The following is a 144,179-nucleotide window of genomic DNA, read 5'->3' as shown; positions in this document are numbered from 1 at the left end:
CCTGTGCACCATCTTCCCGGTGGCCGTACCGCTTTACAACGATACCACCATCTCCCTCATCGGCATTGGCATTGCCCTCTCGGGCTTGCCCTTTTCCTTCCTCATCAGCAGAGTGCCAGAACACAGGCGACTTCACTGTCTCCGAAGGATTGTGGCGTCCACCGCATGGTACCTCTCGGTCCTATGCACGTCAGTTGCTGCAGAGATGGATTTGGAAGATGGAGGAGAGATACCCAAGCAACGAGATCCCAAGTGTAACTAAACACCGTCTAGAATTCTAAGGTGCGGAAAGCGGGGGGCCTCTTGTCTCTTGCTGGCTGGAGCCAAGGAAGATGAAAAGGAAAGTACGCTTCTTCGCTGAAGCTGTTCAGACCAGACTTCTGGACGGGTGCATCTATTCTTTGAACTTGCTTTGTGAGAGATGAAAAGTAATTTATTTGTTTTGCTATGCACTGTTCCAGATTTCTTGTAAAAAAGAGACAGCATAGCAGACTGTGGTGGGGAGCATGTCAGGTGTGGGCTTGGCTGTACTAGTAGCACATTCCCGCGTGTGAAGATGTTCACTCACTTCTGGGTGTGCCTACCCACTCCTTTCCTTTAAAAGGGCCAATAGGTGGCTCAGTCGGTTAAGCGTCCGACTTCAGCTCAGGTCACGATCTCGCGGTCTGTGAGTTCGAGCCCCGCGTCTGGGCTGATGGCTCAGAGCCTGGAGCCTGCTTCCGATTCTGTGTCTCCCTCTCTCTCTGCCCCTCCCCCGTTCATGCTCTGTCTCTCTCTGTCTCAAAAATAAATAAATGTTAAAAAAAATAAAAAATAAAATAAAAGGGCCAATAATGCTCCAAACTTCCTGTCTCCTTTAGAGAGACATGAAACTGTCACAGGTGCTAGAAAATAAAAGGGTTATGTTCTATACACACACACACACACACACACACACCTCCACAGAAGCATCTAGAACAACTGCTCTTCAATTCCTTCAATTCATAAAAGAACTAAGAGGTATTGATTCCTATATTAGACTGTGGCTTGTATGGAACATAGAGACATTCAATTTTCATTTAATTATTCATCTATTAATTAAGCAATGAATGTTGACCACCTAGTATGTCAGAAACTGCTTAATTGTCCCATAGTAACAAATCTACCCTTCTTCATGTTAGTAAACTCTGGACTTCTCACAGGACACAAGCCTCCCAGCTGGATCCTCTCTGTTGGCTAATGTGAGCAACATCTAGGTCACTTCCTTTGAAAGAAGCTTCTTACCCTCCATCTTCTTCTTTTTTTTTTTTTTTTTTTTTAAGTTTATTTATTTATTTTGAGAGGGGGAATGGGCAGTGAAAGAGGGAGAGAGAGAATCCCAAGCAGGCTCCACAGCTGCCAGTGCAGAACTCAGTGTGGGGCTCAAACCCATGAACTGTGAGATCATTACCTGAGCTGAAATCAAGAAGCTCAACCGATCGAGCCATCCAGGTGCCCCAAACACCTTTCTTCTCTCTATCTAGGTGTAGAAGTGTAGATGCAATTCCAGGGAGCTAGCTTCATTCAACCTTTTGGATGAGGGCAATACTGAGGCTAACAGGGCAACGGAGTAAAAGGAGCCTGAGAAATATGACCTTGTACTCCCCAAGAGTAATATGACCTTGTGGAACACAGATACCGACCTACCTGCTCTGGACAGCCAACTCCCAGTTAAGCCCGCTCCACAAAGGAGAAGAAACCTTCCACCTTGTTTGGGCAACTGTGCCTTTGGAAATCTCTTAGTCCGTTTCCTAATGAGTAGACCAACTTTGGAGATGATAGCATGGAAATTTGTGTAAATATTTAATAAAATATTTTCTTAGATATAAAATAATTCTGCCTTGTACCTTTACAGCATCATGCTTTATTCATACTTTCCTCCCCCACCCCCCCAACCCCTGCTCCTTGTAATACCTCTTATCCTTGGGCAGAAATTCTACTTTTCTGTTAGGGTTTGCTCAAATATTACCTACTTAGTAGTTCTTGTCAGTATTACCCCTCACCCTGAGCCTACCCTGTGGGTTCTATACTGTCCCATGAATGATCAATCTCTTCCTCTGTGCTTTCACAGCGTGTAGTTTTTGTCTAATATAATAACCATGCGTAAGTTTGCATACTCCACCACAGAGGCTTTAGAACAAACACCCGCATCTTACAAATTTTTCCATTCCCCTGACATCTAGAGCAATGTCTTCAATAATCGAACAAATGTTTACAGGGTATTCATTGAATATCAGCTTTATTCTTTGTGTACTTATCGGGCTAAAAGAGTACATGTTCCTCATAGCTCATCTGAAGAAAATATTCCTAGGTGCTCCTTTTCTATTTATCAAATGGAAAAGTAATTGTTATTTCAAAAATTGCAAGAGAAGCATATCTTCTTTTGCTCCGATTAGAGAGTACTAGCCTGCCTTGAAAGCACACGCCAGAAAAACTCACTGTTGTTAGCATAAGATAATGATGATTGTAATAACCCATTTAAAAGACATTTCAGCTGCTCCTGTTTTATTTTCCACATAACAGAGCTATGGGCTGTTTCAGTAGGATGTTTTCAGGACACGGTATATATTTTTATTTCCTTACATGCATCTTTCATCCTTTTACTGACATTTATTATTTTTATGCAATTATCCTAAAAGGAAAGCTGTGGCCAGGCAATGGGTTGTTGTCTGCCTCTGAAAAGACATTCATATCTCGTGGCTTCGCTTTCAAAGTTCTGGGATCAGGAACCCTCGGGCCCATTTTTAAGGAGGTTGTGGGTTAGTGAAGCTTCACTGGCTCCCAAAATGTCCCAAATGAGATTACGTGATGGGCAAGATCAATTTACTGGAAAGTACTTAAGCAATAAATCTGGAGCTTTTTGTCTCGTCACTGTTTCTTTCAAGCTTTGTGGCCGAAAATTAAGCCGCAAGAGCCTTGACAAATTGGATATTACTACATCTAATTGTGTATGTTTAAGCTTATCACAGTGAATCGCTGCATTGTAACCGACTAGTGTGCCAACAAGGCCTCTGTTTAATCAGCGCGGTGCCGTTTAACAGCGATTAATCACCCAACTAAAATGTCATATTAAGGTCACAGAAACTTGAAGGCTAAGAAGAGAGAACATTAAAGCCAGCCGATAAATAGAGGAAAAGAGCATGTGGTTGTGCCAAGGGAAGTCAAGGACTCTGGTTTGTCAGAAGCTGGTAGAACATCTACTGGGAGCACGGGCTTCACTTTCAACTCCGATCAGAAGCACTTTAGTTCCCTTGGTGGGGAAGGAAGTCATTCTGCCAGTTCTTTCGTGAACTTCTGTCTGTAAATAAGCAACTCCTGCCCACAGGATACTTGAAATTGGTGTCCCATTTTACAGGTGTATGTATCTCCACGAATACCACCTCGCGGTTTTTATGTGAATTAACTTTTTAATTTTTGTGGCTTCCCCCCCCCCCCCCATTTCTTTTAAGAAGAAAGAGGGGCACCTGAGTGGCTCTGTGTGTTAAGCGTCTGACTTCGGCTCAGGTCACGATCTGGCAGTTCCTGGGTTCTAGCCCCGTGTCAGGCTCTGTGCTGACAGCTCACAGCCTGAAGCCTGCTTCGGATTCTGTGTCTCCCTGTCTCTCTGCCCTCCTCCCCTTGAGCTCTGTCTCTTTCTCAAAAATTAACATTTAAAAAAATAATAAAAACAAAAAAGAAGAGATCAGATTAGATACGGCACTCAAGACATGACGAAATAACATCGCCATTTTGCACACTTGCAAAATATCTACAAAAAGGAACAACCGGAACGATTTACTTTTCTTGTTGGCAAGGGCGTTTTTACTTCCTAGCAAACTGGCCAAAGCAAATGTTACAGGGCCAAAAGAAAATGACTAAAGATATGTTTTTATTCTTACTTTTTTTTAAGTTTATTTATTTATTTTGATGGAGAGAGAAAGCATGACTCAGGGAGAGTTAGAGAGAGAGGAGAGAGGAGGATCCCAAGCAGGCTCCGCACCAATAGTGAGGATGCACTTGGCTCGATGCAAGGGCTCGAACTTGCGAGCGGGGAGATTATGACCTGAGCCGAAGTCAGATGCTCAACTGACTGAGCCACAAAAAAGTGCCCCTTTGTCATTTTTATTTTTAATGCCTACAGGGGAATAACAGAAATGGGTAGTCTGACAAGTCCGTTTAAGCCCCTTCACGAGATAAAACTTGTCTGAAGTGGAAATAACTAGACCTAAGAGGATCTAGAACAGAGACTGCTTGCATGCAAGGACTCTGTCCCTCCAGGTTCGTTGTAAGCACTTTAACCATGCCTGGCCCTAATAAATATTGCTTGACTTATTGATTAAAACAAAGCTGTGGCAAATGGTAAATAGAAAAAAAAAAAGGCACACCTAATGTCTCTTTTCACGAAGGAGAACTAGGTAATTACTGTTAAACTCATAGACTCCGTGTAGAATTTTGAATTATTTTGTGACGTGATAAAACTGATTATAATGACCATTATTTAGACTTGGAATAAATAGCACAGAGACTGAGAACAAGAGCCACCTCAAATAGGAAGAATGGATTCGTTTTTCATATCCAACTGGTTTTTTCAGCAGGTGGGGTTTCCATGTTTTGAGCAAGGTCCACTGAGACTGTCCTCCAGTTTCTGGAGGGCTGTGTAGGCCAGTACGTTACCCACGAGGCCCATGTGGCTATTGAACACTTGAACGTGCCTAGTCGAAATTGAGATGTGTTACAAGTGTCAAATACATACCAGATTTCAAAGACTTAGCATAAATAATAATGTAAACTATTTCACTAACGATTTTGTTTATGGGTTACATGTTGAAATGAGGCTATTTCGTGCTGAGTTAAATGAAATGTATTACTAAAATTAGTTTTGCCTGTTTCTTTGCACTCCTTTAAATGTGACTTCTAGGAAATTTAAAATTACATATCTGGCTCACATTATATTTCTATTGAACAGTACTGGTGGAAACCAATGAAGAGTCACCTTTGTTGGTATCGTCATTGACCTAGACCAGATGCGATCCAATAACCCAGGGGTAAAACACTTTCTGACCCATTCTAATTTACTAAACCAGGCTGTCTCCCGGAGCTTTTAGGTCTTAATCAAAGAGATAGAGTTGCTATAATACTGAATGGAAACTAAATCTAATAACATCAATAGTATACTTGACAATTTTAGGATTAGTTCCGGAAATACAGAAATTGGCATTATTCAACCTAAAGGAGAGAGTGACAAAACACAATTTAATAGGCACCTCTTAGGGACAAGCTAAAATGGCAGCATGGAGGTTGGAGGTTAACTTAAATGATTTCTTAAGAGTCAGAGTTGTTTAACACTTGAGACAGGTTGTGACTCTTCTTTTTCTGGAGGGCAATGATAATAAGGTAGGGTCTCCTCTGAAGTCCTAGATAAGTATAAGATTATAGAAGACAATTTAAGATAGTGACTCCAATATCAGCACTTCTGCAGATACCTGGAGTGTTTCTGAAAGTTGGTGACAAGACAGGACAAGATTACTAGCCCGTACAAACACCGTGAGCCTCTAATTAAAGCCATCTTTAATTTCTCTCTTTAGATATCAAGGAAATTCATTTCGAAGTGTATTATTTTGTGACACGTCATCATTCTCACGATAGCAGCATTTAAAATTTACCAAAATACTATATTTGAAACTTGACTGAAATCCCCTCAATATCTGAGACAGTGTATTGTATTACCTTTTCACAATTATATGCCCTCATGTGTATGTAACTATGTTGTATTTAGTATAATTATAAATCGGTACATACACTATAGGACATAGTAGCCATTCAAAAATATTTGACGAGGGCGCCTGCGTGGCTCAGTTGGTTAAGCATCTGACTCTTGATTTTGGCCCAGGTCATAATCTCACAGTTCGTGGGTTCGAGCCCTGCATTGGGCTCTGCAGTGACAGTGTGAAACCTGCTTGGGACCTCTCTTTCTCCCTCTCTCTCTGTTCCTCCCCTGCTTGTGTTCTCTTTCTCCTCTCAAAATAAATAAATAAACTTAAAAAAAATCAACACGAAAATACTTGATGAATGAATAGATATATTTTGAATAATAAAAAAAAAAAAATCAAATATATGTACTTCCACAGCTTAGGTAGAGAAAGCAATTAAAGTGTGCCAGAAATCTCCACCTCCCTAATTCTGGTCCAATACATTCATACAGCAAAATCTTAATAAGCAAATACTCCACTTAAATGTAATAGAGTTTGGATTTTTTGCCAGTGAGATGTAGCATTAGATCAGTTCTGTTTTAGTAAGCTAGCAATACTTTCTCTAAAAATACTGATGCTTTAGAATATTTTGCAAGATAAGTTCTTCTGGGGATGCCTGGGTAGCTTAGTGAGTTAAGCATCTGACCCTTGATTTTGGCTCAGGTCATGATCTCGTGGTTTATGAGATCGAGCCCCACAAGCCCCAGGTGAGGCTCTGGGCCATGACAACATGGATCCTGCTCAGGATTCTCTCTCTCCCTCTCTCTCTGCCCCTCCCCAGCTCATGTTCTCTCTCCCTCTCTCTCAAAATAAATAAATAAATAAACATTCAAATCTTAAAAACAAACTAACCAAAAAAACATAAGTTCTTCTGGTAGTATGCTATTAAGTTACTAAGTGAAGGAATAGTCACTATATATATCAATATGAGAAAACCAAATGGAAGTCCAAAGATCTAAAGAAATACATTCTACTTAAATACAAGTGCCTGGTAAAGTTAAAAGCATGGCTTGTAACCTGTAAGGCATTACCCAAAATCTCATTATATCCAAAATAACTTCTTGAGTGGAAGCTTTTGGATGTTATTTTAAGACAACGTTTCTGGCCTCCGTTTTTATAGTGTTTGTAAACTCGTATGCTGGAATCTTTGGTGAATCACAGGTTTATTTTTTTAATACACTTATGTCCATGCATCAATTTTTAAGTAGAAACATCTGAGTTTTCAGTGGCCAGGAGCCAATCTTGATTGGGGAAGGAGTGTTCACACAACGCATGGTATGATATCCAGGTGTGGACAAAATAATGGACACCCGGATGCATCTCAAGTGTCTGCCACATAAAGAAATTGATTAGTAGAGTTCATCACTTAAGGGAATGTATTTGGGCTATCCTTACTCTGTTACTGAGAAAAAGTAATTTTATTCTGATCCAAGATTCAAACAATAAAGCATCTATTGTTTCTTCTTAAACTATCAGCTTCACGTCCAGCATTTCTAACGATGCTGAAATTAGTTAACTTCGAGCCATTTACTCTACCTTTGGCTGGACATGTTCCTTTAATTTAAATGCCATCGCACAACTATTTGGCCTTTTATAAAGGTCACATATTTTTCTTCTAAGTAGAGTCGCTCTAGCTATGTCAGAGAAAAAGGGTATCCATTCTTCCAAACAAGAGACTTATATTCTCACTGATGAGGATCCTACAGTGAGCCACTCAAAGTCCTGTTACCTTTTTTTGGAGGGTGAGGGGGGAAGCTACGAGTGCCTGTATAAAAGATGACTTAACTACTCAGGTATCAGTAACTTACTTTGCCAGTCGGGATAGCGATACTGGATTGGGTCGTGAGGTTTATACCAGCACCTGGAAAACTACATCGCTCCTGTAAACAAACCATATGAAAAAAACGAAACTATCACATCAATTTTAACATCTTTCCAAGAAGTTAGTGGAATTGATCCTCTAAGCATTAGGAAAACATACTTCAATTAGGATGCTACTTGGTAAAAAGAAAATATAGTTTGGGAGGTGCACAGTGAAATTGCTAAAATGTCCTAAAAAATAAATAAATAAATTCCCGCTCTGTCCCAGCCCCCACCTTCCTTTGAATAAGTAGCTAATGCTCGGCCCAGGCCATTTAATTCTTAGTACTTTTACCAACATGAGAGGTCCCAGCCTAAAACAGGGAACTTGTTTTTTTTTTTTTCCTTTTTATTTGTTTTCTTTTCAAGCTATCGATGATATGCCCTATCAAATTGAGATGGATGGTGCTTCACTAACTGGCAGTTCAAGGAAGTCTTACCCTGCCTTGTTTACTTGAACACGTTTTAGACCAGCCATTCCGCTTCCAGCCGGCTCTGCCCCACTGTCCAGAACTGAGGGGAAAAGCAGTCCATGGGCCCATAGGTTGCTGATAAACTAACCCCCCATTTGGCAAGCAAGGAAGCAGAATGATAAGGGCCCTGATTTATGTTTTATCTGTCACTACGTTTTCAGTCAAGTCGGGCAGCCAGCCTGAAATGACTCAGTTCTGTTATCACCTCAGATGCCACAGGTTTCTTAAGTGAGGCCGATTCTCTGGCGACTTTTAAAGAGAACTTCATTTCACCTCTTGGAGAAGGTTAGCGATGCTGCTTTAAGGCACTCGCATCCGGCTCAGGAAACTTCGAGGCTATAAACTAGTCTGTGGGGCTCCTCCACTCCAGGGCTAATTCTTAGCTGCCCATATCACCTACATATGAATGGGGTAATTCTTTTGGGAACACAAAACCGGTCTTAATAATCTTACTATGAGAAGGCTTTAAGTTAAAAAAATTTTTTTAAACGAAAAAATATGTGATAATATGAAAACTGCCTACATGTTTCTTTTTTTTTTTCCATTGGTGTATTTATTTCTTAGAACACTTTTCCTAAAATGGAACAGTTGTCATATTCCAACAAGGTCCAAATAATACAATAATATAAATTTTCTGACAGGTGGAAGGAAAGTGTCTTAATAGATACCTTTTTCCAATTTACAGAAAAGCTTTATACAGGTTACTGGTATCTCTATTTCCTCCCTACAATCTATTCTCCACAGAGCAAGCCTGAATAATCCTTTTTTTAAACAGATATAAGATTATGTTAATCCTCTGTTTAAAATCCTGCTATGATGCTCATTATATTCGGGACAAATTTCTAATTCCCTACCATCACTCCTCAGACCTTAAAGAACCGACTCTGGCCTATTTGCACAACCTCATCTTTTGTTTTGTTTGTTTTGTTTTTTCCAAATTTTTATTTAAATTCTAGTTACTTAACCTCCAGGGTAGTTTTGGTTTCCGCATATACCTTTCTATTCAAATTTACCTAAAAAGAAAACCTTCTACAAACGATTCAGAATAAAATACAGGTTGACTTCAGATAATGTAAAGTAACTTGAAGAAGATAATCTGTCTTCGGGGAGAGAAAGAGTGTCAGTGGATACAATTAGAAAGCAAAAAACTCCTGTTTACTCCGTGATGGATGCTGTGGTATGGCAATGGGGGTCAATGGGAGATTAGCCTACATAAAAGCAAGGGAGCGTGTCTTTATCTAGTCTACTAACACGAATCAGTAAATGAAAGCCCTCCGTACCTTTCCCCAACCTGTTTCAAGTTGTTTCCCCTTACGTTTAAATTGGCTTGTCGTTTTACAAGGATGGATGGGTATTATTTTTAAGCTTTTATTTTACAATGAAAGAATGTGAGTGTTTCACCAGTGAAATTTTCCCATGGAGACGGGAATAGCAATGAATCATAAACAGTGTAAACACTCCCAAGCTCCTTCCATACATAAGGTTATATCCTAATATCTTCTCTCCCAGTCATGTTTTCTTTCCAAACATTACATGAGGAGAAGTGGGGAAGAAGGCCATTGGAAGCTATCTTTTGAAAACAGTGGTAGTCTATCTCCTGTATTCTCAATAGTATAATCTTTTTGGTATCTGCCATGGGCTCAAAGAAAATGACTATGTATTCCCCCTGAGGAATATTGTTCGGTGATGCCCCTCCCCTCCTCTTCCATCAGGATGAAATCTAAACTTAGCGTGCAAACTAGACCTGCCACTGTTTGCCTATCTGGCCTCATCCATTGCCACTTTCCACACACACTTTTCACACAGGTCACACTAAAGTACCTGCAGTTCCCTGAATATTCCATGTGCTTACCCTTTATTGAATTTACTCCTATGAGAACAACAGTTCTGAAAGATAGCAGTTTTGATCACTACTGTCTCCCCCAATGCTAAACCTCTTTCTAAAACTTACTTAGTGTCAAATAACTAGTTGTTAACTGAATCATGTGTACATGCCAGGCCCCTTAGTCTGGAAAACCCCTCTCCTTTTTTCCTCTGACTGAATTTTACTTACATTTCAAAATGTGGGTCACGTCAGGGAAGTCCTCTATCTCCCATCTTCAGATCAAGGAAATACATCACTTTCGCGGCCTCTTATTGCACCACTGCACCCTTTCCACGTTTTTTACACCGTATTTTGATAGTTTGTATCCACTAGCAGGCAGGGGACTCTTCAGGGTGCAGAGAACTTGTTTTCCAGTTCTGCGTGCCTTGTGGCTGCTTGAGTATATGATGAGTTCAATTAGTGCCCAAGTCCTCTCCATGCCCAAAGGCCCGGATGATGCGTTCCCTAATTAACCTTCCAAATGTCTTCGACTTCTCCTTGCTTTCCCTCGCTCTAATCCAGCCACGAGGCTTCCTTGCTGTTCTTCCACACACAATGCAAGCCTTAATGCTTCCACGCTCCGTATCTTCTGCCTGGATTGTCCATCCTTCAGATATCACCCTAAGACTGCCTCACTATTCTTACTCAAATGGTCGCCTGCTCGTGAGGTCTCATCTGCTCTCCCCACCTAAACCTGCAATCCTTCCTTACCCATTCCTGACCCCCTCTACCCTTATTACCTTCTAACGTGCAATGGGGATATAGTGGTTTGTAGGGTCATTGTCTGTGATGTGTCTCCCACTTGAACAAATTTCAAAAGTAAGCTTCTCAAAAGCAAGGATCTTTGTTTTATCCATTGAAGTAGCTTACACCCTTATAAGGAGCACAGTAGGCAATCAATAAATACTTGTTGAATAAATAAATGCTGATTATATACATATACATCTATGTATGTATATATATACACATAATTTATAATTACTCTTTTAATCTATATCTATATACAATCCATTACATAGTTGAATAACACTATTGTCTACCTTAACACATGTCCTTTCTTTCCCTTAATGAAAGTTATAAAGAGGTTTTCACTGTATCTTTTGAAGGCCAATATACAACCTAATGGAAGTCACAGTCTAGTTCTTTTTTTTTTTTTTTTTTTTTAATTTTTCTTTTTCAACGTTTTTTTAATTTATTTTTGGGACAGAGAGAGACAGAGCATGAACGGGGGAGGGGCAGAGAGAGAAGGAGACACAGAATCGGAAACAGGCTCCAGGCTCCGAGCCATCAGCCCAGAGCCTGACGCGGGGCTCGAACTCACGGACCGCGAGATCGTGACCTGGCTAAGTCGGACGCTTAACCGACTGCGCCACCCAGGCGCCCCTCTAGTTCTTAGTGTGACATTTAAATTTTCCCTTTTAACCAAATGACCTGCCTTTATAAAGAATACTTTCTTTGGCTCGAACTTTTCACAAGCTTGCAATCTTGCCTCATAAGCCACAGTTTTCAGCTCCTATTTAAAATCACGGTTGATTTTAAATTGGTCTTCTCCACTTTTGATGACTTCAATAAAAATCATGTTGTAGGCTTTTAAATTCCTCAGTGTATTTACAGAACGTGTCGGTCGACTGAGAAAAAGATGCCAGAACTGGTGTTCCTGAGCCTTGGCTTCTGAAACTTTCTCTCGTTGTGCAATTGACCATGAAAGAGTTCATATTCCCTATAAAAATATTTTCACTTTATTTATTCACCCACTGTTTGACCACGAATATATATCTATTTTTAACCACTAACAAGCACAACATGAAAATATTTATCTTTCCTTTCTCATCACCACGTTGGCACTTCACCACTGGCACTGGGCATGGAAAAGAGAAATCACTGGAAGTCCTGGGTACATTCTGCCGTTCTCTGCATAGTCTTGTCATTAGAGAACAGGGAGATCAAAATTTTGCTGAAACACGGCCATTTGACGCTTCTCTTGAGTTTACGTATGGCTGATTACACGTCAGATGTAGGAAATAAGGTCATCATTTCGCTCTTGTTGTTTTTGATTTCCCCTTCTCTTTATGTCTGGCCATGCCTTTCCTATTTTATTTCTTCCTTTCAACTTTTTTGCAGGGTTACTTCTTTGGGGGCAGCTAAGGAGGTTATCCCATATTAGCTTCCTCATTTTGTGTTTACTTTGTGTCTGTGTATATGTGTTTCTATTAAGATGATTACAATAATCTTGTTATTACCCAGTTTCTTTTCCCTGGCCCACAAATGTCACATCCCCATGGAGTTGTCTTGGGTGTAAATGTGATCTTCTGGATTTGTGTCTACTAACTAACAAATGAGTCGGTTGGCATGGAGTGAATCCATGTTAGTTACCTGCATAAGAATTCTGTACAACGGCACACATAGTTGATCTATATTCTTAAACCGCTGTTTACCATTTATAATAAGAGATTTGCACATACTCTGTTCTTCAAAAGGTATCTTAATTACTCCGAGAACATTGTCCACGTCTTAAACACATTGCACCAAGACACAGAATATCTGGGCTTTAGAGACACGGGAACAACAATTCATTTGGGTGGACACGAACAAGTGTAGGCTGAACCAAATGGTATCATTTCTAACGTCGACTAAATATCATCTGCGCATATTAAGCAAAGCGTTCGTGTTGATTGTATATCTGAACAGCAGTTGTGGTATCCTGTGCATTGAATGTAATCTCTGTAATCCAGCAAGGTTAAGTATCCTTTCAAAAAATTACTTAAAATTTTTTTAATGTTTATTTAATTTTCAGAAAGAGACAGAGCGTGAGCAGGGGAGGGGCAGAAGGAGAGGGAGACACAGAATCCAAAGCAGGCTCCAGGCTCTGAGCTGTCAGCACAGAGGCTGACGCGGGGCTTGAACTCACGAACCATGAGATCATGACCTGAGGGAGCTGAAGTCGGACACTTAACTGACTGAGCCATCCCCGTGCTCCTAAAAATAATTTTTTAAAGCATCTTTACTCGAAGTCTTCAATTTGTTTAGTAAAAAAAAGTTATAATAACTTACCCTACACTAATACTTTCACGTTTATGAATTTCATTAAGAATGAGTTTCATCCGGCTGATTAAAATAAGTTTCTGGAGGCAACACTGGGAAATATTCAGAGGGATGGAAGGGGGTAGATTATTGAAAACCTTCAGGTTGGGTGCATCCAAGATGGCCAAGTCCAATAGACTTCTGTGATGGAAACTTGCTCTTAGGCTGGGGCCTTGGGAACTGTGTAGAAACTGAAGAATAAGAGTGTGAGAGGCTAAAAAAGGAATCTCTGCTTCACTTCGTGTGGTTGTAATGATCCCAAAACTTTATAGTGGGAAGGATTCCATTTTTATAATAAAATGTAGAGTAAGATATGTTAAACTGTCCCTTGGCTTCATCTTCAATGTACCTAGAACTTAAGGCCCTTTTCTCCACTCAGCTGGACTTAATTACACTCCATGCCTCAATGGAAGGATATCAGAGACCAAGCCTCAGGCCATATACAAGAGATCAAAGATTTAGGAGAAACGGGTTAGGGGTTTTTTCATTACCAGATTCTTTCACTTGGAAAAGGAGTTGGAGGGGTACCAGATAGGTAGCTGCTAACTGGACCTCAAACCTCAGCCTGCGCAGACAATCAGGCACTTTTTGTAACCAGCACCCAGAGGTCTATGCAATCCCAGAGACCGTTCATGATCCTTTCAGGTGTCCAGTGGATATCACCTGTTCCTGGAGGAGTGACAGCTCTCCCTCTTTACTTGCTAGTCTTCTCTGAATGTTGAATAGATGGTTTAGTTCATACATCACAAGGGAAAAGTGACCCATCACACACACAAAGACTTTCCCTTCTCTTAAAAAACTCATACCTGCCGACAGTTACGCATAAGCTACAGACAGGAAAGGGCACAAAGTGGACTGGAGGTTAAGAAATATCCTGTATCTTTAAGAGAGTTAGACAGTCCAGTAGATAGAAAAGTGAAACCTACATTCATTTCCACTTACTCTGGAATTCCTTTGGTGCCTCACAACAAAGCAGGAATTTTGCTTCAGTCATTTGGATAAACTAATGCCGGATAATTCTAGTGCAATTCCTGAATATAAATTATGAAGGTTCTTAAGAAAGTCTATAAGTCTAAAGAAAATAACGTTAAATATATTGCATTATAGTCTCTGCCCCCCCCCCCCCACACACACACACGGCCAATGGTACAGTTTGCCATTTATTTGGTTTATCCTGGGTGTATATTAATAAACCACAGAATGCTGCAGTAAAACATTTATTCATTTTAGGACTTAAGGCATGAAACAGCCACCAAACAGAGATGATATCCCAATAGACGTGTCAAATGATGAATGATATCAGTATTGGGATATGTGCAAACAGCAGACGTCACTAGCGTTGACAGGGTTGTGACTATTTCTCTAACAGACTGTGTCTGTCAGGGAATGCAGTTTGATTCTCAAAGCGAGCCCTTCTTTGGATTACAGCTTTTCCAGCTGTCATCTAGGAGAACCCCAGAGCATCGAACAGTGGCTGCTTTAGTAGAAAATGTAGCAAACAGTTCCTCCTATAGTCTTTGTGAATCTGAAGCGAGAGACTGTGTTCTCATACCCTCATTTCTGAGTTTTTTCTGAGGATGTCACTGCTTCTGATCCTGGCTTTGGGAAAGAAAGTTTGAATCCCTTGTTATGTATTTATATGCTGCCCCAGAGTGCCTCAACAAAAACTTAACACTTTTTCCATCAGCTTTGTTTTTAAAGGAAGTGGTTTAGAAATAGCCATGTGTTCAGTCATTGCCAAGGATATTAGTGAGAAAACACCTAAAATATGTACAGCTTATGTCATACCATGGCCTAATAAATTAGTACAAAAAAAGTGCAAACCCTCAAGAATATTTAATGATGACAGTATATTTTATCACACTGTAGCAACATATATAAAAACAGTCTGGAGATCTAGACAGTAATTTTAGGGACAAAATTCACAATCCATTTCACTTGCTTTATGATATTATGGGCGTCCAGATACGGAAAACCCAGTTGGATATCCAGACTGGAGACACTCAAGTTCGTCACTGAGACCTTGTCTACCAATTTTTAAAAACAATTTTCAAGTATACACAAAAGTATAAACAACACTACAGTGTGCCCTCATTGAGTGTCAAGAGTGATCAACATTTTGCAGCACTGTTTTTTCTTTAGACACCTCTCCCAATGTTTTTAAAGAAATATTTGGAAAAAAAATCCCAGATGTCATGTCATTTCACCCGTAAATATTGTCAGTGCACAATTTTAAATTCCAAGGACTTTTAAAATTAACCATCAGGCCCTCACACCAATAAAATTTTATCATTGCCAAATACCATCTATTTTCATAGTTCTAGTCTGTATTCAAGTTACCCTAATTGTTTTGAAAATATCTTCCTATGGTTGGTTGGTTGTAATAGGGATCCAAATAAGGCGAATGAATACAAATACTACATGGTATCATTTATATGAGAGTACTCTTAAAAAAAAATCTCAAATTCATTGAAACAGAGGGCTGAATGGTGGTTGCCAGGGGCTGGGGTGGGGGGAATAGGGAGAGCTTAGTAAAAGGATACACATTTTCAGCTCTAAGATAAATTAGGTCTGAGAATCTAATGTATATAACATGGTGACTAGTGTTGATAATACTGTATCGTATAATTACAATTTGCTAAGAGAATAGAATTCTAATATCTTCACCACATATACATATTTATATATATGTAAATATGTGTGTGTATGTGTGTATATATATATGATACAGTGATGGTTGTGTTAGTTACCTTGATGGGAGGAATCTTTCACAATGTGTGTGTATCAATATACATATCAAATCATTATATTAGATACTTTAAGTATCTTACATGTTGATTATATCTTTAAGTATCTTACTTGTTGATTATACCTCAATAAAGCTAAAAAAAATTAATATCAAACCATTGCGCTTTTTTGTTAGTCTCTTAAGTCTCTACTCTGTAATGGTCCCCTTTCACCCCATTCTCTTTGCACCATTGATCGATAGAAGGTTTAGAATATTCTGCATTCTGGATTTGGCAGGTTGCTTTCTCTTGCTCCCTTTTTTGTTCTTTAGATTCTTCCTGTAAACTGGTAATTAAATCTAGAGGCTTGATCACGTTCAACTTCAATTATTCATGGACCATGCTGAATACTTGTTGCAACCAGTCATTAGACACCTTTCTGGTCCCCTGCTCTTAGTATAGCTAAGACCAACCAGTGGGATCAGATGGGGTCAGTCTGATTCTCCATTATAAGGATCCCCATCACTTAAATTTTTTAGCAGTAACTGATGACTGTTGTATAGATCCATTATTTCATTGGCAAATAATACTTCTCCTATTTTGTCATTTCCAGAATTCTTTTATAAGGGGATTAAGAGCACACTTATCTCAATGAGTACTGAGTAATATATACAATTGTTGAATCACAATATTGTATAATCGAAACTAATATAACACTGTATGTTGAGTATATTGGATTCAAAATTTGAAAATCAGAACCCAAATAAATAAATAAAGTTTTACATCGAGTCTCTTTAAAAAAAAAGATATTTTATTTTATCAATTATGTAGTTATCCTGAATGCACGGTAACTTTCCCCTAATTCATTGATACTCAGGATTACATGCTATTGTACTACCAACCTCGAAGATACCCAAAGGGGGTTCTTTTTGGTGTTGCTAGGACACAGAGATTCATTTTAACCCATTGCAACTATTATTTTTACACCAAAACTATCTCATCTTAGGCTAATGGGAGTCTCTTCAAGTTGTCTCCTATGCCCCTTTAGCATGACCCAATTCTTTTTGGATAGATTCCTTCCTTCCTGGCATACTAAGTTCTCCCAAACTCATCTTATACCTATGCTGGACCTGATTAAGGTTATTTCTCTAAGAACGCTTCATTCTTGTCAGTGGAAAATCTGACCAAAATTTGACTTTTATAAGAAATTATGCCCTTGAGTCATGGGCATAAACATTGCCTATAGCGTCTTCCACATTTATTTCAAAATTCCTGAAGCATTTCAAAAAGCTAGACACATAAAACTTTAAAGTGGGCCTTTCGAAGTTTAGCCAGCCAGTTGTTACTTCTGTAACAATGTAAAAATTTTATATAAACTTGTAGGTAGCATGTATAAGTCTTTTCATTTGTATCTTTAAAATTTTATTTAAAAACAATTTGGTTTTCTGAAACAGGAAACGCATGTACCACTGTTCACTTAGCAATATCAAAATATAAGCATTATATAGTTTAAGGGATGATATTATTTCTTTTAATTTATTTTTACTTATTTGAGAGAGAGAAAGAGAACAAGCAGGGGGAGGAGCAGAATCCCTCCTCCTCCTCCCCCTCCTAGTCTTCTTCTCCCTCTCTCTCCCTCTTCCTCCCCTTCTCTTTCCCCCTCCTTCCACCTCTCCTTTCTCCTCCTCCTCTTCTTCTTCTTCTTCCTTAGTTTGATTACTTGAGTCTTAATAGGTAGAGTTTAAATAAATAAATAAGATTCCAAGAGTTAATGTTACTTAGGTCCTTAGGCACCTGGGGCTGGTGTAGTGCTAATCAATATTTTGAAATAACAATGCCAAAGAATCTCATGAGCACACTCAGCATTGGGGGACACAGATGGGTGACAACTGAGGTGGAAAGAATTGGAGGTCTCTGGGTTACTGGGGTACTGGCTGGTCTAACACAGCAATCCTGAAATTGGCCTAACTGGATATGGACTGTGACCACCCCCTTCTGTCTCTCTTTTACTGCCTTTTGACTCATATAGGTCATTTATTTTTAGATTTTATGTGCAACACTTTTCGTTATCAAATAGCTTCTTATGGCCTTCTGGAAATACTGGACAGACTAGAGGTGGTTTGCTCTTTTTCTGTTATGAAATAATAGCAAATCCTTATATAATATTTATTCTGTGAGCCAGACACAGTCCTAAGAACTATACATAGATGAACTCATAACAGCCCTGTGACAAGTCTACTGTTATCCGTCCCATTTTACAGAGAAGAAAATTGAGATGCCAGGATTTAGATCAAGTAACTTGCCCCGCACCACACAAACAATTAGGGACAGAGCTGTAATTTGAGCCCACGAAATATGGCCACTAGTCTCAGAGCCACTCAAAGCTGGTTTAATACATAAATAGCTTCTATGAGCTGGAGCCAGAAAGACCTGGGCCTTAGCCTTCAAGGTTTGCAGTTTAATCTTGGAACTGTAAAAATAGCATAAAGCCATTCTCAGTTACTATAATGGAGTAAATTTCTTTCTTAAGTAAAGAAAGCAACAGCAAGATGGGTCTCTGATAAATAAAGTTGACACCTTGGGTTGTCTTCGAAGATAAATACACTGGAAAATTATATATTACCATTAAAGCAACTGCATTTTGCATCAGTTAAAGTGTCTGAGATATAATTTGTGAGAACACCAGAATAAAGATTGAAGGGTATCCGTCGAGGGAATGAGGTTCATATTAGGAGTATAGATTCGAGTCTGGACTAATCACAGTATACAAAGAAAGATTCTAAACCAAAGCCACGAATCTGAGAGTACATAAACAATCTGATAGGACCTACATACAAAAAGTTGACCTACTATCCCCACCAGCACCCAGCCTGCTACAGATTATTTTCTACAAAACTGGAAGTTACTGAAGTCAAAACAGAAAGTCTGCTAGATTCTGCACCCACACATCCGCTTGCTGACTCCTTCTGGGGAATAATGTGATGTGGCTCCCACACCCCATACGGTTGTGTGCCATTGAAAACTAGCGGGTATTGACTAGGCAAAGACCACCAACCTCTAGACAGGCTTGGAACCCAGGGCTCTGAAAGGTGAAAGGTCACAACCTCACCTCACAACACCATTTTGGGTCTGTTTCTTATTACCAAATAATTTCCAGAAGGAGACCGGACTGTGTGCCTGATTTTCCAGGAGCAGTACAGAGGGAAATGAGAGTTTGAGAAGGAGAAGTGATATTCTCTGCGCAGTCGCACGGCGATATTTTCAGTGACTGATAATCAGAATAACAGTGATGTCTGGAGAAGGCAGCTCTCCCCCGGTCCCAGTACAGGCTAAGTGTGGCTTCTCCCCAAGGGAAGGAGCTTATCGTGAGGAGATAGGTGGAGATGAAGAATCAGCTAACAGAAGGTCCAGCTGACTCTCAGAACCCCATTCTACAGAGCCTTCGACAGGCACGGTCCCAAAGAGGCGAGGTGAAAACCACATTCACGTACCCGAGGTGAAGGACCACCATTAAAAATAAATAAGAAAACCCAAATGTGTAAATCCGATATAAGCCAAACCATATGGTATAAAATGAAAACATTTTCTTCTTCTGCCTTTGGTAAAATTGTTCCTTGCTAGATTTTATATCCAGAAAAGTATTAACACACCTTTTGCCATGGAGTTTCTCCCCTGATATATGACATTGATAATGGAAGTAGTTCTATGATACTTCCACTGTTTGTGGAGCTATGCATATGAAAAGAATGTTGTGCATAAAGGAAAAGTGCTAAAATCCTGGGGTAACACCTCATACATTAGTGGCCTTCCATGGTGAACAAAGTCATTTTTCAGGCAAGTCATAAAGTAGCCTAAAACACAAGTATTTCAGTGTTTGCTCCAAATGAGGCAGTGGCCCAGGGACTGCCGTTCATCTGACATCATTTCTGACCCAGAGCTGGTTTGGTATCTGATTAGGGCTCCCCGCCACAGTGGTGCCAGACTCACTCTTTAAGTGAGGTGGCTGAGGGAAATTAATGTGTCAGAGTTACCAGAAGGTGAGAGTGTCTGCTGTAAGTTTCCTTTGGAGAGCTTCAGCTGGAATTGCCTTTGATTCTTTCCAAGAGAATCTTTTGAAGCTATTTATAGAGTTGGGTAATAGGTAGAGATGTGCTTCCCACAGGAAACTTAGGAGTGAAGGTGCCCTGAAGGATGCAGATATGCAGTGACGATTATATACAAATGTGGTAAAATAGCTGACTTACTTAAAGGAGGCACTGGGGCCTCCCGAGAAGCCAAAGCGGCCGTATTTCTTTAGCTCTAAAGGTTAAATTTTCAACTTGGCCATGCCACTGACCCACTGCCTGGTTCTGGAAAATCACATAACTTCTCTCAGTGGCACTTTATTTGCCTTAAATAATGAGGGAAATGTTATATACTTCACTGATGCATGGAAACATTGGGTAGAAAACACCAAAATGTGCTTCAAGATTTTTTTGGTGAAAGGATGATATACACATAAAAGTATTATTTCTGTAACCTGTTTTCTTTCCCCCCTTCTCCTCCTGCTGGCTTGTCAGCTGCTCCATACACAAAACTTATCACAATTCCCAACTTTCATTTCCACTCTCCAGGCAAATTTTTGGATCTGAGGATTTGCGATTCCGTGGTGCACCTTTTGTTTATTCAGTTGAAGCAATGCACACACACACAGAAAGTTTTGCAGACCTTAAAGTCAAACAGAAATATCAGTTACTATTTTCTCCACTCACTGAGCAAGGAGAGCATAAGAATACATGCTTTGCGTCAGACAAATTTGGACTCGGATCCTCGCTCTGCCATGTACTCACGTTTGAGCACAGCTCATTCATACACACATTCGTATGCATTCACATAGGCTCACGTGTGAGCTCATAGAGTCACAGGTGATTCGCATGCATGTACATAAGTACACAGATGCTCTCACTCATGCAGGTATACACATGCACACACACGAGCACATAAACCCACAGGCATGCCTATATGCACGCAGCTTATACCCACGTAAGCTACTCTCTGCAGAGATTCTGGAATTAGAGAAGCGGTTTTATGTGATTGGAAGTTCTGCTGCTATTCTTGAACATGCTACAATACTCCCCAGGAAGGGCATTTTATTTTCCATCTTTTATAAAGTATGGAAAGCCTTCTTTCTTAGTGTACAGGCCAATGCCATTAAATTGGGGCCAGAAGACTGGGTTTGAATCCTGCCTCCACTATAGCGGGGTTACCCTGGGTAAATTACCCAACATTTCTGCCTCTGTTTCTTCATTTGCAAATCAGGAGTAATAATAGTAATGACAGCCCAGCCTTATAAGGTTGTTTCAAGGATTAATTACTAAGCTATTCAAAACAAGGTGTGGTATGCAGTAAATGCTATGTACTCGTTTGCTATTAATATAAAGGGGAGAAACAGCACGGCTAAGAGGGAGGTTTCTTTTAGGCAATGGCCTTTAATGCAATTTTCCGTGTGTGAAGGGGCGAATGAAACACACTGTGTGTGAATTAACAAACATTATAACGGATCAGCTCACCCTAATTCTACACATAGAAAGGATGTGTAGTTTTCATAGTAAATTTCAGGCTTTTCTGGGTCTGGTTCAGACTTTTCTAATTCACTCACCCGTAGGGAGAGTCAGGTCTGTGCTTCAGTGACTTCCAGAACAGAGACCACAGCCCCGCTAACAGCTCTAAGTGCCTCGGAGTTCGTTTCAAGCTGTTCTGCTAAGAGTTTAATGGTAGGCAATTATCTACCTTCTCAGAAATCTGGGGTGTTGGGTCTGGCCTCTAAATGCGAAAGAAAATAGGCTTCACTGTTGAATATTTATTTTCTTGAGTGATGTAATAATCCTGGTCATCATACTGTTAGGGCTCGATTTTCCCCTTACCAAAACCCTTATGTGTGGCTGTATTATTTTGTATTATATTTAGCTGCTTTAGGTTCATAGGATCTATTTAAAAATGTCCATTGCTTCTCAGGTTTTCTCTATGTAATCATGATGTCCTTCTGACACATAAATAGTACCTTGATGCTGGAATTCTGGACGGAGTAATCAGCCTTATAGAGGTGCTAAAAGAAGAGTGAGGAGATGTATTGAGCAGTGTAACTAATTGAGATTGAAGAAATACTACCTCCCCAGTTAACAATCTTAGTTACCAATTCCAAATTATCCTTCACCATAGTGCATCCTAGCCTTGATTTCCACCAGCTCCAAGTGAAACTTACTGTTTCTAAAATAAAATTAAAATGAAATGAAATGAAATGAAATGAAATAAAATAAAATAATAAAACACGTAAAATAAATCTCCTTTGGCATATCACTCTGGGTCTATGTGATAGTATATGTAAATCTTTGCAGATTTGATTCCTAAACAGAAATTTATTTCTGTATCTTCTCAATAGAACCTACAGTTGAAGGGTCCACACCCCTTCACTTTGACTCATGGAGATGTGGTGTTGCAGGTATTTAAGGTAGGTGCCTGCCTTTTCCTCAATTGTAAATTTTCAGTCACATTATCAATTCCTTGTCTGCTCATTAGGACATTTAAAAATTTTTTTGTTTGTTTGTTTATTTTTGAGAGAGAGAGAGAGCATGAGTGAGGGAGGGGCAGAGAGAGAGGGAGACAGAATCAGAAGCAGGCTCCAGCCTCTGAGCTGTCAGCACAGCACCCGACCCGGGGCTCAAAGTCACAAACTGAGAGATTATGACCTGAGCCAAAGTTGGACGCTCAACCGACTGAGCCACCCAGGAGCCCCTAAAAAAATTTCTTTTAATGCTTATTTATTTTGAAGGAGACCATGAGCAGGGGAGGGGGAGAGAGAGAGAGGCAGAGAACGAATCCCAAGCAGGGACTGGGCTCAAACTCACAAACTGTGAGATCATGACCTGAGCCAAAATCAAGAGTCTGATGCTTAACTGACTAAACCACCCAGGCGCCCCTTGCTTCTCATTTGTATTTCATTTGTATTAAGGAGTATGAGCTGCACAAAGTTTTTATTTTTATTTTTTTTAACTTTTAAGAAAAAATTCTTGATGTTTATTTTTGAGAGAGAAAGAGAGACAGAATGTAAGTGGGAGAGGGGCAGAGAGAGAGGGAGACACAGAATCTGAAGTAGGATCCAGGCTCCAAGCTGTCAGCACAGAGCTCGACACGGGGCTCGAACTCACGAACCACGAGATCATACCTGAGCCGAAGTCGGTGGCTTAACTGACTGAGCTACCCAGGTGCCCTGAAGTTTTTAGATAAATATAATAAATATTTATATTTATTCAGCTAACCATTTCTTTCTCTGACATATTCCCTCCCCAACACACATACACCAAGAAAGTTTGATATAAATCACTTTCAGAAAAATGTTTGGAGTTATGCTGGATTATAGTTTAAACATTTATGTTCAAACGAAATTTTAAAAAATGTGTAAATGAGAATAAGTGATGGGAAGGAAATTAATTTTTCGATAACCTGATAACTTTTGATGTCTCAGGCACTATTTATTTGAATTATTTCATTAATCCTCATAATAAGCATGTGAAATAGTAAGTTATAAGGACAAGGAAACAAAGGAATTGTTAAAACTAAGGAAATCACACTCATTATAAGGGCAAGAGATGAATGAGATTTTTATCCTTGATATAAATAACTAGAACTTCTGATTTTCCAATACAGAAGTGCTTTATGAAGATTTATTTTTTTAAGTTTATTTATTTATTTTGAGAGAAAGAGAGAGAGAGTGTTAGTGGAGGAGGGGTAGAGAAAGAAGAAGAAAGAGAACCCCAAGCGGTCTCCGTGCTGTCAGTGTGGAGCCCAGTTTACTGCTCAATCTCACAAACCGTGAGATCGTAACCTGAGCTGAAATCAAGAGTCACTAAACTGACTGAACCATCCAGGTACCCCCAAAGTGCTTTATAAATATTTCATGTTTACTACTTATTTTTGGTATCATTTTTTTAAATCATTTATCATTCATCATTAAAAAATTGTTTTTAATGTTTATTCATTTTTGAGAGAAAGACAGAGTGTGAGCAAGGGAGGGACAAAGAGAGAAGGAGACACAGAATGTGAAGCAGGCTCCAGACTCTGACTGTCAGCACAGAGCCTGATGTGGGGCTCAAACCCACAGACCTCGAGATCATGACCTGAGCCGAAGTTGGACATCTAAACAACTGAGCCACCCAGGTGCCCCATCATCATTTTTCAGCCAACAAGATTTATTGAGGTCTTAGTGTATACAATGCTTTATGAAAAGGCACTGGAGAAATGAAAAAAATTGGTTCCTATGTTCAATGATGGGAATTTAGTTGGAAAGAGAGAATACATAACCCACACCCTCAGTAATCATGTCACCCTATAAAACAGAACGTGAGACAGACAAATAGGAATAAAGAAAACTAGGTCAGTACTAATTTATGGAAAAATCTCCTGAAGGAGAGGGCAATTACATCAGGCCCTCAAGGATGGGCAAGAAAATACTGGAAGAATACAGAATCTATCACCAAGTTGGGGTTAGAGTTCATTATCCTGCATTCAGGTGACATTAGGAAGGTTTCCCACATTGCAGATGTGCTTGAATCAAAAAGTAGTGAGAAGGCAGTGGGTATGACCAATTGCTCAGGATTGGTATGATAGGTGGAAAGTCTGGATTGAGTGATGTAAGCAAAGAAGATAATATTAGAACCTTATGAGAGCTAAGGTTCTCACCATTATGAGAACCTTAAAGTATCATAATGTTGGAAGTATTGAAAAATATTGTAGGACTGAAAGGGTCCAAAAATGATGATATGATTTAGAGGATAATTAGGGCAATTTAGACTTGCAGTGACAAAATCTGGCTCAAAAGATGAGAGCACACATGTAAAGGAGGGATCAGAATCTGGTGACTCGTTAAAACTATGAGATATAGTGGAAAGTTTCAGTGATAATTGATTTGGAAAGTCGTTTTGCAATTTATTCGATTCTTTTTTTTTTTAATTTTTTTTTAACGTTTATTTATTTTTGAGACAGAGGCAGAGCATGAACGGGGGAGGGTCAGAGAGAGGGAGACACAGAATCTGAAACAGGCTCCAGGCTCTGAGCTGTCAGCACAGAGCCCGACACGGGGCCGAACTCACAGACTGCGAGATCATGACCTGAGCCGAAGTCGGCCGCCCAACCAACTGAGCCACCCAGGCGCCCCATAATTTATTCGATTCTACATCCTATCTGACACAGTTGTCACTAGTGTTTGGTTGCATTTCTGAGTCAGTTAAAGAGTGGAATTCATGAGGAAAATAATGTAGATAAGCAGTTTAAAGATTTTAGTTTGAAAATAATAAATGCTCGTGAATTTAGCAATATGTGATGCAATACCAAGTCTTGTCTTTGCCGGATATGTTTATTGGAGTCTTCTATATCATCTGTGTTGTATAGATCACACCCTTAGGGCGTTATTTACAATATCAGATTTTTTTCAAGTAAATGAAAAACAGTTACAAAACACTATAATTGAAAAATTCATCTACATTTTGCTTCTCTTACCCCAGTCCCTCAAAGCTGTTTCACATACACCATATTCAACCATATTCAATAGCAATCATTTCAGTGACTAGATTTATTAAAAATTTCCAAACCGTTCCCTGTAGTATTTTTTAGAAGGATAGCTTTCTTTGAGTGCCTGTGTGGCTCAGTCAGTTAAGCATCTGACTTCAGCTCAGGTCATGATCTCATGGTTCATGAGTTCGAGCTCCACAACAGGCTCTCTACTGTCAGCAAAAGAGCCTGCTTCAGATCCTCTGTCCCCTTCTCTGCCCCTACCCCACTCATGCTTTCTCTCTCTCTCTTGCAAAAATAAACATTTTTTTAAAAGGTAGCTTTCTTTTTTTCACTAGCAGTTCATTGGTTTATATAATATCTAACTAAATTACATCGGTAATGAGTACAGCTGACATAAGTAGGTTTAGAAAGCACAGCTGACTCTTGGCTTCAAGAGGACTCAGCTGGTGGCCACAAGAGTGCCTGAGACCTTGGGACAAAAAGCCCCAGGTAGGATGGGAGCTTTCTGTGGGTGCCAAGTTGAAGGCACTGTTTTGTTTTTTTTTTTTTGTTTTTTATAGCATGGTGGCATTATGTAATCAAGCAAGTCGCCAAAGAAGAGATTAGTGAAGAGCTTGTATTGTTCTACAACACAATCCCAAGATAAATGGCAACTGACATTTATCATAGTTATTGTGTGCATTAAAATGGAACCTGGCATGAGGTGGTCCTCATTTTATAACCGTATACCTTGAGTTTAAACACACAGACCTTCTAGATTTTCTCTCGGGGAATTTTTAGTTCAACCTAGAATAACGGTCAAGTCTAACAATTTTTAAGTGTGTAGTGAAATCAAGGCAGCAAGGAGATAAAAAATGAGATAGAACTTAACATTATCAAGTAAAAAAAAAATTTAAATGTATTTGAGCCATGATTTTATTCATTTTTCACATAGAGGTCAATCTAAATGAACACCTATTGATTTCTTTAAAGCTATATTTTTTCAACTTTTATAAAATTATAAAATATTTATTTGCAACAATGACTTTAGGATCTTTTTTCAACTTTAGAAAACAAAATCAATGGATCATTCTAATTTCTTAAATAAGTGAAGTAAAGCCAAAATGTTATCACATAGGGGTGCCTGAGTGGCTCAGTTGGTTGAACGTTTGACTCTTGATTTCAGCTCGGATCAAGCCCCATGTTGAGCTCTGCACTGAGTGTGGAACCTGCTTGAGATTCTCTCTGTATCTCTGTCTCTCTGTCTCTGTCTCTGTCTCTCTCTTTGTGTCTCTCTCTCCCTCTGTCCCTCTCCCTCACTTGCATTCTCTCTCTTTCTAAAATAAAAATAAAATATATGTAAGTATTTTTTAAAAAGTTATCATGGATTTCACTGAAGTCACCTGAAAGACCTATGAAAGCTGACTATAATGAAACATAATATTTACTCTGAAGTTTAACCTTTGACATGATGCCCCTATATATGTTATCCCTACCTCATTCTCTTTTAAATCTAAGACTTTCATGGGCATATCTGAATGGCAAAGCTTTGGACGCATGCCAGCTCCCTAGCAGCATGGCAGGCTGGTTAAGATAGCTCCTGGCTTCTACTCTGGTGTCTCAGGTCCATAAATTAGAAAGCACTCCAACATAGGGTGTTAAAATTACAGATTATGACACCACACTGTAGCTGGTAATCAGACCATGCCATCACATGTCAAAATGAATCCTTTTTAAGGGTAAAAAATATAAATGCGTACATCTCACCTCTTTATTTTAGAATATAATCAGATTTAACACAGTGAATTATCTAAAAATAAAAATCAACAGAAGGAACATCAGTGTATTAATCATTGGAGATTATCTCCATCACAGTTCATCTTTTAAACCCCTATATGTGATAACATGTCATATCTAGCTTTTATAAATTGAGTGACTCTCAAAAATCCATTTTAGTGGGTATATTTCACTTAGTGGGCATTTGGATGGCCATTAACAGCTTTTAGGTCTCTCAGAGATTTTTAATTATGACAGGATGGGTAGGCATGCAATGTAGCATGAAAACCAGCAATAGATTACCTAGATGACACCGTACTTAAGAAGCAGGGGAGTTTGGAGCCGAGTACTTTAGCTGATAAAGCACTCATTTTTCACCTCTCAAACCTCAGTTCCAGTTGTGTCTGATTCCTTAAGCAAAATTCATTCTGTTATGTCAACTGTGCTACCATTAGTTGGTAATCCAGGAGCCAATAGATGCCATGCATTTTTCATCCTTCATTAGATTCATGGTGTTTCTGAACATGGACTGAGTATCAAAATAAACCATTTCAGATGTGTTTAGAGACGCACTGGCTTTAGCCGTAGCTCAGAAATTGTAAAAGTTTGGTAAATTGTTAACAGTTCCGAGCAGAACCAGTGCGATACTTGGGGTGATCATTCCAATTCCTATAAGCAAAAAAATATTGATGGATGTAACTAGCGTTCCCTGTTTACTGGACTCAGAATTAATTTGTGCTTCTATTATTAATTTTGTGAAGATATAAGTTATTTTTGGAGTTCTTGTGTTCTGTGTTTGCCTCCCATTCAGCCCTATGAATTCCCTCAGGTTAAGAATCAAAGCCTAAATGCCTAGTGCAGTGCTTAGCATATAACATGTGTTTAAAACTTGGAGTAGGGGGGAGATCGAGGTTCAGTGAAACCCTCTAGGAACATTATCAAGGAAGATTTAGGAATTAATTATTGGACCCCCAGACACAGGAATTAAGACTTTACAAAGATGATAGAAGAGGCTTTCAAGGAGTACCTCAGATAAACAAGAAACTCATGTTGAAATACGGATTTAGCAGATGTCTGAGCTTCACCCTAGGCTGCTCACTGAGTTGAAGGCAGAGAGCGCACTACACTTTTAGGTGAGTGATTTTAGGTTCTACTCAAATATCCTCCAACTCATCCTTGGGAAAACTTATAACAAGTTCTCTGAAGGCAAGGAATCCAGAAACTAAAAGAACAAGGTCACCCTTACCGGAATCTTGAAGAGCTAGTTGGACCATAATCAGGAAGGGAGAACTCAATTTGGGAATTTTATTAACAAACTATAAGGGCAGAAGAAAGTTCATGAACTAACCTAGTTATGTAATTTAGCTTTAGGGCCGGCCTTGGGGGATGAGATGGCATTCCCAACCACAGTCCCTTCACTTGGGCTTGATAGGGAAATAGTGTCACTCACCAAGAGGGTCTAGACTGGTTGATTGGTAACCTTAGCAATCTATCACGGCCAGCGAGTAGTGAGCGAATGAAAGTTCCATGGGCAGCAGGGTAAAAAAGTTAATTACCTCCACAGAGAACGTATAAGCCACTGGGATTCTATCTGGGAATGGGATGGCCTTTGGGGACAAAGTCTGACGATGCTTCTGGCTTCAGACCTGAAGACTGGCTGTATTACTAGCATAGAAGATTTATTAACACTACACTTTTACACAAATTTACTCACACTGCAATTTAGACATACGGAAAAATAGTATAGTTAATTTATTTTGTCTATAACTAGTCTCTCAAGAGTCCTTACTAGGAATTGAGACACAGAGAAAAGTTATTTTTTCCTGTTTCCCTCTCAAATTTATAGAGAAAAATTTCCCTTTAGACTGCCCCAAGCCACTCTGAAACATGACTACATGAAAACAGATTTGGTCGTTCCCTGTAGTCATACAGAGGGAAGCCTGGATGTTCAGCTTCCTTGGGCTGCTCTAGGTCGTACCTAAGAAATGGCCCAGATGCCACTCAGAAGTTTCTACAGGCTCCTGGGTGCAGCCTGGAAGGTGGATGATTTGCCAATTGTCTGTTCTCGAACCTGCTTTAGGAGAAGGTGACATGATTGCACGGAAGTCAAGACCTGAAGAAATCAGTAGTGGAACACCTAGCAGAGAGTTAGATGGAGACTCGGAAATGTATCTGGCTTTTAAATATACTGCCCTAGATTTTCTTGGCCACACCCTTCTCCTTGTCATGAAAGGAACCAGCTGCTGTCATCTTGCCATCATCACTGCATCTTACATCTCATTAGAAAAGAGAGAGTATTTTCCTTCAGTGTGATCCAGCAACATTTAAACAGCTTTATTCATTTATTTTTAAGTTTATTTATGTATTTTGAGAGAGAGCAAGAGAGCACAAGCAGAGGAGAGGCAGAGATAGAGAGGGAATTCCAAGCAGGCTTTGCACCATCAGCACAGAGCCCAATGCGGGGCTTGATCTCATGAACCACAAGATCATGACCTGAGCCGAAATCAAGAGTCAGACACTTAACTGGCTGAGCCACCCCAGGCACCCCTAAACAATTTTATTATGATGATATATAATGAACATAAGTGTTATCTCTGAAGACTTCCCAAAATAAGATACCTGTTTAATAATTAAAATTTTATAAATAATATATAAATAAAATAAAATAAAGCATTGCATTATTTCCCTTTATCTTCTCTGCATATGCAAAAAATCCCAGTCTACTTGTAATACAAGCATTTGCATTATGAAAGTTGCTCTTTAAACATGATTCAACTTGTGAAGAGCTATGGTAAGAATATGATGTGAGATCTTTCATCTAAACTAATTTCCATAAAAATCTTGAGGGATAAGCTCTACTCAAATGGTAAAGTCAATTTTTATCATCACATCTGATTAAAAGCAGAAAGTCATATTTAGGGACAACGCAATGATACAATAGTGTTTTAGAATTTAAAAATCTAATAGTATTAGTAATTCTCATCATTTTATGTCTTAAAATACAGATAGTATTACACACAGGGACGTAATTGGCATCTGGTCATCAGCAGAGCAGGGAATAACATGAACTTGGTCCTCGCCCTGGTTACCAAGAGGTTAGGGAAATAAAACAAGTGAGAAAGAGCCTCATCCCTCCTAAACTTTTAAGATAACTATTGTCAAATTTGGTTAACTGAAAAATATGAAGACAGGAGATACAGGTTTCAGAGAGAAGAGTGGTCGTGTCCCAAATAGAGAACATTATACTTTGGATTGATTCTAAGAGGTAACTGTTGAGATTTCAGGGAGAAGAAATGAAAAAAAAAAAAAAAGATGTTTAATTCTTGAAAACTTTTTTCTGTGATATTTGAGACCATGGAGATTTTGTTACTGAAAGAAAAAAACTAGTTAAAGCCGCTCTACTAAAGAGTGTAATTCCCCTACATCATAGTGTCTGTATTTTGAACTCCTTTTTAGTAATGTGTTCACAAAATAATTAGTAACCTAGAACTGTAACAGATTGTGGACTCTGAAAGCAGGAAAGCCCTACAATATTTTTTTGAGTATTTCTCTATTATTTACATTATGTTTTCTTATCTATCTAGTCCTCTGTTGGCTTGAATTAGGTGACAGAGGATATTTGATTGTTAGGTTCCTGCCCTAAGGTTAATGAGTAATGTTTGTGATCTGAAACAGGTATATTACATTGATAGTGTCAGGAATGCCTCCTGCTGTGCAAAAAAAAAAAAAAAAAAAAAAAGGTGTCAAAATGCCAATAACCAAGTGTGTGGTAAAGGTCGTAGGAACTATATCTGGCCACTTGGTGGGCAGATCATAAACTCTTAATAAGTGGCACTTGGGCTGGGAAAGCCTCATAATCTGTCCACACACATCTTTTCTTCTGCACTACCACACCCCGTCAATTCACAGCCTACAGCTTTAAACATTTTCACAAGCAAATCTCAAGGTCCGTCTTTCTAACTCCACTGTAAATAGGTTGTAGGGAGGCATCTCCTTTGCTTTCAAAATTCTGATTATTTTAGACCTTCAGTGTAGCTCATCCATTTTCATCTTTTTTAAAAAAAATAAATTACACATATGAATTGCATATCTCTAAAATGACATGCCTTTTAGATCGTCTGAATTATGAGGTTGCATTTAAACCTCCTGATTGCCACAGGATAAACCTCTGAATCATCATGGCCTTCAGAACCAGTTTATAGAATTTCTAATTCAGCTATCCTGTTGGCAGCTAGAAAGCCTAACCCATTTGTCTAGTTATAGAGTGGATTTTAAAATTTTGTATGTTTTTCCCCAAAATTAATAGTTATGATTATTTATAAGAATATTTATTTCTCTCATTCAGTATTCATTGAGTGCTTACTATGTGTTAGACAGAATTCTAGGATTGGAGATATTAGTGAGGAAAACAGACATATTTGGGAACTTTGTTTTTGCATAATTCAATAATAGATCTTGGCTAGTTTTTATGGGAACTATTTCCATCGCACTGGAATTTAGTGCAATCAGGAGCATGCATCGTTTTACACTGTAACATTTGTGTGAGAGGACTGCCATGACAATTCATTGCATCATTCTCTTTTTTTCCATTAAGTTTTTATTTAAATTCCAGTAAGACAAACTGATGTCTACCACAGGGGAGGTGGGTGGGGGAATGGGTTAAATAGGTGATGGGGATTAAGGAGTGCACAGTTGTGATCAAGCCCAGGTATTGTATATAAGTGTTGAATCTCTAAATTCTACACCTGAAACTAATACTGTATGCAATTGAGTTATTATTTTTTTTAAGTGTATTTATTTATTCTGAGAGAGTGGGAGAGGGACAGAAAGAGAGGGAAAGAGAGAATCCAAGCAGGCTTTGCACTGTCAGCACAGAGCCCCATGCAGGGCTCAATCCCACAAAACGTGAGATCATGACCTGAGTCTAAATCAAAAGTCCAACTCTTAACCGACTGAGCCACCCAGGTGCCGCTAGATTCATAAACTCTGATGAATGTTCTTTGTTGATAATGTTTTTTCCCTGAAATGTGATGCTACATCTTGGATTTAAATTACACAGAATGTAATGAAGAGTTTAATCGTCTTTCTCCCCTCTCCCTTCAGAAACTTTCTTTGCTGTTGGTTATGTGGGATGTCAAAGGAGTTGTTAGTCTTTTAATGTAAATAGGGTTTCTTTAAAGGCAACCACATTGTAAAAAATGTAGTTTTATTTTTTTCATAGAAAACTTAAACAGTTAAATCTTTAATAATTATTCGTCTTTGTAGAAAAAAGTTTAATTTTTGTTCAAAACAAATATAATGTATAATACAAGCTAAAGCATTATTAGAGAAATATACTCTAGATAAATGACATTACTACCGTCTCTTTGCATAGTTTTGGTAAAACATACTAGAAATAAAACAATTTCAAACCAAGTCATAAATTACCTAAAGAGCTAGAAGAAAGCCTGGGGAAAGCCTAATGCTCTTGCTATTGTGTGTGTGACTTAGAATCCAATAACATCAGTTATTAAAAACATGTAATCAGAGGGAATATCTTATTTTAGGGTTTCTAGAGCTAAATAAAGTAGATTTAGTAGCTTTAATAGCTCTTGTACATAAATATACATCTACTCTAACCATGGATAAAATATTATTTTAGACGGTGTTCATGGAAGTAATTGTCACAGTTTGTCTTGTTTCTGGTTTTCACTCTTCGGTTTTCACTTTGACTACAATTTCCAATTAGCCATCCCGATGTGAAGAAAATTCTGTATCAACTGGAATCTGTGGATTCCCAACATAGGAAACTGAGATACTGATGCAGTAAAAATGGGTGACATCAATTTTTTTAACTGTGGCACGTCAGTTATTTCCCCATTACGGTTTCAGTCTCTTAAAGGAATGATGATTCAAAATGTGGTTTAGTTAACTAAAACATATTACTAAGTTAGTATAAACTCAATCAGTGGGAAACTTGGCAGCCAGCACGATTATTTATGATGTGCCAGATGCAAAATCATGTTCCTACTTTGAAGTTTTGCTAACAAGGCATATTGCAAATTCCAGAAAGAAAAAAGAATCTCTTCTAAAGTTTTTGGACATGAAAATAACTTTATAATTGTGTTTATGAAAAGGTTTTATGGTTTGTTGTATGTGTTTATAAAGGATTGCTTGGCAAGAAATTTATAAAATTAAATAATTGTATGTTGTAACTCAAGAGCAAAGCAATTGAGAAAGGGCAATCATTGAATTGTAAGAAACAGATATTTAAATATTATTTAGAAGCCAAATCAAAATGAACCAAATCTTATTGAACTTTTCTGACTTATCTATAGTTATCTTAAAATTGTCTTCCTTTTCTTTTTCTGCTCTGTTTTCTATGATTATTCTGTTTTTTTTTATCACTGAATTATGGAAATATTTCTGTAACACTACCAAGTTAATGAGACCACCGGACATCTGTGTAAAGGTCGACTGTGAGTCATTTTTTAAAATTTAATAATAATGTAAAAATGGAAAATATAAATTCCTGTTATCTTTGAGTGCACTTAAAGTAGGGCATAAACTTTGTAAACATGTTTATTTAGTCATAAAAATATTTTATCGTACTGCATTATTCTGTTCAGGTGGTATCTGTGCCTAAGTTTTATTATTGGATTGTAACATTTATTTTCAATGAAACATAAACTGATTTTTTGATTTTGAATTTTTGATTTTTTTCAGATTTTATTTATTTATTTGTTTATTAATTTAGGGGAGAGTAGAGGTAGAGAAAGAGATTCTTAAGCAGTCTCCATGTCAGCATGGAACCCAATGTGGGACTCAATCTCAAGACCCTGAGATCATGACCTGAGCCAAAATCAAGAGCTAGATGCTTAACTGACTGAGCCACCCAAGCACCCCAAGACACAAATTGATTTTAACTGTTATAACTGGGGATTTAAATTTCTAAATTAGAAACACTCTGAAATATTTCTATCGCTATCATGTCTACAGGAAAGGTACTACTGTAGAGGTAATAGAGCCGGGTATAACAGAAGTAGCAAGAAAAACTACACATTCAATTCAATGCAACAAGTGATTATTAAGTCTCTCTCATGCACCAAAACTGTTCTAAATGTAGAATGCAAAAAAAAAGTAGTGTCAGTTATCAAAGACTTTTCAATTTGCTAAATAGAAAATGTATGCTTCCATGAATGATGTTTATTTATGACAATTCAATGTTGAATGCAGTTGAGAGGATGGTGTATTGAAGTTTTAGAAAAGAGAATGAGTAGTTCTCTACTGTTTAGGAGAGTCTTCATGTTCCAGGAAGAATTTAACCTGGAAGGAATAAGAACATTTCAGTTAGTGGAATGAGAAAAGACACAATGACCAGACTAAGAAGACTTTAGTCAGTTGAATAAGAATTAGTAAGTTGAATAAGCTTGAATAATAAACAAGTCTAGGAAGATAATAGGAAACAGGTATAAAAAGAAAATCAAGTTTTGATCAGATTTGGAGGATGTTAGATACTTTTATGATAATTTCTATATTCTAGACCTAGGTAGGTGATTTCAGTCTCATAAGTTTTGGTGGGGGGCACTAAAAAACCAGAGGAATGCAGTGTTTTGGAAAGAGTAATCCAACATTAACATTTGGGATGTATTAGCAGGAAAGATAATAGAGGCAGGAAGACTAACATAATGTAGACATGTAGTTATTACCAGGACATAGGGGGAAAATAGTAGAAGTGACGAATAAAAAGATGAGTATTAAAGAGGTGATTAAGGAAGATTTATCTTCCAATTTAGTAAAACGGTTTTATTTTTCTGGTCCTCATCCATCTTTTTTTCATTTTCTGCAGTTGTCATAGATTAAAGATGGTTGCACATTTTTGTATACAGCTCTCATTGAGAACTGGATTTTACTTCCCCTGCCCCTGATTTGGTCTGAGCTTAGTGAGACTTGCTTGAACAGTGGAACGCAGTACAGATGGGACTTTTGCAACTATAGTTCATAAAGGACTTACAGCTTCTGCCCAGAACTCTAGGAACACTTGCCCAAGGAAGCTGGCTACTCTAGGAGTGGCCAACATGGAGAGGAACCAAGGTCCTAGACAATAGCCCAAACTGAGCCTTCAACCATCAGCCAGAACAAGTTGACTAGCCATAGAAGTAGTTTGGAAGTGGATTCTCCAGCCCTGTTGAGCTGTCCAAGTCCCACGAGGAGCAGAGATGAGCTACACATAAAATTGTGAACAAAATAAAACTGTTTTAAATGCCCAAGTGTGAGTGTGGTTGTTATGCAGTAATAGATAATCAGGACAGGAGTAAATAGAAGTGTTTGAAGTCAACCTAGAACCAACCAATCAACATCAAATTGCAGGTGATATTTTGTTTCCAATTATTATTATTATAGAAATACTTCATGAGTAAGGAATTCTGATGAAATACAAATAACGAGAAAAGTCTTGACTGTCATAGGGGCATTGAAGGAGGGGCTACCCTTTAATATACGATACCAAAACATAAAATAAAAGTATATTCAAAATTCCATGGCACTGACATCCATGAGTGTTCATTCTTTTCTCACTAAAACTGATTAAAAGATTACAATTTGTGCCCTCTCTATTGATACTATGTAAGAGCTATTTTCTCCTTTGATATGCAGCATGAGATATGTAAAATTGGAATTTGTTTAGTTTACTTGGTGACATCAAACCATTTTGAAACTAATTTTTTTTTTTAAATTAACGTTTTTTATTTTCTAGAGAGAGAGAGAGACAGAATGCAAGTAAGGGAAGGATAGAAAGAGAAGGAGACACAGAATCTGAGGCAAGCTCCAGGCTTTGAGCTGTCAGCACAAAGCCCAATGTGGGGCTCAAACTCATGAACCATGAGATCATGACCTGAGCCGAAGTCAGACGCTCAACCAATGGACCCACCCAGGTGCCCCTTGAAACTCTCATTTTAAAAAACTTGCTTAAAAGTTTCTGCCTTCTTAGAAGCATAAGAAATTACTAAGTCTGTTAGTTTAAGTTTTTTCCAGAAATGTCTTTTAGACTATCAGTTTACATAAAGTGAAAAGACTTCATTTTGTTCTTTTATCATATCCTTGATAATTGGGAAGAGGAATTATATTCTCTCAACATGGAAAATAAGACAAGGAGTAGTGCTCTTTGGAGAAATCAACTATAATTTTAATAAACACTTCATGGAGCATTCATAAATATTTAAGGGCATTAATAAGGTATCTAACCGTTTGTTCTTATTTCTTCTTTATTTTCATCGACAATAAGAATGAGGGGAATATTTATTTAGGACAATGCTAAGAAGGCAAATCAACACTTTCTCTTTTATATGGTTCTTAATCAAGAAAGAGGCAAAAGAATTTGCAATGGCATGCATGGAGCTAGAGTGTGTGAAATAAGTCAGTCAGAGAAAGACAAATACCATATGATGTCACTCCTATGTGGAATTTAAGAAACAAAACACATGAACATATGGGAGGGGGGAAAAAGAGAGACAGAAACAAACTGTAAGAGACTCTTTATGACAAGAGAACAAACTGAGGGTTGATGGAGGGCTGTGGGTGGGGATGAGCTAGATGGGGGATGGATATTAAGGAGGACACTTGTTATGATGAGCACTGGATGGTGTATGTAAATGATAAATCACTGAATTCTACTCTTAAAGCCAATATTGTGCTGTACAATTAGCCAGAATTTAAAAAAAAATTGAAAATAAATCACCATACCAAATAAATAAATGCAAATACAGAAAAGATGAAAAAAAAAAAAACAAGCATAAAATCTTCTGAGTTGTAGAAATCTTTTGATCATCATCATTAGGCAACATATATTAGGTGTGTGCGGGGGGGATTTCTGATCACTTTTAAAATTATCTGAGTGGACACAGAACAAAACAAAACAAATTATATGAATTATTTATCTGTTGAAGAACTGATATTGTTCAGAACCAAATTCTGTAAGATTTTTTCTGCATAATACACAAAAATTTAAAGATAATGCTAATGAAATGATCAGGCACAGTATCTCTTCTAGTGTCCTTGTTCTTTTGAATGAAAATTTTAATCCTCAAATTTATCCCTAAGTTGAACCATTTCTTTTTTTTATGTTTATTTATTTTTGAGAGGGGTGAGAGGGGCAGAGAGAGAGGGGAGAGGACATCGGATACGAAGCAGGCTCTGTGCTGAGAGCAGAGAGCTTGTTGTGGGGCTTGAACTCATGAACTGTGAGATCATGACCTGAGCTGAAGTCGGACACTTAACCAACTGAGCCTCCCAGGCACCCCAGTTGGACAGCTTTTTATTTCTGTCTTTTAAATACAACATGTGTACTTCTTCACTTCTGAATAAATGATTGTTACAAAGGAAAAAAAAAGAAGAAGAAAGAAGCAAAAGAAATAAGAACTAAAATTTAACTCCAATAAATGCTTCAAAACATGAAAGCCAAATATAAACATGTTTTCCAGTATTAAGGCAAGGTGGGAAGAAATGAAATACATCCATCTCTTTAAGTCATCAGAAAAGAAGGAGACAAATACTAACTTTCAGAGTTAATAAAAAAGGTACTAATCACATTTAAACAAATTATGCTTTAAGTTATTCTGTAGTCAAGTATTCATTAACATCTCAAAGCTTCTATGTGTGGCTGTTCAGATTGAAAAATACAGTAGGATGCTACTTTAACAACAGCCTACAACAAAATTGACTTTATGATCTGGTGGGGTGGCCGGAAGAAGCTAGAAAGGCATCAAGGAGAGGGTTAGGACTTCAAGCAGGCTATTGTGAAGGTGTACGAAAAAGTAAAAAAAAACATGACTCAAAGTTGGGAAAAGTGAACCTAGTTTTGTATGTAGTGGGAGGAAGTTTGGCAACACTATTACCTGTGGTAATTTGAACAATAGAAAATACACCTAATGAATGTTTAAATCTGTCTAAGCGGATTTTCAGGCAGTGTGTTGAAGGTAACACCCAGCCTCCCTGCCTGTGGTAAAATGTGAGAGGAAAGAGATAAGCAATACAGAAGACTGTTTCTAAAATGAGAGTAGGAAAAACTGGTCTCATAATGGAACTATTACTCCATGTGAAATGGTTTCACACTGAGCTGTACTCTCATAAACCTTATTTTGAACATATTTGTCCAGGAAGTTAACCACCACAGCCATCCAATAAGAGAATTGTTCTAAAAAAGTTTCAGACAGTAACCTATGTTTTCAAGCATGCTATTGTGATAATGACGGAATATGTCTGTGATGAAGGTTTGTAAGTCAGTGAATAGTCAATCAAGGGGGCCACGGGCCCAAACAAAATGGAAATAAAATGGCCTGTCTCTTTTTGGATGATCACTGAGGCATAAGGAACTCTGGCTGGGCATACAGAAGTTGGGACAGTTCTAGGTTCTTTACATGTGTTGTAGTCTACAATTGCTTTAAGCAGTCTATGGAAGAAAATGCATATATGTAATCATTTTGATTTTTTTTCAATAGTTGGCATATTGAGAAAATAAAACATTTAAGCTTTTATAAATAAACATTTGTTGCAGCATGAGCATTTCAGGTAATCAATATTGAACAAAATTTACTTAAAATATTGAGTAAATGCACTATTTTGCATTCTGACCACGGGTTTAATTCCTAAGTAAAACAAGAAGCAAAAGATAGCCCACATATAATGAGCTTGAAATGCTCATGCAGCTTGCTTCCACAAGCAGCAAAAGCTAGGGAAGATGCTTGCTGTGATGGAAGAATGAAGGCACTGACTCAAGAGTGGAGTCTTTTAAAACGCAGATGCTGTTATTTTGTTCCCATGTTCAAGCTGACCACAAAGGTACTCCCGCTTCTACCCCCCAATCCCATGCCATGGAACTGAGTCTGGGGAGAGGGAAGCCATCCTGAGAGTGTAACCCAGTTACATGTCCAAGAGATGATTTCCAGGAGCCAGAAGCTGGAGGCGTTTCATGTGCAAAATGATTGTGGTGCCTGGGAATGTTTTATGTAGCAAGGCTGAAATGATAAATAAAATTTGACCTGAATATCTGATTTTGTCAGAATCTTCGAGGTGGTAGGCACCGAGGAAATCAACTGTGAATAAGCCTCAGTGTAGGTAGGCCTGTGTGTGAGTTACACACAGGTAAGCTTTGCACAATTCTAATGCAACTCAGCGTATGACAAGTGTAATATTAAAGAGATAATAGGAAAATATAAACACGATACTAAAGCATGAAAAAGCAAACATTTTAACTTGGGAGCGTGTGGCATTTAGAGCATCAGGGAAAACTGAGAGAAGGAGGTGAAATTTGGGGTGGTTTTAAAACACAGGTAGTAGTTTTGGAAAAAAAGCTAGAGAACAGACATTCCAGACTATGAAAGAGCATCAGCAAAGAAGTGGAGGCATGAAAATACATGATAGATTCAAAGAATTATGAGTATTCAGATATGGCTACGATAAGAGATGACTGTGACCTTTGGAGGCGATTGGTAAGTACCCTAAATGCCATGCTAATGAGTTTGGACTTGTACCTCATAGGCAATGAAAAGTCATAGAAGTATTTTAAGCAAGAATATGGCATAATCAGATCTATGTTTAAGAAAGAACAAACTGTATTCTCCAATATGGTAGTGACAAGCACATGAGGCTATTTGAATTTAAAATTAAATTAATTAAAATTAAACAAAATTAATTTGAGTTAATTAAGTAGTTACATTTCAAGTGCTCAGCCACATATGGACAATGCATCATTATAGAAAGGTTTATTGGACAGTGTTTGTATGCAGAATAGACCAATGACATCAAGCATCAGAGGAAGGGAAATCATTTAAGGAGCTATTTCCACAGTCACCCAAAGAGATAACAGGGGTCTGATGTAAGAAGAATGGCACTGGGAATACAAATTGAATGCACGGAGACAAAATCAAGATATGCCTTAAGGGTGGTTGGAAGCTCATTGTGAAATTGAACTCATATGCTCACCCTTCTGAGATGAACTGTTTAAGAAACACATGTAAGATTCAGTACCAAAATACTAGGTAACTTACTAGAATAGCAGAATTGGGGAGTGTGACTTGAATCAGGGGCCACATCTAGGCCTCAATACTTTTACCCTAAGTCTAGATTTGGGAGGCTCCATGGAAGAAAGAATTTGCCACACGAGGGGAGTGTGGTAACCAACCTCCATGAAGGTCCTCAGTGTTTCTTAGCTGATAGTATGCAGAGTTGTTCAGTCCCTTCTACTTTATTATTTTTTTTCAATATATGAAATGTATTGTCAAATTGGTTTCCATACAACACCCAGTGCTCATCCCAAAAGGTGCCCTCCTCAATACCCACCACTCACACCCCCCTCCCTCCCACCCACCATCAACCCTCAGTTTGTTCTCAGTTTTTAAGAGTCTCTTATGCTTTGGCTCTCTCCCACTCTAACCTCTTTTTTTTTTTTTTCCTTCCCCTCCCCCATGGGTTTCTGTTAAGTTTCTCAGGATCCACATAAGAGTGAAACCATATGGTATCTGTCTTTCTCTGTATGGCTTATTTCACTTAGCATAACACTCCCCAGTTCCATCCATGTTGCTACAAAGGGCCATATTTCATTCTTTCTCATTGCCACGTAGTACTCCATTGTGTATATAAACCACAATTTCTTTACCATTCATCAATAGCACTGCTAGGAATTTACCCAAGGGATACAGGAGTACTGATGCATAGGGGCACTTGTACCCCAGTGTTTATAGCAGCACTCTCAAAAACAGTCCCTTCTACTTTAAATAGAGCTGACTTGTGTAACCAATAAAACATTATGAATATCACAGTGTAACTTCTAATTTGACAAAATGGACATGGAAGCCTCCACTTTCCTCTCTCTCGAATTGATCATTCTGGAAGCCAACCACATGGCAAGGGTACTTCAATAGCTCTATGGAGAAGCACACATGGAGAGGAACTGAGGTCTCCACCAACAACCAGTATTCACTTTTCAGGCATGTGTAAGCATCCTTGGAAACAGAGGCTCCAGCCCCAGTCAAGCTTTCGGATGTTGCAACCCTAGCTGACACCTTGACCGCAGCCTCATGAGAAAACAGGCACAGGACATGAGCCAGACACCTAGTTTATCTGTCCTTGGAATTCTGACCCCACAAGCAACTGTATAAAATTATACACGTTTTGTTTTAAACTGCTAAGTTTTGAGGCACTTTTCATGCACCAATACATGTAGGGAGTTGTTCTTAAGAAGCTGATCCTTCATTCAAGGATGTAAAGAAATGAGACACACATGTATATAACTTTTGAACATATTCATTCTACACCGTCAAGACATATGAGCAGAAGAAACTCGGGGTCTTACGACTCACACTTCCTCTCATAAAGGCCTTGGGGGAGGAGTTTGGCAAGTATTATTCTAAAAGAAATCGGCAGATTGAGACAGGGTTCCCAAACACCAGTGACTGGTTGTAGATCATAAAGAGGAGGAATGAGGCTACCATGACTTTGGACATAGCTTACACTTAGACAGAGACAGGCTTTACAATAGAATTTCTATGGCTTCTACTTTTTCATGTGCAAGGAAAGATTGTGCGAGAGGTATGGTGGACAGTTTAGGACTTTCACAAGCTGACTCTACTTTTGATGGAGAGTGATTACTTCTGCTTTTCTGTCTGGTTACTAGTATTTTACATTTCTACCCATAGCATCTGCTATAGATATATTATCTTCATTAATTCATTTAAAACATTCTAATTTAGTGTTACAAATCCTTGCAAAGCATTGTCACAACTGTTTCCTTTTACCATAACAGATACTTATTTTAGTTTTTATTTTGATCGTATAAAGTCAATGCCAAAAGCAGATTCGAAGTCGATGTATATCATTAGAATAGAAGTAATAAAAAAACCATGTCATAAAAATTTCAAGTGAAGTATTGTAAACCAAAGACTTTTGACAGCCACCATTCATTGAGCACCTACATTAGATGTTTTCCCTCAAAGTGGCATCACTGAGTTCTCTGAAAGAAAATGTACATTTTGTGTTTCTGTTTTAATGATAAGCTAAAAAATTAACATATGTATATACTGGATTGTGTATATGACCATGTTATATCTGAGTATGGCCACTCAAGTTCAGTTCTCATGTTTGCCCATGTGTTTACAATCCCATTGATAATTATAGAAAATTATTTATTTAATAATTATAATCATCAAGTAGACAGCAAAATTGACAGGTAAAACCCTAACAAATAAACAAAAATGCCCTATATTGAGGCATTAGGTACCATATCTGGGCCACGAATAGACATATTGGGCAGATCCTGTTTGCCCAGTTTGCAACAATTATTGGAAGTAAATGTATAGTGGTGAATGAAGAGTACAATATGTGTCTGTCTACAATCCAGAAATAATTGGTTTAAACATCCACTTAATGTTGATTTCAATCACACTCAATTTTACTCTAACTTAAAGTAAGCAATAGACTTTTACAAAATTATCAAGAAGTACCTTGTTAATTTTGAGCCTGCACGTTTCATTTTATGGTTGTTTTTGTAAGTGACAAGTAGGGTAACCATCATCTTGTACATGAAATCATGCCTGTAGAACGGCCTTTTTAAAGGTAATGGTAAGAGTATGTTCACAACAATGGGAACACATAAGCAAACACAACTTACTGATCAAATCTTATGTAAGCTATTTGCTATATGTAAATTCTTCAGGATTAGCCAATTTCTTATTTAGTAAGTTCTATTTTGTCCCCTAATATTTTAAGCTTTCCAATTCTTTTTTCATTTAAAACTCACCTCCTAATGTGCTCAATTCTCTAAGAACAGGTTTACGTCGTACGTTTGTTTATGGCACAATATGTCACTGCAGCCTTTTGTTGCTCGTCACACCTATACCAGTACTAAAAGATACAATAGAGTAATCAGCAAATATACAACCTCGTATCAACTAAAAGCACTTTGCAGAAGGGGAGAGACTCCGAGGCAACAGATTTCCTATGGCAGTACTTTCCTAAGTGTACTAAGGTAATTAGCCTCAATAGGAGATAATTTTGGTTCACAGGGGTTGCTGTTGTTTTAAGTCTTTCTGGGAAATTTGGATTTTCCATTGATAGCAGTTTTAACATGTCACACTGGAGCCAGAGTGAATTAAAGTGAAGAGCTACACAGTCTAAACAAACATTCCTTCCCATTATCAGAAGCCTGACAACATAATAGCATAAACTATAGTCATGTGGTCACATTCACAAGTAATACAAGAATAATTAAAAATCAAAGAAATGCTACATTTCCTAAACCAGACTTGAGCTGGGGTAAGCATGTTTAAAATTACCACTTTCCTCCCACTCCCTTAAGTTTTCTATTACGTTTTAAAATAAAACAATATATACGGCGATGTTTACTTGAATCATTCTCATGGTTAGTCTACCTTGATGTTTTGTAAAATTAAGGCAGACCATGGTAATATGGCAATACAATTTCAGGTATTTATATCTTGAAAATACTTTTGATTTGCATTCTTAATTTTTTTAAATATAATTTTTTTATTTTACCAGAGGTGCACAATTATGCAAACAAATTTAAAGCTGTAATTCCACTACATTTTACATTTCCCCCAATGATGTTAGTAAAATTTGGCTTTATTTACTATGAAGACCCTTTAAACATGTAATGGGTAATGTAGTTAACATGTTGAAAATGAAATATTTTTCTATGTAATTTCCCTTGTTTTTACAAATAAGAGATGTAAAAAATAACTCACAAAAATGGAAAGAATTATACTTCAGTGGTCTCCAAAGTAAACATACTTTCTCAATAATTTTGGTATTCTAATATTACTTTATTACTTTTAGATGAGAGTGGTACAGATAATAAAAATTTTTTAGAACACTTTTGGCCACAGAATGTGTTATAAAACAGAAATGATTTTTTTGTTGTTGTTTAACAACAACAAACAAAAACAAAAAATTAACAAAAAACAATTTTTGTTTTTGTTTGTTGTTGTTAATGTTGTGTTTGTTATATTAAAAAAAAACACTCTTTTAGGCTTAGACTCTGCATGTGTGTATCTGATGGGAGATGAACTCACCTAAACATGCTTGGAGCTTAATGACCACACGTCCTGTGCTTTCTAAGACCCTCATTTTCCAGTATTCTGTTTCCATAAGTATACTGAGATTTCCCCAGCCTAATTATTTTTATTCAGAAAACAAAACAGATCAATTACCATGATATTAAAGCGCCTCCAAATGAGGCTTTGTTGTTTCTTCTGTAGCAATTCTCTAAGGAGAGGTCTGGAAAACAACTCCCTATACACTCAACTTTATTCTGGTTTGGTGTCTTGGAAAAACAACTGAATATTGTTCTGAATTCAGGGATTGGGGTCAAGTGATAAGTGAACAGGAAATACCAAGCCGCACCAAAATGTAAGATGGGTAGGAATTCAATTCAACTTGTTTTTTAGGTACCTACTGTTTACTAAAAATTATACTAGGTACTCTATGGGACGATATAATTAGAAATGTCCAGCTCTATTCACAGAGAACATATAAACAGTGGGGAGATAAAATATAAGAAAGCAATTACTACGTAAGGCCTATTGTAAAATGTTAAAAGAAAAGAAAAAGTGCTGGGGAAACAACAAAAAGACACAAGTTCTGTAAAATATCCCCAGTTCAGTATTTCCAACCCCAGCCATATATGAGAAGCACTTAGGAAGATCTAGGTAAGTACTTTCTTTGACCTACTGAATTTCTTGGGGCAAGGTGTAGGGGTAGAAACTGGAATGCATATTAAAAAAAATTTTATCCTAATAATCTTGAAGCACAATCGTGTTTAGAAACATTAATCCATACTATCCAGGTATAGGAAAATTATGGAATTTTATGTAACGCTATCTTTAGCCCTCCTAATTATTTTCTAACTGGGGCTCATTCACAAGGAACAGACTTTTTCAAATTAACTTCTATTTGCCAAATTCAAAACATCTCCGTGCAGTCCCACCCATCTCCAGTCTCTTCATTCACTCAGACAACCTTTTATAATTTCATACAAATATTGATATATGCTTCCATTTTTTACTGGGCTCTTTAGTTATTCGTTCATGCTTTTATTTTGAATACACTACAATAAGGTCATTGTGAAAATTGTTCTTATAGTTAAAATGTATATATATATAGATATATACATTTATATATATACACATTTTGGAAGACGTTCGAAAACTACTCTTCACAAGCATGAAGTTTATTTTCTTCCATTACAATACTTGTCAAAGTGCAAAATTTACTCAATTTTTTTAAATTGCTTAGAATATCATATTTCTGCTAAACTGAGTAAACTTTTATAAGTATTAATAAAGCAAGAAAGCAAAGTTTCCAGGAAAGTGTAAGTAGAAAGTATTTTTTCATTACTACATGCATATGGCCAAAGCCCAATACCAGTTCATGGAACATGACAATATATCATACTAGGGTCATTAGACAAATAGGTATGAAAGGATAGGAAATGTTTGTGACGGCACCACTGAGTTCAGCCAGCTGGATTTGGAGTAAGATAGAGAGACTTTAAGAGCTCCCTGTGGGAAATAATAAATGTATCTCCTTCTTGGGTTAAAAACAACAACATCAACAACAAAAATCCCATGAAGCATACGGATGGGGGAAGGGAAGAACAGAGTGAAATTCTGGCACTGTGTTCTTTCCATTGCCATTGCACTGAGGCTATTCAATTCTTCCTGGCTAAAAGGACACGAGTTTCATCATATCATGCTTCCAGACCATGCAGATTTCTGATCCAAAACAACTCTATTTCCAGCCCATGACACAATGAAAAATGCCTCTGGGTCAAGGCTCAGGGAAGCAGTGCCCAAGATGGAATGGGTACCACATTTTGTAAAAGCTCTCTAGCAAAAAAGATGTCAGTAGAAAGTTGGAGCATTAAAATAGTTCAAATGGTACACGGAGAGTTGCTGTAATAGACAGTATAGTTTTCAGTTTCAGATCGTCACCCCGGCAGTCATGACATTAATAACCCAGTAAACAATAATCTTAGGCTCATCTAATTTTATTTTAGCCGTTATGCTTTAATCTAAGTATTGTGTACACAGGAAAAATTAGGCTACTTTATGTATGCGCTGACTTTGTGTTTATTAAGGTATTTATGTATTTATGTGTTTCTGTATGTATTTATTTGCTTTAATCCATCATGGGAAATTTTTCCACAAAATGATGGCCAGCTCAGGAAAATTATTTACGGACTTACTAATTATTCAACCAACAAGTATTTACTGAACAGTGGTCACGTCTCACGTCAAAACAAGGTCCACAGGCTAAAGGAGCAGCCTCAGTGGTGGTCTTGGACTTTGAGAGAACTTTATTCAGTGGAAGAATGCAAAGCATGTACCTGAAACACAATCGATAGACGTAAAAGGAGGTGATTCTAAAGTGCTCAAAAACATTTTCCTTAGCTGCCCCTGTGTTGCCTCTTGATATCCAGCCTTGACTTTGTTATTAATTGGGTGGGGCCAGTTATAGAGAAGACAAAGATGGGAAATGTAGCAAACAGCAATATCACTTCTTTGGATTAGACCAAAACTATTCAAAATTTTACTAAAAAAAAAAAAAAAACTCTTTAAATTCAGTTATACAAAAGTAAGATCATCTGGTCATTTAAAATCAGCTTGTACACAAAAAAAAGAGAGATGCAGGATGCCATTTGCATATGTTTGACAAATATTTATACTTTAAGATCACTACAATCATAAAGGCATTCTAGCAGAATGATTCATATGAAGTGGGTTAAGTAATAAAACCACTGCCATTAAAACTTGAATGAGTTTCTCTCTAGAAATTCCTATTGTGGGGAGTAATTTTAATCTGACACTCTGCCCATTAAATGACTTCCATTAAACCGTGAACCCCTTGAGAAAAAAAGAATATCTCTTTTTAGTTTTGTACAGTACTTAGTGCACTTAGAGAGTTTAGTTTTTTAAAATGCATGAGTTAGTCTAGTGAAAAATTATTTGTAAAAGGCATGCTTAACAGATGTCTTCAATGCACCATGTGGCCAAATTATATTTTTGATCTTCTTGCCCAAACTGTTCTTCCTTCCCATAGTTACCTACATCTCAGTAAATGGCAATCTCTTTCTACCTGAGCTAAGTCTAAGTCTTCGTGGTTATTGCTGATTCTTTTCATTCTCCCACATTCACCTAAGTCTTCATGGTTATTGTTGACTCTTTTCATTCTCCCACATTCACGGCTGATCCATCCACAAATCCTATGAACTCCTACTGGGGCAGAGGCTGAGCTGTTCTAATAAGGAGACCACGAAATAGAGGCTTAAGACCCCCAAAGTTAGTTCTTTGTTGGATAAGAGTTCAATAAAGTAGCCAAGGTCTCCCAGGCAGTGGCAGATATGCCTTCCTCAACACAGCCTAAGGTGCTCCAGTCATTGCCATTCTAAGCACCTTCTGAGGTGCTTCATTTCCAGAAGGAATGAAGGAAAAAGGAGAAGCTAATGCAAGGCAGCCATCTTTAGGAAGATGGCTAGGAGCTGACATAGCATTTCCACTTAACATCCGTTGGTGAGTGGGGCGTCGGCGTGGCTCATTCAGTTAAGAATCAGACGTCGGCTCAGGTCGTGATCTCACCGTTCATGAGCTTGAGCCCCACATCAGGCTCTCTGCTGTCAGCACAGATCCTGATTCAGATTCCCTGTCCCACCACCTGCCTCCGCCCGGTCCTCCCCCGCTCACGCATGTATGTGCTCTCTCTCTCTCTCTCTCAAAAATAAATAAACATTTAAAAAAAATAAAACAAACAAGAAACATCCCATTGGCAAGAAACTAGTCCTATGGACACTGCGCAGCAAGCTTGGAAATCTAGGTTCTAGCTGGGCATTCTTATGCCCAGGAAGGAGAGAATAGATATAGGAGGACAGCCAGGGTTCTCTGCCATGAGTTTAGATTTTCAAAATAGATTCAGTCTCCAGTTACTTCTCACGTCCTCTGCTGACCCCTCCTGCGCCACTGGAAGTCCCCATCTTCCATCACCTGTAACTGTTGTTACTGTTTCTGCTCTGCTTTCCCTAAATCTACTCACATCTCGGCCAATGATGGTGTTAAAACTCATGGGAGCAGGGTATTTTTCTGCTCTTCACCCCGCAATAACTTCCCACCTCATTTGGAGTAAAAGCACGTGGGTTGGGTCTGCTATTTCTTGAGTTCAGCTCCTACTTGTACATGGGCCACCTGGCTCTAAACACGGCCTGCATGCTCGCACCTCCGGGCACTTGTGATTCCTCAGTCTAGCACTTTCTTCCTCCAGCTCTCCCCAAGGCTCACCCCTCACCTTTATGTTGCCTCAAATGGCCCCATCCTGGCAATGCCTTGCTGGGCCACCCTGTACAAAACTGCATCTTCTCCTTCACTTTCGCACCCCTTATCCTCCTTTCCTGTTTTATTTTTCTCCTCAGAACCTTGTAGCATATTACGCATTTTACTTAATGCTGTTTGTTGTCCTTCCAATTTCAGAACATAAGCTCCAGGACAGTAGATGTTTTTGTCTGTTTTGTTCTCTGTACCTTGTATAGTGCCTGGGCTTATAGCAAATGCTCAGTTAATACTTTTGAGGGAATCAGAGGCAAAATAAATGTATAAACTCAGGCATCTGACTTCCCATTTAAAACACCACCTTGTAAATACTTAACAGAATATAAGGAATCAATCTTATAATAATTAACATTGTGAGGCTCTACGACTAGGGACTGTATACTGAATAAGCTATGGAAGGAAACAGAGACCTGAAACTGGGAGATTTTATGTTTACTGCTGTTCTGAGACTAACCTGTTTTTGAAATAAACAACTAATTTTCTCCCTATTTGCCTCAATTTTCTTGGCTCAGTAGAGCATAAATACCTACTTCAGATTTATAGGGATTTGGAAACTTAAATATGTGAAAAAGGCAATGTAATATCTCAAAAGTATCTGCATATAATTATCTTAAAGTTTATAACCTTTATTCACATAAAAGAGTAGCAAACAATTTGCTAATTTCAAAGAGTATACCTGTGTAATTTGTACAGCAGAGTATTTTTCTACTTTGTGTCTATCTCTCAGTTTGTAGTGAACCCCAAAGATGCCTTGAATATGTTTAATAAAATAATCATAGTAACGGTAATTAATAACTTCTGTACGCAACTTGATTATTTTTATGTGTTCTGTTAAATCCTTATAAAAGCCCTGTGAGGGAGATACTTACAGAGACACGCAGGATATGATTATAGCTGACATTAACAATTAAAATAATAATAAAATAAATATAATTTGCCAACCTAAAATACTCCAATCTTGACACGAAAGCACAATTAACAATAAGGTGTAAATAGAAAATAATTACATTTTTCTGAGATGAGTATTTCCTTACATGAGATACTCCACTTTTCCACAATCTGTTATTTTCTTAAGCTTAACGAATAAAGAATGTCCGAATAGAGGTAAAATGTAAAAAGCAATAGCTGTTAGAATAATTTCCTCTTTTACACTGTGATAAAGATGCAATGTGGCAAAGGTCACTAACTCAAAACTAAACTAATTTCCAACTAACTCAAATTGCCCTTGTTTTCTTTCTTAAATTAGAAAAAAAAAAAAAGGAACACGAATTTGTCTGCATGTTAACTACACAAAGCCTCACAAACAAGGTTTGTTTGTATGTAATTTATAAGGGTGACAAACTTAGGAAAAGAAGCCAGTCAGGAATTAAATGACAGCCTTTGGAATGAATGATCAGGGAAACAGCCCAGATTCCCGCTAATTTAGTTTCAGGAGATGATAATAATGCTTTTTATCTCAAACTTGGCTCAAGTTGGGGGGAAAAAATATTTCCCCCAGGAAATTTTAGCCCAGCTGAAGCAATTGATGTTTACTGACTGCATCCAGTATCCTCAAGTTTCCTTGCTGAATGCATGCTCGCTCATTCACGCGCATTCGAATGGTTATTCAGAATTGAATCAACAACTTTGACAGAGTTAATATCTCTGCTGGCCTTTCACAACATACCCTTGTTACTCCAGAGGATGGACAAGAACCAGGATAGCCACACCCAGTTTCCCAGCTACTGCGAATGAGACCATCAGAAACAGTGTTTTGAGTATCAACTGTTTTCAGACACCACAGAGAGAGCCCATTTATTAATTTATTTAATATGACTTATTATATTTTAAAAAATATCTTTTAAGAATGACATCTCAAGCCTCCTCTACTTTTAGGGACAAGCCTGGATACACTCACAAAACGTGTTATTTCTGCGGAATTCTCAACACTGGCGGCCATGATAAAATTCTTGACAGCATTACTCTTAACACAAACAACAGATAGCTTTAATTAACTGAAATAAAAATGTAAAAGCTTTCTGGATGTTAAAAAATAATTTAATGGCTCTTTGGAAATCTTCTCAGATAATTTTGATATTGATTATGCAAGGTTTAGTATCACCATTACGTTGATTAAGTTTTACAATGGTGGCTAAGATAAGTATAGCAAAAAAAAAAAAAAAAAAAAAAAAAAATTCCAGAGTGTTCTTGGGTTTAAAGGGTCACTTCCTTGATAGATTGGAGCTGTGTCAAATCTACTTTAAAATGAGATGGTACATATAAAAATACTTTGAAAAGTTAAAAGCATCGTATAAATGCAAGGCCTTTCATAGATTGAGACCTTATTTTGGAAGCACTTAACTCTAATTACAAATGCTGATAAATGAAAAAACTAGGGCACCAAAATGCTTTCATTGCCTTTTTTCCCCAGTGCAAGTGCATTGGCTGATGAGGAGAAATCTAAGTCATGCATTAACATGGCAAGACCATTTAAATTCCAAACACGTAACAAGTATTCAAATCTGAGTTCTCCTCTGAGCTAAGCCCCAAATGAATGCTCCCCACCCCCCACGCACACTTTTGGCCTTGTATAGATACAAGTTTGTTTCAAAATTTATTTTTAAACTATGGTAGTCTAATGAACATAAGTAGAAAGATTATTTGTCTTTCAAAAATGATTCACTCTTCCAAAGCTACTTTGAAAACCAACAATCTTCTCCTGACTTATTGGTGTCCTCAAAAGGCAAGGATGGTTTCATTTACTTCTTTATTTTATAGGAAAAATTATGTCCAAAGAGTTACTCTCTGTAGTATATTAAGAATCAATGTCATACAGAAATTTGTGTATGTCCTTTGGTTGTGCTATGCAAAGCTGTGAGATAGCACTATCTCCCTCTACTGGCTAAATTAGCATCCAGTTTCTGAGTTCCGGTGACCTAAAGCCTCACTGATACCCCCTCCCCCAAACAAGGAAGAAAAAGCTACTCTGGCTGTGTGTTAGGCTTCCAGAAGCAGCCCTGTGCCAAACAAGCCTGGGAATTTTCTTTCCACCTTAAAAGAAGGAGGAGGACAAGAAGGAGGAGCAGGAGGAGGGGAAGAAGGAGAAGGAGAAGAAGGAGAGGAAGAGGAAGAGGAAGAGGGAGGAGGAGGAGAGAAAAGTGATTACCACGGATAAAGACTCCTTGATGAAAGAAAAGGAAGCATTTCCTTAAAAAAAATTTTTTTAAGTACCAGGACAATTCTTGAAGATTAAGTACAGATACAGTCAATGCTGTGTCTGCAGAGTGTGACTTTTCACAGGATCAGTAAAAAAGAAGCCACTTGTAAAATGCAGTCACATCATATCTCATGGCTGAGAATGTGTGGACATTAAAAAAAAAAAAAAAAAAAAAAAAAAAAAAATATATATATATATATATATATATATATATATATATATATATATATATTCGATATCTACCTTCTTGGTAAATGGCTCATTAGGGCACTACTACTAGAAGTCAGGGAAGGCAGAACCTGACTTTAGGTATTTTAAGTGGCATTTCATGTTTTCTTTCAGTTCAGAGGGTTAAACAGGTAAGTGGTTTCACATGTCGGTCCTTCCTAAAAATTGAGGACAAAAATGATGAGCTAGACGCTTTTTCAGGGGTGGAAAAAAACCCGAGTTCGAATACGCGATCTCTGGAGACACAGCCCCGCGGTAAGTGGAACCTTCTGACGACGGGGCCCTGCGAGTCAGCAGCTGGGTTCTGTCACCCTGACTGGGGCGGCCTTGTTAGTGTAGCATGACCTCTGGAGCACTCGCACAGATAATACCGGCACCTCTCTCCACTCTAATCTCCTCCCCGTCTGAGCAATTCAGCAGGAGATAGGGGCATTAAGGCCATATTATTCCAAACAACATTTAGCTGAATGGTAGCTGAAGATTGTGACAGCCAAAGACAAATTCTCCCAGTCAAATACTTTCCTTCCCAGAAAAGTTTCCTGTTTTAGTACTTTTGCGACACAAGAATGTCATTAAAATGGAACCCAAATGGAAATCCCACACCATCCTTAGCTGAACCTAGGGAAGCTTCGATTTCAGACAGAAATTTCTGGAAGCCTCTTGTGCTACCAGGGGCTATGATGAACACCACCGAATGTCCGGATAAAGACTCATTCATTCATATATTTGCATACTTTGTTGGTGTTATGCTCTATCTCTAGATATGTGCCGATAGCCTTTTTGTGCATTGCATATTTAAATACTTGGTGGCCTGCAGCCATTCTTCCTCAGATGAGACACTGTTAGGAGCACATAACCTGGGTTGAAACTCTAAATATGAGTGGTAAAAGTGCTGCTTTTCATGTTAGTGGTACAACCCGTGTGTTTTCTCACAGTCCAAGTCGGCAAAAGTAAAAGCTTTTAAGTTCTTATACCTAATTTTTTTGTTTCTTTTACTTTTTTTTTTAAATGTTTATTTTTGAGAGAGAGAGAGAAAGAGAGAGGCAGAGAGCGTGAGCAGGGGAAGGGCAGAGAGAGAGAGAGGGAGACAGAGAATCTGAAGCAGGTTCTATGCTGTCAGCACAAAGCCTGATGCAGGGCTCGAATACACGAGCCATGAGATCAGACCTGAGCCAAAGTCGGACACTCAACCGTCTGAGTCACCCAGGCACCCCTCTTATAGCTAATTTTTAGGGCTATAATTGTACCCTAACATTGGAGCTAAACAAATCAATATTTAATGTAGAGGAAAATTAAGAACGCTCCCTGCAGCTGCTTTTTCTATTTCTGTTGTTTCTCCTTTCAAAATATACAGCAATAGGGTTTTGCTGTGATGTTCTAATAATCCAATTTGGGTTTTAAATTTGGGCAATAGGACTTATGGGAAAAAATAAACTATCTCTCCGGTAATCTGCAATGCCTGGTGTTCTGAAATAAGATCAGATAGTGATCAGAGATGATTCTTTCCTGTGACAGGGCACTGTGTTTTGGGAAAGGCTGATTATTCTTTTAGTTTTGTCTGTGCAAAATACAACCTGGCTAGTATGCTAAAATTTGCTTGAATGCTAGAGCCAGGGTCCTTCACACCTTTGAGGCTCACAATAGTTATTAATTGTGAATGATGCTAATTATTTAAAGAATCTCCTTTCAGAAATGCCTGCATATTACAGAAGAGGTTAATATACCAACAAAGAGCTTTTTCTGTATCATTCTTTTAAACAGCATCATTCTTATAACCAGGCTTGTTCAATAATAAGGAGTAGATTTCCTGGACTGAATAGCATAATATATATCATTGGAATTCATGCTCATTCTGAGAAAAAAATATATTTCCCACATGTCATCTGAAACGGATTTGTTTGACCTTATCCTGTTGGTCAAAGAAAGTAAGCTCACTAGTGTGTGTGCGTGCGTGTGTGTGTGTGTGTGTGTGTGTGTGTATGAAAGGCAGGGCAGTAGAGGTGGTCATTCACTCTTGTACACTATAGTAATTCATTTGTTGAATGTGCCCTACACATCTTAAAAAGTTATGAAACATGGTCAATTAATCCATTCTCGCTGGAATGATTTGCTCAGTTTATTAATGACTATATCTTTATGTCCTTTTTGTCACAAAAAAGGGAGACATTCTCACTGTTTCATCCTAATTAGAAGTGTATCATTTTACATTTGGAATTGGTCATTTTCAAGTTAATCTCTTTATTTTACTGAGCCAGAAACCGAATCAAAGAAGTTAAATGATTCCTTTAAGTTCACCTAACTGGTTATCATGGGAGCTCATGATACATCCAGGTCTGCTGAGTGAGTCTGCCTTTTCTACCTCAAACTCCTATGCTTGCTAATTTTAAGCTATTTGTTGTAAGTCATCAGATAAATGGGGAGATAGAAACAGAACATCATTCTATAGTTAAAACGTATCCAAAGAAAATTACAAAATGAGCCAGATTTTTAAAAACAAGCAAATCAAGCAATCTGTGTGGGGCACTGAGCTATATTGATCACTGGAATGAATCATAAAATGATGCCAGGAAACTAGGGTTTCTGCAGAACGCTTTGTACGTAACTCATAAACAGTAACAGGGTCCTACTCTTGGTAAAAATAAAAACATTCTTTGCCCATACGAACTTCTCTGAGTATTTTATTTTGGCTGTGATTCACAGTTGTCAGGGAGTGCCAGGGGCAGTGTGCCGAAATCCAGAAACAAGTAATACAAGGCTCTACTGAAAGCTGACTTATGACATTATTGAAAGAATCAGTTAAATTTTAAGTTGCTTAATATAATTCCTGAGAAACTGTCTATTTCAGAACACTGAAAATGCAAATTGAAGAATGAAAATGCAGGTGAATGAGAAGGTTTTACACACATGAAAGCCGTGGAAAAACAAACATTTATGTTATTTAGAACTAAACGTTGTAATTATATCTATGCAAGGCATGGCTTCCTGTAGTGAGTAATGAAGAAACTTAAAAGATAATTTCCAGAATAGTAAAATGTTATATTTTTATTGGCTAGGAAAACTTTATGTATGATAGAAACAGCAACACATAGCAAAACATGCTTAGAAATAAATTCAACAAGAAATATTCTAATCCTAGAGAAAACCATAAAATACTATTGGAAACAAAATATTCTTTTTTTAATTTTTTAATGTTTATTTATTTTTAAGAAAGACAGAGACAGAGCATGAGTGGGGCAGAGGCAGAGAGAGAGAGAGACACAGAATCTGAAGCAGGCTCCAGGCTCTGAGCTGTCAGCACAGAACTGAACACAGAGCCCGAACTCATGAAACTGTGAGGTCATGACCTGAGCTCAATCAGATGCTCAACTGACATCCCTGAAAGCAAAATATTCTTTTTTTTTAAATATTTTTAATGTTTATTTATTTTTGAGAGAAACGGAGACAGAATGCAAGTGGGTTAGGGGCAGAGAGAGAGGGAGCCACAGAATCCAAAACAGGCTCCAGGCTCTGAGCTGTCAACACACAGCCCGAAGTGGGGCTCGAGCTCGTGAGCCACGAGATCACGACCTGAGCCGAAGTCAGCCGCTCAACTGACTGAGCCACCCAGGTGCCCCTAAAGCAAAATATTCTTAAAGATATGAAAGACATTCCTTGTTCTAGGACTGTACATCTCAATATTAAGATGCCAATTCTTTATTAGTTAATTTATAAATTTGATGTGATCCTAATAAAAATACCAATGGCCTTTTTTTTTAAACAAAGCTAGATAGATTTGTATTTAGGTTAATGTGAAATAATAAATATGGAAGATTAGCTAGATACACTGAAGAGAAGAGGAAGGCCTACAAGATAATAGAACATATTACAAAGCACCTGTAACTGAAACAGTATGATATTAATGTGTGAACAGATATCCAATAGAATAGATAGAAAATCCAGAAATAATCTTGCTATACACAGAAATCCAATGTATTATAAAGGTGGCTCTCTAATCACTGAGGCAAAGTTTGTGTTTTTTTTTTAATAAATGTATTGGAACAACTGCATAGCCATTTGGAGAAAAATAAAATTAGATCCAATTTCTTGCATCATAGGCAAGACTAATCCCCAATCAATAAGAGAACTCCAAGTTCTCTTGGAGAACATACAGCACTAGATGAACAAGTAGGTAAATTCTTCTCTAACCTGAGTAAGAAGGATTTCTAATTATGAATAAAAGTCCAGATGCAGTAGAAAGGAATGTTAAGTTGCACTACATAAATTTTAAAAAATTATACAGCAAAAAACCAAAAACTGAAAAAAAAAAACAAAGAAAAAAATCCAAACATCATGAACAACACTTGAAAAACAAATGATGAGCTGGAAAAAATATTTGCAAAAATATCACAGAGAAGGTTAATTTTCCTGGTATACAAAGAAATTATAAAATATGAGGAATCCAATAGAAGAAAAAATCCAACAACAGGAACAGATGAGTCACAACAAGAGATATAAAAATTACCTTTAAACATATAAAAAGATATCTACCTTCATTTGAGTTAGAGAAATTCAAACTAAATTACAGAGAAATACTATTTCCCAGCCATTAGGGTGGCAAAAACAAAAAACAAAGCTTGACAAAACACTCTTATGATGATGTTGAGAAACCGACATTTTCATACATTGTTGGTAGGAATGCAAAATGGCACAATTCTTCTAGAATGAAATTTGCCAACATCTAACAAAACTATTCATTTAATATTCTAGGAGTTTACCAAAAAGATATACCCTAGCTATATGAAGAAGAATAAAAAACAACGTATATACACACACATATACACACAAATATATATGCAAGATTATTCACTACAGCAATTGTAATTACAAAAATATTATAAATTATCTAAATGTCTAAGTATAGGAGATAGTTTAATTAACCATATTATAAACATTCAATGCAGCATTATGCAGTTGTCTAAAAATCTTTACATAAAAAAACACACACATAAAGGGTAAACCAGCAAAAAAAAAAAATGAACCTGATTATCTATAAGGTGTGGAGGAAAATGAGAGGGACCACAGAAAGAAGTGACACTTCTCTAAGTTTTTATAAATCTTGACTCTCTGAAAGCATGTTAATGTTGTTAGTAATTGAAGAATAAAATTAAATCAGCAAGGATGAGAAGGGAGTTTCTCATATTAAAGCAAATGGAAGTAAATAAGCTAGCTAGAATGTATTTCAAATGAGTAAATAATTACACTGAAGGAAGGAAGAGAACTAATCTAAGGGAGGTCTCCTGCTTATAGTAGAATATCAAGTGTTACCTGGTAAATATGGAGCTGATAATAGAGCTGGAAAATCATTATTTTGCAGCCAACATAGTAAAGGGTGGTTCAGGGAAAAAAAAATCATTCATGGCAGCTAAATCAAGACGGGGAATTTGATGAGGAGCAGGGCATTTGTGTGGACTTGAAAGTCTGTCCCGCAGATTGCTGTTACTTGCAAGGAAAAAAGTAATACCCAAAACAGTGGAGAAACCAAAAAACACCCTGACGGGGTGATCAAAGTTAACAGCACCAGTAAGAGGCAGGTGGACATGATGCTCTGAGAAGGGCTATAACTTCTTCTGTGTAATATTTCAGGGAAGGCTACATATTCATAACTCCAGTCTAATCATGAAGACATAGTAGACAAATAAAAAATGAGGAGCCGTCTATGGGGCGCCTGGGTGGCTCAGCCAATTAATCATCCAACTCTTGATTTTGGCTCAGGACATGATCTCACAGTCTGTGAGATCGAGCCCCACGTTGGGATCTGCCCTGACAGAGCAGAGCCTGCTTGGGATTCTCTCTCTCCCTCTCTCTGCCCCTCCCTGCTCTTTCTCCCTCAAAATAAATAAATAAAGTTAAAAAAAAATAAGGAGCATTCAATTTTTTAAAATGCGAGCCTGTTCTTCAAAAATGTCAATGTCATTAAAAGGCAAAGAGAAGCTGAGGAAATCTTCCAGATCAAAAGAAGTTAAAGAAATGTGATGACTAATGTCATACAAGATCCTAGAGTGGGTCCTGTACTGAAGGAAAAATGATGCTAGATAGGACATTATTAGGTCAACTAATAGATTTGGAATACAAAAGAGGGATTCGACAAAATTCAAATGGGTTAAAGTCGATAAATGTATGTGATTATATAAATAAATATTCTTATTCCTAAGAACTATATCCTGAGGCATTCTGTATATGATTCTCTTTCTTGTGATTTTTCTTTCGGTTTGTTATTATTTCCAACTTAAAAATTAAAAAAAATAGCTTTAGAAATAATATCTCATTTTGAATATAAAGACATGAACATTTTAATTCACATAAAATTAACTTATTATCCGCCCCCGCCCCCCTCCCCCCCCCCCCCCGCCCCCGCCCCGAGCAAATGTTGAACAAACGAATATGTAGCAAATGTTAGTTTGCGGGCTGGCAAGTGTAGCCTGCCTGGAGTCCATATTCATGACTTTTGAAGTAAGCTAAGTCTCTCTTGATATCGTTTGCATCTCTTGAAAATTAGACCCCAAAACCAACAGAAATGAACTTCTGGACTGATTCTGAGCCCTAAGAAAAATCTGCTTGAGTATCATAAAGAAAAGGTTAAAATCCCTGTAAAAAGCAAGAAAGTCACCTTGGAGCCTTTGATAGCCAGTAAGTGAAAACATACAGCGAGTTAGACCTGGTAGTTACAGTTTTAGGAGATCAGAGTCCAAAAAACTTCAGAGAAAAAAAAAAATAGATTTGACCCCAAAGCATGAATTCCCGGAGGAGAATCCAAAATGTTTGAGAAGCTATGTAAGACTTCACAAATGCAATTTTTGGTGATGAAGAATAAAAAGAGAGACACAAATAAGAGAAGATTATAATATGTAGTCCTTTATGACCTCAAAAAAATTAATATAAGCATAAAGGTAAAGAGAAAAAAAAGACAACTGGGTGCTAGGAAAGGATGCGTGAACTAGGGTGGTGAGGACATGTAGAAATAATGTCAGGAAGACACCTGATGAAGCAAGGCTTGCTCACCTCTCCCCCCACAATGCTAAAGAAAACATAAGTTGTTCTGGGCAGTGATACTGAAGCAAAAAATAGAGGAATAAAGGACACTTGCTTCAGCCTGACTGGTCATGGATTAGACATTGCCCGAGCTGAATTTCACAAGAAAAGTTTAAGAAATAAGAGTCAAGAGGGCTTTCTATTAAAGGGATTGCTACAAGGCATGCCACAAAAGTGCATAGTTAAGAAGTATAAAGACTGTTGGAAGGTGCAGAGGACGAGGTCAGAACATGACAGACAGAGCCAGGTTACTCCTAATGCACCACATTATGCATTTCAGGCTTTGTCCTACAACTGTGGCAGATGGGGACCACTGAAAGTTTCCAATATTAAGCCCTTATAATTATGTAGTTCATCCAAACACAATTGTAGCTACATCCCACAAACTTTGATGTGTTACATTTCCATTATCATTTTGTTCAAAATATTTTTTGATTGGCTTTGTGATATTTTTATTGACTCAATGAATTATCTAGAAGTGTGTCAGTTTATAAAATATTGGGGGTCTTTCTAGGTGTTATTTTATTATTCTTTCCTTTTATAAATTTTTTAAAATGTTTGTTTTTGAGAGAGAGAGAGAAAGAGAAAGAGAGAGAGACAGAGTGCAAGGAGGAGAGGGGCAGAGAGAGAGGGAGACATAATCCAAAGCAGGCTCCAGGCCCTGAGATGTCAGCACAGAGCCTGACACGGGGCTCAAACTCACAAACCATGAGATCATAACCTGAGTTGAAGTCAGACGCTTAACCCACTGAGCTACCCAGGCACCCCTATTCCTCTCTAACTTAATTTCTCTGAGGTCAGAGAACATTCTCTGCAAATTTCTGTCTCTTAAAATCAATTTGAGAACTATTTTGTTGCCCAGGATGTGATCTAATTTGGTGAATGTTCCATGTTCATTTGAAAAAAAAAATGTAGTCTTTAGTTATTAAGCATAACGTTCTCTCACCGTCAACTTGGTTAAGGTAGTTGACAGGGTCATTTTGATCTGTATCTTTACCAATTTTTTATACGGTTTTTCTAACAACTACTAAGAGGATCTTAGAACTTCCAATTAAAATTGTGGATTTGACTACTTCTCCCTTTATTCCTGTGAGTTTCTGCTTCATATATTTTGAAACTCTGTTGCATAATTGTAATATCTTTGTAATGTGTTGATCCTTTAATCATTGTGAGATGTCTCCTTTCGTGACTAGTAACCTCTTTGTCTTGAAGTCTGAAAGAACAGCAAACTCACAGATTCACCTAGTGCAGTTTGTCCTCCCTAGCAAGATTCTTCCCTTATTTCTGCCTGCTATTTCCCAAGCCCCCCACACATGCGCAGTTGCAGTCACCCAGGGATTTGGAGAGTTTATGTTTAGATTCTGTGAGCCATCCCTTACTTCTAGGAATTCTCTCCTAAATCTCCAGCTGTTTTGCCAACCTTGAACTGTGTCTTGCTTGCCAGCTAGGTACTAGAACATGGCCCACAGGCCATAATTAAGACTTTAGATATTATTCTAAATGTGATGGGATGCATTGGAGATTTTGAATGAGGGATGTGATATGATGTGAATTTTATGGCAATATTACTCTAACTGCTGTAGGGAAAATATGTCATAGAGAAGCAAGAAGGAAATTTGGGAGACAGGGTACGGAGTGATTGCAGTAGTCCAGACATGTAGGCTAAGCTTCATTGTCTACTGGCTATCTGCAGAAATAAACACACACTCTGGGAAATTGAAAGTATCATTTTTCACAAAGAATCAATCCTTATAACTGTCTACATTTCAGGGTATGTTAGGGCCTGATTCAGTATATGTTGGCTTGTGAATAGTAAGCAAATGAATAGATCTTTTGAGAGACAAAGGAACAGCTGACATCATCATATTTCACTTAACAAATAGTAACTGAGGGACGACCAAGTGACAGGCAGGCTCTAATTTAAGGAAAAGGGACAAATTAACAAACCTCTAGCTTCAGAGAGGTAATAACCTAGAAAGGTGGATGATAATAAAGAAATAAGCTAATAGGGGTGCCTGCGTGGCTCAGTCAGTCAAGCAGCCAACTTCGGTTCAGGTCATGATCTCATGGTTCATCATTTGGAGCCCCACATCGGGCTCTGTGCTGACGGCTCAGAGCCTGGAGCCTGCTTTGGATTCTGTGTCTCCCTCTCTCTCTGCCCCTCCCTCTCCCTCTCCCTCCCTCTCTCTCTGTCTCAAAAATAAATAAACATTAAAAAAAAATTAAAAGAAGTAAACTAACAGACATTGATTTTGGCAGGTAGCACTACATGTTTGAATGGTGACCTAAATGAAGGGAAAGAGGGAGCCATATACGAATCCAGCAACAGCAATGTCAGGATGGAAGAGAACTTTGTCCAAGGCCTGCAAAGAGGTCAGTGTGCTGGAATTTAGAAAGATGATGTCTGAGACACAGCCAGGGCCAGGTAATGTCAGGCCTTGTGTGCCACAGTAAGGATCTTGGATTTTATTCAAAGTATGGCCCATAGTTATTGGAGCAGGAACTGATTTATGTTTTCAAAGTATCACAAACTGTTTGTTCCAACAATCCTTCTTGACCAATTTGTTTTGGAGAACAGTGTCCAAGACTATCTTGCATTTCTGCACGTCTTCCAAGCAGAAATACTGGTCTCCTTTGTTATAGATTATCTTTCTAAGGATGTTTGAAAGGAGAACAGGCTTGGATGATAGAGATAGCGCCTTCCTCCAGAGCACATATTCCCTAAGCACGGATTCCTCCCTCTGACACAACCCGAAGCCTGAATCACCTGGCCCTCTTTGAGTCACCCTGTGGGACTTGGGGCTTGGAAACTAAGAGCAATATTGATTTTTTGGCTCCTGCTATTGCTGTGAGTAATAAAGTCCTTTGTCTCCAGGTCAGAGAATCGTGTATTTTTTTCAACATCCATGAAACTGTGGCAAAGTGACTTACTATCTTGTGAATTTCCTTCACAAGTTTTGATGGTTTGGGCAATGAGGGTGGCATGCTGACAGACATATCACTCGTGGAAAAGAAAGAATGAGAGCCTCTCAGGCCAACTAGCAGGAATGGAGGGGAGTCTGTGGGAATCGGTAGTGAACATGACCTAATTGTGTGGCCAATGTAGCAATAAATGGTGTCCTCTTCTTCATGGCTTGGTAGTGAGGATGAACTGGAGAGGCAGCCTTAGGTCAATTACAAGGAAGGAGGTTTAAAGACAGAATCCAAGTGTTTCCCTGCTTGTTGTTAACCCCCGCTCCATGAGGGGTGACGGGAGAGGAAGATGTCCTCTCTGATCCTGCAGTCAGCTTCAGGTCTGCCCTCGTGTAAAAATTGGTACTGGGTTTCATCTCGGGTAGTTTCCACCCATCAGGAGACAACAGTGACAGTGAGACTCACTTAAATTTAGTGTGAAGGGAGGAAAATCCTCAACCAGTAGAGAAGGAAACCAGGCAAATCTTAGAATATTGGCTGGTTCCGGAGGGGTACAAGGGATGGTGGGATGTAATACCCAGGGAAGAATGACAACAGCTTGGCCATCTTACAGCTCGACCCCTTTGCATTCTACCATGTCAACCTTACATCCCTCAGAAAGGACAGTAAAAGATCTCAAAGGGTTTTGTTTGTTTGTTTGTTTGTTTTTCATTGAGTCCTACCTGCTATAAAAGAGCTTTGGCCTCCTGGGTCAAATTTCCTGGAGAAACCAAACTCCAGCAGGAAGCTGGAGATGAGGCACCAACTAATATCTGGGTTCACTGTAGCTATGATTTTTTTTCAGTAAGACATCAATGGAACACCTATTGAAATATAACTTTATGGTAAACCCTTCAAAATAAAGTATTTGTAAAATATACCGCTAGATAACTGAATGAATCTCTAAGTAAGAGATTCCTATTAATCAGACCATGAGGCCCCCATTCCTTCCTTTTCATAAAAGTCATGTCTTTGTCACTATCTCATCTGCATTGCCAAAACCAGGATTGTGCTAACTCATTTCTTAGAGATCCTAAGTAATAGGCCTAAGTGATAGGATCCTAAGTAATAGGCCAGTCAAATGTTGGGGGCATCTAACAGAATTATGATGCTGGTTTTGAAAGACTTGATCCAGAATCTTCTTTAATGCAGAAAATTTTCTAGCAAGGCCAGTTGTCTTTTGAAGCTAATCCTAGTTTATGATAATGCAACCGTATCGTCTTATATTTTTCAGTACACTATGGTAGGATATGAGGAAATACAGTGTTTGTCCTTGATTTCTTCCCATCTTACCCCCACGGAGGTAATACAGCTGTTTGGCTAATTGTTAATATAAGAGAAGATGTTTGATTTGATGCTGGAGTTTGGAGCCTTTTGGATCCTTGATACAAAACAGGTAAAAATACTTCCGGTCAGTAGCTGTGCACCACTGTGTGCAGAGTGGTCCGTAACGAGACGGTTGTCTGCCACTTTGGTAAAGCCTAGTGTGACAACAACTAACCCAATGAATTCCTGAGAATCTCCACCTACTTCAAGCAATTCTTAATAAATATTATTTCTGATGTCTTGCCTACTTGTTTTACAGAGTCAAGGGAAGAACTTTCTAATGCTAGTGATGCCAGCTTCTTCTCTTCCATATTAACTGAGCTGTTATACTCTTGTAAAATTGGGAGGGCAATCATTCTCTAAGATTGAAATTTGGGGGGAATTTCCATAGCCCATTGGCTCCCTTTCTGCTGTCCTCTTAGTAAGAAACTGATTTATAGCCTACATTCTCCCACCTGCTAACCCTACATTACCATGCTGCCCTCCAGGCCAAACTAAATGGGTCCAGAAGAAAGGAATAACTAGGACATTCACCATAGGCCTGGTGAGTACCGATATTAATCAGGAAATGAAAAGTTAGTAAACATTTCAGAATAATCCACAGTTTTAAGGCTAGAAATGAAGTTGAAATTATTAGAACAGATAGATCTCACTGTAATAGGAAAAAATAATATAGCAGAAATATAGTGAAGGAAACGGGAAAGCACTAAAAATAATTCATTGCTACCTGGAGAGAAAATTATACAAAAGAAAAAGGGAAGTCTTAAAATAACAAAGAATTGTTTATTAGCAAAAATTATGATGTGTTTAATTGAAAACTCCAATCAAGGCAGTGAAAATGGAATAAATACTGATGAAAAAACTCACTAATAATATAGTAAATGAGTGGGTAATTATTCTAAAACATAGAGTAAACAGACAATGAGTGGTAATTTGGAAATTAAAAAAATGATAAACTTAATAGAAGTTAGATCCAGGAGACCAAATGACCCACTAATAAAGCTTGCAAAAACAGATAAAGAAATGGATGAGGAAGAGAGACAATTAAAGAAAGAATAAGAGGGGTGCCTGGGTGGCTCAGCCAGTTAAGTGTCCAACTTCAGCTCAAGTCATGATCTCACGGTTCATAAGATCAAGCCCCGCATCAGGGTCTGTGTTGACAGCTCAGAGCCTGGAGCCTGCTTTGGATTCTGTGTCTCCCTCTCTCTCTGCTCCTCCCCCACTCATGCTCTGTGTCTCTCTCTCTTTCAAAAATAAATAAACATTAAAATATTAAAGAAATAATAAGAAAATATATCTCTGAGTTGAGTCAGACTAAGGGTCCTGATTGTCAGCCCAGGTTAACAAAAAAGACCTTCTATATAACATGGAAAACTCTCTAAACTGAAAGGACAAAGAACAGATCTCACAAGCTTCCAAATGGAGAAGAGTTTACCAATAACAAAAATAGGAAGAGATTTTCCCTCTGCAACTCAGAAAGGAAGCTGCAACAGAGTAAACAATATTTATAGTTTTCTAAAACAAAAAGATTAAAATCCTATAGGCAGCCAGGATGTAACTCAGGGGTGAGGGAGAGAATTTAAAACTTATCTCACAGAATTTGAGTAATTAAGGAGACAAAGAATATGTAAGCCCACGTAAAGAATTTAGAGAATATAAATTGATATATGGGCTGGCTACAGAATAAAAACTGAGAATAGTAATTTTTTTTTCTTATATCCCTGGAGAATTTTTAAAGTTTGCTATGTCCTTGGTCACAGAGAAAAATCTTAATACTGTTCCAACAGTGCATTATTTCATGACAAATTTGAACTAAAATAAAATAAAACTAAAAATTAAAATTTTTAGTCATTTCGAGATTTGTAAAAATAAGGATATTGCATGTAGGATATGGCTCAAGGGGATATTCATGGCTTTAAAAGATTTCCCTGTTAAATGAGAAAGATTGAAAACAAATGGAATAGCCATTCAATTTAAGAAAGAGGAAAGATACAGGAGCTGGAAATTAATAAAGATAAAGACAGAAATTACTAATTTAGGAAACAATAGTAATAGTTAACATTTACAGAGCATTTGCCATATACCAATTACTGAATAAGTGCTTTGTAAGCATTGTCTTATTTAATCTTCATAATAACTCTAAGAGATCATTTTCATCATGAAAAAACAACAGTTGTGGATCTTTATGAGGCAAATAATTTCATCAGACTCCATAAAGAAAAAAAGACTTACAAATGCTATAGATGCCTTTTAAAGAACTCTTTCAGCCTTTGATGAGTTTAGAAAATAAAAGGCCAACAACCGCCCACAAAACCACACCGAACAAAAAACCAAGCTCGGAGAATTTGCACAATAAGATAAAGTGGAATACACATATATTTAGTTTCGCATTTATATTTTTCTCATACAAATACGGAATATGTTTAGAGTTAATAAATACAACCCATCATATTCAGATCCCAGTGCAAATGAACTCTGAAAAGCTAAATCTTGTACAGGTCACTGTCTAGAATTCAATATATCAGGGAACTAATAAGTATTTACAACTAGAGGGGTGCCTGAGTGGCTCAGTCAGTTAGGGCACCCGACTCGTGGTTTCGGCTCAGGTCATGATCTCAGTTTGTGAGATTGAGCCCCGCGTGGGGCTCTGTGTTGAGCATAGAACCTGCTTGGGATTCTCTCTCTCCCTCTCTTTCTCATGCACGCTCATGCACGCTCATGGTCTCTCTCAAAAGCAAATAAAATAAACTTTAAAAAAAAGTATTTACAAGGACAAAAATCTTGGGATTTGAAGATTATATCCTCATCTAAAATTACATATGTTAAGAAAATAACAAATAAGCCTTTTTTTTTTCAAAACTTATGGGATGAAGCCAAATCTGTAAATAAACACATATTAACAGCCTGAAATATTTTGAATATTAAACAAGAAAGAATGGAAATAAATAAACTAATTATTCATTTCAAGAAGTACTAATAAGTAAAAAGTAAGGAAAACTGACAAGGAAGGGCTTCTGAAAACAAAGTAAAACAATTATTTTATTTTTTATTTTTAAAAAAATTTTTTTTCAACGTTTTTTATTTATTTTTGGGACAGAGAGAGACAGAGCATGAACAGGGGAGGGGCAGAGAGAGAGGGAGACACAGAATCGGAAACAGGCTCCAGGCTCCGAGCCATCAGCCCAGAGCCTGACGCGGGGCTCGAACTCACGGACCGCGAGATCGTGACCTGGCTGAAGTCGGACGCTTAACCGACTGCGCCACCCAGACGCCCCTAAAACAATTATTTTAAAATAGACAAGAAGACCTGCTAAGGCTTTTTGACCTTACTTTTTCTTTTTTCTATTCTAACTCATTCTAAGTAAAGTCAAGTTTCTATCATAACAGTGCTTATTTTTCAGTATTGGTTCTACTCTGAACTGTTTCTAACATTGGTTTTTATGGAGTTTCTTTATGTTCTTTCCCAGTCTCTTTCAGCTACCTTTTCAGGTATGCCTGCCTTCCATCTCAGTGCTTTTTTCTTATCATCCCCAATGGATGCTGTCCTGGGCCCAACATTCTTTCCCATGAATTGCCTATGTCTTCAGGGGGTTGCCTTGGGGGCTGGCTGGGTTGTACCAGGCCCCAGGTGGGAAAAATCAGTGTGTGCTCCCTTGAGAACCGGAGACAACTAGGGAAGGAAACACAAGTTAAGCTGTCTCTGGGTATGTGGGCCTGTAAGAGACGCTTCTGGTAACTTTCACTGCCACGTAGTCTGTGGTGAGAGAATAAAGGATGTAGAATGAGGCAGGTGCACAGGGTGAGTAGAATCAAGAGAGAAAAGAAGCCTCCGCAGTGCTCAAATAGGTCATTCTGGTTGCTGAGTTTCATCCCAGCTCGGTGTCAATGAGCTGTGTCCCAGCATCTCTCTATTAACTCTGTCTTTGGCTACTTGGATCCCAGAAAGTCCTTACTCAACATACTGCCTTATTCTTATTTTAGATTTCCGGTTATTCTTTTTCACTGACTTTGTACTGAGAATACGATACCTAGTTCCACTGCCTTCAGCCAGTCTCTTCCGCAAGTACACTATTCCTCTGTGCCTTAAGTACTATATGCCCCATCTTTATAGTAATAATCCCCGTGGAGGTGCTTTTTGTTTTTTCTTTTGTAGTAACTCATTCTTGAAGAAACTCAAGTCCATCCAGTTGTGGGTAGATTCTCTATGACTCCTTTTCCTTTGGTGCTGTTTGATGTATGTATCCCTTAAGTCAACTATCTGAAGGGTTATAACCCTTTCTTCGTGTGCCCCTGCTCCTGGACAGCTTACCGTAAATAGTAGAGTTCATGTCTGGTTATTGTGAAGCAGCCTCACATCTCTCTTGCCAGAATCAGCAAATAAAGACCCATAATCCCTACATGAGCCACTTTCAGCTCTTCCAAGCTCAGCTTGTTCCTGCAACTGATTTCATATCTTGGAATGTCAAGTGCCACTCCCTATCCAGCCCGCCTCCTGCTCCAATGCATTGCTGGCAATTCTTTATCCTCCTTCTAGCCCTGGAGGATAAAGGTTCATGTCAGGCTGTGCTTGTTTGCAACATGACAATACACTTTGCCAAAACCACTGGTTCTATGTGTCAGAGACCACAGGTTATTTTAAAAAGTTCCAAATATAAAGATTGCATAGTATAGAAAACATAGAGTGTTAGAAAAGTATAGAACTTGCATAAAGAGAATAAATTGCCCTGTGGAGATTAATCTGTAGGTCCCTGAGTGTCTCAAGGTTAGTATGTTCTTTGTTTGCTTATTTATTTACTTTGAAAGAGAGAGAGAGAGAGAGAGAGAGAGAGAGAGAGATAGTGGGGGCGAGGCAAAGAGAGAGGGAGACAGAGAGTCTTGAGAAGACTCCACGCTGTCAGTGCAGAGCCCTACACGGGGCTCCAACTCAAAAACCCATGAGATCATGACCTGAGCTGAAACCAAGAGTCAGAGACGTCACTGACTGAGCCACCCAGGTGCCCCAGGGTTAGTATTTTTAAGGCACATAATTTTAAGAGGGATTAGAAATCAGTTGAGGAAACTGGATAGAAGACTGCAGGGAAAATGAAGGAAAAGGTCTGTGGTGCAGGTGCTCTCTATTGTTGTCATTCTTTCTAGTTATGCTTTTGATAGGTCATCATAAAACCCAAACATAAGTCACAAAATTAGAGAAGCAAAAATTTAAATATACAAATGGATAGTTAATTAAAAGTGAAATAAGAACAACAAAAGATAATGTTACATGCTTTAACATTATTCAAAGGGGTCGTAGTAAATATAAGAGAATTTAACTACAATGCAGAACATCAAAAGTGTTTAACATTTTTTAAAAGATGAAAAGCATAACCATGGTCTCCACTGCCACCTCAGCACAAAATAAATGGCATTCTCAAAGGGTGTCAATATACAGAGTAGAGTGAGAGTTAGAGAGCCAGAAAGACTGGTGAGGAGTGGGAAATAATGAACATTTCTAGACTTGAAAGGGAAAGGGTGTTTCCAAATGGTTTTGCCAAAGCTGGGGAGGGTCACTGCTAAGAGCAAGGTCCACCTAAGGTAAAGGAACTGTGTGGTCAGGTAATGAGGGGCCTCTCCTCCTGGCCTCTCTCCTCCCACTCCAATCTTCATCCCAGCCTCTCAGGGCATGAAATGGGGCCCAGAAGAGCAGAGAATGAACCTGGAGAAAGGCAAACAGCACCAAACCAACCCGAAGGAAAAGGAAGGTAAGGCTAGAAAAGATAACAAAGGTAAAAACTTTCAGGGGAACAGACTGATAAATTAAAATATATATATATATATTAAAGCTCATTAAGGGAAAACAAAGAGTGTAGTCTTGGTGAGATCATAGATTAAGCACAGAACTAGGAACTAGAAATCTGAGTAAAAATATGAAACATTAGTCAAGGAAGATACCAAGCAAAATCATGTACTTTAAGCGGGGAATTCCGGAAGTTCAAATGTTAGGTGATAAAATCGGAATGGAACAATAAAAATGAAATCAGCAAAATTAAAGGCAATAATACATGTGAAAAAGTAACCAAACTGTGAATGAAGAGTATTAGAATTACTTTAGAACTACCCTAGAATTTATTATTTTTGTTTTAAGCTTTGCACAATTTCAGAGTTTTGAAATAATAAGTATGCCTTATTTTCATAATTGAAACGGGAAAATGTATTTAAAAAATAAGAAACACATACAAACCCAGCCTAGTTGGCCAACTGGTTGATATTCAGAAGGCTACATCAATTAAAAGAACAGATTACAGATGGGGAAACCGTTCAAATTAATTTGCTGAAAACCATGTCAAAAGTTAGGGAGGAAATAAATTTCTCCTATTTTGCTGTGCCCTCTCCCTCTTAGCTGCATTTTTTTCAAGTTTTTATTTAAATTCTAGTTTGTTAACATAGAGTGTAATGTTGGTTTCAGGAGTAGGACCCAGTGATTCATCACTTACACATAACACCCAGTACTCATCCCGACAAGTGCCCTCCTTAATGCCCAGCACCCATTTCCCCATTAGGGATTCCCCTACCTTCCACCTGCCTCCATTAACCCTCAGTTTGAATCTATGGAGAACAACTGGGATTCTTTTTTTCCCTTTTTTAAATAAATGTTTTCATTTCTTTTTAAGAGAGAGAGTGACAAAGCGTGAGCAGGGAGGGGCGAGGGAGAGGAGAGAGGGAGACACAGAATCCCACGCAGGCTCCAGGTTCTGAGCTGTGAGCACAGAACCCGACGGAGCAGGGGCTCGAACCCATGGACTGAGAGATCATGACCTGAGCCCTGAGCCGAAGTCAGATTCTTAACCGACTGAGCCACTCAGGCATCTGTGTCTGGGGATTCTTATATTTCTCCCCACCCCCATTGTCCACCATGGAAGATGTGTCTGTTGAGAATCACTGCATTTTTTTTCAACCCCAAACAATTTTTCCAGGCCTCACTTTCTACAGTTTGTATTATAAAATCAAGAGATTTTTTTTCTTCCTTCCAATATGATAAACATTGATTCAATATAATTAGAAACTGCAAGTCCCATTGCACCAAGAGTACAGAAAATTCTCTTTGATGTGTCCTCTCTTCCTAGCTTTGCCTGCATGATCACAGCTACCATTGCCAAGCTGAGAATTATCATCCTGGAGAGTAGCTAAAAGTGCTTGTGTGAATCTCGGAGTAGTTCGTGTCTTTAAAAAATATGGAAGACATTTCTTCTTGGCCCTTATATTTTCCCCATTGTATAATAAGGTCATGTTATCTCCAAGTGTGCATCTTTGTTACGTGTTCTGAAATTTCTTTTTTTTTTAAACTTTTTCAAAAAAGTTTTAATTATTTGAGAGAGAGAGAGAGCCAGCGGAGGGGGGTGGGCAGAGAGAGAAGGAGAGAGAATTCCAAGCAGGCTCTGCACTGTCAGCACAAAGCCTGATGTGGGGCTCAAACTTAGGAGCCATGACATCATGACCTGAGCCAAATCGAGTCGGATGCTTCACTGACTGAGCCACCCAGACACCCCTACATGTTCTGAACTTTCAAGGATTAAATCAACAAATGAGTTTGGTCAACATACATTTGGATAGGTAAGCCCAGGTTCAGGAAAACTACTCCACGGTTAAGACAGACGTTGCAAGGACAAAAGGAAAGCACTGTCCATATGGGAATTTCTTGTCATTGTCACCTGTACCAAAGCACCTAGGAAAATCTTTTTTGTGTATGGAAACAAAGACTACTTCCACTGCCTTATACTTCTGCTCCTGACATTTTACATTAAGAGAAAGTCCAGACATCAAACAGAAATATAAAAGGAAGCTGAAACTGAAAATGTATAAAGTAAGCCCTGAATAATGGGAGTTGTTGATGGCACTATAATTGGTCCTTGCAACTTTATAGAACAGATGGGATTCCTAAAAGATCTTAAGAAAAGATAGCTGGAGGGTGGCATATATTATATAACTGTCATATTCTGAAATGAAGGAGAGTTCTGGGGAGAAATAACTAAATTAGGAGCATGTAAAACAAATGTGTTTATTGTTATCTATTATTTATGGCCCTCTGGATAGTGGGTAGATCATTTGACTATACTTCTGCCTAAACCAATTTAAATTAATCTAACCAGTAAATTGAATAATGCTATATCAACTGCTTTGCTGCAATCAAGATATATTGCGTATACTCAACTCTCTTAATCTAGTAACCATATTTTCCAATGTTGATGGATAATTGCCTTTAAGTGCATCCCTGCCTTCTCTGCTTTTAGGTCTGGTTGATAGGGCCATTACTGGAAGTGGTACGTTCCCAGGGCCATTTTGAGAATGCAATTTGCCTTAACTCTCCCATCAGTAATATCAGTATAATCTGAGGGTTCTAAAGCCTATTAGCTTTCTCTAATGGTCTTTGACTCCCTTAAATAATGACCAAAAAGGGCCCCACAGACAAGAAGAAACAAACTTCAACTTTCAACTCCCTAATATTTTCTACCCTTCAGTGTGAATGCTCGCTGTGGTTCATAAGCATATACTCCTGAAGCATATGCTGTGAAGATTGTGTGTTGTATCTATGCATGCAGAGAATGCAGCCTAGTCAAACCCGTGATTTGCCAAAGTGCATTTGTAACTGTAGTGAGCTTGTCTGTTTCCATTTATACTGTCCTAGGACATGGCTATGGCATATCAGGAAGCTATAAAGAAACAGAATGCTAGTAAAAGTCTGGCCTTAGAGACCTGTATTTACAATTAAACTAAAAACATTTCAATAATGCTTGAGAGTCTGTCTTTTTCACCAGTATAACAAGATCACAATTGTGAGCTGTTTACACCTCCTGTTTCTTTTTAAACAGTCGGTAGATGTTATGATTGGCTTTAAGAACCTCTATTCTGGCCAGGAAAGTTTTCCTTAATATTAGCTTTTGTCACAGACTGCTTATTCCTTTAATGTTCAACAGTAGAGGTGTGATTTGTGAACTTAGCTTAGATGTCTTCTTCACGTTTTATCATTAGGTTGCTGAAAACTCTTCTGGTCATGATTATTAATAACGATAATGGTAGATGTGAACATGATCGCTAGAACATAACACGGGAAGGTGTGTTCCAGGTGTGGTTATGACTAACTCTGGGTCCACCTTGCTGCTCCCTCCCATGATCAGTGAGTCCAAATATTGATGTTGCTTTGAGTTCTGATAGTGTTATTCTAGGTAAGAGACGAAGGGCTTCCTGGTTTAGATCATAGAGAAAACAAGACGTTTCCCAGAATGGCAGTTCTTTTCAGCTGAAACATAAAAAAGATCTACAAAACCTTGGGGGTTTAACATTAGGAAGACAATCTCTCATTTTTTTTAATGTTTATTTATTTTTGAGAGAGAGGCACACAGAGTGCAGGTGGGGGAGGGGCAGAGAGAGAGGGAGACACAGAATCTGAAGCAGGCTCCAGGCTCTGAGCCGTCAGCACAGAGCCGGATGCGGGGCTGGAACCCACGAATCGCAAGATCGTGACTTGAGCCGAAGTTGGACGCTTAACCTACTGAGCCACCCAGGCGCCCCAGGAAGACAATCTCTCAACGATGGTACCTCAGACCTCTAATGCCAAGGGAGAGACAAAACATGTAAACATATGAACAAAAAATAATATTTCCATTGGCTATATCTCATCAAATAAGACGATATATGACTATATTCTGTTTTATCTTGAATTGACATGAATGTGTACCTCTAGTTGATATATACATAATAGAATATATTTATATGTGTTTGGACCTGAATCAAAATGAGATCATCTATGGGAAAGTACTTTATGCTTTACAATACACTTAAAATGTAAGATTTATTATGTATAGATTTAGGTAGACCTAAGCAGCAAGCTGGTTCTTCAGCACAATTACATTGAATTATCCATTTAGAAATATCTTATCTGATTCTTCCCTGACATTTCCAAGCAATCATTTGATCATCTATAGTTTCCCATCCCAAATCCTTCCGTAAATGGAAAACTGTAAATCCTAAAATGTTTACCAGAGAATTTAAGATGACTGTCTCAAATCTTCTCTGGTTTTCACATACATGTGCTAGGCAATATTTCAAAAGGCATAACTATGTATAACTGCTGTATGAAAATGCATGCATACTTGCATGCACACATAGGCACACACACACACACACACACACACACACACATTTAAAAGACAAAATTAGGTACAGGCTTTGTATAATGTCCAGTTTTTAGATCTTGCCAAAAAATGCATTGTTGTTTTAGGAAACAAAGATGTTTCACATTAACTTCTCCAAAAAGTGTTTTAACTTGCAATCATGTTTTAACGTATAAAATACAAATAAACTCAACTGCATGCTCTTTGAGGGTAGGGATTAGGCCTTTTGTGTCTTGCATAATTTTACCACAGAGCTTAGGATACTGCTAAGTCCAAAGTGGGTATTTAATAAACATTTACACTTATGAGTGGTTGGCTGAAAAATATGTTTCAGCTATATTCCAAAAATAGGATTCTGTGTTTGACTGAGAGGTATTGAGTTACCACTCATGATACTGAGATATATATATTTATAGTATGCACAACACTGGTCCAGAAAAATCTTGATAAATGGTCAAGTCATAAAACCAGCAAGAACCATCCAACCATCTACACCACGAACCAACTGGAATGATGGAGAATTACCTTCTCTTTCCGAAGAGACTTAGGTTACAAAGTGATACTGTTTATCCGGGTCATCCTTGTTTTACTTTACACAGTGTGTAGGAATATTCACTTTTGTCTACTATGGCCAGACCGTGACTAGTGTATGATAATAACAAATCAATTACACCAGGGTCTGAAGTAACAAGACACTTTTGTCAAGTAGATCTTATGACTTTGGAATGTTCCAAATATCGAGCCATGAAATAATCCAGTAAATGCTCTAGTTAGACAAAAGTCAGCAGATTTTTCTAAAGTGACTCTTACGTACTTAGCATTTTGATAAAGACTCCTGAGAAGTTTCTGTCCCTAGGGATTTGCTCTTGTTGGGGAGGACAGAATAATATATATTTTTAAAAAGCCAACTAGATAACAAAACAATCATATGACCCAGTAATAAAATATATGCTACAGATTGTAAGTGATTGATGAGTAAAGATAGTATGATCAGCTGTGTTCAGAGATGGGTTTATGAGGGGAGCAGATCTTGGGAAATGAGAATTTGGTTGGGGGATGGTAAAGACTTGAAAGTGGAGTGTGGCTCAGGCAAATTTGTAAATATCAAGTAATTGCATCTGAGGGTTAGCACTGCAGAGCGTTTCCTGGGTTCAACGCAAAGTCTGTCTCTGTGTTATCCAAATGGGCTTTATGAGATAGAGCTATATGAGATATACAGATTTTCTCATCCGTAAAATGAAGGAAGGAATAGTGTGCGTGTGTGCGCGCGCTCGCGTGCACGCGCAATTCAAATATAATCTTGTTTTCAGATACTATTTTATAATTTTATGGGTCCTGTATCTCTTATCTCTTTGAGAACTTTAATTAGGTATACCTTTTGTAATACTTTCTTCTTTCCCTTCCAATATATCTGTTTTCTCTCGGTTGCTTTTATCAGTTTGTGTTTGGTTATTCCTAGTACTTTCTTTTTCAGGTTAGAGACTTTCCTTAAATATTTGGTAATATTTGCCTGTGTTTAGAATGAAGTACTTAAAGTTCATTTGTTTGATATTCAGTAAATATTTATTGAATGTCTACTATGTGTCAGGCACTGTGGTAGGTGCTTGAGATTCATCAGTGAAGAACTGATTGGGAATTCTGTGTGCTCAGGAGAAGAATAGAGAATGCCTGCCTCCCTAAATGTCAATATGTCATTTTTCTGGAATCAAGTAGTCTCTTCAAAGAAGAGCCTGTCTATCTTCTTCCTGGGGGAGGAATATTTGGTTGTTTCTATTCTAGAAGTGAGGCAGGAGACTGGGATTGACCGTGCCACTTTGCAATAAGCAGACTTTCATGTAATTCTAGCATGTATCTCCAACTCCTAAATATCTTCAGCTTAAATTTTCCAGACAGAAGACTTCCTGTTTCTTGCCTAAGAGCCGGTAGTTCCTGTCTGAATGTAGAAGAGGGAGGGAACTGAGGTATGACTGCTCTCTGTGTAGGCTTTCAAAACAATCTCCCAGGTCTCAGCCCTTCCCTGCACCCCTCACCCTTTCCAGTCCTTGAAACCTCCAAGTCCACAGCCCCGGGAAAAGGGGTCCTGAAAAGTTAATTCCATTACTTCTCATTGTAGGTATTTGGTGAGTAGCCTCCTTTGCTTTGCTTAAGTTAAAGACAGTGTTGAAATCTTTGCACGGATATTTTCTCTTTTTTATTTGTCCTTGTAGGCTCATTTATTTTTTTATTATTTTAATGGGTTTCGGGAGGAAAAGGGAGATGTACACATTTATTTAAGCCATGCTCTTCAACTAAAAGGTTTGTTTCTTGACTTTAGTAAACCATGGCTTTATGTGATTGTGCAATACTGCAGTAAACACTCCAGATTTGTTCCCTCCTTCTTGTATGCATGCGTTGCGTCACTGCTTCCGCACAATACTGGGTATGGCCGGGTGACTTGTTTGGCCCGTGGGCAATTGCAAATGAGAAGGTAAAGAGATATGAGACTCGCTTGGAACACTCTACCTTGTGAACAAGACTGAGCTAATCTGCTGCAGGATGACAGATCACATGGAAAGAGGTTTAGTCAGCACAGCTGTCCCCAGTGGAGGCCAATCCCGAGCCACCCAGCCTGACCCACCCAACTCACCACCCGATTGCAGATCCAGGAGTGAGCCCAAATGAATCCAGCTTTGCTGGGCAAGGTGAGCCCAGCTCAGCCTGCCAACTTGTAGAATCATTAGCTAATTTTGGGACCTTTTTGTGCAGCCAACAGTAATCAGTGTAACTATTATAAATTGCTAACATTTATTTTCTTAGCATTTACTACACATTAACAATATGTCAGGCACTGTTATAAGCGGTTGACCTATATTAGCTCATTTAACAAAAATCCAGTAAGGTTTATGTTATACCCAACTTAAATCTTTAAATATTTCAAATCTTGAGTATTTAAATATTTTAAATATTTAAATACATAAAATCTCCAGAGAACAGAAACTCAATTTCCGGTATTAAAAACACAAAAATTTAAATTTAGAAATCAGTGGAGGTTGAAAAGATAAAGAAAATTTCCTCAAAAGTAGAAAAGACAAAGAGAGGAAAATATAAAACAGAAGAGAAAGGATAGAAGATATAAGGGACAGAAAATATAAGAGAGAAGATAAGGAAAGTAGCCTGACTTACAACAAATAGAAATTCCAGAAAGAGAAAATGGAGAATGAAAGAGACGAATATTTTCCAAAACTAAAGACAACCAGTTCCCAGGTTGGAAGATCTTACCAAGTGTTTTGTATGATGAATAAACGAAGAGTCAGACAAAGACACATCATTGTAACAGATAGGAATATCTAAGTAGAGGAAATAACAGCTTTCAGGGATAAAAATCAGGTATATAAAGAATGAGAAGTAGACTGTCATTACCCCTCTTACAGCAACACTATTTTTACCAGAAGGCAACTGAGAAATGCCTTCAATAATTCTGAGGAAAACATATTTTCAAAGTTGTATCAACCAAATTGTCAATCAATACAGAAGACCAAAAATGTTACTTCACATGCATTCTTTCTGAGGTTGTACTCCACCAAATGATGGAGTACTCAAAAAAAGAGGAAGACTTGGGGTGCCCGGGTGACTCAGTCGGTTAAGCATATGACAGTTAAGCGACCAACTTAGGCTCAGGTCATGGGCTCAGGTCATGATCTCAAGGTTCGTGGGTTCAAACCCCACATAGGGCTCTCTGCTGTCAGCATAGAGCCTGCTTCAGATCCTCTGTTCCCCTCTCTTTCTGCCCCTCCCCTCCTCATGCTCTCTCTCTTTCAAAAATACATAAATGTTAAAAAAAAAAAAAAAAAGAAATAGGAAGACTTGAGTCTTCCTTCCAAAAAAAGAAAAAAAACAACAACAGGGGACTCAATTTGGGGGTGGGGTGGGGGGAAGGGCAGCAAAGAGAAGACAAGATGATAGTTGTCAGCGGCCTGGAGAACAACAGGAGACAATGGTTCCAGGAGGACCCTTTCCAGGGAAAGGAAGGATGTGGTATGATCATTCATGTGATACAGCTTTTGGGGGAAATAAACACTATTTTTAGGAATGTGGAGAATTAAGGGAGCATTTGGGAGAAGAGACTAAGGAAAAGAACATAATCAATATACATGAAAATAAAAAGTTTATTGATTCAAGAAAAAATGAAAAATTGTACTCCCCAAAAGGAAATATAACCATAATACACTCCTTGCTTCTCCAACAAGCAATATTTATTTTTTAATGACTAAACTAGTGAAAATACTGATTACTGCTTTAAAAACGAAAAAAAATTAGGGGATGCCTGATTGGCTCAGTCAGTTAAGCATTTGACTCTGGCTCAAGTCATGATCTCATGGTTCATGAATGCGAGCCCCACATCAGGCTCTGAGCTGACAGCTTGGAGCCTGGAGCCTGCTTCAGATTCTGTGTCTCCCGCTCTCTCTCTCTGCCCCTCTCCTGCTCACACTCTGTCTCTCTGTCAAAAATAAACATTAATTTTTTTTTTAATTATGATTTATCATGTTGAGAGAATGAATGGGACAAAGAGATGGGGGGCATGAAAGAGAGCTCAATTGTCACCTGCTATCACAGAATGTCAAATAGTGATATCTAAAGTATATATATATTAATAATAGAAGTATATTATTTAGAAATGTAAAGATAAATATAGAATAAATAGCTAAAAGCATTTTAAGTGATTACTTTTGGGGAGTAGAATCACATGTGAGGAAGTAGGTAGAGTAGAATGCTGCCTTCTCAATGTAGAACTTATTTTTTGACTATGTGCTTGTATGATTTTGATAAATATCAAAAGAAAATCGGAGGGAACCTGAGCACATATTTATCTTATTGTTAGTCGTATTTCCAAAGCTAGGTCTGGGCTGGGGCTTACCAGTCCCTACCTAGTGTGAACCAGGACTACAGCCACCACTGTTGGGTTCCAGGATTGGTTTGTTGTTGCCCTTGGTGATGGGTGTGAATGAGCATGTGCAGAGGTACCTGGAATAATGCTAACCCTTTATCACCAGTGAAGACTTTCTCCACGTCTGTGGCTGGTCCCTCACCCTGGTCCCTCCACTCAGGCCGGGAGGAGGGTGAACCCCTAGCACTGCACTTTCTCCCCAGCACAGCCTTACTTTGGGTTCATCCTGTCTCCCTCTTAGCCTTCTTGGTGGGAAACCGGCACAGGCTTACTATTCCTCAGTCATGGCATGGGACAAAAAAGAGAGAAGTAATGAATGTGAGAAAATACCTTCATTTGCCACTTCCCTTGAGATACAGTAAAACCTTGGGGTGCCTGGGTGGCTCAGTCGATTGTGCATCCGACTTGGTCTCAGGTCATGATCTCACGGTCCGTGAGTTTGAGCCCCGCGTCAGGCTCTGTGCTGACAGCTCGGAGCCTGGAGCCTGCTTCAGATTCTGTGTCTTCCTCTCTCCCTGCCCCTCCCCACTCATGCTCTGTCTCTGTCTCTCTCTGGTAAAAATCAATAAACATTAAAACTTAAAAAAAATACAGTAAAACCTTGGTTTGTGAGCATAATTCATTCCAGAAGCATGCTTGTAACCACAGCACGCATATATGAAAGCAAATTTCAAGAACCACTGGTTCAGTTGTGATCATGCGATGTTCAGTATCATGTACTACTCGTATTGCAAGACATTGCTCGTTTATCAAGTTAAAATTTATTAGAAATGTTTGCTTATCTTTGCGGAACACTTGTAGAACAAGTTACTTGCCATTCAAGGTTTTACTGTACTTGAAGCAAATATTGCAGTGCCTATCTGAATATCCCTGAGGAGTCCATTTTGGCCTTGACTCCGATCTCACCCCTCTCTTCTAGAAGTGGAAGAGATGGAAGAAAGAGAGGAGAGCAAGTGGGCATGGAACACCTTGCAGAATTTAGTGTGCGTGATCATCATTTCCTATGTGCAAGGCCTTTGGCGATGTTCTATAGGAGAAATCAAGAATGAGAGACATTTTTTGTCCCCCAGAGGCCTGACAAATATCTTTCTAATTATAGGGCTACATACATTTCTTCAAGAATTGCAAATTTTCCTTTTAAACTTCAAACAACTCGGGAAGCCTGGGTGGTTTAGTCGGTTAATTGTCTGACTTTGGCTCAGGTCGTGATCTCACAGTTTGTGAGTTTGAGCCCCAAGATGGGTTCTGTGCTGACAGCTCAGAGCCTGGAGCTTGCCTTGGATTCTGTGTGTGTGTGTGTCTCTCTGCCCCTTCCCTGCTTGTGCTCTGTCTCTCTCTTTCCCAAAAATAAATAAACATCAAAAAAAAATTTTAAATTCAGATAACTCTGTGGCCCTTGGGTGGCTCAGTCTGGTAAGCATCGGACACTTGATTTCAGCTCAGGTCATAATGTCACAGTTCATGGGATGGAGCCCCATGTCAGTGCAAGGCCTGCTTAGGATTCTCTCCCTCCCTCTCTCTTTGCAGCTCCCCAGCTCATGTGCATTGCACTCTCTCTCTCTTTCTCAAAAAAATTTTTTTTCAAAAAAACCAAAGATACACTGTACCTTATTAAACTATCACCAGCTACTACCATTTACTGCTGAGCTCTGTGGAAATGGGATCTAGAATAAGGATTTCTAGAGGGTAAATGAGAAGGATGAGAAAGGATGTTGAAAAGGAGGGTGAACAGATACAAGGATAATCTCAGTAATCTTGTTATCTCCTTATATTTCAAAGTGTCTGCAGTGAATAATGGTGCCTTCCTCACTCAAGGGAAGGCAAGTAAGTAAATTTCCCCTTGGCCTTTTATGGTCAAATTAAACAAATTAATTCTCCCTTATTGCTATTACTATTCAACCTTTTACTCATGAAGAAAAGCAAAGAGTTTACCCTTCTCTCATAATCCTAATACAGTGTATACCAATGACTAATATATGTTCATAACTGAAAGAACTACTTTTCCACCCTCTAGGGTTACATTTTTGCCTCCTTGCAGAGTATGTTGCTTCTTTCTGTCCATTGTGCAATAAAATCTTTGCTGAGCGACTACACTGTCCAAGGTACCCATTTCAGCAATATGTAAAACAGAGGCAAATATTTAAAATTTTTTTTAATGCTTATTTAATTTTTAGAGAGAGAGAGAGAGAGAGAGAGAGAGTGTGAGCAGGGGAGGGGCAGAGAGAGAGGGAGACACAGAATCCGCAGCAGGCTCCAGGCTCTGGCCTGTCAGCACAGAGCTTGATGCAGGGCTCAAGCACACAAGTAGTGAGATCACGACCTGAACTGAATTCAGATGCTTAACTGACTGAGCTATTCAGGTGCCCCTAGAAACAAATATTTTAAAATGATGACAATAAACATGATGTTCTCCTGAAGAGAGGAGTTGGGGAAATGGGACATTAGAAAAGTACTTACCAATAGACTATGATAGAAATAGGGTAGAAATTATTATTTAAAAAAAATTTAAGTTTATTTACTTTGAGAGAGACAGAGACAACACAAGCAGGAGAGGGGCAGAGAGAGAGGGAGAGAGAGCATCCCAGGCAGGCTTCGTATGGCCAGTGCAGAGCCAAGTGCAGGGCCTGAACTCACGTAACTATGAGATCATGACCTGAGCCAAAATCAAGAGTCGGATGCTTAACCAACTGAGCCACCCAGGTGCCCCTGGGGTGGAAATTATTATAAGGCAGCAAATGAGAGGGACCACAAGCTAAACAAGCAATAAGGGTTTGGCAATTTTAAACCTATAGAACGTGGTAATTAAATCCTTTGTCCATGGAGTCAGAAAGAGCTAGATCCTGACTCTGCAACTTACTAGCTGTGCAACCCTCTTCCAAGTACCTCCAAGTGCCAAGTACCTCAAACAAGCTCCAAGTACCTCATCCTGAAGATAAATATCAACATATTACCTAATTTATTCAGTTATATTTGAGAGTTTGCCGTATGCTGGACTCTGGAATACAACGATGATTAAGATAGTCTCAGCCCCCATTAAACAGTAAGCAAGGAGTCAAAGCTACGGTAAGTATTCTCAAAGGGAGATATAAGAATGCACCAAACAACAATAAACCTAAAAGGAAAAGATTTCTGAGGAAGTGACCTTTTAAAGGAGACCTGAAGTGGGTAAGAAGAGTTGCCCCAGTGAAGGGGCAGTCATGTCTTTAAAGAAGGAACAGAAGCAGAGACGGATGGGGGCGGGGCAGAAGAGGAGGCCAAGGATTTTGACAGGCAGTGAATTACAGAGGTCTGGAAAACCACCATAAGGAGGTTAGACTCTGACCTGAGCATGATTACAATCTACTGAAAGATTTTAAGTATCCTTCATTTAAAGAAGTGTTCCAAGGAGTATAGGAGAAATTGCATGTAATGTTTGCCAACTAACTTCCTTCCTCCCTCCTTTCTTTCCTCAATTCCTCCCTTCCTCGTTTCTGTCCTTTCTTTTTTTTTCTTTTTATTTCATTTCTTGTTTTCAAATCAAAGGCCGTTTCTGCTTCATTGAAAGTGGTACTAAGTTACATCTCACTCATTATATAAGGAGGAATGTGTTTAGAAATTTAAAGTTATCGAGTAGCCTAATTCTGATTCCTTCTGTGGATACTAAGTAGGCCATATAGCTGCATTTCCCAGACAAGTGCCCCTATGACCCACACTTTCTTTCAATTCTGATGGGAATATGTTTAAAACGTATTTTAAGAAAAATATGTATTTTTTATTTCAAGTTTTTACTTAAATTCTAGTTAGTTACCATATATGGTAAAAATTGGCTTCAGGTGTAGAATTTAGTGATTCATCCCTGTGCTCATCACAATAAGTGTCCTCCTTAAAGTTAAGAGTCTTTTATGGTTTTCTTCCCTCTATTGCCCCCCACTTCCCCTATGTTCATCTGTTTTGCTTAAATTCCACATATGAGTGAAGTCATATGATATTTGTCTTTCTCTGACTTATTTCATTTAACATAATACTCTAAGCTCCATCCACATCATTGCAAATGGCACGATTTCATTCTTTTTGATGGCAGAGTAGTACTCCATCATTATGGAGTACACACTCCATGTGTATTTATACCACATCTTTCTCCAGTCATCAGTCGATGGACATTTGGGATCTTTCCATAATTTGACTATTGGTGATAATGCTGCTGTAAACATCAGGGTGAATGTACCCTTTGAATCAGTATTTTTGTATCCTAGTAGTGCAATTGCTGGATCATAGCATAGTTCTATTTTTAACTTTTTGAGGAACCCCCACACTATTTTCCACAGTAGCTACAGCAATTGCATTCCCAAAAACAGTGTAAGAGGATTCCCCTTTTTCTGCATCCTCACCAACATCTGTTGTTTCCTGTGTTGCTAATTTTAGCCATTCTGACAGGTGTGAGATACTATCTCATCATAGTTTTGATTTGTATTTCCCTGATGAGGAGGGATGTTGAGCATCTTTTCATGTGTCTGTTAGCCATCTTGATGTCTTCTTTGGAAAAGTGTCTGTTCATGTCTTCTGCCCATTTCTTAACTGGGTTATTTATTTTCTGGATGTTTAGTTTTATAATCTCTTTACAGATTTTGGATACTACCCCTTTATCAGATATGTCATTTGCAAATGTCTTCTCCAATTCCATAGGTTGTCTTTTAGTTTTGTTGATTGTTTGACAAACATGTATTTCTAAAGTAATATATAAGATGGCTCCCTACTTCCACCCACCTTTGCAAAAGTATTTATTCTCCTCTGAAAAACAGGGATACTTTGGTGAAAAAATTTTACAAGCTCTCATGGTTTAAGCTCTTAATAAGTGGCAAAAGTTATTAATATTCAAAAAAAAAGACAGAGAAAAGATTGAGAAAAGGCTTGAGTTCCAGGGGAGATTGAATTAGGTTTTTCAGGGAGGGTGGGATAGATGAATGGAGAGAAGAAAAATGTATTCTAAGCAGAGGACATGGTGAAAAACAAATGCACAGAGCTGGAGGGGTAACAGTGGACTGATCTGGATAGGACAGGTTAGGGGCTGAAATGGGTGGAAAATATAGTGAATCCAGAGAGAAAGGTCAAATTATGTTACAGAGTGATAAATCAATCCAGGGTGGAAAAATAAGTATGATTTTGATTCAACAACCTTCTTCATTTGCTAAGGTACAAAATAAATGAGATTATGAGATTTTGAGTATGAGAACATAGCCTCAGAGATAAGGTAAAATCACTAAGTAATATAAATACATGTCCCCTCATATACACTGATAAAGAAAAGAATTTATTAATGCAGATGAATGCTACTGTATGCTGAATGCTTCTGTTCAACCAAATAGAGAAAAGGAAACTGGGGTAAGATCCCTTCAAATGAAAATACATGACTGTCACAGGAAGGGAGAGAGTACATTTAGTAATTAGTATACTACGTTGTATTACATTGTATAGTGCATTAATTCATATCATATACACAGTTGATAAGCTTTGAAATGTTTTTTTTTTTCATTTACAAAGTATTAAGTCGGCCTAAAAAAAACCTCATAAAGTCATAAAACTGAAAGAATGGTACTAGGTAAAAATTCAAAACTTTTTAACAAATCTGTTAAAAAGGAGTACAAAAGCCAGTACAAAGGAAGTTCAGTGTTAGAGTGTCATTTGTCCACTTTTATTCTGGTCTTAACTCTGAAATCAACCATGTTAATTTTTCTTTTCTTTTTTTTAAAAAATTGTTTTAAATTTTTATTTTTGAGAGAGAGAGACAGAGTGAGAGTGGGGGAGGGGGACTGAGAGAAGGAGACACAGAATCGGAAGTAGGCTCCAGGCTCTGAGCTGTCAGCACAGAGCCTGGCATGGGGCTCGAACTCACAAACCATGAGATCATGACCTGAGCTGAAGTCGGACACCCAACCGACTGTGCCACTCAGGCACCCCAACCATGTTAATTTTCTAAACCAATAGAAGAATTTTGTTGTAACTATATAAGTTGTCGGATGAAATGTTTCCCACATCACTGCTAAAATGCTAGAAAAAGAGTAATGGTATCATAATAATTTGTAACTGTCTTTGCTTATATACATTCTGATTTAGATCTTCCCCTACTTTTGATGAATGTGCTGAATCTCTGCATGTGAAATTTCAGGAAAAAGCGTTTGTCTTAGTTTATACATCTTTGGGGGGGAGTCAAAATAAAGACAACAGAGTTATTTTTAGGAGGTTTTCCTACACTTTTATTGCCTTTTAATAAAAGAGATCCTTGGGTTTTGAGGAGGAGATGATAAATAGTAGGGAGTGTGAAATTTAAAAGAACATATATCTTGGCTATAAATTCCATAGTATGGATAGAATCCCCTTTGTTTAGATCTCTTAATTTTTCTCTGGACAGTGTATAGCCCATTTAAGAATTATTCACATGTCTAAGCAATATTCACACAGTAAAATTAAGGTTTGGTGAAATAGGGGATAAAGACCTGAGAATCTTCCAGAATACAAAGAGGAAATATAATCAAATAAATAGGACTTAAAAATCACCCCAAGCTTTACAAACAACCACTCATATTCACACTGAGACAGCACACAAAATGATGAGCACAGCCATCCTGGTGACGTTTTGTAATTTCAAAACGAAAACCATTCTACAAGCCTTTTGAAAGAGAGAATATATGCCTACAAAGAAACAAGAGTCTGACTTCATTAGATTTGACTGAGTCAGATGCCAGAAGACAATGGAGCAATTTATTCAGATACTCAGATTTCCAGGGGAGGATGTTGAATCTAGACTTTTTAAATTCTATACAGTACATACATACACATACACACATATATGTAATTTCACTTTTGAAGAACTATGTTCAAAAGGCTCAAAATCAAAACAATATAAAACATAATATACAAAAAGAAGAGTCCACCTCTGTCCCCCTCCTCTGCCTTACAAACGGTGATTGTATTCTTTTTTTGTGCATCCTCCTACTATGTCTTTATAAATCCATAAACAAATAGGAATATGTAGATCTTCCCCTTTCTTGCACAAAAGATAGCTTACTATAAGTATTATTCGATTACTTTTTTTATATCACTTAAGAAAAAATGTTGACAAACCCCACATTTCTTTGTCATTTCACTCTTCTAACTGCCGAGGACTGCGTTGTATAGATACACTAGAGTTCATATGACCAGCCCCTCATGTTGGCTGGTTGATCAGTTTCCAATCTTGTAGCATTTTAAGCAATCCTACAATTACTGCTATTGTCTATATGTTATTTCTTTTCATGTTCATATGTATCTGTAGGATTACCTCCCAGTAGTTGGATTACTAGGAAAGGTTAAATGTATTTGGGTACATGAGATCCAATTTCCTTCCTATAGGGTTTTCATTTTGGAATCCTAAAAACAATGTACGAGAGTACTGGTTTTCCCACAGTTTTGCTAGAAGAATATGTGAACCTTTGGGGTTTTTGCCAATATAAAATATAAAAAATGATATCTCAATGTAAATTAAACTTGCACATCTCATATTACCATTGAGGTGTTGTTTCCCTATCTATGTTTGAGGGGGCATTTATATATTTATCTGTGAACAATCTGTTGTTGTTTTTTTTTAAATGTAATGTTTATTGATTTTTGAGAGAGAGAGTGTGTGTGCAGGGGAGGGGCAGAGAGAGAGAGGGGGACACAGAATCCGAAGCAGGCTCCAGGCTCTGAGCTGTCACTACAGCCTGATGCGGGGCTCAAACACATGGACCATGAGATCATGACCTGAGCCGAAGTCGGACGCTCTACCGACTGAGCCACTCAGGCACCCCTATCTGTGCACAATCTTAACCACTTTTCTTTGGGGTTGTGAGTTTGTTTCACCTCAATTTCTAAGAGCTATTTATATATCAGGGAATTAGCGTTTGCTGATAATATGAGTCACAATCCCCCCTCCACAGCCATCACCAATTTTTCATTTATCTTTTGCATTTGCATATAGTATAGTTTTCATTTTATGCAGAAGTTCTTGATTTCCATCTAGTCAAAATCATCATTATTTTAATGACTTTTGGATTTTGCATTATATTAAGCAAGGCCTTCCACATTGCAAGGCTATCATAAAATTCAGTGCTTTTTTTGGAGCATTTGCATGGTTTCATTTTCAAAATTGCAAACTTTGATCCATTTGGAATTTATCTTGGTGTAGGATGAGCAACATTAACTTACTCCAGATGGCTTCGCTAAATTGTTCCAGCACCACTGAACAAAAGTTCTTATTTTTTAATGAACACAAACCGTGGGTTAATTTTTGCTTGTAACTGCAGATTGGGGAAGACTTTTCTAACCATACTACAAAATCCAGTAGCTATGAAAAGTTGAGACTGATACTTTAGAACACATCAAAAGAGAAAGCTTTATCTTTTTTCGTTGTTTTCTGATGACATCTTTATCATATGTTAAATTCCTGTGTGTATTTTGTTTATTTACGATCTTACTCTTCTGTTTCATGTGTCAGCTCGTGTGAAAGTAGGAGAGTTATTTACCTTTTGAGGCTTATAGTATACTTCATATCTACTGGGCTAGTTTTCCCTCATTGTTTTTCAGAGTTCATGTGGCTATATTTGCTTATCTTTTTTTACTTGAACTTTAGAATAGAATAATTTTATCTAATCTCAATTCATATCAAATTTAAGATCACATTCAATTAAAACAAACAAACAAACAAAGAACTTAAGGAAAATATACACATTGACACTGAATCTTCCTATCTGAGATTATGGTATGCCTTTACTATTTTTAAGTGTAACTTTATGTACTTCAGGAATGGTTTACTGTTTTATTTTTTTTTTTTTTTAATTTTTTCTATACAGGGTTTGTACATTTCTTTCTAGTTTTGGGCCTAGTTTTATGTTTTTATGTTGCTATTAAAAATCGGTCTTCCAGGGCATCTGGGTGGCTCAGTCAGTTAAGCATCCAACCTTTGGTTTGACTTAAGGTAATGATCTCATGGTTTGTGGGTTTGAGTCCTTCATCAGGCTCTGCACTGTCCTTGGAATTCTCTCTCCCTTTCTCAGCCCCTCCCTGGCTCTCTCTCTCTCTCTCTCTAAAAATAAATAAACTTAAAAAAAAAACTTTAAAAAAAGGGTCTTCCATTGTATCTTTGAACTGGTTTCTTTTTTTTTCTTTTAATTTTTTTTTTCAACGTTTATTTTTTTTTTGAGACAGAGAGAGACAGAGCATGAACAGGGGAGGGGCAGAGCAGAGGGAGACACAGAATCTGAAACAGGCTGCAGGCTCTGAGCGGTCAGCACAGAGCCCAACGCGGGGCTCGAACTCACGGGCCAGCCCGACACGAGGGTCGAACTCACGGGCCGTGAGATCATGACCTGAGCCGAAGTCCCAAAGTCGGACGCTTAACCGACCAAGCCACCCAGGCGCCCCTGAACTGGTTTCTTTATGTTTAGGTAAATTCTATTCATTTAATGTATATGTATTTTATATTCTAGTGTAGAACTGCATCATCTTATACTCGTAGTGTCTTATTTTCTTAGTGTCTTGGGTTTTTCACAAATAACATTATAGCAACTGTAAATAGTAAGAGCTTAACCTCCTCCTTTCCAATTTTGTCCTTACTTTGGCGAGAATGCTTATAGTATCTCATCATTCAGTGTGACTCTGGCTTTTAAATATATATCCATATATCTCCATATAATCAAATTAAGAAAACAAGTACAAAATGATTACTGTATTGTTGAGTGTTTTTAACAAAAATGAATGTTGATTTTGTCAAATACTTTCTCTGAATCCAGGTAGGTGACCATATAACCTATATGAATAGTTTGATAGTATTGAACCAGAGGCTATATGGGCCTTTTGTGACTAATCTGCTTGATTTTGTATAAACCTAAACCTTCTGTAAAACAAGTAATCTATTAATTTAAAAAACTAACTTGTTGATATATTTAAAGAAAGGTTGGCATAAGTTGCAAGATACAGTGTCAACTGAGAATGATAAGCAAGACAAGGCAAAAGATAGTTAGAAATAGAGGACTTGTCAGACTTTACTGTAGATAATTCTCTATTGAATCACAAAGCTTCAGTATATAGTTCCTTCTCTTTAAATTCCGTGTTATTTTGATCTATCCCCACTGAATCTTTGATGTCTAAACATGGTATTAATCAGTACTCTTAAGTAAACGAAGACATTAAAAAATGAATAAATTCCAGGCTCAGAGTTTATTTCATTCCTAGTTTGGGGAATTTAAGAATCCCAGAAGATGGGATGGTTGCTCCTTGGTCAGACTTGTTGTTTCTTATTCTGCCCTGAGTTTACAATGGGGTTGTTGCAACTTGCCTTTACCGTTTTCTTTGTCTGGATCCCTCATTTGATCCCCAGTCCAGTTACCTTCCTTGGAATCTTAGAAGATAAATTTTCTTTTCTCTCCAAAGGACCGCTCCAGAGCACAGATTTCCCTACAGCCTGCATTTGGAGAAGTCCTGCAAGGAAATTCCTGCTGAGATACCTGTTGGGTATCTTTGCAAGTCACGAGAAAGTGTGGCCAGAGCACTAATACACCTCTTTCCATTTTTCCCATGCATCTGCTTCACCTCCCATATTCCTGTCACTTCCCTGGGTTTTTTGCCTTCTAATGAAAGCATTAGCACTTGATGCTTGCTATGGACTGAATGTTTTTTCATATAATGAAGCCCTAACCCCCAGTGTGATGGTATTTGGAGATGCAGCCTTTGGGCACTACTCAAAGTTAGATCAGGTCATGAGGATGGGGCCCTTGTGAAAGGATTAGTGTCTTTATAGGAAGAGACACCAGGGGGGACACAGTGAGGAGGCAGCCATCAACAAGATTGGAGGAGATTCCTCACCAGAACCTGGCACCCTAATCTTGGGCTTCCAGGCCCCAGAACTATGAGAAAATAAATTTCTCTTGTTCCAACCACCCAATATTATGGTATGTTATTAAGGCAGTCTGGGCTAACTAACATAATGTTTAAACCAAGCTCTATTTTCTAGGGAAACTGAACTAAAACAGCAGCCATCACTTTATGAATATTGGATGCCCATATTACCTATTGCCTATTTACCTGAGCTTTTGTCCATGTTCCTGGTGTTCTTCTCTGTTCAACGGAGCTTCTTCATTTCCATTATTGAAGGAGGTTATCTTGCATATTATATATAGCATGTGGTGGCATGTACATCCGGTCTTTGAAAACTAGGTCTTAGGGTTTAACTCAGTTGGGGGTCGTGAGTCCAGTTCTGTCGGCCTAACATGACAAAAAGTAGCACAGACCTTGAGAAGGAGCTCTACTGACTCATACCCAGAGCCTCCAACACTTACCAGTCTGTCTGATCTATACAAAGAAGAATTTATGAAAGGAAGCACTTGTTTCTGTTTTGTATATCTCTTGCCCTTTATTCTGACTAGCATCCCTGAAGCCAGATCACACACACATAGGGAGTAAATACTACTACCTATTACCAACATGCTATTCCTCACGTAGGTATTGATCACAAACTTCCTTGCATAACCTTGGTGGTTCAATGAATAAGTTTTGCCTATCTAACATGACAGACTATCAAATGGGATTCTTTCTGTCTCGGTTTTTTAAACCTCCCAAATCTGAGAATAATGGGACCCACATTCTAAAGCAAAGTCTAGGCCATATAATCAACACTTGGAAGAATTACGCCAGTTCTTCCAGCCTTTGCCCCTTATTCAACTTCAGAGTATAGAATTTTGAGGCTGAAAATTCTGAAATTGTGAAGTGTGTTGGAGAAATATGTCAGTATTCTGATCTTCCAAAGAGGGAATTCAAGGGATGGAGAGGGTCTTGATGGGCCTTGATTGGTGTAGGACTCTCACCAGGAGGAATGTGAAAATGAGAGTCTGGCTGAGGCAACGCGTCAGACAAAGGATTACATTGGGAAATAACTGCCTTCCAACAGCAGTGGTACAGAGACATTTACGGACTATATGTAGATTCTGCAACAATAAATTAGCTTGGATACATGTTTAACAATCAATCCACTCAAGATCACTTATTTGATCTAATAAATGAATGGGCCACAGGAAACCAAGTGGCAGAATGGAGTCTCCTAAATGGCTAGCCAGAGAGGAGACATCAGGCATAAGGAGAGCTTCAGTAAGAGGTCTCCAGTGGGCACACCCTATGAAAATCATTTCTAGATATTCCCTAGTGGCAGGGGACACCTATGCCTAATCACATCTGTGTAAAGAGCAATTAGGGGGTGGTGACGGAAATGGGTGAGGGAGGACAACCATGTCCTCTTTCCCCTGCTAAAATATTTCCCGTTTCAGTCAGACCTGAGCTGCTGGAAAAGAGACATTTAATTTGGTTAACAGTTTAGAGTTTTGATATTACCTTGTATTGGGCAAGTCTTCCTATTTTCCGAGTGTCCAGAAGTTAAGAAATCAAGTCTGAGAGTCATCCCAGGGTAGGGAAAAATAAATCATGACACCGATTTGAAAGAACAGTGGGAGAAAATAAAGTGGGTTATGGTTATTTTTCTAAAATCCAATTTGTTCAATAAACCAGTAACGAATATCCTTCTTTCAGTTCTTTTATATATCTACATTTTAGCAAAACTGGAATGACTCCTCAGTGTTTAATGAAACCCTATTGGTATTTTGTTCAGAATAACCCGTTTACAGGATTGGCTCATGTTTTACAGAACATTAAGCATTCTACATACTTGCCCATTAAATATCAATCAAGCTCCCCAGTAATTTTGACAAAAGTTTCCTAAGAGTGGTGCCTCCACAAATTGAGAGATTCTTACACAGGGTAAATGAGGTAATGTTGACAACTTGAGCATCTTTAAAAGACATGATAAATCTCCAGTAACACGTAGCCAAAGGTGAACCTTGCATGGAAAACTCTAGATTCTCTTTCCAGTTAAGATCTTAAACATTTAATAATTTATATTTCAATAACAAAAAAGAAGAATCCATTGAACCTGATCGATTTCCTTGGGATGCCCCACAGCCCTTGAAACAGAACCTACAATCCAGTTGCAAATCTAGAAAAAATTCCATGTTAGCAAATTTATGCAGTAGAATCTAGAATAAATTTCACGTGGGAAACTTTATGGCTCTTCCTCAAGTCCTACCCAAATGTAATATGTTACAAAAATTTATGAACCCAAAATGTTATCTGCAATAATATGTTGAGAATGAAATCCAAGATAGTTAAAAAAAAAACTGTACATACTAGCAGGTACTACTTTATGAAAGATCATATTTGCTGCAAAGATTAAAAAAGAATTCTGAACCAATAGGGTTGCCTGGGTGGCTCAGTTGGTTAAGAGACCAACCCTTGATTTTGGCTCAGGTCATGATCACATGGTTTGTGGGATTGAGCTGTTCATCAGGCTCTGTGCTGGCAGTGTGGAGCCCACTTGGGATTCTTTCTCTCCCTCTATCTCTGCTCCTCCCCTCACTCTCTCTCTCTCAAAATAAATAAGTGAACATTAAAAAAAAAAAAAAGAACTTGAACCTATACATAGGAGATGGTGTCTAAAATACAGTTCTGTATGACGTTAAGAATACGATGAGATTTCTGGCAAGTGGGACCTACAAAGATAGCATGGCCAAAAATGGGATTAAAAGATAATAATTAAAAAAGAAAATAAAAATAAATTACCCCTCCCCCCACCGTGTCAAGAATGTAGATGTTTGGGGGTGCCTGGGTGTCTCAGTCAGTTGAGCGTCCTACTTCAGCTCAGGTCATGATCTCACGCTCTGTGAGTTCAAGCCCCGCATTGGCCTCTGTGCTGACAGCTCAGAACCTGGAACCTGCATCAGATTCTGTCTCCCCCTCTCTCTGCCCCTCCCCTGCTCATGCTCTGTCTCTCTGTGTCTCAAAAGTAAATGAATAAAAATTTGAAAAAAAAAAAAAAGAATGTAGATGTTTCAACAAGCCAACACACACACGCAACTAAAGAAGGAGGGCATAGAGGTGGGAAAATGGATGAAGGAGAAAGAAAAGAAAGAGAAAAAGGTTGAGAAGGAGGAGGGAGGGAGTTAGATCCCAAGAAGGGAGGAGGGAGAGATGGAACCTGTAGCTATACATCAAAGAATTAGTTACCTGTGTCCCAAGGACTTGAGAGTTGACCTGCCATCAGTTATGAAGCAGTGAGGATCTGAAAATGAAGAGGAAGATGAGCATCGGCTGTATCAAAAATCAAAATGGAGACCGCCCGAAGGGAGTAAAACCACAGACACACATATTCCCCGCAAAGAGTTCTTGGACCCAATCACTCAAAGGTAAACAGACCTCAAAAGCAGACGTTGCAAGGTACACATTAGCCTCCAACATTCTCTCAAAATAGCAGGATTATGATGGTTCCTAGAGTAAATAAATACATACAACAGGGATTGTAAAACAAATGGTCCAAGGGGAATAGCCCTATATATTGGAGCTTTGTAACAGCGCACTGTGGTTGAACGTAGAGAGACTCATTTTATCAAGTAGAAAGGTGAATTACTTACCCCGAATGCAACGTTTAAACAGCTATGACACGAATAATATAGAAATACGTAAATCTTAATAAAACATGCCTTTAAAAATTCCCATGGTTTATTACTCGGTAGAAGAGCATAAAGAAACAGCCTTCACTATCCTTAGCTTACTCTTGTCTCATTACAAAAAAAATAAAATAAAATAACTCTGGAAAAATAAGTATGAAAGTGTGATTTTAAATTAAAAACTTAAATAATGAAATGGGCCTTCACTTCCATTCCAAAAGTGAGAGTGTAAGACTTAGCAGACTAGTTGAACCAAAAAATGAAGGGGTATAAATACAAGTTGTTGTTTTTTGCTTGTTCCCTGTTGACTTCTTATGTGTGACCCCTGGATTCTTCTTGTTTGGCCCAGGAGGATGATTACAACAGTGCTAGATCTCAGTGAGATATCTTTGAACAGGTTAATCATTCTTAAGAATTGTCAACGCTACCTACCATATTTTCACTACTATAGATAATGCTTGGTGATTATAAATAAGGTTGCAATAAACATAAGGTGCATATATCTCTTCAAATTGGTATTTTCATTTTCTTTGAGTAAATACCGAGCAGTGAAATTACTGGATCATATGGCAATTCTATTTTTAATGTTTTAAGCAACCTACATACTACGTCAATAGGAAAGTTTCTTGTTTTTAAACGCTAACAACGGGAGAAAAAAGAACTGCTAATGAAAAATAAACATTTACACACATTCAGCAGAATTCTAAGCATCTCACATGTATTAATGTATTTAATTCCCCAATGACTCTTACGAGACTGATACTATTATTAGCCATATTTGACATATGAAACTGGAGAAAACTGAGCTACCAAGAGATGAAAATAACTTGTCCAACGATATGCAACTAGAGGTAGGAGGGAGAGCCAACTTTTAAGCCCATGAGACTCTTGATTCCCAAGGAAAACAACTAACTGGTGATGTGCTTGTGTGACTAGTCAAACGGACATACGTTTAATAAATGTCTCTTTAATAAATAAGAATGAGCTTACAGGACTGTCTTGGGAAAATCATTAGGGAATGAAAACCCTCAGAGATGAAGAGCATTGGCTTGGAGAAGAAGATGCAATGTAAAGAATTCATGGAAGGCCCCACGTTGTGTGGGAGGTTGTGGTGACGTCACTCCTCGTCCCATATGTCAGGTCTGACACTCCCTTGCTTCTGGCCAGGAGGTACAACGGAGAGAGAAATAACATTGAAAATGGCAAGTACATTTTGGGAAGATAGATGGCCATTTGGGGGCGCAATATTATATAGATTCATTAAGACAAATAGATCTAGGTCTGCTAAAAAAAGTAGAAGTTACAAGATATCCTAACATGTATTTGAAATAAAATTTTTGAGAAGAAGCCCATCCTAAAACAACACCTCTATGCTATGCTTTTATGCAGTTGTGGCACATGCAAGCCTTTTGATGGCCTTCAAGTTTCTTTTTTTTTTAATTTCTGACAACTTTGGAAGTTACTAAAGAGTGTAGCAATCATTTCTTTTTCGTTTTGCAATTCTGTAAATTGTTCCTTAATTCATCTTTTGAAATAGCATTGATCTAAAACAAAACCGATTCTATCTGCAACCTTATTAAATTAAGACCTTTGAATTATTTTTCTGTTGACTCCTCGGTTTTCAAAGTTACCACAAATGTAGCATTTGTTCATACAATATGCCTTACATGTGGATATTGGTTTGCCTATTAATATTTTTAATTTTTTTTAATTTTTACATTTATTTATTTTTGAGAGACAGAGCACAAGAGACAGAAAGGGAGACACAGAATCAGAAGCAGGCTCCAGGCTCTGAGCTATCAGCACAGAGCCCGATACAGGGTTCGAACCCACGAGAACTGCAAGATCATGACCTGAGCCGAACTCAGACGCTTAACCGACTGAGCCACCCAGGCGTCCCGCCTATTAATATTTTAAAGATGAAATATTTTGAATAAGATGAAATATTTTAAATAAAGAGGAGATATTTGTAAGAAGAAATTATAAAACCCATAATTGTTCACCACCAGAAGAAAATAAATAGGGAAAACACCAGATTGATCAACCCATATTTTGTTGTCCGTCGGCTAAATGGACAATTTAATAAATTGTGATCAAACGTCTTATATAGGCTAGATATAGAGTGGAATATAAGATTATAGAAGGCATGGTGACCCATGCTCCCCAGGAAAGGTCCACCATAAGCACACAGTCATCATAGGAGGAGGTATATGATAACTACTGAAGAAATGCTATAAATCAAGTGAGAGAAGAACAAGGGAGAAAGTCATTTGTGCTGGTAGACAAAAATAAATGAAGACAATCTGAGGCAAATGAAATAAAACTAAGGAATGGATGAGGCAGAAGAGTAAATTTTCCAGTTTTACTGAACTACAGATTATTATTTGGAGAAAATGGAAGCATAAAGAAAAATGTAAGCTGGATTAAGGTGATGAAGGGCCTTGAAGGCCAGTCCAGAGCTATTTGTTATTACCTTAGATACAACATCTGTTTGACTGATCTTTCTATCCAGATACTTGGCATTATCCCAGCATTCGGCTGGAGTTTTAAGAAAAAAAAAAAAAAAAAGAAGAAACATAACCCTTGGGCAAAGGTCAAGGAATATCTGAATTTGACGTTGGAATTTTTTTTTTCCCAAGGGGAGAAGTCTTACCACTATTCCTTGAGGCTTAAAAAAGGGCCACAGTTAAGAAAATAAATTATTAAACAATGTCACAAAATAGATGGCTTTTAATATAAAAGGAGTCCACTCCAATTCTGATTTGTATAATTTTATGAACATTAATATTTTAATAGCCTATAAAGTGCTGTAGTACCCTCACCCACACCCAATGACAATGCATTGTCATTGCAGTGGCTGTTCCTAAGTCAGGATTTTAAGTGGTAACTGCACGTTGATGTCCACTGAACTTCCTTTGAGGTTCAAGAATCTTTATTTATTAGTGCATGCACTTAAGTCTGTAAGCTGGAAAGTTACATAAATTTGGGAGTCATGAATTTGCAGGCAGTCTAAGAGTTCAAGCATAAATTTGGGAGTCATGGATTTGGCATTGGTTTCAGTCTTGCCAAAATGTATCTTCCTAACTCTGATCCAGTGACATCACTATGGCCTTCAAACCTTAATCTCTAAGCAGGCGCTACTCCAACTATAAACACTGGGAGTTTTTCACATTTCAGACCGTAAACCCAGCATACCCAGGAGTTTGTTGTGACTCAAGTGTATATAAAACTCAGATTTTCATCCCTACAAAATAAAATAAAGATTCTTCAAGCCTATTTTAGTAAAAATGAAAAATTTTTAAGTTTTTTTCTCTTTCTTGAGTAGGTCATGAGTTAAGGACAATCTGTCACCATAACTTTGAACTACTTGATCTTGGTATGCTTTTTTGGTCTCGTTTTAATGTTTCTCCAACCCAATTTCTCTTGTCTTCTTTAAAATGGACTAATCTCCAATCATCATGGAAATAAGTCAAGTAAATGAAAAATCATAAATTACACGGGGACTCACTAATTCAGTCAGTTTATTTGAAAACAAATGCCCTGGGGCTTCAAAGAGAGGTAACCGCCTCAGCTCCAATTCATCGTATACATTGGCCAATTTAACTTGCCAAGGAAATGATAGATGATTTAACAAAGTGAGTGGCCAATGTGACATTCTGTTCCATCCACCGACGTGTTGGGGGTGGGAACGAGGTGGGGGTCAGGGGAGGATAGAAAAAGTCTGGAGCATTAATTCTAAATCATGGTTTTTATGAAACACTCAGGTTAGTTACATTTCACCCCCTAAGGAAGTATCATAAAACAACCCCAACATTTTCAAAGTTAAAAGCTTTCAATTCAATTCTCTTTTAATTATACATACTACAAAGCACTTTAAGGAAGTTGCAAATCCCCAAGGGCTATGAAATATAAAATTAGATATGTGCCAATCAGAAAATACTCCCTTATAGTTTGTTGCATTACTGAAAACAAAACCCATCGGTTATCCACAAGATAACAAAAAATGAATTCAAGATGTAAGCGACATTATCTTAGAGGCATATTGCGGTTCCAGGTATAAGTTACATTCATCATGTCTGTATTATGATCTAGTCATGTGAGATATGAGAGGTAGATATTATTCCATTTATCACTAAAGGAAAATTGAAGAGTGGAAAGATGTCATGATATATTCAAGACCACACAGCTGGTAAACAGAAGAAAACAGATACCTGTAATTAATCCAACTTTCCACTATAATACACTAATCATTAAGATGGAAATGAGGAAAAGTATACATATAAAATACAACATAGATTTCAAGATAATATTCATTCATTTACTCATTTTAAAATAATTTTAGGGGCGCCTGGGTGGCTCAGTCGGTTAAGCGTCCGACTTCACCTCAGGTCACGATCTCGCAATCCGTGAGTTCGAGCCCCGCGTCGGGCTCTGGGCTGATGGCTCAGAGCCTGGAGCCTGCTTCCGATTCTGTGTCTCCCTCTCTCTCTGCCCCTCCCCCGTTCATGCTCTGTCTCTCTCTGTCTCAAAAATAAATAAACGTTAAAACAAAAATTTAAAAAAAAAATAAATAAAATAGTTTTATATATTAATCTGCCCCACACTTTCTTATGAACTAGTGAATAAGATAAAAAATAAAATACAGTTTTGAAAGAATCAGGTTGTGAAATGTAAAATTTTTAAAGTGGCCACTAGTTAGATGAAAGTGACATTTTCTCATGACTGCCTCCATGTCCTTTATAGAGTTGCTGAGTTCTTCCTTGCTTATCACCTTTTAAAAGTGTTTCTGAAGATATCTGGAATGAGAACTCCAAAGCAAAATTCCATCTTGAATTTCAGAGCTTCATTTTGAGGGAATTTTCTAACAATTCTTAGCTCAACTCAAGTGGTTTATTAGAAATATGCTAATGCATTATTGGGCCAAATTCCTTTTTAAAAAATTAAGTGCATTAGGTGAAATGATAATAGTGGAATCAAGTTGAAATTTTAACTCTTGTTTTCTTTTTTAACTGTGAAATTTTGGGTGGATAGAGAGCATATAGATTGGCAAATGTAGACTTAGCCTAAGAGGTAACTTGGAAAAAAAAGATTCCTAAATTCTTGTATGATGTACAGGAAGTAGAAAGCAAATGTCAAATATAAATGTAAAACAGGACAGAATAAACTATTACAGCAGATCACGAAAGTGGCTCGGTTCAAACGGGCTTGTCTGGGAATTTTGTGCTATCCAGATGGGTCAATTTGATACATGCACATATATACATCCTACAAGAGTCGACTAAAGTCTCTTATAACTGGAATGTCTCACAAGCTGACAGCTTATGAAATAGCAAAGTATTGAAATACAAGCACAGTGTGATGAAAATTAGAATAACATACAAAAATCAACTTTAATTAGTTGTGCATTAATGGGATCCAAATTAGTTGTATACTCACAAGTGGAAGCATTTGGATGGATGATGCAGACATCTGCTCGAGTGTGGGCAAAGGCAGAAAGATAATTTTATTTTCAGCTGCTTTAGGAAGGAAACAGAGAAACTATGGCAAATATGATCGGCTAGTTAAATAAATTAGATATTGGCAATTACTGTACAAAGAAATACCATGTTATTTTGGGCAAAGTCATTAGAAAACAAAACAAAAATTTAAATAAGTATGAAGACAATGTATTTTCTAAATGAGTATACAAATCACAGCTTTGGAAATTAAAATTAAAAAAAAACATACAGTGGAACAAATATAAAATAATGGAGGATTCAGGTCTATAAAATTTTATGTTTAAATGGGGGTGGGGAGACCCTTCTATCTGCTGGTTAGCAGCAGTCATGTTAATTCACATAAAACCAGAAAGATTGCTGAAGGGGATGGCCCCCTTGAACTAAATTGTAAACAATCAGGTAAATTAGCAGAAAAATCTACTGCTTCTTTGCCTCCTTGCTCCCTTGCCTCCTGCTATCTTCAGGGGGAAAAAAAAAGTACCATTGTCACAGCATGTGCACCAGGACTTTGTTCTATTGGTACAACTTTCGTGTTCTTCTGTTTCTGGTCATTGTATGTTGAATTTACACCCTGACCCACAGAGCTGGATAAAATCCATTTTGTTAAGTCCCTTCATGTTTAGGGATCCTAAATAAACTACCTTCAACAGACTATTCCTGCGCCTGTGTCCAGATTTAAAGCCATGTAACACCTGGACTTTGTGAGCTTAACCTGCTGTGACAAATAAAAATAAATAAGAAAGTTTCCCGTAGTTGACAACCCAGGTGGAAGTTTTACTACAATTTCCATCAGTCATGGGGGAAGGCTTCAAGTGAAATAAACTGTATTTACACACAAGTTTGGTCAGAGAGGTGGCTGTATTATAGCTGTATTCAGCCTCTGAAAACTGCACAGAGATCTACAGATCTAAATAAACTGAAAACAAATCCCCTTGTCCACTTGAAGTTCTTCTTTATCCGTTTACATGCATCTTTGAAGTTCTTCTTTATCCATTTACGTGCATCTTTTCTGTATCTAAATAATTTGGACCAAGTGAATTTTGCCCTAATTCAGGGGAAAGAAAAATCTGGGGGACTCTGGGCTGAATGACATAAACGCTCTGGGAGGGGCGGGGAGCCAAGTATTACACATACTCTCTCAGATCTGTATCTCACACTGATTCTGTGATTTAAGTTTTCCTTTTATTCTGATTTACTGAACTGATAGAGTAGGGGAAGTGTGACCAAATTTTTGAAAGTACCATATAAAGACAAAAATAAACCCTCTTGCAACAACAATCTAAGATAGAAGAACACTGGTTAAAGAAGTCAAGTCCAGGATTTTAATCAACATCCCCGAAGTATTTTTTTTTAACAACATAAATTTTCCCTAAGTGGAGGCATGAAAATTGGAGCTACATAGAAAACAAGACTAATGAGAGACAGACTTGCAGTAAGATACAAAAATGTGTTATAAAGCTACCATGCTTAATCAAGTGTGGTGATGTGGGCACAAAAATAAGACCGGATGAGAGTCCTGAGAAACAGAAAACACTGCGGAAAATAAAATGTTGTGCATAATGAAGACGGCACTTAAAAACAATTGGAAAAGAATGATTTAGCCATTAAAGTAACGAATGTAGGTTTTCGGGGTGGGGTGGGGGGGGGGCGGAAATGAAGTTATACCATTACTCCTACCAATCATCAATATGGTTTAACCGCCTAAACCATGTCAGCAGTTTAGCAATCTTAATATCTAAGATGGGGAAAAAAAACATGTAAAAGATCAAGAAGAAAATATATGAGTATTTTTCTGATCTTGACGTGTAGAGGAGTTTAAGCCCTGAAGCTAAGAAAAATATCATAAAGGCAAAAGCAGAATGTTCTAACAACATTAAAAGTAGAAACATCTGAATCAGAAAAACACAAACAAAAAGAGTATTAAAAGAAAATGACAAATCGGAAAAACATTACAACACACATGCTAGATTAGTGGACACATTCCTAATAAAGACCTACAAATAAACACAAAGACAAACACCCTAATGATATTATACACAAAAGTCAGGAACGGACAACTTAAAAAAAAGAAACGTGAACAGTCATTTGACATACAAAACAAAGTTCAATTCTGCCTTTAATTGAAATATCAATTTCTCGTTTTCTCTTTGGAAAAATCAAAAAGTAAATGATAGTACCTAGTGTTGTTTGGGTAGATCAGACACTCTCATATATTGCAGGCGGGAGTATGAATTAAATTAAAGCATTTGGAAAAAAATAAGTTGCCAATATGATTCCAGACCCTGAAAAATGTCAATGCATCTTGGTTCAGCAATTCCGTATCTGGGGATTAATCATATGGAATTAATTTAGAGATGCACACTAAGATTTATGTATAAGGATAGTCATAACTGCTTTATTTATAGTAGGAAAGATAACTTTAAAACTCAATAAAAAAGATGAGCTGAATAAATTACAATACATGCATTAAATGCAATAGTCTACAACCATTATAAATCATATCTCTTCACAGAATATTTAGTGACATGCAAAATTCTCACAAGAAAATCAGGATACAAAATGTTATATGCACTTTGATTTGCATCATGTTGTACCCAGACTCAAGCAGCAACAAACACAGAAAAATACTACACTGAACTCTAAGAACATATTGACATGGGTGAAGTATCAACTTTGGATTTTGGTTGATTTAAATTTTCTTCTCCACACGTTTCTGCATTTTCCAAATATCCGCAAATAAATGCGAATTGTCTTTTAAAAAAAATTTTTTTAAGTTTATTTATTCTTGAGAGATAGAGACAGAGCGCAAGCACGGGATGGGGAGAGAGAGGGGGAGACACAGAATCAGAAGCAGGCTCCAGGCTCTGAGCTGTCAGCACAGAGTCCAACATGGGGCTCGAACTCATGAACCGTGAGATCATGACCTGAGCTGATGTTGGATGTTTAACCAACTGAGCCACCCAGGCGCCCCATCTGACTGGCTTTCTAATTGAAAGACAAAAACAGGTTCAACCACAGCTTCTTCTGCTATGTGGACTCAGCCAGGTCGCTTTACCTTCTTGTTTGGTCTTCATTTGCAAGTGCCCGCCATCCCAGCTATACTTCTCAGAGGTAGATAGGTGTTCAACAGTTTAAAAACAGTTTTTAAAAAATAATAAAAGGATTACGCATATTTCACGTAGTTTGTTGTTTTATAAAGTCAAAAGACATTTATGACTCATCTCTGACACCTTCCTGAAAATTAGGAACACAGGCTCACAAAATGGTTTGCATTTTATAGTCAATAGAATTATTCTGGAAGGTGAATCTAATTGTAGTTGCATGCTCTGGTTGCTGATGGCAAAATGCTTACATCGTCCATTTAGTTTGAATAAACTAAAACCAAGCTGAAAGACTATCACGGTGTTGACATGAAAAAGAAACCTTTCTACGGTGTTCTAGATATTTTTGTTAATGTGAAATCTGAGAACTTTAGTAAGGAAAAGTTCCAATCCATTTTTACATTACTTACATTGATACATTGTTTCTGAAATGTTGGATCACGATTGGTTGTGTTTTTCGGTCAGAAATCAGGGTATATTAATGTCTAGCAGAAGACGTTGAGGTGGGTTTTGATATGTGGTAGTCCCTCATTTCTCTTTGCCAATTTCTAGCCAACATGAAGGTTAAAATTATTATGTTAATGCTAAGGAAAGGGTAATGGAGGGGATGCATGAAATATATGAGGTATATGGAAATAGAAAGAGCAAGGTAGGACTTCTGTACTTCAGAAGATCCACACTTGCATTTAACTGGAAAAATAATAACATCGCCAGCAATAACAGTGTGTAACGTTATTTTACACTACTGAATTTCAGTCACCTTGACAAGGAGTCATATGCTGAAAATTATAAATGTACCCCTTCATTATGCTATTCCAATGTGGTTTCTTTTTTAACATTGAAAACATATTAATCTCAGTGGTCATGTTCTTAATCGACCGACAACCCTCTCTTATTTGAGATCAGAGGGTCTACTATTGGGTAGAAAAAAAATCAAAGGCATAGCAATATCTGATATTTACATTTTTTTTCAGTATTGAATTATAGAAATTAAGTGTTTGAGGTTTTGAAGATTCACCAAGCTTAGATTTCACAGGGGCTTTAGAAATGTTACACGTTCACTTTTGTTGAATATCTAGGCATATCCTATCTTTAATAAAAATCGGTGAGATGTTTTGCACGGTAGAGGAAAGAACAAGCATTTATTTCTTCATTAACCTTTGCAATAGCCTGTTATTCAGTCCCTAACTAACAACGGCAGGAATTTCTAATAGTAGTAACTTATGGTAGTAGTTACAACCTTAATCCTACTTTGGTGCTCTGGTCCAAGTTGTTCATCTTTGTTTTTAGAAAGATTAAGCAAGCCATGCTTTATTATTATGACGTCAACCTCCAGACATATTCTTTAAAGAGAAATTGGAGATAGCAAAAATAAGTGTCACATTCTATGGTTCCATATAATACCCTTCTCTCCTTTAAATCACCATATTTTGTCATGTTTCTTCTGGAAGATGAGGCAAATCTTCCCTAGGGAACAACCAGGGTGATGAGTACCAATATATTCAATAAAAGCAACAGAAAGTTCTTGAACTCCTTTTCAGAAGTTCTCTCCATAGCCTGCTTCCTCCATTTTAGTGAAGAAATACAAATTCTCCTCTGGGGGTTACTCAAAGCCTGCCTTCTCACACCCCCAGCTTGAAGACTTAAGAACGGTAGCTATTTGCACAGGATTACACACAATATGTATAAAATTTTATGTTACTATGTACTCGGCTGTAATCGTATTTATTTCGCAGACATCGGTGCCTTTTCTCACACGTAGGTAAAGGCGGCAGAAGCTTGTACGAGTGCCCACCATTTGTATTTGGACACACCTGAAGAGTCTTGGTATCATGTAGAGGCAAGTTCAGAGCTCATTTGCTGAGCAATTCAATCAGTACATTCAATTAATAGTAAAAAGATTTTTTACCATTGGCCATTATTGAGTTTGTTAGGAAATAATCAGTTACGTTAGAAAGAGCATAGACCTTAGAGCCAAGTAGTACCTTAATTTAATCTCAGCTGTAATTTATAGGCTCTAGGACAGGGTACATGTTACTTAACCATTCTGATCCTCAGGTGTCTTCGTCGGTAAATAGCTACAGTTTGGGGGCAGGGATTAAATGTGATCAAGTATGATAGAGTGATGCATGCACAATACACACTTAATAAGTGGGAGTGGGGTTTTAAATACTTGGTTAAAATACACCAGAAAATATATAATTGGCTATTCCTCCTATTCATTGAAAATCTGTACCTTTCTTATCCAAAACACTCGGAGTATGCAGTGGTTTTTAAGAAAAGTTGTTCAAATGTTCAAATTTTAAGTAATATAATAAGACATATAACTGGTACCTCTCTTCCTCATTATTCGTATTTGCAGGCTGACATTCAACTAGTTGGTTTTTATTCCTTGAACACGTCTCTTTGCCTCTAGACTGTAGGTTTGAGGAGGCTAGGGACCAGGTCTGTGTTTTCTTCATTGCTTTCCCTTTGCCCAACACACAGGAACAATTCAACAAGTGTGTGTCGATTGAATGAATGAAAACTAATGAACCTCCTTAAGAGAGTGAGGGTTGAATGTGACAAACATACAGCCAGCCTCACGGGTCTTCCTGAGTCACTAAGAGCTCAGTGGAAGGCAATGGAGCTGCAGACAGAAGACAGTCCTCCGTACCATTTGATCTCTGCTTACTCTACCACATCCTTATTACCACTGATACCGAATAATATATCAAATGAATTTTATTTTGCATCCACAGTGACCTTGTACTTTATTGCAGAGCTGGGAAATGAATAAGAAAATGTTCTTGCCTATAGACGTCATGGGACATGCCCAGTATCTATCTACCCCATTATTGTCTGGCTGCACAGGAGACCTCTATAATGAGCCCACGCACAGTATCAGCGACGTCTCGTGAACGAGCAGGTCAGATCTCCCTGCTCTATCGAAATGTGAGGGGGCCGGTGAATGGGAAACCGGGGCAGGGGTAGTTTAGCTTTATATTTTACTATCTACCACTTCTTTTGAACAACATGGGTGGTGCTGGGGCCTCTGGCGGTGTTCCCAGAAGCACTGTCCCTGCCAAGCAGAATTTGCACCTTCGCAAGTGCTGACTGACTGTGATAGAAAGGTATGGTCCTCTTTTGGAGGCAGCTTTCTGGGAAAGATATTATACTTTCAGTCCAGGGAGGACCCAAGGAAAGAGGAATATTTGTCTGGTACTGGTAGGCAGCAGATAATTTGATTCTTTTCTCATTACATGTGTTCATTCTACCATGCATATTTTTGAAAACTTAAGTTCCCTAGACACAGATCATAGAACAAAATAATAAAATATGAAAGAAATAAGGTTTCTCCTTTTCTTTCTCTCTTTTCTTCCTTTTTTTTTCTTTTTTTTTTTTTTTTACAGAGTATTATAAAAAGTTTGTTTTCCTGGCTAACAGCAGCAAATGTACAAAGCTTTCTTCGTTAGGGTTTGCTATTTAAACCATCAGCTCATTCTGCAAGAACATCAAACATGTGTCTACCAGATGCTGGGGAACAGTGCAGTCCTAAGGATCTGACTCAAGTGAACAATAATCTGTGGACAGCGGGTGTGAACCTGAGCTGGGCCAACACCTCATCAGACCGAATGGCTAATTGATTTCAAAATTAGACTTGGTATTTCTGAACAATAATCTTAAAAGGCAGCAATAAAATACATCAGGATCCTTTGAGCTAGCCAAGCTTTCATCCAAATGGCTTATTACAAAGAGCTGGCACACCTGAACTTTGGCACAGTCAAATAAATCCAAAAACAGCAAATGGAAACCACATTTGGCACTGGAGGTTTGTCAGGAGAAGTTCGTATTCATGAGGAAACATGATTTTTTATTTTGAAAATAATTTTTGTGTTAGTGGCAGGAAGCAATTCATTGAATGTGTTTTACTTTGACACCTGTGATTTATGCAATAAAATATGCATAATATCTGAAGGCTTTGGGGTCTCACCTAATCTTTGGAACACCAGGAGCAGCCAGGGCACAGCAAGGGTTAGAGTAGTTCCATTAGTGATAACTTAATCGCATGTGTAGACCTACCCCTTTGAACTCTGAATAGCTGTTTTGTGGCATCGGGGTCCAAAAGGGTTTAAATCTGACTGCATTGCAGTGACAATAAATTATACCAACTATTTTAGAAATGCTTGGAATCTTATCTTGCCTTCAGAGTGAACAAACTAAGATTACAATCCCTGGATGAAAAGATGGCATAAATTCTGAGAACAAACACGTAAGATTTACACAATGGCAATGGTGTATTTCAGTACTCTTCTCTTGAAACATTTTATTACAAATCCTACAGATATGTATCAAAAGGCTCTGTTTAAAAAAAAAATGAAAAGAAAAAGAGATAAACAATAGGGTGCATGCCAGGGGAAAATGAATTAGAGAATTGACTGATTACATAATCCATGTAAGAATGGAATTCTTATTTTAACTTCCTGGCTATTTTAGGAGAAAAACTTTTGGCATTCTCTTTACATGTATTAGCCGAATAATGGACTCAATTTTTAACATTAAATTTTATGTAAAATCTCTGCTTAACTGGATGTATTTGTTAAGTCTTTTCACTTCCTTGCTAGACTCTACCCAAAGATAACAAAATATTTCGTAGAAGGAGGAGGGAGAAGAAAAAAAATTAAGGAAAGGAAATGGACTCACCAGTATGGGTCTAACCCTGAACTCATGCAGCAAAGAATTTTCCAGAGAAAAAGGAGGGCAGAGAGTGAGCCTGGAGAACTTCTCTGCAACTGAAAGCATTTTTTTGTCTTGGGTTCTCCCTTTTTTAGGGCAATATCTCTCTGGTTGTTCAAAAAACTGACAACCTAAGAGTAACTGTGATGATGATTTTTTTTCACTAAGACACTACTCCCAGCCTACAGCCTGTGCTGAGCTCATTAGGAGGTGACTGCCCCTTGGGAATTCATGGTTAGAGACCTGAAGAAAGAAAGTCAGGAGTCCTATCGTCTCCTCTTCCATTCATTCACTTAGTGAGCTTTGACATATCTTCCTTTCTGGACTTCCGCTCACTCATTTTTAAATGATGAGAATTGAAATAGATGATGTTCTAAGGACTATTTCAGTTCTAAAATATTATAAAGCAGGGCGCCTGGGTGGCTCAGTCGGTTGAGCCTCCAACTTCGGCTCAGATGTGATCTCAAGGTCTGTGAGTTCGAGCCCCGCGTCAGGCTCTGTGCTGACAGCTCGGAGCCTGGAGCCTGCTTCGGATTCTGTGTCTCCCTCTGTCTCTGCCCCTCCCCCGCTCATGCTCTGTCTCTCTCTCTGTCTCTCTCTCTCTCTCTCTGTGTCAAAAATAAATAAACATTTAAAAAGATATTTTTTTTGCAAAATAAGATATTATAAAGCTGTAAAACAGTTCCTTCAAAGCTGATATAAACAAACTTGGTGCCTGCACTGCTTGAATGAAAACATTAGAAAGAGATATTTAGGCTGTGATATTTAGTGAACTGGATTAGGACACACGCAGAGGTTTCAGAAATGTGGTTTGTAACCACATTTTCCAGCATAATGAGATAGAGAACTAATTGACAAAAACTTTAATGAGAAATGCTATTTGAAATGGAAATGATTTTTTAGCTAGTACTAAGTAGATGGAAAAATCACTCATTAACTCTGCTTGCACAGGGCAATAGCAAAATTTTCCAAAATAAAATTAGTTCCTGAGAACACATCTCTCAAATCATATTCTTCATTTATCTCGTTAGCCAGTGTATTCTGAGTGTTTCTTTTATAAAGACAAATGAACACCCAAGATATACAAATACTCAAGAGAGTTGTTAAATGCAGAGTGTTGAATTCTGGAGAGTTTTAGGTATTATGAAAATCAACTCCTTGGTATTCTGTTCATGCATTTTGTCAGTATATGTTAAAAGAGTAAAGCATATATTTCGTTTCAAATGTTATTGACTCAGAAGTTGGAATCCAAAGCAGTCTACATTCCAATCCAAAATTCTAAAGGTTTTCCATTTTAATACATAAGTAATTAAAATGTATATTAATATGACATTGTGTTATCTATACCTTTAGACAGTTTTATCTGGAATCTTAACTAATACATTTTAGAGGGCACCTAATCTTATTCTGCTGAATTTGCCTTCGGTCTCATTTAAGTAATTTTCGAATTTTTGTAAAATGACAATAATAATGACAATAATATTGAACAAATGTATTCTAGTCTGTCAAGTGTTTTTAATGCAGTGACTCATTCAACTTCACAATAAACTTGCAAGGTGGATACTATTATATCTATTTTACTTATTAAAAAAACAATTTTTAAAAAGGTTAAGTAACTTGGTGACGCACCTGGGTGGCTCAGTCACTTGAGCCCCGGACTTCAGCTCAGGTCCTGGTCTTGCAGTTCATGAGTTGGAGCCCCGCGACGGGCTCTGTGCTGACAGCTCAGAGCCTGGAGCCTGCTCCCGATTCTGTGTCTCCCCCCCTCTCTCTGCCCCTCCCTCACTCACACTCTCTCTCCCTCTCTGTGTCTCTCAAAAATAAATAAAAAACATTAAAAAAAATTTTTAAATAAATTAAAAAATAAAAAGGTTAAGTAACTTGACCCGGTTAGCACAGTAACTTTTTTTTTAAGTTTATTTATTTATTTTGAGAGAGAACAAATGGAGGATGGACAGAGAGAGAGAGTGAGAGGATCCGAAGCGGGCTCCTCTGACGAGGGGCTCAAACTCACAAACGGTGAGATCATGACCTGAACCTAAGTCAGATGCCCAAATGACTGAGCCACCCAGGCGCCCCTAGCACAGTAACTTTTAACTGACTATTGCTTACCTGTTCTTATTTTCTACAAGAAGCACCTTAATAAGTACATTATCACTACTGCAAGGAGTGTAATCATTCATTCATTCTACAAACACTCATCGGCGGCCTGTTAAATGACAACCACTATTCTAGGCATACAGGACAGCAGTAAATTTACATTTTAGGGTGGGGGCGTCGGAAAGTGAATAAGTAAATATATAAATAAAGATTATTTCAGATAGGGAATAAGCGCCCAGGGCCACTGTGTCTAGCCACGCAAGTTGTGACGCTAAGAATTGTGAAGAAAATTAAGCAGAATGGTGCATGGGGAATGACTGGGAAGGATTTTAAAGTAAGCAGTCAGAGAAGGCTTCTCGGAGGAGGCAGCATTTGAGCTGAGATTCAAACGACAAAAAGCAACCAGCCTCGGGAAGATCTTGGGCGGGACACCACGCAGAACGACCGGAGCAAAAACTTTGAGGCAGGAACAGGTTTTCTGAGGACAAGAAACATAAAGAAAGCCACGAGGCCAGAGCACGCTCAGCAGGGGGAGGAGAGGGAAGATGAGTGAGACTGGAAGGGACTGGACCACATGTGGCCCTTCCTGGCCATCAGAAGGAGCATGAAAAGCATTACTAAAATACTAATGTAAACTCTGCCTTTATACTATTGTCATTAACATTCATAGAGGTAAAGCAGAGCTTGTGAATTTGTCTCACTCTCGGAATGCTTGCAGATTTTAGGGACCAAAAAAAAAAAAAGGAAGAAAAAGAAAAGCTATGGATTATGTCTCTGGAAAAACAGGCACATACACGGAAATGTGCACACTGTTTCAGGAGGTATTCAGCTTTATGTTCACCCAGCAGCTTATATATGGGCCCATGGACTTCAGATTAAGAAAAATCACAAAAACTATGTAACGGTGAGCTAAATGAATTGTGGCCGCTAAGTAGTAAGTATAATCCTCGCTTAAGTAGTTTTCCTCCCAAAATTATATAATCCAGTGCAGACTATATAAGTCACACTACACTACACAAGGCTGAGTTTCCAGTTTCAGCCTCAGAGGTATGTATATTTCTTTAACAGATCCACAGTCTCCTTTCTGCAATTCTTACGTGCAAAAGCCAAATTCTAAAAGCTGAAAGCAATCATTTCATAAATCAGTTGCCAGAAAAATTTGACCTGAGTCAACCTGAGGTTGTTTTCGATTTGCCTTTATTTGTGCAACTTGTATGTCCTATCTATGGCAGAGATAATAATGTGTTGGATTATACACAATGATGCCTTAGTCCTCCCTGGTTGTGTTGATAGATGATACATAGGTGATATAGATAGGTAGGTAGGTATGTAGGTAGATAGATACGTAGGTACATCCCCTCCAATCACCCCCCCCCAAAAAAAAATTATCAAAATTCTGAAACACATGAGGCCTGGAGATTTGGGGGTAAGGAAACATGGGCCTGCATAAGTCTTCTAAAATGTTTCTTGAATATTGTACACGCCTTTTCTATGTGTTTGAGATACCAAACATAAGTCAGCATGCAAGGCTCTAACCGCTTACGTCCAGCTGCTGTTCTGACGGGTTTTAGATGACAGCCTAGTATTTCCTCAGCTCAGACCACCTCGGGAGTAGGAAGGCTACAGGACCCTGTGAACATTCTCCCTCAGCGTATAAAAAACACCTGTACCAAATTAATTTGTGCTTCTCCAGTGTGAAGTTCACAGGGTCCCTCCGCCTTTCTTACCTATGAAGGGTGGTCTATTGACTTAGCTGCTGTGCCCGACAAGCCCATGCAGGGAGCCCTGGCCTCTTGAGGGGCTTTTCCAGGAATTATTCCTAACATATTCCCAAACTCATTTCTTCTTTTGTTTTCTCCATTCTCATTTAACATTTATTTATATAGTGTAGCTTTGTATTTTCAAGGGATTTTTACCACCATTTAATTGCTAATACATCCCACATTGTTGTAAAGTAGACATTATTCTCCTTGTGCTGTGGAGAGACCCAGAGATGAGTTAAGTAATTTTCTCAAGGAATCTGAATGTGAGTCAGTGATTAGGCTTCAATTAGAGCTCAGAGTTTCATATGCGCAATGTTCTTTTCTCAGGTCTCTGGGGCACGATGTTATTATCTGGGAAATGTTCCCAAAGACCAAACTAATTATCCCTAGCCATGATGCTTCTGCCTAAGAAACAAACACTTCTGGGGGCAGGAGAAGAGGGAAGAACTGTAAAGAAATAAATTTCCCAATTTCCCATAATATATTAATGTATTGGATATAATGAATGTACTACCTCTTATTCGGTCTGTGTGAAATCATTCCATTGTTTTAACATATTTTAACGCGACGATTTAAAACCTAACACAATTATACTTTAAGAAAAAGAACATCAAAGTAAAACTATTAGAGTTGAACTTTTGTCGAGTGTGTTCATTTACTTTTTTTTACTTTATGCGCTCCCCTGAGGAGTTAAAGTTAATTTTTGCCGGTAGTGGACAACCAGAAGATAATGTATGTTTTATCCAAGTTTCTAGTGGAGATCTGTCAAAGTTAAAATATTTCTTTTAATCCAATCCATAGTTTTTTGAATATGAAAAATCTGACATATGACTCAAAAAGGAAAGGAGGGCACTTTCGGAGGAATTATCCTTCTCCAGCTTTCTGCAATTCTTTCTCTCCCCTGCATCGTCTGGTGGACACCCCTTAAGTAGATTTTTTCTTCCTCTGCTCCTTTCTGGATCACTGTAACTGACCTTTTCCATTTACATGCAAGTTGTAGCCAGGTTTTCCTGAGCCTGTGCCTTAGCCCCTTAGGTTATTGTAGGATCTGCTACTGTAAATCTCAAATTCCATCTGTATGTATTTCAGGTCCAGAAGGCCAATTTGACAACTGCTTCCGTATCTTAATTTTACACTGCTTCACTTTCCATCAATGTCAGGGATAATTCCCTGGGGTCTTGGACCATCTCCTTTTGTGTATATGTTTTGTTTTTTTTTTTTTAAAGTAACCCATTTCTGCCAATAAAATAGTACTTTGCTCACATTTCCTGCCCCCTTAGGAACCCAATGGCTCCATCTCTTAGCGGGATTCCTCACAACTCCACAAACATAATTGCCCAGTGTTCGTCATTCGGATCACATCACAGCCATCCCGAAAAACCTTTCAGTGGTTCTCAGGATTATAGCTCTCAAAATGGGCTATATAAACCATTCTGTTTATTCTTCAAATACCACACTTCTATGTTCCCTGAAACAATTTAGGGTGTTCCTTTTTCTCCAATCATGGCCCAATTTGTTGGTCTCTAAGGGCTTGGCAGAATTCTTTCTGAACATTCCCTAGATTTCCACTTACACATGTAATAGCCTCTTTTGTTCCATTCCACACATTGTAATTTTCTTCCTTTAATCTTGAACGCTTCTCCTTTCACCAAGAAGTCTTTCCTTATTAATATTACATGACCCAAATCTCCCCATTTACCAATTGTTTATTACTTCTGTTTTCATATTTTGGTGTTTTTTTTTTTTCAATTCCTATTTGGTAAATTCTACTTGTTAGTCTTACATCTGTCCTGCCTTTGTCTCAGAGGACATAGTCTTTATAGCTAGTGAATCAAAAAAGCACCATGCCGATTCTATGCCGTGCCCTTAATTATCTGTTGTCTATTTACTAAAAAGAAAGAAAGAAAGAAAGAAAGAAAGAAAGAAAGAAAGAAAGAAAAGAAAAAAAAAAAGTAAGGTGGAGTGCCTGGGTGGCTCAGTCCACTGAGCGTCCTACTTCGGCTCAGGTCATGATCTCACAGTTCATGGGTTCAAGCCCCACACTGGGTTCTGTGCTGACAATTCAGAGCCTGGAGCCTGCTTTGGATTCTGTGTCTCCCCCTCTCTCTGCCCTCCCCTGCTCGTGCTCTGTCTCTCTCTCATAAATAAACAAACATTAAAAACTAATGATAATTTTAAAGAGAGAGAGAGAGAAAGATTGAAAGATCAATGTTTCAGGTGCCTGGGAGGCTCAGTTGGTTGAGCGTCTGACTTCGGCTCAAGTCATGATCTCATGGCTCGTGAGTTTGAGCCCCGCTTTGGGCTCTTTGCTGACAGTTCAGAGCCTGGAGCCTGCTTTGGATCCCGTGCCTCCCTTGCTCGTGCTCTCTCTCTCTCTCTCTCAAAAATAAATAAACATTAAAAAAAATTTTTTTTAAAGAAAGATCAATGTATCTTTTCTACCAGACAAAAACTCTGAATTTTTTTTGATTTATATTTATTTGTGTCACTTGTGTTTTATAGTAGAGATGATGAGGTGTTGGATTATAAGGTGATGGCTCATTCTCCTCTGGTTATTATATTATACATAGTGTTACTATACATTGTATAGATAGATAGACAGACAGAGATAGGGATATATCTATCTGTCTATTGGAGGTGAGTAGAGTGTAATATTTCAAAAGGTAGATGCCACAGCCAGACTGTCTTGGATGATATTCTAGTTCAAAACCTAATTATTAACTCTGTGCTCCTTGCACCCAGTCAGGTTAACTTCTCTGTGCCTCAGTTCCCTCATTGATTACACAGAAATAATCATAGTACTTACCTCGTGAGATGGGTGTGAGGCTTTAACAAGAAACTGTACTTAAAAAACTTAATAGAGTGTGGCACAAAGTAAATGCTCAATAATACATAGCATCATCTTTAAAATTAGATTTAATTTACAATATGACTTTTGACATGCTGGCTTGGGGGAGGGAATGTAAAGTCAGGAAAGATTAACAGCCAAAATTGCAGAGTGAGTTGATGCTTTGAAGCATCCCCTGTCACTGGACACATAGCAACAATATGATTACAGAAACTAAAACTTAAAAGGATAAAATAGAGGGGCACCTGCGTGGCTCGTTGGTTAAGCGTCCGACTTCGGCTCGGGTCATGATCTCACTGTTCGTGGTTTTGAGCCCTGCATCGGGCTCTGTGCTGACGGCTCAGAGCCTGGAGCCTGCTTCGGATTCTGTGTGTCTCTCTCTCTACCCCTCCCCACTCCCACTGTCTCTCTCTCGCTCTCAAAAATAAATAAAACATTAAAAAAAATTTAAAAGGATAAAGTAGAACGCAAAAGCAAGATAATCATTTTAATGGATTAAAAACAGAGCCAAAGCACAAAACTATGAGTCATGCTAATGTCTGACCTAGCAGCAGGCAGTAAGTAGTTGTTGGGAGGGGGCAAGGCCTAAAATGTGCTTGAAAATTAGATTTTGGTGGAGTTTTCCTATTCCTGAGTAGAGGCCCAAATAAGCCACTTAGGGGCCGAGACCGGCTAGAAGACGTGAAACTAGGGATGCACGTTATAGGCCCTGTCCGCAGCCCCCAGCACTATTCCAGGCAGACGTGGCCAAGGGAACCTGTCTTCTTTCCTGACACAACCCCAGTCATAGAAAAGCTCTACTCCAGGGACAGTAGGCTGAGAACACTGAGACTTTTCATGCTTCTGCCCAAGCTCACTTATAGGGCAAGTATTCCATGCCAGGCGGAGCTAAATGAGAAGACCAGGGTCGAGTGTCTCCACTCAGAGCTCTAATCACAGACCAGAGGTATCACCCTGGCAGAAGTGGGCTCCTGTCCGTGCTACAGCTGCAACGCAGTGGCACAGTAGTTTCATTTAGGGGGAGAGAGAGATTAAAAGAACAAAGGGCAGGGGTGCCTGGGTGACTAATCGGTTGAGCATCTGACTTCGGCTCAGGTCATAGTCTCGTGGTTCATGGGTTCGAACCCCGCATCAGGCTCTCTTCTGTCAGCACAGTTCCTGCCTCAGATCCTCTGTCCCCCTCTCTTTGCCCCTCTCCCATTCTCTTTCACTTTCTCTCTCAAAAATAAATAAACATTGAAAAAGAACAGAGAGCAGTACAGCTCAGCGTAAGGTGAATTGATTCTATTTGGAACAGAGTATGGGGGAAGTTCATGATTGGGGGTGCTGTGGAAAACAGTTGAGATCTTGGTGGTGAGCACTTAAGAGGAGGCTAGCAACCCCATGAGGGAAATAAGCTAAACAGTAGATGAACAAGAAGTTTAAAAGGGAGAACCAGAGAGAAAGAGAGAGAGAGACAGATAAAAAGAGAACTCCTAGGGTTGAAACAAATCACAAAGATTCTCCTCAAAGATCACGCCTGCAAAGGGGATCAAATTTATTGGATCAGACTATGGAACAATTTATGCCCCAAGGCCTAGTCAAAAACAATAGAGTAATCCACCATCAGTGACTGGAGGCCAGCAGCAATTTGTGATATCAGCAGAGGCAATCCCTAATAGAGAAATCAGGGACACACAGCACTGCAAAATCCATTCTCAACTAAGGGTGATTATATCCATGTCAAGGCTGTACCTACTGGGGAGTGACATCAGAGGTTTTTCTGGAGGGGAAATAAACTTCACTAAAATAGTTCACATCCAAGTCACAAAACAACCAACATAGAAACGATAAGCCTTTGGGTGGGAGAGGGGAATTGGTACCAATAGTTGCTTTACTATATCATCTAAAATGTCCAGATTTTAACCAAAAATTATGAGATGTGCAAAGAACTAGGTGTTTATCAACAGACAGGGGAAAAAAAACTGGCAACAGAAACTGTCTTTGAGGGATCCCAGATATCAGAGAAGAATTCAAAGAAATGATTAGAAATATGTTAAAAATCTAAAGGAAGATATAACTAAAATGTCAAAGGAGGCATTGTGAAAATATCTCATCACATAGAGGTATTATTAAAGAGATAGGCAAAATAAAAAAAAAAATAATCAACTTCTGTCCTGGAAATTCTGGAGTGACAAGAAAAGTTCACTAGAGGGGCTCAACAGTAGATTTCAGTTCGCACAAGAAAAGAGCAGTGATGTTGAAGATAGATTAATAGAAATTATACAATCTAAAAAACAGAGAGAAAAAAAATGAACAGAGACTTAAGAGAAACATGGGACACCATTAGGCATAGCAACATAAACATAATGGGAGCACCAGGAGAAGAAGGAAGAGAAAAAGAAGCACAAAAAATACTCCAAGCCATCATGGCTGAAAACTACCCGAATCTGATCAAAAATATTGATCTGGAAATCCAAGAAGCTCAAAACCCCAAGTAGAAAAAACCCTAAGAGATCTATACTTGGAAACATCACAGTAAAAACATTGAAAGGTAAAGACAAATAGGAAAATAAGAATGCAGCAAGAGAAAAATTACTTATGTTCAAGGTACCCCGATAATAGTAATGGCTGGTGTCTTATTGGAAACGGTGCAGGCCAGAAGGCTTTGCGATGGCATAATCAAAGTGCTGAAAGAAAAGAACTATCAAATAAGGATCTTATAGCCAGCAAAAAATATCTCTCAAAAAATGAAGTAAAAAGTCCTAAGATAACAAACATTGAGTGAAATAGTTGCTATCAAACATGTTTTATAATAAACACTTAAAGGAACTTCTTTTTTAAAACAAAAATTTTTAAATGTTTTTATTTATTTTTGAGATAGAGAGACAGAGTGTGAGTGAGGAGGGGCAGAGAGAGGGAGACAGAATATGAAGCTGAGCTGTCAGCCTGGAGCCCAATGCGGGGCTCAAACTCACAAACCGTGAGATCATGACCTGAGCTGAAGTCAGATGCTTAACAGACTGAGCCACCCAAGCAGCCCAGGAAGTTCTTAAGATAAAAAGTAAGTGATACCAGACAGTAATTCAAATCAAATCTCCACACACACACACAAAGAGTGTCAGTAAAGGTAATATATTATATATATATATATATATATATATATATATATATATACATATAAATATAAATATAAATATAAATATATATAGATAGATAGAGAGAGAGAGAGAGAGAGGCCTATAGTATATAGAAATATACTTGGCAATTGGCAATCCCAGCAAAAAGGAGATGGATGGGAACGAAGTTGATTCAGAGTAAGGAAATGACAACCCATGTTCCGTTGAATTCACAGGTGGAAAAAAAAACAACTAGAAATTGCAAATATAATAAATTTGATAAATAAATGTTCTCCTTTCTTCTTTCAAATGGCATGAGAAGATATAAAAAGATATTCTTTTCAAGAAACAGTACTACAACACTGAACATCTCTACATATGGAAAATGAATCCAGACACAGACTTTATATAAAAATTAACATAAAATGATTCACAGACTTGGGGAGCCTGGGTGGCTCAGTAGGTTGTGTCCAACTTCAGCTCAGGTCATGATCTCACAGGTTCACGAGTTTAAGCCCCGCGTCGGGCTCTGTGCTGACAGTTCGGAGCCTGGAGCCTGCTTCGGATTCTGTGTCTCCCTCGCTCTCTGCCCCTCCCCCGCTCACATTCTGTTTCTGTCTCTCAAAAAATAAATAAACGTTAAAAAATTAAAAAAAAAAAGGATCACAGACTTAAACTTATAGAACTAGAAGATGACATAGGAGAAAATCTTGACAACCTTGGGCATGGTGCCGACTTTTTATTTTTTTTTTTAAATTTTTTTTTTTTTTTCAACGTTTTTTTATTTATTTTTGGGACAGAGAGAGACAGAGCATGAACGGGGGAGGGGCAGAGAGAGAGGGAGACACAGAATCGGAAACAGGCTCCAGGCTCCGAGCCATCAGCCCAGAGCCTGACGCGGGGCTCGAACTCACGGACCGCGAGATCGTGACCTGGCTGAAGTCGGACGCTTAACCGACTGCGCCACCCAGGCGCCCCGGTGCCGACTTTTTAAATACAATATCAGATACACGATCCATGAAAAATAGTTGAGAAGCTGACTTCAATAAAATTAAAACAATTTCTTCTCCGTGAAAGACAATGTCAAGAGAATGAGAAGACAAGCCACACACTGAGAGAAAACATTTGGAAAGACACATCTGACTAAGCACTGCCATCCAAAATATACAAAGAACTCTTAAAACTCAACAATAAGAAAACAAACAACCCTTATCTCCTCCCCAAAGAAGACATACAGACATACAGATGGCAAATAATCATATGAAAAGATGCCCCACATCATATGTCATCAGGGAACTGTGAACTGAGACAACACTAAGATACCACTACACCTTTTAGAATGGCCAAAATCCAGAACACTGATAATACCTCGCACTGAAGAGGTTGTGGAAAAACAAAATCCTCATTCACTGCTGGTGGAAATACAAGCCATTTTGGAAGACCTTCAGCAGTTTCTTACATGACTAAACCTACTCTTATCATCTGATCCAGCAATCGCACTCACTGATGTTTACCCAAAGGAGATGAAAACTTCAATGCACACAAACACCTGCACCGGGATATTTATGGTGGTTTTATTCATAATTAACAAAACTTGGAAGCAATCAAGGTGTCCTTCAGGAGATTTAGGACTAAAATAACTGGTACATCTAGACAGTGGAGTGTTATGCAATGCTAAAAGGAAACGAGCTATTAAGCCATGAAAAGACATGGAGGAACTTTAAATGCATCAGACTAAATAAAAGCCGATCTGAAAATGCTACATGCTATATAATTCCAACTCTACCACATTCTGGAGAAGTCAAAGCTATGGAGACAGTAAAAAGATCAATGGTTGCCAGGATCTGAGTTTGGGGGAATGAATGTGTGGAACGTGTAAGATTTTTAAGGCAGTGAAAATACTCTGCATGATACTCTGATGATAGCTACATATTATTAAACATTTTTCCAAACCCATACAATGTGCAACACTGAGTGAACCCTAAGGTAAACTGTGACCTTTAGACGATTCTGGTGTATCAATGTAAGTTCATCAGTTAGAACCAATGTACCACACCGGTGGGAGATGTTAGTAATGGGGGGAGGATATGCATATGGAGGGGCAAGGAATATATGAGACTCTACTTTACTTTCAACTTTGCTGTGAACCCTAAAACCACTTTAAAAAATTGGTCTTTAAATATGAAAAAAAATAGAATACGTAAGATAATTTTGAAGGAATATAAAGATTGGCAGTATTGATCAACCGGATATCAAGCTTTATGATAAAGCTGTAATTAAGCATTATCTGTAATTAAGACAACATGGAAATCGTGCAAGAATGGATACATGTTGCAGAATAGAGAGCTCAGATACAGAAACTCAGATACAGAAACGTGTTACAGAAAAATGGTAATAGTACAAAACAGTCTGGAAAATACTGAAAGGAAAAATGTTTGATAATTTCTTATCTGTATGGTAAAATGAAACAAAATTAGATCCTTACCTCATACTGTATATGAAAATGAGTTCCAGATGGACTAAAAGCCTAAATATAAAAAACAAAGCAATAATATCTTGAGAGGAAAAGTATTAGATAACATCTTCATGATGAGGTAGCAAAGAATTTCTTTAAAATATACCAAAAAAAAGTCATGAAGCAAAAGAGTGATAAATTTGACTCAGTGAAACTATAAAATTCTTTTTAGACACACACTAGAAATAAAACTATAGGATTCTATCTTTATGATTTTGAATTAGGAGTATGATATTGTGATATAAGAAATATATATTTTGGTCTTTGTTCCCAGCTCCAGGTCAGAGTTTCTAAAACCCTTGTAATTTCCTGAAAAGGACTAAAGGGGCATCCTTTGTAATAATATTTGTTTTTGTTGCCAGTTCTAGAAATAGCTCAAAGGTGACAAAGGTGAAGGAGTGTCTTCCGTTATCGTATCAAGTCTGGCCAACCATACCTGAGTGTATGTTAATGAGGTGACTTTTGAAAAGCATCTAATGATGGGGAGCAGGTTCCTAGGGGAACCAACCTTGTGATTAGCAGGTTAGAACTTTCAGCCCCACCCTTAGTCTCTGGGGAAGAGAGGCTGGAAATGGATTCCCAGACTTCATTACATAGATATGATGAATGATATCATTGGCCGTTGGTAATTCCTGGAGTTAGCACAGACCCCACAGGTGTAGGGTTCTGTGTAATGAAGGCCAGGAATTACCAACGGCCAATGATATCATTCATCATATCTATGTAATGAAGTCTCCATCATCCTAACACGAGGAGCTCAGAGGGCTTCTGGGTTGGTGAACACATCAAGGTGCCTGGAGTCTGGTGAACGTGGAGAAGGCACAGAAGCTCCATGCTTCTTCCCACATACCTTGTCCAATGCATCTCTTCCATTGGACTGTTCTGAGTTGTATCCTTTGTAATAAATCAACGAGAGTAAATAAAATGCTTTCCTGAATTCTGTGAACCATTATAGCAAATTATCAAACCCAAGGAAGGGGTCATGGGAACCCTTGATTTTGTAGCCTCTTGGTCAGCATTATGGGAGGCTGGGACTTGGTGACTGGCATCTACAGTGGGGAGCAGTGTTGTGGAAGTGAACCCTACACCTGTGGGGTCTGTGGTAACTCCAGGAAGCTGGTGTCAGAATTGACTTATAAGACACCAGGGTGGGTGTCGGGAGAGTTGGAAAATTGGTTGGGGTGGGAGTCCCTGCCACACAATTACATTGTGTGTCCGAAGTTGGTATGTGAGTCAGGAAAAAGTGTTTTCCTTTTAGGGAAAATTTTTAAACAAGGCAGACACCTTGCTAAACACCCAAAAATGTGTAAAGATGGATATATCTGTCTCCATTGAAAGTGAAAACACTTTTAAACAAAAGATGCTATAAATAAAGCAAAAGGGTAGTGCCTAATGCAGAATAAAGAAAGAATTAGTATCTAAAACATTTGAAAAGTGTCCAGGATAAGGGTGCCTGCGTGGCTCAGTCAGTCAAGCATCTGACTCTTGATGTCAGCTCAGGTCATGATATCACGGTCTTGAGATTGAACCCCGTGTCTGGCTCCACACTGAGTGTGGAGCCTGCTTGGGATTCTCTCTCTACTTCTCTCTCTGCCCCTCTCCCTCTAGCTTTCTCTCAAAATAAATAAACATTTTTTAAAAGTGCAATATTGTACAGTGGAAAGAGAATGTAATAAATCCAATGCACGACCTGTATGCCCTTTTTACCTCTCTGAACATTGCATTCTTCTTTTGTAAAAAGGGTGGATAGTAACATTCACCTACTGGTGTAGCTATGAAGGTTGGATGAATTGGCATAAGAACAGGTGCCGAATATCTAATCAGTGCCCAATAAATATATTAATTATCTCAACCCAGGGACGGATCTATTACTTCAAGATAAATACATGCATAATTGTGTTTTTTTTTATCATGTCTGGTAATATTACTGAAAAGTTCACTTCTGAGATGATACCATTTGGGAATCGGTATGACTGCACAGTTTTATGTGTTTGTGGAATGACGTGTTGACTCTGCAGTGCCTTCGGGAACCTGCATCTCTTCTTTCTATCCGGCTCTCCGTGGCATGTGGTTTTGTCTCCCATCCCCCTCATTTCCAGTCATAAGATGAGTACTCTACCTCTAGCATTATATTTTCTGCCCATAAATGAAGAAAAAAAAGAACAAAGTCAGTCGACTCTTTTGAAATGACTCTCCGAGAAGCTCTGCTCAAAGCTTCTATTTGGTTCTCATTGGCTAGAACTGTGTTAAATGGCATCTGTAAGAGCAAGAGAGACCTGGGAAGATGATCTTGTAGTTGGGCACGCTCCCTTGAGCAAAAGCAGAGTTCTGTCGGTAAGAAGATGGGGACAATAAACAGAATCCATGTGGGAGCCAGCAGGACCGTGGCAGAGATCATTGTTTTCTGCATTCCAAGAGGACCTCCATGTTGAGTCCGGCTTCCCTGACTAGAGAAGATTTGGGGGTGACGATCTGATTGGAAAGTAACTGATTTAATTTTATTTAAGCCTCTCTGCATAGCAAGTGCTCTGCTCTTATTGAAATGACATGTATATTTGGGGTGTGGCTGCAGGAGTAGGGAGGTCGTTGATGGAGCTGGTAGGTGTGGAAATTCTGAAGTCTCCTGGAGTCTTCAGGTGAACCACGGCTTCTAATAATTTTGCTTTTAACATCCCCGGGCACACACACTTAAAATCGAGTTTTCTTTGCGTGTGGAGTAAATTAGCAAAGTACAAAGATCAAAACTCTTGTTAATAATGAGTTTTCATGAGGGGGGTTAAGTGGATTTGGGCAGAGCTGTGCTTTTCTCCTTTTAGCTTCTTTCCTTCTCTTCACACGCACTCGTGGGAAGAAACTAATAGAACTAATATTATTTGGGAGAAAACAATATTCTTCCCGAGAGAGAGCTTGCCTGAAGCAACCTCTTTTCGGCAGTGCTTCCTAAGGCTGTTAGGCCAGCCTTTTATAGACAGTGTGTATATATATATATATATATATATATATATATATATATATATATAACACAGGTGTGCTAGAGCTCCATTAATGAGCAGCATATACTTTTAGTTATATTCTCATTTGTGGTGTCATCAGGGTCCAAGAAAGCAGGAATATTACAAATTCAAGTTAAAAAACAAAAAAAGAAGGAAAGCTTTGAGGCTCTTTTAAGCCAGGTATTCTGGGAATCATAAATGAAATCAAAACTTTGAATTATTACAGTGCACCCCATTTACAGCAAACCATTCACCAGTGAAAATTACATGGAGAAAGAATGCTTTAAAGTCTATAAGAAAAGGGGAGAAATAAAACAGGTTTTCCTGTAATGTCAAGTTGGGCCAACCTTGACCAGCCTCCCTTCTAGAAGCACAGTTTGGCCCAGTATCTTGATTTTTATATAAGTTCTGTTAACAATGGCTTTTGCACAAGGTAAAAACTGAAAACAACTTAATGACTTACCTCGAGTCTTAGCTTCCCTGGACACTGTAAACCAAGCCATGGACTCCTTAAAACTCTAACTGGCTTGTCTACAAAAGTCAACTTCAAATTTGATCTTGGATTCATTTAGAGGGATCGCTCCTATCACAATCAAAGGTGGTGGTGAATCTTCAGAAATCTCCCTGTAGCTACAAACAATGTCTGGATTAATAAGAACCATCTTGGATAAGGACATATGCTTGAGCTCCTTATTGTATTCACGCGAGATAATGAAGGCACGCCATTCACAATCGTACCCTTTTCTGTTGCACAACAGTTTAAAATGGTCCTAGATGCTAATATGTGCAAAAAGTTGAAGTGTGCTTCCACTTTGAGTTTTAGCCCAAGCCGTCAGGCAGTGAGGATGAAGACCGTGAAAACAGAGTGATAAGCAAAAGTATCAGCCTTTTATGGCTAATGTTATAGTGCATGGGTGTGAAAGAAGTGGGAGAGAATAGAAGATTATTTTTATACATTCTGGACTGTGCAGTCCCTTTCAGTGGAGACTGATGCCTCAGGAGTTGTGAAGTCAATCACTAGAGGGTGGCATGAGGTCAGACACTGGTCCCCACCCAAAGCCTAGTACTTAGAGCAAAAGTTGAACAGGAGACAGGCCAGTCACATACCAATCAACTGGCATCTGACACCCGATCCAATACGAGCAGGTGCAAGAACCAGGGTCCTGGAGCACAGTTAAGATTAGAGCTGACCAGAGTTGACGAGGACAAAAGGAAACTAAGAAACGCATCTCCTTTTGGGATGCACAGTTCTTTGTGGTGGCTTCTTGTAAAAGTATGTGCCCTTCCCTGCCCCCGAATACCATGCTACCTCTGGTATTTGAGGGGTAGCGTTTGATAATATTTCATCAGGTTGTCATCTCCCCCGCACACACCTTTCTAGTTTTGACACATTTCACACAGATGTCGTACTTACTGTCTTGGGACAAGTCTGTGCACTTCACACAAACCAAGCTGTGCTAATACAAATGTCTGTAACTGATAAGGAATGAGGCATCTGGAAGATTTATTGCAGCTAAGACCAGAAAAGAGCTCTGTCCCTTCTCCTTCTCTCCCTGGAGACTGATGCCCTTTCATCTCTCCATCGAAACACTTGTTCTTCCAATTTTTCTATATTTGCCAAAGCAAAGATAATTCTCCCAGGTGCCAAATCTCTCTTTTTTGACTCAACCCTTCTATTCATCTACATGGAATGTCATCATGTCTGCCAATCTCTGCTTTTGAGTAGCTTTTGAATTTATATTTTCCTTTTCTCTCACTATCACCAGCTAGAGCAGACCCTGATCACATCAAACCTGGATTATTTTAATAATCTCTTCATTTGATGTGCTAGTTCCAGCCTTTTCTCTTCCCTATTTTCCACACCCCAAGCCCTCACTGTTGGATCCGTTGGTGCGATCTCTTTACCTGTAATAATAAATCTAACCCCTCCTGTAACACTTAGGATCTGTGCCACCTTCTCCATCCACAACCTCCTACCCCCTTCTCACCACTCTTCTCCTTGTTTCCAATTTTGCAGTGTTTCCCCCACTTCTTCTAACCAATTTTCTCTGCTTAAAATGTCTCCTCCTTCTTCTCCAACTATCCAAATGCTATTTATCCATCTAAGTCCATGTCAAATTATCTCCATTCTCTGAAAAATTTGGTCTCTTTAAATTCCATAGCCTTGTCAATACCACACATTTAGGAATCTAGAAGATCATGTTCCGGTTTGTGTCGTTTAATTCTTGTTTTATAAGTTCAAGTTTGCTTCCTTCAACTGCTCTTGAGGGCGATGACTTTGGGATGCTACATTAAGCCGTCTTCCCTATAGTGGAAAGACGTCTTCCCCTGCAGTGGGAAGAATGCAATGGCACAATACGCACACGATGGTTATTTAATATATATCTATAAAATGTGTCTGAAAACATGAAAAAAAATGACATTAAGAAGGACTCTTGGAAGGTCAGCTTGGGATTTGGAGAGGTTTAAACATTTTATACACGAGAATTAATTTGAAGACACAAGGAATGAAGCATTCTGCACCCTCTGACCTTTGGACCGGCAGCAATGCTGGCACGTTATACTCCATTTTTTGGCCCTTCTACCACAGTTCCCGGGCTGCTTAATTGGCCTGCATTCCAAGTTCATCGCTGGAATGTAAGACATCACCTACACGTTTAAGTAAATAGTTAACTCTGACCTCTTGCTTTACCAAGTGGAACAGTGGTTTCAAACATGGGACCCTACATCTCTGCCACATCCTTTGTCACTGTGTGATCCCCTCACATCTCAGTGTTAAATTCTCTTTCTCTTCCCCTGAAAATGATGCTAAAGCAAAACAGGGGTAAAGTCAGAGTCCAGGGGAAAAGAAGAATGAAGTAAATTTGATTTTAAACTGAGAAGCAGTTTTCATTTTAAATAACTTGCATACATGGAACCTTCAGTTAAAAAAAGTAATACGATTTTTGTTAAGCACCAAAGAAGCAACGAGCCTGGGTGAAGTTGTATCTAGCTGGGGATTTGCTCAGCAGTTGGATAATCTGATTAGTAAATACTATAACAAGGTTAGAGAGTATACCCAGAATATGAAAATTTATTAAATAACCAAGAGTGAAAACTCTCTTCACTTAGATCTTCCATATTCCATCTTCAGGGTCTATAGCAGAACTTTTTAAGGATTTTTTATAAAATCAAAAAAAGGAAAGGAAAGTTGATTTTAGACTATTTAAATAACACCAGGACTGGGTTCAAGGAAAACTGAACTGACATGCATTATCTCCGTACAGAAGTAGCACCTGGGAGTAATCAATTAATTCAGAATAAGAGCATCTCATTTGTATTATTCTTTTTTTTTTTTTTTAACACATGTGGTTTAGAATTTCAATACTCAAACCATAACAGGCTGAAAATACCAAGTTGGCTCCCCAAATCTATGTTAGACAAGGTTAACCTTTAATAACATGCTGACTAATCTCACTCACCCTAAACATATTATTTTTGGATTTGACTTAAATAGCTAAGTTACCACTTTATCTCTCTCTTTGTCCAAGCCAATCTCTTCCCTCCCTCCGCTTTACAGTACCGTCTTTTCTTCTTGCTCAATATTATCAAACCAAACCACAAATCTAATTAAGCTGTCTTGATGGCCAAAATCTCTGCTCCTGGAGAAATGCATCATGCAGCACATGTAGGTAAGTGAATTAAAAAAGCATCCAGGCAGGTATCTGGTGAATGTCTCAGTTCATCCTTGCATAATAAACTATCTTCTCCTGCTCATTCATTTGTCAGTCACAGTAACTAAGGATTATTATTTGCTGAATGTACGTGACACCAGCAATTTGCAAAGTCTGTTGGCAAGAAAATCAGGTTAGAATGACAGAGTGAGAAATTAAGCAGAAGCCTGATGTAATTAGCTACAACAATCAGTGCTCTAATTTCTGATTTATTGTTTCCTGTTTTCCTGCTGCACTCCACTCTGTGTATACTGTATGCGCTTCATATAGGTCAAACAATTGCCTTATCAGTCCTGGCAAAGCGAGGGGTCAGAGTTAACAATATTTATTTAAACATGCAGGATGCTTCCCACTGCAATTAGGAAATAACTATTACTAATAGGTCCTTGGCACTACTTCCTCATTTATACAATTTTTGGGGGGAAAAAAAAGAAACAGAAACAAGAAAGAATTGGGATTTATTTCTTACATATGCACGAGAGTTGGCTTAGCTCTCCTTGTAAAAGAATTTTCCTTTCAAAAAAATCTATGCTTCTAAATGAGGCAAACAAATCATTATTGTTATAGCTGAATATTCTTTTAGGGGAAAAGTATCCTTCCTGATAATTAATACAGTTATATTTTCAAATCTCTGTTAAAAGGTTTTTGTAGACCCCAGCCCCCTGGTAAACTCTCTGGAGGATGTCTTTGCTTTCCATCATTTGGCCACAAACTTAAAATGGAATTAGTCATCCTTTTCATAGTTTAAGAAAGCATTCTTTAAAACTGCATGTAAGATCTATTTCGAAGAGGAAAACCATGAGCATTTCTAAACTCCAAGAAGAATTTTTAAAAAGAAACCTCTGAAATAGAACAATGAACTCCTGTAAGATAGAAATACCACTATGCTTAACTCAAAATAATGTTTACAACCTGAAAATATAAGTCAATGTAGTATAAATTCAAATGAAATTTTTATCACTAGCCGGTAAAGGACAATTTTCTAGGCCCTTCCTTTTGAAAAACAAAGGAACTGGATACGATGAGATAAATACTTTTGCTTTTATTCTTTTTAAAAAAAAATTTAAAAACTTTTTATTTTAATTTCAGTTCGTTAACATGGAGTGCTATCGTAGTTTCAGGGGTACTGTATGGTGATTCAACGATTCCGTATGTTTTTATTCTTTCGGTTTCAAAAATTTACATATCAAATGCTCTCAGAGCACTATATACCTACAATAAGAGGAAGCGGAACATCTTTAGAAGGCCTTCAGGGAGTCCTCCACAGCCTGCAAAGCAATATGGACATTAAAAGACTACATTGAGTATCAGGAGACCTGGAATTTTATCCAGGCCATTTCTCTCATTAACTATTGGTCTTGAGCAAGTCATTTGCCCTCTCTAGATCTCATTTTCCTCATAGATTAAATTAGAAGTTTAGATTTGATCTTTAAATCTTCTTTATAACAAAAATTAGTGTATATCAAGCATTTATGTTCCGTGTCAGGCACTATACTAAATATTTTAGAAGCTCTATGTCTTTTTTTTGCTATTAATACAACGAAATTAGAAACATTTCAAATTCCAATTAAATTAAAATTTAAAACATTATAATGGACAAAAGAGGGGCATTATGTATTTGCAAAACACATGAGGAGAAAAATTGTCTATTATACTTGCCCTTTTTTCTGCTCTTTCCATTGTTCTGTCTTTCCTGATGCTCCCTGATTCCTTATTTGTCATTTCCTTTTCATTTAAAGAACTTCCTTTAGCCATTCTTGAAGGGTAGGTCTGCTTGTGACCATTTTTTTTTTTTTAGTGTCCATTCATATGAGACTGTCTGGATTTCCTCTTCATTCCTAAAGGATAGTTTTCCTGGATATACATTTTACTGTTGACTGTTCTTTTCTTACAAGTTGAAAGACATTCCTTGTCCTTTAATTCTCCCAGTAGTCTATGAACTAGGAACTCATTATCTCTGCTTTACAGATGAGGAAACTGAGACTTTGAAATTCAGTGGCTTGTCTGAGGTTATTCAGCTGGAATGAGACCCAGGGATCATTTCAAACCTATAATTAATACAAGTTAATTTGTGCTCATAACCCACGTGCTTAACCTTTTTGTTCTACAGTCTTACATCTTAAGCTCTTAACATATTAATACTGTAATCAAACATACATACAGATCCATGGAAATCAACACTGTAGTATACCTTAAACAAAAATGCAAAAATCCACAAGGTTTTACTGAAATAAGATGGATTACCTTAACACATGACTATCCAATTGTACTTGTATCTAAGAATAGTTAAGTGAAAATGTCAATAAAGATTTTCAAAATTAGCATGGAATCAATCACTAAATCATTGCTGATTACATACTGTGTTCTTAATTCAGAATTTTATTCTATAGAATGCTATAGGCATCTAAAATGCATGCTTTTCTCCCAAGGGGTTAATAATTCAGTTGGGGTTATAATCCATGTTATATATCCATTTATGATAAAAATTGAGGTGTACATACAAGCTGAAGAAAGTCATCTGAAGAAAGGATTTCAAATCTCAGAGCAAGAACAGTCAGTGCATATTCATGGATGAGGTAGGTGAATATAATCTACATTAATGCAAGTGGGGAGAAAGAGATTTACTGGAAAAAAAACTGGCAGAAAGATGTTAGTTAAGGGATTGAACAGAGACAAGAATCTTTAAGAAAGTCTAATGTAATAGTGCTCAGGATAGAAGAATAGGTGTGTGTGTGTGTGTGTGTGTGTGTGTGTGTGTGTCCCAGGACCCTGTGACACTGTGTGTGTGTGTAGAGAGGAAAAGTAGGGATAGAAGGGACCTCATATTGAAAGAAGTTACTTAGACATTATTACAATGTTCTACTTATAATGGATAAAACCTGAAATGAAAAGTGCCAGTAGGAAAAGAGAGGGAAGACACATGTGAGAAATGTTTTTAAATTTGAAAAGATTTTTATTTGTTCACTCAGTTATTTATTCATGTGATTAACCTTTCTTAAAATGTTCTTTTTAATTTTTTAAAAATATTTATTTATTTATTTTGGGACACAGAAAGTGAGCACAAGTGGTGAGGGAAGGTGAGGGAGAAAGAGGAAAGAAAATCCCAAGCAGTTTCCCCACTGTAAGTATGGAGCCAGAGGTGGGGCTCCATCTCATGAACCGTGAGATCATGACCAGAGCCCAAATCAAGAGTCAGGTGCTCAACTGACTGAGCCACCCAGGTGCCCTGTAGGCTAAGTTTTGAGGGATAAATAGGTAGTATCCAAATGAAATACCAAAGTAAGGGTATTTCAAGGCATAAGGTAAGCATGCTCTAAAGTGAGATATACCATTGCATGTTTGGGATTCTGAAAGAAGTTTGGAAAGGTGAAGTTTGAGGTGCTAGAATATAGAATGGGAGACGTACCACTAGAAAAGAAAACTGGGACAAAATCTTAAAGAGTCTGTTATATCTTCATCTGAAGATAATAGGCAACAATGAATGGACAGTTGGGTTGCTTCCATATCTTGGCTATTGTAAATAATTCTGTAATAAACATAGGGGCACATATATCTTTTCAAATCAGAGTTTTTAATTTCTTTGGGTAAATATCCAGTAGTGGAATTACTGGATCATATAGTAATTCTATTTTTAAGTTTTTGAGGAGCCTCCATATTGTTTTCCACAGTGGATGCACCAATTTACATTCCCACTAACAGTACTCAAGTGTTCCTTTTTCTCCACATCCTCACCAGAGAAACAAAAATACCATATCATTCCACTCATGTGGAATTTCAGATATAAAACAAATGAATAAAGAGAAGGGGAGACACACAAAAAAATACAATTGTTTTTGAATTTTATTTGAGAGAGAGAGAGAGAGAGAGCAAGCAGGGGAGGGGGAAGAGGGTCAGAGAGAGAGAGAGAATCCTAAGCAGACTCCACACTCAGCACGGATGCCAACTCGAGGCTTGATTCCAAGACACCATGATCATGACCTAAGCCAACATCAAGAGTTGGCTGCTCAATCAACTGATCCACCCAGGTGCCCCCCAAAACATACTCTTAAATACAGAAAACTAACTGGCAGTTGCCAAAGGGGAGATGGGTGGGAGGATGGGTGAAATAGATAAAGGAGATAGAGTACACTTATTTTGATGAGCACTGAGTAATGTATAGAATTGTTGAATCATCATATTGTACACCTGAAACTAAGATAACATTATATGTTAGTTATATTTCAATTGTTAAAAAGAAAGAGAAGGAAGAAAAAATAAAGTGAACAATGAACGTGATTGGATTTGAATCTGGGAAACCCAGATATTCAGTGTATATGATTATGTCAGCTGCAAGCAAAGGTAGTTTTATTTTTTACTTCCCAATCTGTATACCTTTTATTTTCCTTTCTTGTCTTATTGCAATAGCTAGAACTTCCAATAGGATAGTTAAAAAGAAGTAATGAGAGGAGACCTCCTTGACTTGTTCTTGATAACTAGTGGATATGCTTCAAGTTTCTCATCATTATGTTAGCTGTAAGGATTTTTTGTTGTTTGTTTGGGGCGGGGTGGGGGGGTTGTTTGTTTTTTATAGATATTTCTTATCAAGTTGAAGAAATTCTCATCTATTCCTAGCTTACTAAAATTATTTATCATGAATTGGTGTTGGATTTTGTCAAATGCTTTTTCTGCACCTACTAATATGATCATGTGGGTTTTTTTTATAGAAAGTTGATGCAATGGATTACATAAACTGATTTTTTTAAATTTTTTTAATGTTTATTTATTTTTGAGACAGAGAGAGACAGAGGATGAATGGGGGAGGGTCAGAGAGAGAGGGAGACACAGAATCTGAAACAGGCTCCAGGCTCTGAGCTGTCAGCACAGAGCCGACACAGGGTTCAAACTCACGGACCATGAGATCATGACCTCAGCTGAAGTTGGACGCTTAACCGACTGAGCCACCCAGGCACCCCTACATAAACTGATTTTTGAATGTTGAATCAGGCTTGTATACCTGGGATAAATGTCATTTGGTTATGGTGTATAATTCCTTTTATACATTGTTGAATTCTACTTGCTATTATTTCATTGAGAATTTTTACATCTATGCTCAAAAAGAAATTATTTCTCCTAATCCCTTTGTCTGATTTTGGTATTAGAGTAATGCTAGCATCATAGAATGAGTTAGAAAGTATTCTTTCTGCTTCTGTCCTCTGAAAGACATTGTCAATAACTGATACATTTTCTTCCTAAAATGTGAAGTGGAATTCGAAAGTGAATCTGTCTAGACCCCACCTTTCTATTTGAGGAGGTTATTAATTTTTGACTCAAATTATTTAATAAATATAGGCTTATTCAGTTTGTCTATTCTTTCTTGTGTGACTTTTGGTATTTTATGTTTTTCAAGGAATTTCATCTAGATTATCAGTTTATGGGCATAGAGTTAATTCATAGCATTTCTTGATTAGCCATTTAATGTCCAAGGGATCTGTAGTGATATCCTTTCTTTTATTTCACATATTAGTAATTTATATTGTCTCTCTCTCTCTTTTTTTTTTTTTTTCTTACTTAGCCTGGCTACAAGACTATTGATTTTATGTATTTTTCAAAGAACAAGTATACGATTTTGTTGATTGATTTCCTATTTCCAATTTCATTGATATCTGCTTATTGTTTCTTTTCTTATGCTTACTCTGAATTTACTTTGCTTTTATTTTTTTTAAGTTTCTAAGGAAGAGACTTAGTTTACCTATTTTAGATATTTCTTCTTTTCTAATATATTCATTTAATGTTATAAATTTCTCCCTATGGACTGTTATTGCTACATCCTACAAACTTGGTTGTGTTTGCATTTTTATTGAGTTGAAAATATTTTTAAATTTCTCTTGGGATTTCTTTGATCCATGCTTTATTTAGAAGTGTGCTCTTTGAACTCATGTGTTTTGAGATTTCCTACTCATCTTTCTGTTATTGACCGCTAGTTTAATTCCATTGTGATCTGAGAGCAGACATTGTATGATTTCTATTTTTTCAAATCTGCTATGGTGTGTTTACGGCCCAGAATGTGGTTTGCCTTGGTTGCATGTTTCATGTGAGCTTAAGAAGCATGTCTATTGTGTTTGATGAAGTAGTCTGTGGATGTCCATTATAGCCAGTTGAACAATGGTGTTGCTGAGTTCAGCTATATCCTTATAGATTTTCTGCCTCTTTTATCTGACCATTTCTGATAGAGGGATACTGAAGTCTCCAACTCTGATGTGGTCTCATCTATTTCTCCTTGCACTTCTGCCTCATGTAATTTGTTGCTCCAACGTTAGGCACCTACATGTTAAAAATCATTATCTTCCTGGAGAATTGATCCCTTTATCATTCTTTAATGTCTTTTTTTATTGCTGATAATTTTCCCTGCTTTGAAATTTTCTCTGTGTGTAATTAATATAGCTACTTCTTTTTTTTTTAGAGTTATCATGGTATATATTTCTTCATCCATTTATTTTTAGTCTATATGTGTCTTTATATATATATAGTGGGCTTCTTATACACAACACATATTTGAATCTTGTTTTTTGATATACTCTAACAATCTCCATCTTTTAATTGTCCAATTTAAACCATTGGTGTTTGAGATGATTATTGATATAGTTGAATTAATATCTATCATATTTATTACTGTTTTCTATTTGTTGTCCCTGTTCTTTTTTGCTTTTCTGTCTTCTACTCTTTTTCTGCCTTTGAATTGAACATTTTATATAACTCCATTTTCTCTCCTTTGTTAATGTACAAATTATACTATTTTTTAAAACTTTTTGTAGTGGTTGTTCTGGAATGTATAATATATATTTATTATAAATCTAAGAACACTTTCTAATAACACTATACCACTTCATGGTAGTGTGAGTAACTTATAATAATAAAATAATCTTAATTCCTCTCTCCCATGCCTTGAATCATTGCTGTCATTCATTTAACTTATTATAGCATACATAAGCATATGTATAAATATATATACATATGTAAGATGCATACATTAGCACATATAATCAAATAGGTTGTTTCTGAAAGAAAAGAAACATATGATCATCTCAATAGACACAAAAAAAGTATTTAACAAAATTCTACATCCATTTATGATAAAAACATTTAATAAGTTAGACACGGAAGGAGCATTGCAACATAATAAAGGCCATATATGACAAGCCTATAGTTAACATCATACTTAATGGTAAAAGGTTAAAGCTTTTCCTCTGATAGGGAACAAGAGAAGGATTCCCACTCTCACCACTTCTACTCAACATAGTGCTGGAGAGCCTTGCTAGAAAAATCAGATAAAATAATAATAATAAATTAAAAAAAAATAATAATAATAATAGACATCAGAATTAGAAAGGAAGAAATGAAGCTGTTCTATTTGGAGATGACATAATTTTATGTATAAAAAATCCTAAAGACTCAACTAAAAAACTGTTGGAACTAATCAATGCATTCAGTGAAATTGCAAGATACAAAATTAGCACACAAAAATTAGTAGTGTTTCTACACACTAACAACTAATTTTCTGAAAAAGAAACAAAAACAATTGATTCCATCCAGAATAACATCAAAAACAATAAAATAATTAGGAATAAATTTAACTGAGAAGATGAAAGATCTCTACTCTGAAAACTATAAGCCACTGATGAAAGAAATTGAAAGAGACACAAATAAATGGAAAGGTATCCCATGTTCATGCATTGGAAGAAATAATATTGAATGTTGCTAAAATACCATCTATAGATTTAATGCAATCCTTATCAAGATTCCAGTGGCATTTCTTACAGAAATAAAAAAAAAATACTACTAAAATTTATATGGAACCACAGAAGACCCTGGATAGCAAAAGAAGTCCCGAGGAAGAACAATGCAGGAGGCATCACACTTCCTGATTTCAAGCTATATTATAAACCTATAGTAATTAAAACAGTACATTACTGGCACGAAAGCAGACAAATAGACCAATAAGACAGAATCAAATTCCCAGAAACAAATCCAAGCACATACAGTTAACCAATATTTAATAAGAGAGCCAAGAATACTCAATGGAGAAAAAAACAGTGTCTTTAATAAATGGTGTTGGGAGAATTGTATATTCACATGTAAAAGAATGAAAGTCAAAAATTAACTCAAAACTGATGATTAAAGGCTTAAATGTATACCTGAAACCATTAAACTCATAGAAGAAAACAAGAAAAAATCTCCTTGACATGGGTCTTGGTAATATTTTTTTTGGAAATCACACATAAAGCAAAGGCAACAAAATCAAAGTAAACAAGTGGGGTTATACCACACTAAAAATCTTCTGCACAGCAAAAGAAACCATCAACAGAGTAAGAAGACAACCCTTGGGGAGTGCCTGGGTGGCTCAGTCAGTTAAGCGTCGGACTTCGGCTCAGGTCATGATCTCTCGGTCCGTGGGTTCAAGCCCCGCGTCGGGCTCTGTGCTGACAGCTCAGAGCCTGGAGCCTGTTTCAGATTCTGTGTCTCCCTCTCTCTCTGCCCCTCCCCTGCTCATGCTCTGTCTCTCTCTGCCTCAAAAATAAATAAATGTTTAAAAAAAAATTAAAAAAAAAGAAGACAACCCTTGGAATAAGAAAAATATATCTGCAAATCATGTATCTGATAAGGGGTTAATATCCAAAATATACAAAGAACTCCTACAACTCAATAGCAAAAATAATAACAATAACAATAATAATAATCCAATTCAAAAAGGGCAAAGGACCTGAATAGATATTTTTCAAAGAAAATATATGAATGGCCAACAGGTACATGAAAAGATGTTCAACATCACCTGTCATTAAGAAAATGTAAATTAAAACCACAATGAGATATCACCACCTGCCCCTTAGAATGGTCATCATAAAAAAGACAAGAGAAAACAAATGCTGGTGTAATTGTGGAGAAAAAGAAACTCCTTTGCATTGTTGGTGGGATTGTAAATTGTCATGGCCATGATGGAAAAACCGTATGGGGATACTCAAAAAACTAAGAATAGAACTACCATATGATCCAGCAACTCCACTTCTGGGAATGTATCTAAAGGAAACTAAAACACTAACTTGAAAAGATACCTGCACCCCCCCCCCCACCGCCACAATGTTCATAGCAGCATTGTTGACAATAGCCACGACATGGTAATAACCTAAGTGTCTATCAATAGATGAATGGATAAATGTGGCATATATATACAATGGCATAAAAAATGAGAAAAATCCAGCCATCTGCAACAACATGGATGGATCTTAAGGGCATTATAAAATAAGTCAGGAAAGACAACTACTATATGATCTCACTTATATGTGGAATCTAAACACAAATCAAAATAAAAGAGAACAAAGCAAAAAACACCAAACTCCTAGAAAAAGACATCATATTTGTGGTTACCAGAGGTAGAGGGTGGAGGGGGGTAAGTGGAGGAATGTAGTCAAAATATACAAACTTCCAGTGATAAGAGATAAGTTCTAGGGTTGTAATGTACAACATGATGACTAGAGTTAATATTGCTGTATGATATCTAGGAAAATTGTTAATGCAGTTGATCCTAAGGGTCCTCATCACAAGGAGGATTTATTTTCTTTTTATTGTATCTATATGAAATGATGGATGTTAACAAAACCGAATGTGTTAATCATTTCACAGCATGTGTAAATCAAATCATCATGCTACACACCTTAAACTTACACGGTGATGTTTACCAAATTGTTTCTCAATTAAATGCATTGTTACTAGTATTGTTTTGAACAAACTGTTATCTGTGATATCAATTAGGGATAAGAAAATTTTAAGTTTTGGGACACCTGGGTGGCTCAGTCAGTTAAGCGTCTGACTTCGGCTCAGGTCATGATCTTACATTTCGTGAGTTTGAGCCCTGCATCAGTCTCTGTGCTGACAGCTCAGAGCCTGGAGCCTGCTTCAGATTCTGTGTCTCCTTCTCTCTCTGCCCCTCTCCTGCTCATGCTTTGTCTCTCTCTGTCTCTCAAAAATGAATAAATGTTAAAAAAAAAAGAAAATATAAAGTTTTTAACTTTATTATTTCTTCTTCAGTGCTCTTCCCTTCTTTATGTAGATCTGAGTTTCTGATCTATATTGTTTCCCTCTTCTGTAAAGCACTTCTTTTACCATTTTTTGCAAGGCAATGCTACTGGCAACAAATTCTCTTAATTTTTGTTTATGTGAGAAAGGCTTTAGTTTGCCTTCCCTTTTGAAGAATAATTTTTCAGGGTACAAAAAACTAGTTGGTGTTTTTGTTTTGTTTTGTTTTGTTTTCTCTCAACACTAAATATTTCACTCCACTCCCTCCTCACTTGGATGGTTTTTGAGCGGTCGGACGTAATTCACATCTTTGTTCCTCTTTAGTCAGGGTGTTTCTTCCCTTTGCCTTCTTTCAGGATTTTATTTTTAGCTTTGATTTTCTGTAGTTTAAAAATATCTGCCTGGTATAGGTTTGTTTTTTTTTGTTTTTTTTGTTTTTTGTTTTTTGATTTTTATCCTGTTTGGTGTTCTATGAACTTTCTGGATCTATGGCTTGGTGTCTGACATTAACTTAGGGAAATTCTCCATCATTATTGATTCAAATATTTATTTGTTCCTTTCTCGTTTTCTTCCCCTTGTGGAATTCCCATTACACGTATGTCACACCTTTTGTAGTTGTCCCTCGGTCTTTGATATTCTGTTCTTTTCCTTCAGTCTCTGTCTCATTGCTTTTCAGTTTGGGAGGTTCCTATGGACATATCCTCAAGCTCAGGGATTTTTTCTTCAGTCCTTTCCAGTCTACTAATTAGCCCGTTAAAGGCATTCTTCATTTCTGTTATAGTGTGTTTTTTGGTTGTTGTTGTCATTGTTGTTGTTATCTCTAGCATTTTTCTTTGGTTCTTTTTAGGATTTCCATCTCTCTGCTTACAATCGCTATTTGTTCTTGTATGCTGTCTACTCTATCCATTAGAGCTCTTAGCATATGAATCATAGTTTTTTAAATCCCTGGTATGATAAATTCAACAGTCCTGCCATGTCTGGTTCTGACACTCGTTCTATCTTTTCAAATTGTGGGGGGGTGGAGGGGCCTTTTGGTATACCGTGTAATTTTTTCTCAAGAGCCACATGTGAGGTACTTGGGTAAAAGGAGTTGCTGTAAGTAGGTCTTTAGTAATGTGGTGGTGAGATGTGGGGAAAGAGAAAGTGTTCTATAGTCATGAGATTAGGTCTCAGACTTTTAATAAGCCTATACCCCTGGACTATGAAGTTCAGAAGTATTTCTTAGTTTTTTTCCTCCATCCTTCAGTGGTAAAGGATGGCTAGAGTGGGTTGGAGTTGGATATTCCCTTCTTCCACATGGAAAGCTAGAGCGACTGGAATTTGGTTTTTCCCTCCCTCTAAGACAGTTAGGCTCCAATAATACCTGGTTCACGTGGCAATTTCCACACATGAGCCTCTGCTCCTGTGAGCTATGACTTTCTATATTCACCTGTCTGTCTCTCCTATCTTGAGGGCCCTGTGTTCTCATTTCTCCTTTGGATCCTAGAAGAGTTGTTGATTTTTCTGTCTGTTCAGCATTTTACTTGTTATTAGGATAGAGTGGCAACTTCCAAGCTCTTTACATGTGGAACCAGAAACAGGAAGCCCTTAGTTGTTTTTTTTTTTATGTGAATGATAGGGTAAACATTGAAGTCATTTATAGAAACAATATTTGCTATTACTGAGGTATTGTTGACGTATATATAGGCATAGCTGGGACATAAACCTATACACAATCCATATGAAGCTGTTCTATGAAAGGCCTACATTCCTTAATTCTTTCATTTACTCCACAAATATTTACTGAGTGCAAAATAGGCTCTGTACTGTTTTGAAAAAACAGTGGGGAACAAGTAAGACAAATCTTTATTCTCGTGGCAGAAAGTCAGGAGTTCAAGGTACCTATCAGAAGTGAAAGGCTCTATGAATGCTAATTGGCTAAAGTTGAGGCTCCTGGGTGTGATATTTAAGAATAGCAAGACAGGCAAAGTGGACACCATCCAGGCTGGAGCATTAATGGAAGGTCATCTAGTACAATGTAGTTCTGGATCATGGACTTAAATTACTCAAAAAGAACAGCCACGTCTACAAGTATGATGGCATATGAGAATCAGGATTTAGGGAACTCTGATTTCTTCGAAACTCACTGTTGCCTCGAACTAATGGAGAAGGTCCTATTTATGAAGGGCAGAAGCTGAGGGACGGTGAAGTTTGGTGGACTGCTGCCTTCCTTTGACATTGGTGGCCATCTGCTTTTTGAAATACTCCTCAGCAACATGTCTCAGTGCACCACAGGCAAGAATGAGGTGACACCAGAATTCCACCAGAATGTTGATGTCAAAATCTCTCTCACGGAGGTGCACTTCTGTGGGTCTCCCACCCTAGAGGATGACATGGACCTGATTGAGGCCTTTGCCCAATACATGCTAAGATGTACATAATCCTGGAGGCATTGAAGATACATCTTCCAGAAGCTGCAATGTGTGACTTCTCTTGATCGTGAGAACATTTGGATCTACCCCAACCTTCTGCACTTGCACAGCAAGTTCTTTGACTATAAGATCCCCTACACCATGATACTTAATCTCTTTTAGCTACTCTACAACGACCAGCACCAGAGGCTTTTTGTGATTAGCCTGAATCTGCCCATCAGGCAGGATCAAACCTAATGCCACTTCCTGACCCTTCTTTTCCCCAAGAACAAGGACATTTTCTTGACTCCTATTACGAATAAGGAAGAGATGAAGAAGCCCTTTGACAGGCAGATCACCAAGAACATGTCAAGATGCCTCCAAGAGATGTTACTCGCGTCATGAAAACACTGGTCAACCACAAGTTTCCAGGCAACTTCCAAGGGCTCTCGGGGGGCTCAGTGCATGTGCATCATCTGCTCCTGTAAGGCAGGCTCAAGACTATTGCATCTGCCAGAGCAAGGTTTATCTACGTTCATAAGCCACCCGTGTACATCTGCTTTGACAAGATCTCCTTCGTCAACTTTGCCTGTGGCTTCACCCCCACTTGCTCCTTTGACTTTGATATTGAGACCAAGCAGGGCACCTTCAGAAGCATCAAGAGGCAGGTGCATGGGAACCTGATTTTGTTAATGCAAAAGGTTCAACATCAAAAATGAAATATTGGAAGAGAGGGTAAACCAAAACTACAGCGAATAGGGCTCTAACTGCGATGAAGAGGATCACCATGCCCACTTGGACTTGATAAAAGGATACCTACTTAGAGAATGCCATCAACAGTAGAGATGACTCAAGAGAAGGAACGAATAAGTCATTCAGCTCAGGAGAGGAAGAAGAAATGGCAGAGAGATTTGACAGCAAGACCTCTGCCAGTTCCTCCAATAATGAGGATGACTGTGCCTGGAGTGAGAAGAAGAGGAAACACCTCAAAAAGACCAAGAATCATAAAGGTTACAAGAAGCCTTTGGAGAAGGGAAAAGACCTCAGTGCCCCCCAAAAGGCATATTTATGCATAGATGCTGTGGTTCGATCCTGAGTGAGAAAAGATCAAGTCAGACAGTCTTAACATTAGTATTATGAAACTTTCCAAGAAGGCAAACGAGACCTGGAGGGGAATGTCCGAAGAGAAGAAAGACAAGTGGGATTGCAAGGCTGAGGATACCAGAGGGAATATGACAAAACCATGAAAGAACATAAAGGGGTTCATGGTGAGTCTTCTAAGAGAGACAAGTCAAAGAAAAAGAAAAGAAAACTAAATGTGGGAAAGAAATCAATACTTTCTAGGAGCTCATTATCCAAGTTATTCTCAAGGCAGCTAAGTGAGGCCTTCAAGAAAATAGTCTGTGTCCTGTGAAGATAACTTTTCAGGAAAGAACAAAAGCAAAAAAAAGAAGACAAGCAGGAAAGGACTCTGAAGAAGAGGAACTAGCCAGTACTTCCCCAGCTCAGAGGATTGCATGACAGGATCTGATAAGCAGAGAGGAGGGAAATGTTCTTTCCTTGTACTTGTCCTGTCACACCTTAGTCTCTCCATCCATGTTTCAGTACCAGTTTCTCCTTGTGTGAAATGTCATCCTCAGGTTATGTGCCATCCAAACAAGTTCTCCTGATGATATACCCTTCCTTGGGGAAGCAGGAGAGGTGTCTTATCTGCTACTTCTCAGGGATGACTCTATAACTTGGGAGAGCTTGGGTCAGAGGCAGGGTAATGCAGGATCAAAATCCTCCTAATTTCCAACCTTTAGGATATATGCTTCTTGTTCAGGTCAAGTTGCTATAGCAGGGGTCATGTGAGGTCGGGCCTGTCGCTTCTAACTGGGGCCTATTTCTACTTTTATTTTGTATTTCTGGTCTGTGAAAATCAACATTCAATAGAGGGAACTGACTTCGGGGAAGAAAGAGAAGGAGAGGGTGATCAATTTTGCCAAATACTACTGATTGGTAGAGAAAGACAATGGCAAATGGAGGTTAATGATGACCTTGACAAAAGCAGATTCATGAGCTTTGAGGTAATACATCTAGGGATTTAAAATCAGGCTCCACAAGTTAATAGCTTATGACTATGGGCAAAAAACTTACATATTCTGGGCCTCAAAATTTTCATCTTGACAATCTAGTTATATAGTACCTATATTCAAACTGGTCTGATGACTAACAAAATAACATATGGGAAATATCTCATGATTCAAAAAATAGTCTTTCTTTTTGTTCCGCTTTTCCAAGTCAAAAAAGTTGAAAATATTGTTAATTAACTGGTTTTGTCAAAGATCCATGGGTTGAAATTAAAAAAAAAAAAAAAAAATAGATGCCTACATTTCTGAAGTGACTCTTCCACTCACAAATTCAAGGCAACAAAGTTTAAACTTTGTAATGGAAATAGTCACAAATTACCAAACAGTCACATAATAGCTAATAATTTTAATAAATGCTTTAAATTTCAAATCACAAAGAAAATAACTAAAACATGTTTCTTACACAAAGAACTAACTTCTTCTGAAATAAAAACAATGAAAGAAGAGATTGCGAAAATGGGAGTATTAATAAAATTAAAGGCATATTAACTTAAAATGGTAATGATGTCCCAGTAGGAATAAATTAATTCTTTTTAGACTGAGGAAACAACTTCATGCAGAATTTTCAGCAAAAGAAATGCTATCCTTGTAATGGAATCTATCATTTTGCAATTAATTTAACATTTTGTCTGGGTTAAGGCTTAATTACTGCACAAATATTCTTAAAGTAACATGAATTTCTGTTATGACAGTGAAACAGTTAAAACACTTTAGGGATGTTTGGAAAATACCTGGGAATTTTTGTAATACTTTCTTGTGTCTTCAGAGGAATGAAATTCCCTAATTTTAATGTAGTCTGACATGCTAATCTTTTTCTTTTTTTTTTCCCTTTTTTTCTTAAACAATTTTTATGTATTTACTTTGAGAGAGAGAGAGAGAGCATGAGTGGGGGTGGGTCAGAGAGAGAGAGAGAGGGAGAGAGAGAGAATCCCAAGCAGGCTCTAAGCCGTCAGCCCAGAGCCCAACATGAAGCTTATCTCTTGAAGCAGAAGATCATGTTCCAAGTCGAAATCAAGAGTCAGACACTTAACCGTCTAAGCCACCAGGTGCCCCATGATATGTCAATCTTTTTCTAAATGGGACACATTCTGTGTCCTATTAAAACTTTTAATGTGGTTTAAAGTATATCTACTTATTCACTCATTTATTCAACAACATTATTTCCGTGCCCCTCTGTATCAAAATTAGGATACAAAAATGAACAAGATGAATCTCAGTTCCTAAAGAATTCATCACACAATTATGGAAGGGTGAGAGGCGTGGAAAAGACAATTAGCACAGACAAATAAATATACATTAAAAAACTAATGAGGGGCGCCTGGGTGGCTCAGTCGGTTGAGCGGCCGACTTCGGCTCAGGTCATGATCTCGCAGTTTGTGAGTTTGAGCCCCGCGTCGGGCTCTGTGCTGACAGCTCAGAGCCTGGAGCCTGCTTCGGATTCTGTGTCTCCCTCTCTCTCTGACCCTCCCCCGTTCATGCTCTGTCTCTGTCTCAAAAATAAATAAACGTTAAAAAAAAAAATTAAAAAAAAAAAACTAATGAGATAAATGTTATAGCATAGATATCTATGCAATGCCAGGAAAGCAAAAAAGGGAGGTTAATTCACACTAGTGGAGGACAGGGTTTATTTCAGAATTAAAAGTATATATATTTCCAATACATCTAAAGGCTGTGGATATAATGTGTTTAGTCTTATTCCTGGATAGGCCTAAGGGTATGTCTGACTTTATTAGCTGCATAATTTCAAGTAACTATTAACCAATCTGAGTTTCAGTTTATCCATCAATAAAATAAGCATGATAATGCCTGCCTGATGGGATAATTAAAGGTTTAATGAGACAATTTATCAAAGGATTGACATCTAAAAGTCACTCAATAAGTGCTAATTCCCTTCACCTCTATTTTATCTTAAGCTGTTAAAACCATCTCCGTGTAAATGAATTATCAATTGATATCAGAAATCTAAAAAATGCCCATAGTCTCTCCAATGCTTAAAACTGTAGTAGCTGAGAAAATGTTAGTATATCGGATGATTCTAGTGCTCCCCACTTAAATTTCCATCTGTTTCGTCCTCAGTGATTAAAAAATAATAATAATAGAGAGTTGGGCATATAGCCAGTGAGAATGAGGATTAAATCTCAATCTTCCTTACGGTACCTAGATGTGGTCACATACTATAGTTCTGGTCAATGGTGTGTGAAGGGAATCTGTAGGCATCTCTCAGACCCCTCCTCACTATCTCTTGCTCTTGCCAATTGCCCCTCATATGCACTGGATCCCATTCCTCTTGCCTTCTGCAGGGTTTCATTCCAGTAATTCTCCCCATCTCTCCTAGATCACTAATACTTTTCCTTTCTCCTAGACCATTTTGTGTCAGCACAAAAACATGATGGCATTTCATCCATCTTTTAAAAGAATCTTCTCTTACCTCACTTACCTTGCCAGCTACCATTTCATTTCTTTTCTCCCCTTGGCTGAAAATTTTTCAGAAGACATGTCAAAACTCACTGTTTCCAATACTTTTCTACTTTACCAAAACAACCACTCTCAACCATCCTTCTGATTTCCAGGTCGCTCTCAAGTTGTCATTTCTCTGTCCTTATCTAGACTGGACAGTAGTATTTGACTCAATTCATGCCTCCCTCTTCTTTAATGTTTTTCCCTTACTTGTTCTCTTGTTTTCTTTCTTCCTCATATAGAATTCCTTCTCAATCTCCTTTGTACTTTTCTCTTTTCTACGATGTCTTAATGTTGGAGTTCTCTAGGACTCATACCTTAGTCCCCTTCTCCTCCATGTACATTCTCTGGCTGGTATCATCAAGCACCATGCCTTTGAATACCATTTGTATGTCACAAACCTTTTGTTTCTGATTTCAGAAAGTATTCACTGTTTCACCATTTAGTATAATACTTACTGTATATTCTTCTGTAACTGCCCTTTATTCGATTAATGAAGTTCCCATCTCATTTCTAATTTTCTAATATCTCTTTTTTATAAACGGACGTTGAATTGTGTCAAACGTTTTTCTGCATCTGCCATTATAAGGATATCATTTTTTCTTTATTCTGTCAATGTGCTAATTAATACTGGTTTATTTTTAGAATGTTAAGACAAACTTACATTCCTAGAATAAACCTAATTGCATTGTGATATATTATCGCTTTTATATGTTGTTGGATATAAAGTGTTAATATTTTGTTAAGAAAATGTCGCACCTATGTTCATAAGAGATTGGCTTGAAATTTTCTAGTTTTTGTGAGGCCTCGTAATTCTGGTGTCAGAATTAAGCTGGCTTTATGAAGCAAATTGGAAAACATTCCCTCTCTTTTTATTTTTAGAAGAATATGTTAATAATGGTGTTATGTCTTTCTTAAATGTGTTGTAGAACTCACTTTAGTAAAGACAACTAGTCCTGGAAACTTTATTGCAAAGAATCTTTTAATTACGGATTCAATTACCATAACTGATATAAGACTCTTCACATTAAAAAAGAAATTTTTTTTAACGTTTATTTATTTTTGAGAGAAAGAGAGATGGAGTGTGAGCAGGAGTGTGGAAGGGGCAGGGAGAGAGGAAGACACAGAATCTGAAGCAGGCTCCAGGCTCCGAGCTGTCAGCACAGAGCCCGACATGGGACTTGAACTCACAAACTGCGAGATCATGACCTGAGCTGAAGTCGGATGCCCAACCGACTGAGCTACCCAGGTGCCCCAAGACTCTTCACATTTGTTAAATTTTTTGTTTTAGTTTTTGATCGGTCACGTTCTTCTAGGAAGTAGCTCATTTCATCCAAATTTTAGAATTTTTGCCATTTACAGAATATGTGGTGATCATTCTGCTTTCAAGCCAACATTAGTAACTTTTGTTTTTCCTCTACCAATCTTTCCAGATGTTTATCAGTTTTATTTTATTTTCAAAAAGAAATTATTTCAGTGATGGCTGCTATTTTTATTTTCTATCTTCAGCTTTCTTTATGTTTAATGTGTTACTCTTTCCACAACCTCTTGAGATGGATACTTGAAATAATTTATTATTCATCTTTTTCTCTAATATATAAATTAAGAGCTATAAATTTCTGTCTAATTTCCCCATAAAGTATCTGTATATCATATCTTCATTACTATTCAGTTTGAAGTATTTTCCAATTTCCATCCGTTTTTTTTTTTAACTGTGTACTTTTAAGAATTATATTGGTGATTATGTTAGAAATTTCCTACTTAATCTGTATTTATTTATTTTTATGGCCAATTTTGATAAATGTGACAGCTACATTTGAAAATATATATTCTGCAGTTCTTGTGTGCAGTGCTCCATATATTTAATTCCATCCAATAAGTGAACTGTATTTATATTCTTACTGATTTTTTTTCTGCCTATCTTACCAGTTGCTGAGAGATGTATGTTAAAATGTCCTCAAATGACGGTGGGTATTCTGTTTGTCCTTTTAGTTATGTCAACTTTTGCTGTGTGT

The 144,179-nt window shown here is 37.9% G+C and overlaps 2 long non-coding RNA genes and 1 pseudogene across 2 annotated transcripts in view; 1 reads left to right on the top strand and 2 right to left on the bottom strand.

The window, feature by feature from the left end:
- Window positions 1–112, bottom strand: part of LOC122216927 — an 11,334-nt gene extending 11,222 nt beyond the window's left edge. The window contains exon 1 of the long non-coding RNA XR_006201193.1: window positions 1–112. This exon is cut by the window's left edge and continues 68 nt beyond it. This is a non-coding gene — a long non-coding RNA (uncharacterized LOC122216927).
- A 34,105-nt stretch (window positions 113–34,217) lies between these two features.
- LOC122216926 lies at window positions 34,218–89,924 on the bottom strand. The gene is made up of 3 exons (XR_006201192.1): window positions 89,330–89,924; window positions 42,822–42,925; window positions 34,218–34,357 (listed from the first exon to the last, which is right to left on the bottom strand). It is a non-coding gene; the product is annotated as an uncharacterized LOC122216926 (long non-coding RNA).
- Window positions 89,925–104,203: 14,279 nt separating this feature from the next.
- Window positions 104,204–139,245, top strand: LOC122218379 (annotated as a pseudogene).
- Window positions 139,246–144,179: the final 4,934 nt, after the last annotated feature.

This window comes from Panthera leo, chromosome B1, assembly GCF_018350215.1.
Source record: "Panthera leo isolate Ple1 chromosome B1, P.leo_Ple1_pat1.1, whole genome shotgun sequence".
Taxonomy (NCBI): Eukaryota; Metazoa; Chordata; class Mammalia; order Carnivora; family Felidae; genus Panthera; species Panthera leo.
The sequence above is the reverse complement of the archived record's forward strand: the minus strand, read 5'-3'. Positions and strand labels throughout refer to the sequence as shown.